The 144,179-nt window shown below is 41.4% G+C and overlaps 3 long non-coding RNA genes and 10 gene segments (V, D, J or C); 9 read left to right on the forward strand and 4 right to left on the reverse strand.

The window, feature by feature from the left end:
- Positions 1 to 10,970: 10,970 nt before the first annotated feature.
- LOC115439599 (uncharacterized) lies at positions 10,971 to 14,233 on the forward strand. Its single transcript, XR_003938266.1, has 3 exons — positions 10,971 to 11,029; positions 13,203 to 13,288; positions 13,871 to 14,233. It is a non-coding gene; the product is annotated as an uncharacterized LOC115439599 (long non-coding RNA).
- A 19,370-nt stretch (positions 14,234 to 33,603) lies between these two features.
- On the forward strand, positions 33,604 to 34,085 carry LOC115439577 (Ig kappa chain V region 3381-like). The segment is given in 2 exon segments: positions 33,604 to 33,655; positions 33,763 to 34,085. Coding segments are annotated over 2 exon segments (375 nt in total).
- A 1,395-nt stretch (positions 34,086 to 35,480) lies between these two features.
- On the reverse strand, positions 35,481 to 91,044 carry LOC115439571 (Ig kappa chain V-III region MOPC 63-like). The segment is given in 4 exon segments: positions 35,481 to 36,004; positions 37,495 to 37,532; positions 90,567 to 90,885; positions 90,993 to 91,044. Coding segments are annotated over 4 exon segments (735 nt in total).
- On the forward strand, positions 42,277 to 42,770 carry LOC115439583 (Ig kappa chain V region 3381-like). The segment is given in 2 exon segments: positions 42,277 to 42,328; positions 42,436 to 42,770. Coding segments are annotated over 2 exon segments (384 nt in total).
- On the forward strand, positions 55,620 to 56,101 carry LOC115439575 (Ig kappa chain V region 3381-like). The segment is given in 2 exon segments: positions 55,620 to 55,671; positions 55,779 to 56,101. Coding segments are annotated over 2 exon segments (375 nt in total).
- LOC115439584 (Ig kappa chain V region 3381-like) lies at positions 57,845 to 58,508 on the forward strand. The segment is given in 2 exon segments: positions 57,845 to 58,001; positions 58,198 to 58,508. Coding segments are annotated over 2 exon segments (363 nt in total).
- On the forward strand, positions 70,474 to 71,067 carry LOC115439586 (Ig kappa chain V region 3381-like). The segment is given in 2 exon segments: positions 70,474 to 70,525; positions 70,633 to 71,067. Coding segments are annotated over 2 exon segments (381 nt in total).
- On the reverse strand, positions 72,253 to 85,640 carry LOC115439570 (Ig kappa chain V-III region MOPC 321-like). The segment is given in 4 exon segments: positions 72,253 to 72,753; positions 74,052 to 74,089; positions 85,163 to 85,481; positions 85,589 to 85,640. Coding segments are annotated over 4 exon segments (735 nt in total).
- Positions 74,614 to 75,129, forward strand: LOC115439594 (Ig kappa chain V region 3381-like). The segment is given in 2 exon segments: positions 74,614 to 74,665; positions 74,770 to 75,129. Coding segments are annotated over 2 exon segments (375 nt in total).
- Positions 76,548 to 93,425, forward strand: LOC115439598 (Ig kappa chain V-III region MOPC 63-like). The segment is given in 5 exon segments: positions 76,548 to 76,599; positions 76,707 to 77,014; positions 78,137 to 78,149; positions 91,563 to 91,589; positions 92,885 to 93,425. Coding segments are annotated over 5 exon segments (726 nt in total).
- Positions 78,812 to 79,472, forward strand: LOC115439591 (immunoglobulin kappa variable 1-39-like). The segment is given in 2 exon segments: positions 78,812 to 78,968; positions 79,165 to 79,472. Coding segments are annotated over 2 exon segments (360 nt in total).
- A 16,782-nt stretch (positions 93,426 to 110,207) lies between the features above and the next one.
- Positions 110,208 to 114,241, reverse strand: LOC115439600 (uncharacterized). The gene is made up of 3 exons (XR_003938267.1): positions 114,183 to 114,241; positions 111,401 to 111,486; positions 110,208 to 110,819 (listed from the first exon to the last, which is right to left on the reverse strand). It is a non-coding gene; the product is annotated as an uncharacterized LOC115439600 (long non-coding RNA).
- Positions 114,242 to 114,268: 27 nt separating this feature from the next.
- LOC115439304 (uncharacterized) lies at positions 114,269 to 115,512 on the reverse strand. Its single transcript, XR_003938245.1, has 3 exons — positions 115,468 to 115,512; positions 115,011 to 115,316; positions 114,269 to 114,503 (listed from the first exon to the last, which is right to left on the reverse strand). It is a non-coding gene; the product is annotated as an uncharacterized LOC115439304 (long non-coding RNA).
- Positions 115,513 to 144,179: the final 28,667 nt, after the last annotated feature.

Here is a 144,179-nt window from a genome sequence, read left to right on the forward strand (position 1 = left end):
AGCTGAGTTGTTCAGGTAAGAGCATGAACACTGAACCCTAACCCTTCCACTGTCACTGTGGGCTCCAGACTCTGTGGACTCTCAGATCCAGGTCGGTCCAAGACTTCAACTCACATTTAATGTCAGCTCACACAAACTGAGCAAAACAATCAATACAATCTGTATTAATATAGCATTTATCATACAGCCAAAATGGAGCACAAAGGGATTTACACACACACACACACACACACACACACACACACACACACACACACACACACACACACACACACACACACACACACTCCCACAGCCCCCGGACAGACCATCACACATATATATAAATAGAATATAAATCTCTAACAGTAAACAGATCTAACAGAAGCATTAGTTAAAGCCAAATTCAAAGGTGGATATTCAGCCTGGTTTACACATGTCTACATTCTCTGTGGCCATCAGGTTCTCCTCAGGTTCTCCACAGGTTCTCCACTGGTTCTCTTCAGGTTCTCCTCAGGTTCCCCTCAGGTTCCCTTCAGGTTCCCCTCATGCTCTCCTTGGGTTCTCCTCAGGTTCTCTTCAGGTTCCCCTCATGTTCTCCTTGGGTTCTCCTTGGGTTCTTCTCAGGTTCCCCTCAGGTTCTCCTCAGGTTCCCCTCATGTTCTCTCTGGGTTCTCCTCAGGTTCCCCTCAGTTTCTCCCCAGGTTCTCCCCAGGTTCTCCTCAGGTACTCTCAGGTTTTCTTCATGTTCTCCTCAGATTTTCTTCAGGTTCCCCTTAGGTTCTCTTCAGGTTCTCCTCAGGTTCCCCTCAGGTTCTCCTCAATTTCTCTTCAGGTACCCTTCAGGTTCTCTTCAGGTTCTCCTCAGGTTTTCTTCAGGTTCCCCTCAGGTTCTCTTCAGGTTCCTCTCAGGTTCTCCTCAGGTTCCATTCAGGTTCTCCTCAGGTTCCCCTCACATTCCTCTCAGGTTCTCCTCAGGTTTCCATTCAGGTTCTCCTCAGGTTCCCCTCAGGTTTTCTTCAGGTTCTCCTCAGGTTCTCTTCAGGTCCTCCTCAGGTTCTCCTCAGGTTTTCTTCAGGTTCTCCTCAGGTTCCCTTCAGGTCCTCCTCAGGTTCTCCTCAGGTTCTCTTCAGGTTCTTCTCAGGTTCTCCTCAGGTTTTCTTCAGGTCCCCCTCAGGTTCTCCTCAGGTTCTCTTCAGGTTCTTCTCAGGTTCTCCTCAGGTTTTCCTCAGGTTCTCCACAGGTTCTCCTCAGGTTGTTCCATAGGTCAGGGTCATAATGCTGTAAATCTGCCTCAGCCTTAGTCCAAGCCCCAGACCCTGGTCTACTCCAGTCCACTACAGTCCAGTCAAATCCACTATATAGTCCAAGCCTCAGACCCTGATCTACTCCAGTCCACTACAGCCCAGTCAAATCCACAATATAGTCCAAGCCTCAGACCCTGGTCTACTCCAGTCCACTCCAGTCCAGTCAAATCCACTATATATGTATATATGCAGCAGCAGCAGCAGCAGCAGAGCCTTTTTTATTCATTTTTTTAACTTACTGCTGTCAAAATTTGGGAGAAGTGGTGTTTTGATTATTTATGGCCGTGGATTGAGAAATTTAAAGGTGATATTTGGTGGATTGAAACTAGGCCTGTCATCCTTGGTGACAGACTAGCCAACAGCTTTAGCTGTAGCCCCTACTTGGCTTTAACAGCTTCCACCACCAGGCCTAAGCAGCTTCCACCACCCGGCCAAAGTAGTTTCCACCACTTGGACTCAGAAGCTACCACCACCACGCCATAGCACTCTTCACTACCAGGCCAAAGATGCTTCCACTATCACCACCATGCCCTAGTAGCTTCTTCCACCTTGCCTCAGGAGCTACCATCATCAGGCCAAAGCAGCCTCCTCCATCAGGATAAAGCAGCCTCCACCATCAGACCTCAGCAGTCTCCCCCACGCGGATCCTGGAGCTACCACCGCCAGGCCACAACTGCCTCCACTACCGGTGTGGATCAACCAACACCAAAGTTCCAGCAGGTGCTAGTTACATATCTGGCCAGGCAAGTGATTTCATAATCTCTAGGGGGTTCTAAACAGCTAAGTTGAGGAATATGGCTGTGAAAAAGGAAATTGAGGATATTAAGAAATCTCTGGACATGCTGCATGGCAATGTTGAAAAAATCACTGAGCAGCAAGCAAAGATCTTGGAGATGATGAGTGATATTAAGCCCTAAAACTGCATAATGCTAAGAAAGACAAAAAAATCTGTGATCTTGAATGTAGGGTGGCTGAGCTGGAACAGTATTCTCGGATTAATGATGTTGTGATCACAGGTCTAAAGATACAGCCCCAAACATATGCTAAGGCTGTGGGAAAAGTGACTGAGGAAAACATGTCTGAAGATGATCGGGCAACAGTGGAAGAGCAGGTTGTATCATTTCTGAAAACTAAGAAGATTGCTGTTGACCGCAATTTTATTGAAACATGTCACCCTCTCCCACAATAAAACACCACCCATCCACCAGCCATCCTTCTCAAATTCACAAACAGGAAACAAAAGATCGGGCTCCTAAAGCAATGAAAAATATTAAGAGGAACTAATGTATATTTAAATGAACATCTGACAAAAAAAAATGCAGACATTGCTAAGAAAGCTCGACTCCTTCGTAAACAGGGGAAAATCCAGTCAACATGGACCTCCAACTGCAAGATATTCATTAAACTGAATGGTTCACCAGAGGAAGCAAAGGTGAAAATTATTAGAGAGCTGAATGAGCTAGATGTGTATCAATGACTCTGAATTTTAATCTGGGTGATTTTTTTTTTTTTTTTTTTTTAATTATTGACTGTGTTTTAATTTATTGTGATAATCATGTGACAAAAACCACATCATGTCATCCACTTACCTACCTCCTGTTGGGGTGACTGTCCCCCATGATTTTGATTCTTTCACCTTTAACCCATTTGAGTTAAATACTGACAAGGGCGGTATCTATGATGAATTTTTAAATCCAGATTTAAATCTTCTTAACTCAAAAAATGTGAAATTATCTTGTGAATATTTTTCTGATGATCAGTTTAACGATTTATCTCTTACTCTCCCACATGATGAGTTTTCAATGTCTTATGCTTTTTCAACTATGCACTTAAACGTTCGCAGAATGCCAAAAAATTATGATCACCTTAAGTTATATTTATCAACCTTGACGCATTCCTTCTCAATCATGGCATTTTCAGAAACCTGGTTAAATGATGATATTACTGATCTTTATCCCATATCTCAGTATAATGCTATCCATTCTTGTAGAAAGAACAGAGTGGGAGGAGGTGTGTCTTTGTATGTGTCCAATCATTTTAATTTTACCCCTAGAAAGGAGCTGAGTGTCCACTTTGAAAGCACCCTTGTGGAATCTGTGTTTATTGAAATTCCATCTTGCTGTCCTTTCAGTGGGAAGACAGTTATAATTGGCTGTGTCTACCGACCACCTGATACTGACCTCAGCATATTTAATGAGGCTCTTTTCTTAACTTTGGAAAATGTAAGCAATGAACATAAACTGTGTGTACTTCTGGGTGATTTCAACATTGACCTTTTCAAGAGTGAATTGCCATCTACGGCTGATTTCTTGAACACACTATATTCAACTTATTTTTTCCCTCTAATTCTTAAGCCCTCTCATATCACCAGAACATCACCTTCACTTATTGACAACATTTTATTTAATTCTCTGGATTTTGAGATCACCTCAGGTTTATTAATTTCAGATATTTCAGACCATCTCCCGATATTTCAGATAATACATACCAATGAAAATTATAAAAACAGTCATTTTGATGACACACAAACTAAATATCGCAAATTTAACAAACAGAATATGGAGTTTTTTAAGTCTTTAATCAGTGTCGTGTCCTGGGATAAGGTTCTAAGGTTGCAAGATGTTAATGAAGCTTATCAGTTATTTCTAGATACTCTGAATTCAATTCTAGAGTCTAGCTTTCCCTTGGTTTCTCCAAAACCCAAGAAGAACTCTTCCAAAGGAAAACCTTGGATGACGGATGAGTTAAAAAAAATGCTCTTGTAAGAAAAATAAACTATATAGGAAAGCTATTAGTAACCCCACTTCAAAAAATGTTGAAACTTACAAGAAATATAAAAACAAATTTACTCAATCTCTAAGAAAGACCAAAAAACACATATTATGCCAACAAGTTTACTCAGGCTTCTAATGACATTAAGTCAGCCTGGAATCTCATCAACCAGTTGCTTAATCGGAAAAAAAACTCAAGCTGCTGTATCTGCTGATATGTTAGGAACTGATGGTCCCCTTTGTGACCCGAGAGACATAGCTGAGGGTTTCAATGAGTTTTTGTCAATGTCAGCTCTTCCTTGGCGTCCTCCATAAAGGTCTCAGATGTTAATCCTTGTAGTTTTATCAAGGGTTCATTTTCACCACTTTTTGTGTTTGATCCTCCCAGTGTTGAAGAAGTTTATGAAATTGTTAAGAATTTAAAAACCTCTGCTCAAGGTCATGATGGTATTAGAAGTAATCTTATCAAAGAATGTATAGACTACATCATTTGTCCCCTAACCCATATTTTTTCTCTGTCTCTTCAGTATGGTATTGTCCCTCAAGAATTCAAAATTGCTAAAGTCTTACCAATATTTAAATCCGGTAGCACAAAGGAGTTTGGCAATTATCGGCCAATATCCATACTTCCCTGTTTTTCTAAGATTTTGGAAAAATTGGTCTATGTAAGAATCTCTAATCACTTAACTGTAAACAATATCTTGTATAAACATCAATACGGCTTCTGCAAGAAATATTCCACTGAGCATGTGTTGCTGCAATTTGTTAATAATATTTCTTCAGCTATGGATAGAAAAAAAATTGCCCTTGGTGTTTTTCTCAATCTAAGCAAAGCATTTGATACAGTCAACCATAGCATACTTATTTCAAAGCTCAACAGATATGGAATCCAGAATGTTGCCCTTAAATGGCTGATACATTACCTGAATAATAGAGAACAGTTTGTTGTCTTTAATCATGTATCATCTACCAAATCGAGAATCCCTTTTGGGGTTCCACAAGGATCAAGTTTGGGACCTTTATTATTCTTAATTTATATTAATGACTTGCCTATGTCTTGCAATAATCTTTTTCCCTTATTATTTGCTGATGACACTTGTCTTACAGCCGCTCATGATGACTTTAAGTCTCTTATTGCATCGGTAAATAATGAATTACAAACTGTTTCGAATTGGTTCCAGATTAATAAATTAACACTCAATGTAAAAAATGTAACTTCATGATCTTCTGCAACAAAAATAAATCCTACATAAAAGAAGAAGCTAAAATATTAATTAACGGAACTGAAATCCGTCAAGTACCTCACACCACATTTTGGGGTGTTGTTCTGGATGAAGGTCTTAATTGGAATAGCCATATCAATCATGTATGCAAAAGATCAATGAAGATGCTTGGTATACTGAGAAACGTCTGTCCCCTGATTCATCACTCTGCTCACTTGACTTTGTATTATAGTTTTCTGTTTCCGTATATGAATTACTGCAATATTGTCTGGTCAGGAACTTATCCAACTTATCTCAGCAAACTCTTGATAATCCAGAAGAGATTCCTGAGAACAATCTCACTGTCTAGGAGATACGAACCATCTGCACCAGTTTTTAGGAAATATTCAATACTACCCATTCATGAACTCAGTGTTTATCACTCATGTTTATTTGTGCACAAGTTTATCAATAATAAGCAAGATCTTCCGGACACTTTTCATAATTTTTTTAGTTTTTCATCCGATTTACATTTATACCCAACTAGACATAGCGACAATCTTCATTTACCCTTCTGTCGAACATCTGGTCATCAATTTAATATTTTATTTAGAAGTCCTAAATTGTGGAACATTCTAGACATGTCTTTAAAGTCTATATTGTCATTTACATCTTTCAAAAACTCACTGAAAAAACTTCTCCTGTCCTGACTTTTTCAGTGTTTTCTATATTGTTAATTGTTGTTTAATTATTGTTTTCTTATGTTTGTACATTCTATTTTTTTATTTTATAATAGATGATGGGAGTGGAACTCTGTACAAGCCCTTTGGGCTTTGTTCCCACCCTGCACTGTTTTTATTGTGCGAAATAAATAAATAAATAAATAAATAAATAAATAAAGTCCAAGCCCCAGACCCTGGTCTACTCCAGTCCACTACAGTCCAGTCAAATCCACTATATAGTCCAAGCCCCAGACCCTGGTCTCCTTCAGTCCACTAGAGTCCCTTAGAGTCCACTTCAGACTCTAGTCTTATTCCAGTCTTCTTCCATCTGTGTCCACAGACTCTGTCAGACTGCTCCATGGGTCCAGTGTGTGTTCAGGCAGACTGGAGGTCTGGTCTAACCAGTCCAGGTCCTGGTCCTCAGTGTGTGAAGGACACTTGGACCTTCCTGGTGCCCAGGTGGTCTGTAGGGAGCTGGGCTGTGGGGCTCCTGGGCTCCTCCAGGGGGCGCTCTCTGGAGCAGCGGAGGTTCCTGTGGTGCAGACGTTCACCTGTGAAGGCCATGAGTCTGCTCTGCTGGACTGTGGAAGCTCAGGGTCACAGACCTGCTCATCTGGAACAGCTGTGGACCTTACCTGCACAGGTGGGCGGAGCTTTGACTGACACCAGCCGACATCAGTTCACTCACTTTGAGCTCATTTATCTGTCACTTGTATTTGATCAGATCCTGATGATGTCAGACTGGTGGGAGGAGCCAGTCGCTGTCACGGTGAAGTACAGATCAAACATCATGGAGAATGGAGAGGTGTGGGATATTTTTTCTATGACCCTTTGACCCTGAAGGCAGCAGATGTCATATGTGGTCAACTGGACTGTGGATCTGCTGTTTCTTGGAGAAGATCTGGCCCATATGGTTCATTTGTTCCTATGTGGTCCATCAGCTCCACCTGTCTTCTCTCTACATCTTCACTGACGGACTGTGTGAGAACAGATCCGTTCTCTCCCTTAACCCTGTTCCTCACCTGTTCAGGTAAGTCTACTGATGATGGTCCTGGTTCTGTCCCAGTTCTTCCATGAGTCCATTCAGGTGTGTTTGATCTGAGCTGGGTCAAACCAGACCCAGTCAGACCAGGTCCACACATTGGACAGTTGGACTGAACCATCAAACACATGCAGCTGAATTCAGTTCCAGTCCATGAACGTGGTCACATGACTCTGCTTTCCAACTTTCCATCATCCATCATATTTCCAAATGTTCTGTGGTCAGTGGGGTCCATAAATTCAGATTTTCTGCTGAGAACTGAAAACCTTCTGCAGATGAATGTGAGAACATGTGTGCACAGACATGGTTCTTCACAGGGAACGTGGAAGAACATTAGAACATGCAGCCATTATTATTAGTAGGAGTATTTAGAATTAGGACAGATTTGATCCTTCTAATCATCTGTTTGTGGAACCAACCATTATTTATCTGTCATAATTCTGTCAGTCAGTCTGTCCCAGGGCAGCTGTGGATACAGATGGAGTTTACCCCCACCAGAGTGGGAATGTGAGAGCCAATGAAGAATGGATCCTCTGTACGCACTTTGAGTATGTGTTCATAGAACAGAGCTGTAGAAATCTAATCCATTATTCTGATTAGAATTGGAGTATTTATCACTGTGACAGTAGACTGTATAGAACTGGACTGGGTTCTTCCAAATGAACACATGTGTTGTTAACTCTTTCAAACCTGTCGTGTCATCGCTGACACACCCTGTGCATCTGCAGTTTGGATGGATGGAACTCTGGCACCGTTTCAGACGTTGTGCTTTTCAGCTTTTATTGGGTCATTACGCTCATTTCACTCAGACCTGAACTAGAAGCTGGAGACCATGGGCGCAGATAGCACTGGGGACAGGGGGGCATGTCCCCCCAGATTTATAGTGACCCAATCCGTCCCCCCAAACTGCTCAGTTTACCATTCTCCGACTCCAGAAGGTGGAGGCCTGGAGCAGATCCATGCTGAGTTGAAAAAGCGAGGAGTTCAATTCTGCACATACTCCTCAGTTCATAACAGTGCACAGCTGATCCATGAACATCCTGGTGTTTGTGCTGTCTACATGCCTACCACTAATGGTGCCTTCAGGTGTACTCGTAAACCAGAGTTTTGAAGTCGGAAAAGCATTGAAATCTACAAGCATAAACATTGGGGTTTTGGATTTATTTCAGTGATTGTCTTTTTTTTAATTCCATGTTCCATGAGTGAAAAAAGGCTCAATGGCAGTGATGTGTGATATTCACCCAGACAAAGTGAACAGAGCAGCAGTATGTTCAGGGAAATGATCAGAGGACACATGTTTTTAGGACCCGTTGAGTCTGTTTCAAGGCGTTACGTTTGTTTGGCTTTTATCAAGTGTGTTTATTATTTGAAAAAAAAAAAGTACAACTGTGCATACTTACAGAGGGAATTCCTGCTATTTCATTCAAAGTGTGAATTTCATTTCCCATTTCATTCCATGTAGGCTAGACTTCTGTAATTTTTCCCCTCAGCCACAGCGCTCACAGGGCATTGTTCCAAAAGATGGTTGACAGAGGCATTTTCATTCCTCCTTTTTTCTGAACCATGCTGTGCACTGTCACGTCCCATCTGGGTCCACATTGAGTGCAGTCTGAGTCCGTTTGTTCAAGCTTGTGAAAATGACCCTAATGACCCTAACATTTTACATTTTGCAAATCAGCGTATCAGTGACAGTCAATATTTGAAGATGTTCATAAGTCAGGCTGAAGGTTTTTGATATGAATCAGCTGTTTAAGTCAGTGTATACTTCTGTTCTCAGACACATTCTTATGTTTAGAATCGATTACATGAAGGCACAATTGTGAATCACTTCAGTTTTATTTTATTACTAATTTTTGTACATAGGTTCTTTGCTTTTTTGTCAGAATTCAGTTCAAGATTCTGGGCTGAGAATGAGATTCTTCATCCTGTTGAAATCAGCAAAGGCATGAAGTTTAGTGATTGACAGCAGACACATACCAGACAAATAACAGTTTGATCAGCTATGAATAGTGTTGATCAGGCAGTGGGGAGAAAAGTCAAGATTCTAACTATACATATATATGTGTATGTGTGTGTGTGTGTGTGTGTGTGTGTGTGTGTGTGTGTGTATGTATGTATATACACACACACACGCACACACACATATTTACAGCTTGGTCCCCCCAGTTCTTAAATCCTATGTGCGCCCCTGCTGCAGAAGAAGCCTTTTAGCAGAATTAGAACATGCAGTCAATTGGAAATGACTAGATTGTGAACGTTCTAAGTGTTCTGGAAATATGAACAAAAGGACAAAGTCACACATATTTTCTGTCCTTTTTCTAGTCCTAGATCATAAAAAAGTGCAGGCGGTCCATTTTGGGCTGAGGGTTGAAAGGGTTCAGTTGTCCACCCTCACACTGCCGTCTGTCCAGGGGCTTTTGTGTCTTTAAACGTGTGTGTGTGTTGTTGTGGGTCCACAGACTCTGTCAGACTGGTCCATGGTTCCAGTCTGTGTTCAGGCAGACTGGAGGTCCACTCCAACCGGTCCTGGTCCTCGGTGTGTGAAGAGGGTTTGGACCTGAACGACACCCAGGTGGTCTGTAGGGAGCTGGGCTGTGGGGCTCCTGGGCTCCTCCAGGGGGGGCTCTATGGAGAGGGGGAGGCTCCAGTCTGGACCAGTGAGCTCCGGTGTGAAGGAAATGAGTCTGTGGTCCTGGACTGTAGGAGGTCCAGCTCTGCTGGGAAGACCTGCTCACCTGGAACAGCTGCAGGACTCACCTGTACAGGTACCAAGGGGGCGTGGCTTTCATATGACAGACTTTTACAGGTACCAGGGAGGCGTGGCTTTCATCTGACAGTGTGTTTGTGTGACTCATGTCTTTGTGTCTCTGCTCTGATCCAGGTGGGGTCAGGTTGGTGGGACAGCCGAGCCGCTGTGCTGGTACTTTGGAGATCCAACACCAGGGACACTGGAGACCAGTAGGAGACCAGTATCAAGACTGGGACCTGAAGTCTGGATCTGCTGTGTGTCAGTATCTGGACTGTGGATCAGCTGTTTCAGTCGACAGCACAAATGATTCTACAGACAGACCTGTGTGGTGGGTCTCAGTTCCTTGTCTAAAGCTGACATCTGGACCCAGGGACTGTGTTAGACTGTATGATTACTATGAACACTCTGCTGTGGACGTGGTGTGTTCAGGTACAAACGGACACAAACTGTGTCTGAACTGAATTCTCAGTGACCAGATGGTTCTGACTCTGACGTTTAAAGTTCCATCGAATGAATCTGTTCATTTCATCAGTTGATTATTTTGTCTCAGTTCATTGTTTTTTCGCTCAAATGTGTCAAATATTGACCTTTGACCTTTGGAGCATCCAGATCCCAAATGAACGTCTTCATTTGGACCAGATGAGGCTGAAAACACAAACAGATTTCCCATTAGTCTCATTTAGGACAAAAGGACCAAATGTTGACATGTGAGACTGTAAAAGCACCACATGTGTGTCCTTTTTTACCCATAATGCCTTTGAAGGTCAGCTGTGCTCTAAATGACCCATTCCTCATGTTTTCATTGGTCAGTGTTCATCCCATCCCAAACTCCTGTGGATCAGATCCATCTGTGTCTCTGAGGAGGATGGATTCTCTGACTGCTTGTTTGTGCTCATGTGTGCTGCTTGGTCCAATCATGTCTCTGTGTGTGGACAGATCTGCTGCCTCAGCCCAACATCTCCCTGTCTGACGGGGTCTTTGAGGTCTACCAGCAGGGGTTCCGGGTCCTGGTGTTCTCCGACTTCACCGTCACCTGCTCCGTCCGTCCGCAGTACCCAGGAGGCTCCTTCCGGCTGATCTCCGACACCGAGAAGCCCCTGAACCTCACCCTGCCGGCCGTCAATCACTCCGCCCACTTCCTGTTGTCCTCCATGGGCTACGCCCACCGAGGGAACTACACATGTGTTTATCACGTGGACGTTTATAACCGCAGCTTCACGTCGTCTCAGAGCCCCGCCCTCTATCTGACTGTGGGAGGTAACGTCAGGACAAACACACAAAAAACACCCACAATGCATTTGGGTCAAATCTGATTTGTTTGTGTTGGTTCAGATTCACATTAAATGTGACTTCTATCAGTTTGGAGTCTGAACTGAATGTGACCCTGAAGTGACCCACATGGACTAAAGAGGTCCTGAAGTGACCCACATACACTGAAGAGGTCCTGAAGTGACCCACATGCACTAAAGAGGTCCTGAAGTGGCCCACATGGACTAAAGAGGTCCTGACGGAATACCAGACCACGCAGACACACACTGTGTTTACAGAAGGAAATATGGTTTTTCTCCGCTCTGACCAACAACTGAGACGTTTGTCGCATTTCACTGACAGAAAGGTCGGATAAATGCGACCTGGACGTTCAGACTGAAGTCACGTTGGAAAATATCAGATCTAAGTCAGATTTAGGACCACATATGACAGTGGTCTGCATCAGATTTAGGACCACATATGACAGTGGTCTGGGTCAGATTTAGGACCACATATGACAGTGGTCTGGGTCAGATTTAGGACCACATATGACAGTGGCCTGGGTCAGATTTAAGACCACATATGATAGTGGTCTTGCTCAGATTTAGGACCACATATGACAGTGGTCTGGGTCAGATTTAGGACCACATATGACAGTGGTCTGGCTCAGATGTAGGACCACATATGAAAGTGGTCTGGCTCAGATGTAGGACCACATATGACAGTGGTCTGGCTCAGATGTAGGACCACATATGACAGTGGTCTGGCTCAGATGTAGGACCACATATGACAGTGGTCTGGCTCAGATGTAGGACCACATATGACAGTGGTGTGGCTCAGATCAGTGCTGTTCAGACTGTGTGTACCAGATCAGATCCAGGTCACATATGGACACATTTCCCTTCAGTCTCAGTCAGACTCAGAATCCCACTGAGCTCAGCACAAACATCCTCATGATGTAAATCTGTCCCATTGGTGCAGGTTTACTTCAGACTGAATACACTGGTCTACAATTAGGACCCCGCCCCCAAAGGGGAGACGAGGGCTGTTGTTTTTGGTTCCGTTTGTTTGTTTACAGTTTCGCAGTAAAACTATTGGCTGAATTCAGACCTAATGTGGTTTAGAGATTAGCACTGATCCAGAACAGATGTGAGGACATTTGGGGAAAAGTAGGTCAAAGTTCAAATTTTTGATGATTTTTTTAATATCTTTTTTTTCCATTTCCTTGTAGTGGGCGGAGTTTAAAATGTCAATAAAAACATCAGTTTTGTTTCAGTTTACTTCAAACTCTGCACAAATCCAGAGGTAGTTGTTCTCCATCACTCTGACATAAAGCTCAGACAGACCTATGGATTTTTTCACATTTTGGCTGAATTCTTTTCATTTTTTTGCCTCCATTTTCCTGCCATTTGTGGTACTCTGCTGTTGTAAAGGATCGGGAAATCAGGCGAATTAAAAAAAAAAAAAAATCCATCAAAAACATGTCATTTCTAATAAACTTATTCTGAAAAAACAAATGAACTTTGCCGTTGAGGAAGTGATTAAAGGTGCTGTGGGTTAAAATCTTGACCCTCGAGTCTGTGACCATGAAATAATATCAAGGAAATAATCTGAAAACAGAGCAAAGTCCTGAAAACATACTGTGCATTTATTTATTCAACTGCATGAACATTATCACCACACCAGGGTGGAGAATAAGAGCCAATAGGTGCGAGGGGGCGGGGTTTGTGGTGCATGGGTTAGAAATGATCCTCCTCAGATTAAATGTGTTCAATGTTCTAGATTTGAATCAGATGAACTGTTCAACTAATGACCACAGTGTTGGTTTATTTATCCAACAGATGTGGAAATGTTCCACTGGTAGAACCTGTCCAGTCCATTTAGAAACAGATGTGTAAATGTTCCACTGGTAGAACCTGTCCAGTCCATTCATAAACAGATGTGTAGATGTTCCATTGGTAGAACCTGTCCAGTCCATTTAGAAACAGATGTGTAAATGTTCCACTGGTAGAACCTGTCCAGTCCATGTGTTGTCATGTGCAGACAGTGTTTGCAGTCGATGTGACACTAATATTCATCTGGACTTAAATCCATTCTCTGCTTAATTTTCCAGTTTTCCATTTGGAGCCCAGACCTGATGCTTGTTGTTGTTGTTGTTGTTGTTGTTGTTGTTGTGTTTCAGACTTGGTGACAAATCTGATCATCAGGGTGGTTGTGGTCCCCTTCCTCCTGATCACAGGGACCATCTGCCTCTTCTTCTACTGTCGGGTCAGTTCACAGCTTTATTCAACACTAACACACTTCAACACTGACATGGGACGCTTCTGCCAAACTGGTTTTACCTCCAACATCTGACACATGTTTGTGCAGGTTTACCAGACTCATGGTGTGGACCAGACCACCACAGAAGAACCACTGAGAACGGAAGAACGGCTGATAGCATAAGAACGGACCTGAACCCATAACGGAATAACTTATCTTATTGTCCTGGTAAAAAAATTCTTTGCAAATGTAATAACTGAGGTAATAACGAAAACTATATGAATAAAACTGTATTTAAGTTTGATTTATTAGAGAGAACTGGGATCACATCACAGAGGGGGGGGGGGCAGAGAGAGAGAGAGAAGGAGAGAGAAAGCGATTTTTTTTTTACCAGGCCAATAACGTACGGCCAATAGTTTACCGTTCTCTGTGGTTCTTCCGTTCTCGGTGGTTCTTCTGTTCTCAGTCAGATAACTTTCAGATCCGTCCCATGTCAGCAGGATTTCACTGATCAGCTGATTGGATTCATTGATCGAATGGACTGAACATGAGTGACAGCAGCACATGATGATCACATGTTTGTTCCAGGCCAGTGGGGGGCGGAGTCGACTGAAGGCACGCAACACACCATGAGAGACACCGACACAGTCTACGAACACAGTCTACAAACAAAGTCTATGAACACAGTCTACGAACACAGTCTACGAACAAAGTCTATGAACACAGTCTACGAACACAGTCTACGAACAAAGTCTATGAACACAGTCTACGAACACAGTCTACGTCCATGTCCTCGTCCATCCTGCAGAATAGTTGTGTGTGTTGTTTGTGTCCCAGTCCCAGTTCTGGTCCTGGAGTCCTGGTCCGGTCTGAATGTTCAGTGTGTTTGTGTTTCAGCGGTTCCTGGTTCTTCTTAGACTTGGACTCAGACCTGTTCAGTCCTGGGTTAGGGTTGGGGTTCTTCAGGTTCCCTTTTGTCTCTGTTCATATCTGAGGTATTTTTTTGGACTTCTTGTATGATTTGGTTTTGTCGCTGCCTCACTGTCGTTTTGTTTTAATGTGAAGAAGATTGAATGTGAGCTGCAGACAGATATGTGAGTTTTGGATGGACACATTTACAACATGTGTCAGTGATTCAATTCCCTTTAATACTTTTTAGGGATGGAACCAGATGAACATTTCAGATCACAGTTATTGGGACTAAAATTATCACAGTTCTCATTATTATCGCAGTATTGTTGAAATTGTGCTCAAAATGTTCAAAAAGTACGAATACACACACTGAACGAATTTAACCAAGTTGGATTTTGAAAAAACAAAACATATTAAATAAATAAATAAATAAAATAAAATAATAGTCCCAATGTCCCTTCTGTGTCAGAAACATTCCAATATTAACCCTTAGTGGTTTGAGTCTATTTTGTCTGTTTTTCAGTCCTTTTGATTTGGCCTTTATATACTATAGAAACAAATGTTTACTATACCCATGTTTGGGATCTGTTTTTCAGCACAACTTCATCTATATCATCTGTCTATTATTTTTTCACTTTAACCTACTACAAAAACATAAAAGGACAAAAAACACAAAAAGATAAAATCCAATTTTAAAAATATATAATTTATTGCATAAATAACACACAGATGTTTAACGAACCTTTTCAAAGACTTTAAAAGTGAATATTGGTTCAAATATTAGGTATAGAAAATTAAAATTGTAATAAATTAAAACTCTACTCAAATATTTGACATAAAAGCAGATCTTTCCATCGGGTTTTTTCCCCTAAAAGTGCGGTAATCAAGCACGGTTATCATGAGAATTAGAATTTAAACGCTAATACTAACCGTCTGTGATTTTACTGCAGTTTATGGTTCTACCAGTAACAGTTGTGTTTATTCTGTATGATGCTTTTATTTTGACAGTTGTGTTTTTATTCTGTATTATGCTTTTATTTTGAAAGCTGTTTTTATTCTGCATGATACTTTTATTTTGATAGTTGTTTTTATTCATTATGATGCTTTTATTTTGACAGTTGTGTTTTATTCATTATGATGCTTTCATTTTAAAAATTGTTTTTTATTCTGCATGATGCTTTTATTTTGACACTTGTTTTTATTCTGTATGATGCTTTTATTTTGAAAGTTGTTTTTTTTATTCTGCATGATGCTTTTATTTCGACAGTTGTTTTTATTCATTATGATGCTTTTATTTTTGACAGTTGTATTTTTATTGTCCATGAAGCCTTTATTTTGAAAGATTTATATTCTGCATGATGCTTTTATTTTGAAAGTTGTGTTTTTATTCATTATGATGCTTTTATTTTGACATTTGTGATTTTATTCTGTATGATGCTTTTATTTTGGCATTTGTGTTTTTATTCATTAGGATGCTTTTATTTTGACAGTTGTGATTTTATTCTGTATGATGCTTTTATTTTGGCAGTTGTGTTTTTATTCATTATGATGCTTTTATTTTGACAGCTGTGATTTTATTCTGTATGATGCTTTTATTTTGCAGTTGTGTTTTTATTCTGTGTGATGCTTTTATTTTGACAGTTGTGTTTTTATTCGGTGTGATGCTTTATTTTGACAGTTGTGTTTTTTAAGTAATTTCAGACAAACATACACAGGAAACAGGTTGTACTTTTCTTTCCTCCTTTTCTTTTACCTTTTTTCATTTTCTTTCTTTTTCTTTTCATTCCTTTCTTTTTTGTTCTTTTCTTCCATTTCCTTTTCTTTCCTCTCCTTCTCTTTTCTTACCTTTTCTTTTTCCTGTTCTTTTCTTTCCTATTCATTCTTTTCCTTTTCTTACCCTTTTTTCCTTTTCTTTCCTTTCCTTTTTTCTGTTCTTTTCTTCCATTTCCTTTTCTTTCCTGTCATTTCCTTTTCTGTTCTTTTCTTTCTTTTTCTTTCCATTCCGTTTCTTTTTTCTGTTCTTTCCTTTTCTTACCCTTTCTTTACTTTCATTTCTTTCCTTTTCTTTCCGTTTGTTTTCTTTCCTCTCCTCTCCTTTCCTCCCTTTTCTTTCCTTTTTTCCTTTTCTTACCCTTTCTTTTCTTTCCCTTTTCTTTCCTTTTCTTTCCCTTTTCTTTCATTTTCTTTCCTCTCCTCTTCTTTCCTCTTCTTTTCTGTGAAATGAGTCCCAGTAGTTTGTCATCTGTTTTTTTCCTCTTCCTCTCTTTCCCACACATGGAAATCCAAACAGCGTCACTCCCACAGTAAAACTGTCAAATGTTCCCATCCAACCTGTTTGGAATGAGAACCCAGTGGAACCCAAACCCACTTCCACCTAAATGGACTCATTGCTTGTTTGTCAGTCACTTCCAAACAGGACTCATCCGTATAAAGGCTGTTGTGCTTTCAAGTGTCACACCTTCAGTCTGTTTCTTTTCCACTTCTTCAATCAGCTGATGGGACTTGTGGATTTTCTGCACTCTAGAAACATTCCTTTCATTTGATGGAAACACATGTTCCCCACTTTCCTCTGTCTATTCACTTCTCTTAACCTTTCACTCCTTCATCTCCAGAACATACAGTGTGTTTGGATCCACCAAATGGACTCAACCTGCAACTCATCTGAAGAAAAACCACTGTTTTCCTCTAGTTTGGAGGAAACTTTTCCCAAGATTTTCTCACTATGATCTCAAACATTTTGCATTTTTCAGTCCAAACGACCAAAGTATTTTTATAGATTTAATAGAAAACAGTTATTGATATTATTTCATCTTTTTTTTTTAATCCACTTTATTGATGAACCATAATAGTTCAAACAGGACAGGTAACACTAGGAGCATCTAATGAAAGTGGATTCATAAACAGTTTGGATTCAAACTCAAAGTTTATCGTCAGGAAAAGCTTAATTATAACTATTTGTTATGATCTGTGTTCATTTGGAAGAGATGATCCAAACTATTAATAAACTATCTATCTATCTATCTATCTATCTATCTATCTATCTATCTATCTATCTATCTATCTATCTATCTATCTATCTATCTATCTATCTATCTATCTATCTATCTATCTATCTATCTATCTATCACAGGTGGAGCTCATCTTCTCCTAAAATGACTCCCATTAAATGCTCAAATCTGTTCAGTTGTTTTCATTTCATTGACTCCAAATGTGTTGGAACACGTTCATCTCTCAGACCAGTTGGTTCAGAATCAGTTTGATCCCAGATCAGTGGACTGGATGTTGTTCACTTCTCCTCCATTCCTGTGTCTGTTTTCTCATTCCATCTCTGCTCAGTGCATTTGTCCGTAGACGCTCAGCGTCCATGCACTTCAATGGGACTGAGTGGAACTGCTTTAAAAACCACTACAAACTGGACCAGCACTGGACACATGACACCTATCGTCCCGCCCCCGGACGCTCGGAGCCGTGGGCGGAGCTCGGCCGGGCCGGACGCTAAGCTTCCGCGTGCCGATCGGAGGACGGGTCCGAAGGCTGAATGCGGTTTGATTGACAGCTGTTCTCAGATCTGCTCCTTCACTGACACAGTTCATTTTAATACCGTCACACATTCTGCTGTGAAATCAGAGAAACCAAATGAACTGTTCATTTACTGACCTGAAAGAAAACACAACCACTGGAATAACTGGGTACACTGAACTGAAGTTACACATTTTCTTGTTTCAGTTCCAGAATTGAATCATTTCTTGTTCAGTTTCATATGGTTTTGTCAATAGTTAAATCAATCAAACTATTGTTTGCGTTTAAATAACTTGACTTTTTTTTTATGTACGCTGACAACGAGCTTCCCCTGTCTCAAAGACGAACAGACGACACTGAATCTGACCAACATCCAAACCAAACCTGTTCACTCTGTGTGTTTCTCATCTACACTATATTGCCAAAGGTATTGTCTCCCCCATCCCAATCCTCAGACTCAGCTGTTCCAGTCCCTTCCATGTCCACAGGTGTATTAAATCCAGCCCTAGGCATGCAGACTGCTTTTACAAACATTTGGGACAGAATGGGTCTCTCTCAGGAGCTCAGTGAATTCCAGCGTGGAACTGTGATAGGATGCCACCTGTGCAACAAATCCAGTGGTGACATTTCCTGGCTCCTAAATATTCCACAGTCAGCTGTCAGCTGGATTAGAAGAAAGTGGAAGTGTTTGGGAACGACGGCAACTCAGCCATGAAGTGGTAGGCCACGGAAACTGACGGAGCGGGGTCAACGGATGCTGAGGCGCAGAGTGCGAAGAGGTCACCAACTTTCTGCAGAGTCAATGGTACAGACCTCCAAACTTCATGTGTCCTTCAGATTAGCTCCAGAACAGTGCGCACAGAGCTTCATGGAATGGGTTTCCGTGGCCGAGCAGCTGCATCCAAGCCATACATCAGCAAGTGCAATGCAAAGCGCCAGATGCAGTGGTGTAAAGCATGCCGCCACTGGACTGTAGAGCAGTGGAGGAGCCTTCTCTGGACTGACCAATCACACTTCTCCATTTGGCGATCTAATGGACGGGTCTGGGTTTGGTGGTCGCCAGGAGAACGATACTTGTGGGAGCGCATTGTGCCGAGTGTAAAGTTTGGTGGAGGGGGGATTATGGTGTGGGGTTGTTTTTCAGGAGCTGGGCTGGGCCCCTTAGTTCCAGTGAAAGGAACTGGGAATGCTTCAGCAGACCAAGATGTTTTGGACAATTCCATGCTCCCAACTTTGTGGGAACAGTTTGGAGCCGGCCCCTTCCTCTTCCAACATGACTGTGCACCAGTGCACAAAGCAAGGTCCATTTGGACATGGAGGACAGAGTCTGGTGTGGATGAACTGGACTGGCCTGCACACAGTCCTGACCTCAACCCCATAGAACACCTTTGGATGAATTAGAGCGCAGACTGAGAGCCAGGCCTTCTGTCCAACATCAGTGTGTGACCTCACAAATGTGCTTCTGGAATGGTCCAAAATTCCCATGAACACACTCCTAAACCTTGTGGACAGCCTTCCCAGAAGAGCTGAAGCTGTTAGAGCTGCAAAGGGTGGACCCACGTCAGACTGAACCCATAGACTAGGAATGGGATGGACCTGACATTCATATGAGAGTCAAGGCAGGTGAGTGAATACTTTTGGAAATATAGTGTATTTTCTCTCCCATTGATTCCAGTGGAGGTTTGGATCCAGTCCCTTCTAGACCTGCAGGACCACACACACACACACACACACACACACACACACACACACACACACACACACACACACACACACACACACCAGAATAACCCTTTAGATTGTGTTCAGTTTTGTGGCTGAACTGGATCGTCAGCAGATTCTGTTTGATTGATTCATGTTGAGTGTTTTTATTCCTCCTTAGGTATGAAAAAAACAATACAATTGAGTTGTGGTTTTTTGTTTTTCGTGGATTTACAAAAATGTCCACTCAGCTTCACCATGCATTATATTCTTGAAACAAAGAAACAAGTATTTCAAACCCAATATCAGAAAATGATGTGAAAACAATGAAATAAAAATATGTTTAATGCTGCTAATCGGATGTTTTCCTCACATTTTAACATGTTCTAATACTAGTTATTACTCACTTCATGGAGATAATATGCAATAATAATAAAAAAAAAAACAACAAAACTGTTAATTACAATCTAACAATTAACAATTGATTGACACTCCAACCTGTTAGTGCAGATCAGGTTTATCCAGAACAGTAAAGTTACAGTAATGGTCTGTGTAGCAGCCCTTGGCATCAACGAAACGGCGTAGAGTTCGACTGGTGCAAATCTTTATTTCATCATGATGCGCTGTGAAACTAAAACACAAACATTTTTACATAAGTTATTTTACAAAATTTACTTAGTTACATTTTCCTTAAAAGCACATACATTACAAACAAGACATATTACTCATAATTGTAATTTAATACACACATTTCAAAAAACAAAAAACAATCAAAAGAAAAAACATGCCACTACAATTAACACATACCTTGCTCCACCTACCAAGGGTGCAAACTCCTCACTCATCCCATGGATAACAGGTATGCGAACCAAACTGTGCTTTAACAACAAAAAACAACCCATTCCACATGAGTGTCAAGCTTGATATTTGTTCAAAAATAATATATCAAACAAATCAAACTCAAATGTTCTCTGTGCTCACCTCACTTCTTTATTCAGCACAGTCCTGCTCTGCTCTGTGTGGCAACCCAAATGCATATGGTAAAACAGGTGTGTGGCAATCAGCCTCATTATATCCCAAAAGGGGGTGTGGCAACAATAAAACAAAATGAAAAGAAAATCCAACAGAAACCAAAAATAAACAAAAAAAAAAAGGGAAGAGGAAAAAATCTAAAACAATAAGCCTATCAACCGGCCACTGACAGTCTGAATGTCAGTGTATGAGGTGATATGGAACTAAAACAACCAAATATAAAAATATAATATACATATAAAATAAAGTATAGAAGAGAACAGCTGTAGAAAAACTGTCCACTGGAGGAACCATTCTGCAGGAAAGGGTTCAAATGACTCCACTGGTCCCAAACACACCATGGTGCAGTCAGATGCAGCTGTTAGCTTTAGCCACCTTAGCTCGTGTATCTGTGCATTCAGATGCAGCTGTTAGCTTTAGCCACCTTAGTTCATGCATCTGTGCAGTCAGATGCAGCTGTTAGCTTTAGCCACCTTAGCTCGTGTTTCTGTGCATTCAGATGCAGCTGTTAGCTTTAGCCACCTTAGCTCGTGTATGTGTGCTGAGCTGCTCCTGAACACACACAGACCCTGTTTGGACTCAATGGGACTAAAGTGGAACTCTTGTGTTTTTCCCACTCATTCTTCCCATGAAAACCACCTGTAGTAGACGGTGTGTGTCTAAATGTATGTTGATTCGGATTGCTCTTCAACTGAGTCTTCCTCGGTCAGAAGGAACAGACAAACTCCAATGATACAGTTCTGAGGTTTAATGAGGCTGAAGAAATGGGAGCAGGTACATGGGAAGCGATGCTGGTACAGGTATTGGTTGAATGATTGAGTTGGTGGATATATGTGTGTAAGTGTGTGAATGTTTGTGTGTGTGTGTGTGGTTATCTGCAACAGACAAGGAACAAAGGAAATGTATCAGTAACAAAGCGCTTACACATTACACTGGAATGCAGTATAAACATCAGTAACAGAGCGCTTTACACATTACACTGAAATGCAGTATAACAGACCTGCAGTAACATAAAGAATCCCACAGAGGGCACTCTAACATCACGTATGCTCAATGCCATATAAACAGACCGGCAGTAGCATGGCGAATCCCACAGAGGGCACTCTAACACCAATTACGGTCATAGGCTTAAATAGCGTGATTAACTAAACGGTAAAAAGATGCCACACGAGCTAAATAAACAGTGAATAAAGACAAATACTGGTCAATAATAGGTTACTGACAGAGTATAGTCATCCACTAGATACTTTGGAGCGCACGAGGAGCGCTGCGGCAGGCCTTAGCGGTAGCATTAGCAACTGAAACCACAGGTACAACTTCACTATCTAACCCCCAGAAATAACACGCCTTTCATGCAAAATACTCTACTTACATCTTAAGGACGCACACGGTGGTTATACATTCAGGATTAAGAAGAATTATGACAGGATGTCAATTTCTGCTCTGTGGATGCTGCTGTCCTGCCGGACCAAAATGAAAGTAGCATACGCAACCACGAGTGAGCAGAACTGCAAGTCAAACAGATGAATCCTGGGTAACGTAGTCCTCCATCAGGGACTGGACTTTTAACAGCCGCCCCTGTATTTGCAGGACAAATACACTCATTACAAAGTCCACTAGTTTGGAGGCGTGTCACTTGTGTCTTCAGGCACTTCAGGAAGCTCCACCAGTTTGGTTACAGGGCGAATGTAGGTACTGTCCTTAACCTTCACCTCCGCGGCTCGGACAATGCCATCTGTTCCGGGGAAAACCTTGGTGATGGTCCCAACAGGCCACAGTCCTCTGGGAAGGTTGGGGTCCATGATCATCACGATTTGTCCCACAGCAGCGTTGTCAGTGGATTTCCTCCATTTCTGTCTCAGTTGCAGCCCTGGGAGGTAGTTCTGGACAAAGCGTTTCCAGAAATGGTCACTTATCATCTGACTGTGCTTCCACCTCCTGTTGGAAAGGGCATCATGAGGGCTGTACACTGCCTGTGGTAATGCAGCGTCGTGCCGCCCCATTAACAGAAGGTTTGGCGTGATGGGGTCCGGGTCGGCCACATCAGAGGAGGCATACCCGAGAGGTTTAGAGTTGAGGATGCCTTCAACCTCTATGAGAGCTGTTAAGAGCACCTCCTCTGCCACAGCCTGGTCTTTCAGGACAACTTGTAAGGCTGACTTGACTGACCTGATTTCCCTCTCCCAGGCCCCCCCGAAGTGAGGAGCATGAGGTGGGTTGAAGTGAAAGTTGATGGTCTGCTTAGCCAGCTGTTGCTGCAGCTCTGGAGCCATATTCTCAAAGGCGTTCTGCAGTTCTTTATGGCCACCTCTGAAATTGGTGCCCTGGTCAGACCACAGCTCATATGGTTTCCCCCGGCGGGCAATGAACCTGCGTAATGACATTAGGAATGAGTCAGTGTCAAGGCTAGGAAGAAGATCTAAGTGAACACATCTAGTGGTGAGGCATTTGTAGATGATCCCCCAGCGTTTCTCTCTCCTGCGTCCACACTTAATCAAGTACGGTCCGAAACAGTCTACGCCTGTAGACCAGAATGGCGGTTTGTACAGTCTCAGCCGAGATGAGGGAAGGTCAGCCATCTTTGGTGTAGACGGTGAGGAACGCCATCTCCTGCAGTCCACACAATGATACTGATGGTTTTTAATGGCCTGGCGTCCTCTAAGGATCCAGTAGATGCGGCGTATCTCAGCATAAAGTCTCTCTCTACCAGGGTGGAGGAGCTGGGTATCATAATGCTTTATGATGAGCTGAGTCAGAGGGTGATCAGGTGCCAGTACAACTGGGTGAATACTGACAGGATCTACCTCTGTAGCATGACGAAGGCGGCCGCCGACTCTAATCAGTCCGCTGAGGTTGTCATACTCAGGGGAAAGGGCACTGAGACGACTGCTTGGGCATACAGAGTGGCCTGTTTGAAGGGCTTGAACCTCCTCTGGGAAGCTGTCATTCTGTGCAGTGCGAAGCAGCTGGGTCTCTGCTTCCAGACGCTCAGCTGCAGTGAAAGAGGTGGCAGCCACCCCATGCAGGGAGTGGTGAGTAGCCACAATTAAGTCATCCATTGACGTGTATTGTGCAGCATCTGGCAGGTTCTGGGATACAGATGTGAGGCCACAGAAGGCTGTCTTTCTGAGCTCCTCACTACCGTTGTCTGGGAACTCTGTGGGGGGCTTTGGCCAGGTATCAGAGGGCTGTGAGAGGAAACGTGGGCCTTGTGCCCAGCGGCTGGAGACAGTGAGCTCTGACAGTGGTTTCCCTCTTGTGATGTCATCTGCTGCATTATCCTCAGAGTTCACATACCCCCACTGTTCTGGTGAGGTTAGCTCTTGTATCTCGCAGATCCGAGTCCCCACAAAAACTTTGTACCTGCATGAGCTCGACTGGATCCACTGCAACACTGTAGTAGAATCTGTCCACAGGTAGACCGAGTGCAAGGGTAGTGAGAGTTCAGTTTGGAGCACCTTGGCCAGTTGGGCACCTGTGAGCGCAGCACACAGCTCTAGCCGGGGCATTGATACTTGTTTGCGAGGTGCTACTCTGGAGCGAGCCATGATGAAGGAAGTGGAGATGTGTGCCTGCTGCTCTGTGGCTGTGAGGTAGGCGACAGCACCATAAGCCCTCTCAGACGCGTCACAGAAGATGTGAGCCTCATATATCACACTGTTGGCCTTATGAGGAGTGTAGCAGCGGGGAATGGTGATGTGTTGGAGATGGGACAATTCTTTCTCCCATTCGAGCCAGGACTGAAGCAGGTTTCCTTCTATGGGCTCATCCCATCTTCTCTCTGTGCTCCACAGAGCCTGCACAATGAGCTTTGCCCTTGTGGTGTACGGGCAGATATAACCCAATGGGTCATACTGACTGGCCAGTACCTTGTAGATATTGCGCAGTGTGACAGTGGTGTAGGTGACTGGGCGGTGCTTGTATCCCAAGACGTCGGTTGGGCAGTGCCAGCTGAGACCCAATGTTGACTCCTGTGGATCAAGCCTTTTAAAGTTCAGCCACAGTTCACAACTATCTGACCGGGCTGTGTGGGGTAGGTGATCAACCACCTCTGGGATGTTACTCGCCCACTGTCGTATCTCAAAGCCACCTTGGAGGAGCAACTCTCTCATCCTGTCAATGAGCAACTTTGCCTCCTGTGGGTCCGAAAGGGACTGTAGGCAGTTGTCCACGTAGAAGGCTGTGTGGACAGAATCACAGACATCTTTATGGGTGTCTTTGTGCTCCTTCACGTGGCTCTGAAGGGCAAAGGTAGCACAGCAGGGGCTACACGTTGTCCCAAATGGCAGGACTCTCCACTCATATACATCTGGGGGCCGCTCTGTTTCACCGTCTCTCCACAGGAACCGCAGCAGGGGGCAGTCTTCAGGGAGCAGGCGAACCTGGTGAAACATGGCTTTAATGTCTCCACTAACAGCCACAGGATACTGGCGGAAGCGGAGAAGCACACCTAACAGTGTAGGCCCCAGGGGAGGTCCTGGCAGGAGGTAATGGTTGAGAACAGTCCCTTGGAACTCAAAGGAGCAATTAAAGACCACCCGAGCCTTGTTGTTGTGATGTACAATGTGGTGCGGTACATACCAAGATTCAGTAGAGCTATGAATCTCTTCTGGAGATAGCTTCACCACATAACCAGTGTCTACCAACCGCTTAATCTCCTTGTTGTATGTGAGTGCCAGGTCTGGATTCTTGACTAGCTTACGCTCAGTGGACCTCAGAAGACCTTTGACTACTTCAGGAGAGATGTGCAGCTGAGGGAAGTCCCTCTTCCTGAGTAGCGGAGTGGCATATCTCTTTACACCCGCCACAGGCACTCTGATGGTTTTGGCCTCTAACATGGCTATGGCCTCTCTGTCCTCCTTTGAGCGGGTAACCTCCTTCTCAGGTCTATGGAGGGGAGCGTCTAGTTGCCACAGACGCTGCACATCCTGGTGTAGGGCCTCAGCGGGAGAAAGGCATGCTACGTTCAGGCAGTGCAACTCCCCTTGCTTTGTGGGCATACTGCTGCTTGGGCCTTGGATGGCCCACCCGAGCTTAGTGCAAACTGCCAAAGGTCCATGAGCTGGGCCGCGTAGAACTGGACGGACAGGAGTTATAAGGTGAGCATTGTCAGAGCCGATCAACACTAGAGGCTGTATCTGGTTGAATCCTTCAAGCTGCACTCGCTGTAGGTGGTGGTACTTCTCCTTTAACAGCTCCACTGGGCAAGACTGCTCGGCTAGGCTGAGCTGTTGGGCAGTAAAGGCACGTGTTATTGCATAGCGAACCTTTGGTTTGGCTTTGGGGGATACCTGAAATGAGACATAACCTCCCTTTATCTGGATCACATCTTGACGGATAGTGCGCAGAGATAGCATTTCCTCCTCCTGTGATAAGCCTAGAGACTTAACTGCAGCTGGGAGTATAATGGTTTTCTCTGAACCGTCGTCGAGGAGTGCATATGTGTCCAGAGATTTCTCTCGGTGGTGTAACTGGATGGGCACGACCTTGAGCATTACTCGGCTTGATTGACTGAGAGGACCCAGGAATACTTTGCTGGTGCTCACTGTTAAGATGTTAGGATCCCGCTTCCTCGCCTCAGCCAGATCATGGAGCACTAATAAGTGCTGTTCTCCACAGGTGCTGCATGGCTTCTTGAGGGTGCACTGCTCGGGAGTGTGTTTACGGCCACAGCGCCAGCATTTGGATTTCTCCTTTATCCAAGTGGCTACAGCATTGAGTTCTAGCTTCTTAAAGTCTACACAGCCACTGAGGTAGTGCTCTGTCCCTTCACAGTAAGGGCAATATGGCTTAACCTTCTGTTTCTTCTTAAAGGTGGAAGAAGGACTAGTAGCTTGTGCTTTAAGGTCTGTCTTTGGCTTTGGCTGCGCAGGATCTGTGCCATAATAAATGGATGTGGACTTACTTTGAGTCTTGCACCCTGCAGAGGATCTGGGGTTGCCCCTCTCTGGGCGTGGTCTGTCTGATGGCTGTGGCTGTGTAGCTTGTCTTGATAGCTGCAAAACTTGGGACTTACGTTCGAGCCATTCAGACAGGTCATACATGTTGTATGTGCGGCTGCTGCCAGTGCGTATGACACCACGTGTGATGCAGTACTCAATAAAACTATCTCTGTAGCTAGGAGGGAGCTTACTGAGTAACCTGTCAACATGTGAACCGCACTGGAGCTCACTAGCTGCGACATCGTCCATCATACTAAGGAGGCCTACTAGGCTTGACACTGCTAGGGAAAAATCCTCAAAGGCTTGAGGGTCACCTGCTTTAATAGGAGAGCAGTTAAGTATAGTACTCAGCTCACTCTGGACTAACTGCCTGGGCTGCCCATATCTCTGCTCCAGAGCTCTCATTGCACTAGAGTAGGGAGTGCGATCATGAATGTAGCGCCTGGCCACCTGTAAAGCACAGGGATGCTCTAAATGATCCAGCAAGATGTGGTATTTATACTCCTCTGTGAGGTGAACATGTGGCCCAAGTAAGCTGTCCAATCCTTTCTTCAGTAAGGCAAAGTCACTCTCTCTTCCTGATTTGAATGTCACCAGTCTAGGCTTTGGGATGCCATATGAGGAGGCTACGATCATCTCCATCAGGTTTGGCTGGGTAACCTCTGCTGCAGAATGCATGGTGGCTGGTGAATGATATGCAGCAGGTGTTGACGGGTAAGCAGAGGCTGACTGATAGGCATCAGAGTAGTGACTTGTTGAAACAGGAGGCGGAGCCACATAAGGCTGGCTATAGGTCTGCGGCGCTAACACTCCCTGTGGCTTATACAGGGGTGTAGCTGAGGCTGCATAGATGGGCTGTGCAGAATCAGAGAGTACCTGGTTAGAGCTGCTTAGAGGCGGCTGGAGTTGGTACGTCTGACTGTAGAGGGGATTGGCCTGACGTGGTTCAAGCCCCCCAAGCTGCACTGATTGGGCCACTTGAAAATCAGGTTGTAGAGACTGTTGCATCACATGATTCACTCTAGTAGGCTGAGCGGGTAGCGGTGCCGGCTGGATATCTGAATAAACTGGAGGGGTTCTCAGCTGTGGTGCAAGCTGTAGAGCAGGCTGACCTACAGGCTGGAAGGCAGTATTCCCCCTGGGTTGAACTGCTGGCTGTGATACTGGCGGTGGCTGAAACACAGGCTGAAGTTCAGCAGGCTGCTGTGCTGGTCGAGCTATAAGGCTTGCCTTTTGTGGTGGTAAAGATGCAGCAGGTTCAACTGGCCTTAACAGGTTCACAGGTGTGCTAGTGTCCAGCCTTGCTGCTGGTGCCATGATGTTCAGCTGATCAGTGGTACGGACGCTGCGCATGCCCAAACTGCTAATGTGTGATGGTTGAAGGAGAGTGGGAACGGAAGCAGCTCTGTATTGTTGTGGAGCATGACTGCTTTGAGGGAGAGGGCTGCAGGACTTGCATCCTTGCTCCAATTTCTCCATACGCTTGGTTAATGCACCACTGGTCTCCTTCATAGTGATTTGCATTTCATCCATCATTTTCAATACTCTGCCCCAAGCTGCCTCCATTATGCCCCATCTTTCAGATTCCTCAGAACTGCTGCTTGATGCTTCCTCCTCTGGATCAGGTAAGTCGTGCTCATAGTCCACCAGATGTCCCGGAAGCTTCCTGCTCCTGCGTGAACGGGGACTGTGCTTTGGACTGTTCCTTTGAGAAGGTTCATCTTGTTGAGTTGTCATCTTGTTGACTCAGCCAATGAGCATCCGGCTCGAAGGACCACTTGTAGTAGACGGTGTGTGTCTAAATGTATGTTGATTCGGATTGCTCTTCAACTGAGTCTTCCTCGGTCAGAAGGAACAGACAAACTCCAATGATACAGTTCTGAGGTTTAATGAGGCTGAAGAAATGGGAGCAGGTACATGGGAAGCGATGCTGGTACAGGTATTGGTTGAATGATTGAGTTGGTGGATATATGTGTGTAAGTGTGTGAATGTTTGTGTGTGTGTGTGTGGTTATCTGCAACAGACAAGGAACAAAGGAAATGTATCAGTAACAAAGCGCTTACACATTACACTGGAATGCAGTATAAACATCAGTAACAGAGCGCTTTACACATTACACTGAAATGCAGTATAACAGACCTGCAGTAACATAAAGAATCCCATAGAGGGCACTCTAACATCACGTATGCTCAATGCCATATAAACAGACCGGCAGTAGCATGGCGAATCCCACAGAGGGCACTCTAACACCAATTACGGTCATAGGCTTAAATAGCGTGATTAACTAAACGGTAAAAAGATGCCACACGAGCTAAATAAACAGTGAATAAAGACAAATACTGGTCAATAATAGGTTACTGACAGAGTATAGTCATCCACTAGATACTTTGGAGCGCACGAGGAGCGCTGCGGCAGGCCTTAGCGGTAGCATTAGCAACTGAAACCACAGGTACAACTTCACTATCTAACCCCCAGAAATAACACGCCTTTCATGCAAAATACTCTACTTACATCTTAAGGACGCACACGGTGGTTATACATTCAGGATTAAGAAGAATTATGACAGGATGTCAATTTCTGCTCTGTGGATGCTGCTGTCCTGCCGGACCAAAATGAAAGTAGCATACGCAACCACGAGTGAGCAGAACTGCAAGTCAAACAGATGCATCCTGGGTAACGTAGTCCTCCATCAGGGACTGGACTTTTAACACCACCCGTATGTGGAGGTTCAAACATGGACGACCTCTGCTTTGGAAATGTTACCTCGCACTTTTCGCCGTTAGCTTCTAGCTTCTCCACAGGTGGCTAATGCTGTTGTTGGTGGTGAGTCTTTGCTCCTGCTCAGTGCAGTCTTCATCTCAGTTTTCGTGGTTCCGTCGTCTCGGTGCTGCCGTCTGCTGGTTGTTCTGTAACTACAAAGTAGCAAATGACCAACCTTCAGCTGCAAATCAATCTTCATTTTGTAATCACTAGTAGGTCTAAAATGCTGTAAGACAACAGAAAAACAGCAATAAAATCGAAGTGAGTAATCAAACAAAATTAAGGTAAAGATTAGATAACTCCAAATATTACATGGATCAGAATGCACATGACCAGTTGGAACGAAAAATCAAGGGTGAATAAAATGAGCATAAACCACACGTAGGCTTAGAAAGTCAAAACAGCAATAAAATCTGGGTAATGTAAACAACAATCAGCGAGTAAATAATTACTTCTAAATACTAGAGAACTTTAACAATCAATAACAAACAATAAGTAACACTAAACTAAATCAAAGAGATACGAGTAAGAATTTCTAAATATTAAAAATTGGAAATACACAAACAACCAATAATCAATACTAAAGAATTTCAGAATAATCAATACTAAAGAATTTCAGAATAATCAATACTAAAGAATTTCAGAAATACCTGAACCACGATAATCAATACTAAAGAAATCTATCTGCATAAATCAACACAGATCAATAACTGAAGATCCAAGAATGCCAAAGTGACAACAAATCTATACATTGATTATAAATGCATAGACAACAACAGATCAGCTGATAGGATCAACTAAATCAAAGATCAATGCTTGGAGAAGTAGGGCAGTATAAAGACAACTGATCAATCAGTGAACTTAAACAAATAAAACCAATACTAATCAAATCTATAATCAATTATAAGTGCATAGACAGCAACAGATCAATTAATAGGATTAACTGAATCAATGGGAGACGACTGATTACTTCTAAATGCAAAACATGGACAAGGTAATCTGATAGAGATTAATCAGAAATAGCTAATAGGAATAATGGAATTAAATCAGGCAATGTAAAGTGATTATTATACTTCTAATTATTTATGGGCCAAAACCTAAAGAATAAAACTAAGGGAAATAGAGTTGGACTTCAGTCAGTGTGTCATTCCAAAAAGTTTCACTAGATGAAGCCAAAGCCTGCCTTATGCAAATTAGGCTGTCTGATGGCCCTGTCTCTGTTCTAATTTAACCAGATATGTTTATAGAAGATTGTGTAAAGAATGGAATAGAGTCAATAAACTTGAATAAGGTTTCTCCTTTTTCTTTTAAATTCGCACTGCCAGTTCTATTAGCCCTCTGTACTTATCTGGTCTCAAAATGGAACTTTCCAACCAGAATGAACTCAATACTTCAAGAATACTTTCAAATGGAGGCACAGTAATATGTTACGTCTGTTGGTCTCTACTCTTTGCATTACCCTTAGTTGCCTCAAGAATACTTTAAGAATACTTTCAAACAGAGTCTCTCAGCTATCATCCCAAACCTTAGTTCTTTTTAAATAAAAAACAAACACAAACAGCTCTGTCGGCTGTCAGCCCGTACCTTAGTTCCTTTAAAAAATAAATAAATAAATAAACACAAACAGCTCTGTCGGCTGTCAGCCCGTACCTTAGTTCCTTTAAAAAATAAATAAATAAACAAACACAAACAGCTCTGTCGGCTGTTGGCCCGTACCTTAGTTCCTTTAAAAAATAAATAAATAAATAAACACAAACAGCTCTGTCGGCTGTCAGCCCGTACCTTAGTTCTTTTAAAAAAATAAAAACAAACAACATATGAACAATGTAACAACAAATACTTCCACTCCACACTCTGTATGCAAATATGCACATAAGTTTTGGCAAGCCTCAAAATTTAGAAAAGTCAATATGCAGAATTCAATTTAAACTGGATCCTGCTTCCTCACCTACACTCTTACACATATACTCACTTAGAGACACCGTGGGGGCTTGTCAAACGCAGAATTCTTCAGGTTTCTTCAGGTTCTTCCTCAGGAGATGTTTTTTCTGGGTTGTTCGTTTCTTCCTCTCATGTTTTTCCCTCTCTGACCTGTTACTGGGCACAAAAATGCACCGTCAGCCAGATGTCAGATAGAGAGCGACATGAGAAAAAAAACTGAAAAAGCTGTTCTTTTCTTCTTCCCCCCTTCAATGAAATACCTGCATTCTCCACCAAACTGTTGTCGTTTTGTTTCGCAAAAACAAGGTGAAACCAGTGGATCGTCTCAAAGAAGAGGGATTTACTTTGGCTCATAAAAGGTAAACAGGCATACTGACAGCGTCTCGATGTCCCAATACCAGTTGCATCTAGTGAACGGTCTTTTTCAAGGATTTTTCTGAGTTGTTACATGTATGTGTTTACGTAAATGGTAGATAAGTCCATGTCTCAGCTGGCGCCACTGTCTCTGTGGAAGGCCTTGACACCCTAAGATGGTTTCTAACAGCTTGTATGAACTTTATACAGAGTAAAAGTGTGTCCAAAGTTCACATATAGTATAATATGGTTAAATAATGACATAATAAAAGTAAAAGTAAATAAAAGTATAGATCCATAAATATTCAACATTTAGCAGCATATATCTGTACATATGGTGTCAGACACAATTATTTAAAGGTTGAAAATCCATACTTGACTAAATAAAAAAGAATAATTAGCTTTTTGTTGTGTCTTACGGTGTTGACAAAAACAAAGTAATGACAGGAAAAACACCTGTTTGATGGAAAAAATAAAAAATGGGGAGGTTGCATCACTGTAAAACTTGGTGGCCAAGAAATGGTTCTATGACTTTAAGACTTAAGATTTTTTTTAAAAATTAGAACTTTTTTTTCTACAAAAAAAAAAATAAATCCTGTTTTGTCCAAAATCTCAAGAATCAGTGAACTACATGTAAATTTGATCCTAAATATCTTTGAAAATGCTGCTTCTTTTTAGTAATAAAGATTTACTAACACTAAACTAAATGTTTTCATTTTTTGTGACAGGTGTCAGCTTAGTTTTTAGAGTAAGATAATTAGCTTTATGCAGATTATGTTTAATTATTTCTTACACAAAAAATATATACTTTCAATTAATCTGTAATGAAACTCATAAATTAAAGACTTTAGATGGAGTTTATCATTTACTGACTGAATTTGGTGCCTCTAACGCTTCAACTCTATCATGATAATTAATGCATCTTAACTGAAGATACAGAAACTCTACAAAAAAGTTATAAAACTTCATCGCACTGAACAGTTCATTTCTTTGTTCTTCTGATAGATGTGGATATTATTAATTTTATATAATATATACTGTAAATACAGACTGTGGGTTGGATCAAATAAAATTCCTCTTTTCTACATGTGTTCATTGTTCAGCCTGAAGGTTTTCTGTTTTTGTGGTGATAATTTTCAAAGCAGTTTGTACCAGATAGATTGGATTTTAATGTTACAACAGGATTATCAAATCACACTGACACTATAATTATACTTGTGTATTTTAAAACACCAAAGTTCATCCAGTTTTGAGGTTCATGAAGCAGAATTCCCATATGTCTATTTACTAATAATATTAAAGACCTTACATTACTATGTACTACTGAGTTTCATTTTCTCCTCGAATTTCATTAACCATGACAACGGTCAGGCATCACTGCTGAACCGTGACAACAGACAGGTTTCAGGACCAAAGATAGAAAGATGAAAATAGTCACTAAAACTCAACGTTACATCATTAAAATAAAATACTGATGTTTGATGAATATAAATTTTAATCACTGCAAAACAGTTTAATAATCAAACAGTTGTAGAAGTTTGTAAATCAGACCCATTAATGCAACATGTAGATGAAATCAGTATTAACATCAGAGGATTTTCACTCCTCATACTCAGTTTGTGGAACAGGTTGTGTTACTGATAGAGAACATTTGTTCACTGAATGAAAATACTCTGAGAAACATTAAATTTCACATGTTGATTGAATCTGATAAAGAATGAACATCAGTCTGTGAGCAGACACTGAACCTTGAAATACCTGAAATATTAACAAACTACAAACATTTCAAACATATTTGCCCACCATGTGGAATTACAACAAAATAATTGCCTCATCGGAATATTTAGTTTTTTAAATATTAATTTTTGAATGAATCTTTCTGAACCTGTACAGCGTTGAATTGATTATGATGTAAAATCAACTCCCACATATTCCCAATCAATACTCAAATAAAGTGATTGATCCATTGAGGTGATTGATGATTAGAGTTAATCCAGGTCCCTGTTGGAGTGAGTCCTGATTTCCATACAGTGACTTTGCATCAGCAGCACCATGCTCCAGTGCTCTGGGAGAGTTTATAGTCCTGACACTGGAACTGTGGATGACTGACAGCTGTCCTTCATCACAACACAACACACACAAATCCTCCTCATCAAAAGCATGACTTTGGTCTCCGTCCTCATCTGGACTCTCCTCTGCTGCTGCTTCACAGGTAAAGTCCAGACAATCCAACTCCTCTCCTCTATGAACATCCGTCCCTCTGAGATGAAGAAGACAAAACCATGACGCTGCTTTATGTTTGTGTCTCTGTATCCTCAGAGTCCAGAGGCCAGGTCACAGTGACTCAGCCTGGAGCAGTGAGCTCTGATCTGGGAGCCTCCACCACCATCACATGTACCACCAGTCAGGATGTTTATGGCTCAGACCGTTTAGCCTGGTACCAACAGAGAGATGGAGAAACTCCTAAACTTCTCATTTACTATGCCACCACTCGACAATCAGGGATTTCCAGTCGTTTTTCAGGCAGTGGATCAAACTCTCATTTCACTCTGACCATCAGTGATGTTCAGGCTGAAGATGCAGCAGTTTATTACTGTCAGAGTTTTCATGTTATCAACAGTCAGAATGTGTTCACACAGTAAAAAACTGTCGTACAAAAACCTCCTTCAGCTGCAGAGGAACTGATCTGATCCACAGCTGCACTGAAACTAAAACACTAGATGTAACAACACTATCCAATCCATAACTGGGATAAATCACACTATTTAACACTTTATTATTATTGTTTTTACACAGTTTTCAATCATGAGCTGAGCATCAAAACAACCTGTTAATAATTTTTTAACCCCTCCATGATTATTGAATTCCATTTCTTTGATGGTTTTCACTTGTTTTCATTTGTCTTTATGTTCAAGTTCTTTCACAAAACTAATAAATATCGTCAGTGTTCGAATGATGAAAATTCCGTCACATTATGCAGGTCATATTCTGTTACGATGTGAGTTTGTGAGCTTTGGTTTTTCATAGTTTGTTTAAGAACTGTACATAATTCTGTGTGCTGGGTCACACATTTTTTATTTGGATGTGTGATTGTAGGTTCAATCATATGGGAGTGGTAGCAATTCAAGACTGGGCCAGTATAATTCAGATGGACTAATTAGGCTGGTTTTTCAAAATGTTTCTGTAATCTGTGTGTTGCACACCTAAAATAGTGTGACCCCTTTTTGTGTGTTTTTTTAAATCTACACTTTTATTTTATGACTTTCTTTTTATTAATGTTTCCATTTTGCTGCAAAGTGTAATGCTTAACCTTGTCCAGTGATGGTGCTGTGAACTGTCATGGCACTGGCAGTGTGGATAACAGGGGTTTACAATAGGAGTTATGAGGTAGGAACTATTCTTCTACTCCAGTTTCCTCTGGGGTACTATAGTGATGCACTGCCCCTCGTCCTCAGATGCATTCTGGGAAGAAGAACAGTGAGTGAAGTTTCCTCATTGCTCTGTTTGTTCTGTGTCATTTGGATCTGGTCCACATCAGGACCAAACAGTCATTGTTATTGTGGCTCTCAGCGCTCTGGGACCGGTAACATGAGCACTGGGCCGTTAGCAGAAGTCAACCACATCTAAGCAGATCAGGATCCACATTCATGTCTTTTTATGTGTGGATCTCTTTCCAAACCTCTGGCCACAATTTTTTTCTTTTTTGTTCAAAGTTTCACAATATACTTAGTCGGTAATAGTAAAAATGTGATGAGTGGTAATACCATACATGCATTTCATTCAAGCACACGGGTAATTGTTAATGACACACTTAATGTTTTCTATTGAAATATTTAATTTATTGATGAAAAGAATTAAAATGTTTATGTATAAACCTTCAATGACCAAAATAGAACACTTTATAACAAGGTGTCATTATTTAATGGGATCAAATCCTATTTACATTGTCCAGCAGTATAAAAAAATGATCTGTCAACTGTATTTAATTTGACCCTTTATTGGACAAAATCAGCAAAAAGTGAATAAAACACAACATAACAATGAACGCAAAAACCCCAGGTTTGATGTACAGACGTTTATTTGTGGTCAAACACTGAACCAATATTGCAGCAGTGAGAGAAGCCTGAAAATGTTTGCTGTTCAAAGTGTTGAAATGACACAAAGCCAGAGAGTTGGAGAGACAGAGTGAGCTGATGAGCAGAGTCAGAGCAGTAGGTGATCCCCAGTGAGTGGGCTCAGTACTGGGAACACTGGTGTGTCCTCAGTGTGTGTGAGAGTGCAGACTGGGAGCCCTGGGTGGCCTCACAGGTCACAGAGTTCACCTTCCTCCACTGGTCTGCAGGGAGCCTCAGGGTGCTGCTCCAGCTGTAGTGGCCGTCCTTCTGCAGCACCGCGGGGCTCCTGCTCTCCTCCCAGCTGATGCTGCTGCCGCCGTTCACCTTCCAGGACAGACTCCAGTCTGAGGGGAAGCCCTTGTTGGCCAGGCACATGAGCGTGGCCTTCCCCTGCTGCAGCTCCTCTGTGGAGGGGGGCAGCACCGTCAGGGTGGGACGGGTATCACCTAGGAGACACCAATCAGCTTAGAGGACAGGGACCACACAGCTGTCAATCACACATCCCATACTTGGACACAGTGACTATGTGAGAGGGGATTTTCTCCTTGAAGGACTTGGTGTCAGATGGTTTTTCTGCTCCACCAGTCACTCACTCACACATGGTTTCACTTCCTGGAAACAAACTCAACTTGGAAATCAGCACAAACAGTCCTCATATGAGCTGAAATACAGCAAAGTGCACTGAAAGAACATGTTCAACCAAGTCTGTGCTGTGTTCTTTCAACTGTTTGACAAAGTCACCAATGAAATCAGAATAATCTGTATTGTCATTAACATTCATTCAAACCTATTTATATTGAAACCAACATAAAGACAACAGTGATTCAGTTCTTTTATCACTGACACAACCTGATGATAAACTGTTAAATATAAAATCAAATAACCTCTGAAAATTAATAGTAGTTTAGCCTTGGACAAAATCTGAGCTGAGTTGAAAAAATCACATATTTGTCTCATTTGTTCACGAGAAATGACGATAAAAACAGATCAAACTCAAGGCGATAGGAAACATCTGTATTAGAAACAAAGACAGACTGTATATGATGGAAAATGTCTAATATTCATGGTTCTGTTCAACGTTGTGAACATATTTACTGTCAAACACAAACAGACACATGACAGAGTTAAGAACAAACAGCGACATAAATAACTGACGACAATCACACCTTCATGTTGATTTCAATTATCACTGTGCAAATCACTATAAATGATTCCAACATAAACTACAAACTGTAACTGACACAATGAGAAGATATTGAGACATTTTTCAATTGTACATCTGTTTGTAGATTTAGTTGAGTTTTTTTTTAATGTCACTGATATGATAAACTAATATGTTTATGGTGGAACATGACAATGAACTGATGTAAACTTGGACTAAAGTCTGAACTCTTCTCATTTACATTAGTTTAAACATCAGTGAGACATAGATAATGAAAGAAATGTTTAGGAAAGCTGCACTGAGGACGACGACCAGGAATAAATACAACCTGAAAAGTTTTACACATTTAAAAAACACATTTGATCCATTGGAAAAAAACACAAACAAACAATAACTAAATACAAAGCCTTAATTTGTGATACTGAGAATTTGTGCATAATCTTCCTTCAACATCCAGTCTGGTTCCTCCACCAGAAGTCCACCACAGTGATACAAACTGAGTCCAACAACAACCTCTGAGTGTAGAGACACGGCTGTAACTGATCACACTAAAACTACAAGTCCTCAAGTCTCAGCTTTAATCTAAACTATCAATTATGTTCCTGTCTTTACACCACAACTACATTCCACTCATTTCACATATTTCTGTTACCAAACACCTACTGTTCACTAACATTTAAAGTAGATATACAGTCATTAAAAAGGTAAAAATTCTATCTGAGAAAATAAATATTGCTGATAAATGATTGAAATTTTTTTGAATTTTGCACTTACTTCCAACATCCAGTCTGGTTCCTCCACCGAACGTGTACCACAGTGATACAAAGTGGTTGAGGTCGTCGTACAAAAACCTCTGAATGTAAAGACACGGCTCTGTGACTCTGAAAACAACAAACTCAACAAAGTCAGTGTGAATCTGTAAAACACAGCAGCATCAGGACAAAATGAATCACAACACAAAACACATCAGTACAAATATAAATGTAATTCCAGATTTATTCCATTTGTAAATGCATGTGAAATTAACTGAATTGAACTGTGCAGATGACAAAAGAAATAAAACAGACATTTACACAAGAAACATTTAGAGACAAAAAATACTAATCTTATCCCTGACACATTCCTAATCAATCCAGTGTAAATGTATTGGTCTCTCACACAAATGAGGTAATCTATGTCACAGACCTTCCTATCGATCACATAAGGGCCAGAGAAACGGGCTGATGGAGCAGAGGCAAGACAGGGAAGCAAAAGTAGGACTTTGTCACCAGGCTTAAAATGACGTACCACTGCTTTTTTATCAAAGCGCTCCTACATACTGGCTTGAGAAGAAGAAAGTGCTGCCTTAGATAAAATAGCAGCCTGCTCTAACTGTTCCCGACACTTTGACACAAACTCTGACACACTAGTTTTGGTGGATGACAGAGACAGAAGACGTTCTTTAAGCACTTTAAGTGGACCACGTATTTTATGCCTGAACACTAGTTCAGAAAGACTAAATCTTATGGACTCTTGAGTAGCATTTCTAATAGCAAAAATCACAAATGGTACTCCCTCATCCCCGTCTCAAAGCAATACTTGCTCAACATGGACTTTAATGTCTGATGCCAGGGCTGTAAGGCACCCTGTGACTCTGGATGAGAAGCACTAGACACAGCATGAGATATACTAAGGGACTGTAACGTTTTCTTGAAGGCTTTGGACAGGAAGTAGGTAACCTGATCGGTTTGTACAACTTTAGGGAGTCCGAATGTCATAACAAACTTGGTTAAGGCTTTAATAACTGCTGGAGCTGTGATTTTTCTTCACGGGATTGCGTCAGGAAACCTAGAGAAAACACAAAGCAGTAACCAAAAACTGATTTCCTGATTTAGTCTTAGGTTGGGGACCCACACAATCAACAATAACATGTTCAAATGGCTTACCAACGGCAGGAACAGGGCGGACTGGTGCTGGCAGAACTACTTGGTTGGGTTTCCCCACAGCCTGGCAGGTTGTACAGGTGTTGCAGAAGCAGACTACATCGCCTTTCAAACAAGGCTGGGTCAACAACCTCAGAGGATGGATACACTTTCCCACCTGCAATGTCATTCTCATAATGAAATCTATCCCATCAATAGGAAATTGGTCACGACAGCTACTTGAAACACACCACTAAACAACTTTGATTCGACATGGACATTATGCAGAGGAGCCGGTATATAACTCAAACCCATGCCTTTCACAATGGTACTTAAGTGACAATCAGTTTTAAAACTGAGGCAACACACTGGACAAAATAAATGACTGAGAGCCTCTTGTATCTCGCAGGACCTTAAGTAGGTGCTTGGCTTCTCCTGGGATTGAAACGAAAGCCTCAAAAATGAAAGGCTTAAAACAATCATTAGGGGCAATAGGCTGACAGGAATCAGTAGTACCAGTGAACACCCTGGGAACAGTCTTAATGAGTCCCACATCTTTCACTTTAGATAAGCCAACTGGTTGCTTGTGTTTTAGTTCATCGCACTCCGAAATCAAGTGACCAGTTTTGTGGCAGTAGAAGCATTGTTTTGGCCTCTCAGACTTGTAACTGTCTGAAAAATCAAACTGAGTGGGTTTTCCATTACCTTTCAACAAAGGCGTAGACTCACGCTTAAAGACATTTTTATGCGTAAGAGCGAATTTGTCGGTGGAAACAGGGACTTGCTGGAGTGTAGAAACTTTTTGTTCGTTTAGATAAACAATAATACTCTCGGGAAGAGGAAAATCTTCAAAAAAGGACAGCTCATGAAGTGCAGCACAAGTGTTAACTTTATTAGCAGAACACCACTGGTCAAACAAAAGACTTTTCTCACAAGCAAAATCAACCAAACTCTGGTTGAATGGCTTTTTGAGCCCACTAAAACGCTGCCTATAAGCCTCAGGCACAAGCTCATAAGCGTGTAATATACCTCCTTTCAACTTCTCATAATTCAGACGATCAGACACAGACAGCGAGGCGCAGGCTTCTAAAGCTTTACCACTGAGTTTACATTGTAGTAAAATTGCCCAAACGTCTGCTGGCCAATGTAACACGGACGCAATGCGCTCAAAAGCACCAAAATAAGACTCTATTTTGATCTCACGAAAAACCGGGACAAACTGTATATTCTTAGACACATCAAATACATCAAAGGAACCAACCAAGACTGGTTGCTCTGTGCCTAAACCTCAGGCCACTTGCAACTCTAATTTATGCATTTGAAGAACTGATTTGACCTCCAACTTTTTCAACTCTACCTCCCTGGCGGTGGCAGCATCCAATTCAATCCATTTTAGTTTAAGCTCATGTCAGAGCTGAAACTCCCGATCCCTCTCTTCTTTTTTGGGTTTTAAGCTGGGTTATGCGCATGTCCATACGGGGATCCTCAGGAGATGATTCTGCCCTTACATCTGCAGATGTCCGAGGCTTGTCCTCCGATTCACCCATGGAACTGGTGCATACACTTGCGGCAGGCTGCTGTGCACCCACAGCCACCTCTGGATGACGACCCACCGGGGACACCACTGCAGCTCCCGCTGTCGTCGACTCACAACCGAAATCACCTGACACAGGCACATCTATAACACCCTCGTTAACTAAGACAGCTGATATTGCTTCCCGCAATCAACCAACAAGCAGCACTGTTGAGACAGTACTGCCATAGTGTCTGGCGATCTCCACCAAATCAGACTTCCTACAGGCATCAAATACAGCCAACATAGGATTAGCTACAAACTCCACTAAATCAAATGCAGCCATTACTCACCAGGCAAAGAGTCAATGCTGATCCGGATCACAGCTGATCACCCCCTCGAAATCAGCTGGGTTGCACCTGGACACAAATGAGCCGGCCTGCGCACCTAAAGAAACCTCATGCGCGCACGCGCACACTTGCTCCACACCTTCCCAAAGTGGAACAGGAAACCAGTCAGCGTGTACAAAATGCTTACAAAGCACAACTCATGAACAATCCCAGAGTCCTACCTACAGAAAAACTCACCCTAACGTATCTTCTCGGATTTTCCAGGTTCGAGGCCACTTCAAAGACAGAGCTCAGCAGCTGAAGCCCTGCACGTCTATCCCCTTTGGAGAATACACACCCCGAAAACAACAAATTAAAACAAAAAACAGGTATCCGATGGTGCGCTCGCGGAACGACCAAACTGGACACCCCTCTAATCTAGTCTGGGAAAGCCACGTGAAGCAAATATGCAATGTAGGTCACACAAAACACCCATAACCAACCACAACCATACTCACACATACGCCAATCATATGGTCTCTCTGACAGTGATGAGCCCCCAATCTGTTACATGCCAGGAGGTCTAGGGTGCTGACACAAAAACAAGAAAGATGTTTCTGGTGAAGACCAAAAAAGAATAAAAATAGGACCAATGGCCCTGTAGCTTACCGGCTAAATTCAAAGCTTTGGGAAATGTATCCAGATGCCATTTATTATCACCCAGTTATGTGTATTTACAGAAATAGGCCAAGCTGAAAGCATGGACGGTTGGGATTTATTCTTTGATAGACCTGGCTTTGTTGAAACAAGTGTTTCACACATATTCTGGAAACAATGTGCATACAGTAATGGCTTGAATGACCTACCATAGGTCAACTTCGGTCATGAATTGTAGTGAAATGTGTTGAGAATATATATGTCAAAGTATGTAACCATCAAATAACAATGGAAGGACTTTAAGGATCTATATGCAGCAAAGGGTGCCTGAATGCCTTTGGAATGAAAATATGGTATTTCAAGACGGGTCAACTATCATGGTATTTGGGGGGGCTGTGTGGTCCAGAGGGTTAGTTGGTGGACAGACATACCATAGGCTATTATTGCATCGATCCACTTCCTATCTCTTATAATGGGGAAATTTTTCAAAGTCGCACCAAATCCAGAATCAGATCTGGATCCAAATAATTTCACTAACTTTTGTTGACATCACCATAAAGAAGCTGTATGCCTAGTTTGAAGTCAATTTGAATTGTAGTTTCGGAGAAAAAGACGATTGAAAGTTTTGTAATGGACGACAGACGACAACGACGCCACCAGACGCCACATGACGACAGTAGCTCATGGCCTATCAGCTGGTAAGCTAAAAATGTGGAGAGCTGGCTTCTTGTAACAAAAACCATTTGGAATTTATTATACAATAAGACAGAAAAACCAAAAATTGTATACAGCCAAATTACTTAAAAGTGAACACAAGATTAAGCAAGCAAAAACACTGCAGCAATGGACCTACTGGTCATCTTCATGGTGGTGGCTCCTGGATTTAGGCTGGACAATTAGTGGCAGGTGTTGTCCATCAGCCAAACAGGAGGAGGAGACGAGGAAAAAAAGACAAGAAACGGCCCCAGCCATAACACATGTACAGTAATCAGAGTACCTGTTGGAGTGAGTCCTGATTTCCATACAGTGACTTTGCATCAGCAGCACCATGCTCCAGTGCTCTGGGAGAGTTTATAGTCCTGACACTGGAACTGTGGATGACTGACAGCTGTCCTTCATCACAACACAACACACACAAATCCTCCTCATCAAAAGCATGACTTTGGTCTCCGTCCTCATCTGGACTCTCCTCTGCTGCTGCTTCACAGGTAAAGTCCAGACAATCCAACTCCTCTCCTCTATGAACATCCGTCCCTCTGAGATGAAGAAGACAAAACCATGACGCTGCTTTATGTTTGTGTCTCTGTATCCTCAGAGTCCAGAGGCCAGGTCACAGTGACTCAGCCTGGAGCAGTGAGCTCTGCTCTGGGAGCCTCCACCACCATCACATGTACCACCAGTCAGGATGTTGATGTTTGGAGCAACTACCATCTTGTAGCCTGGTTCCAACAGAAAGATGGAGAAACTCCTAAACTTCTCATTTACTATGCCACCACTCGACAGTCAGGGATTTCCAGTTGTTTTTCAGGCAGTGGATCAAACTCTCATTTCACTCTGACCATCAGTGATGTTCAGGCTGAAGATGCAGCAGTTTATTACTGTCAGAGTCGTCACTATATCAACAGTCAATATTTGTTCACACAGTGAAAAACCGTCGTACAAAAACCTCCTTCAGACTGAACAGAAACTGAACTGATCTGATTCAGTTCAATGAACACAGTGTATGAACAAGCACTAATACACACAATAGTTCACATGATAAATACTGTTAAAACATCTGCACAGTTTTGACACTTTACATTTTCTGTCCCCTAACACAGAATTAGATGAATGTGTTCATAAATGAGTCCACTTGGACACTTATAAAACGTCTGTCTATACAGAATATGTGTAACTGGATGTCATAAAACTAGACAGGATCTAGGCCATCAGAAGATCTAGGGCTATTCAGGAGGCACTAATCACACAAGTAGTTGGTTTTGGTGATTTGAAAGATGTAGTAAAAAAAAACAAAAAAACAAAACATTGTGTACAGGTACACAGCTCAGATGAGTTCACTGAAAAAACAAAGAAATAAAATAAATACAAAAGAAATAAAGTACAAATCAAAACATTCCCTTCAATACTTATGTTTCTTTAAACACACTCTTTTAGTCCTATTTGTTCACTATTTATTTCTAGTTTAGGTCTCATATTAAATCTTATTTTCCTCGACTCTAGTGTTCATTTAAAGAAAATAAAGTAATTAGTTTTTACTTCCTACTTGTAGAAAGCTAAAGGAATATATAACTTTAGTTAAATCAAAGTTTTCTGATAAAACTCAGTTCAGAAACAACTCAAAATTCACATACACTCCACATCACCATGAGTATGAAACAATATTTCTAATTTAAACATGAAATGCAAACAGTTCACACTTTATATATATATGCTTTTCAAACAAAACTCAAATATTCAGTTTGTTAGGTCACAGTTTTGATCACAGTCTTTCAAAACAGTTCTGTTCATTATCCAAGAAACTGAAAACAGAAATGTACTTATCCCTAAAGAGTAGAACAGAGAAAAGTGTCCCGTCCTCATCCAGTCAGCTGATCCTCTGTGTAGATCTCATCACTGTTTGCGCGCAGCGCCATTTTGTCTTCTTCGTAGCATGTGTTGGAGGCATCCAACAAAACACTGAGTTCGATGAAATAAGTTCGTGTAGCAGGTACCGAACTGGGAAAGAGTAGTCTTCAACAAAAACCTTCTGGTAAAACTCAACGAAAACTGAAACAACTTGAATATAAATCAGTCTTTTAATCAGGCTAGATCTCTCTGGCTAGACAAGCGGATAGAGACAGAAGGTCAGCTGCGTGCTGATTAGTTGACTGATCCACATGACTAAATGCTTCCATACTGTTTATATGTGTATGTGGTCCAGTTGAGTCAGACAGTGGAACGAAAGAAAACTGTCCCCACGGACTCTTTGGATTGAAACTAATGCTCCGACTACATTTAGCTAGTTTATTTGCGTGGTTTCTTAATTTTCTCAACTCAACCTGGATAAACAGGTTTTTTTCCCCCAGTAGGTTTCTCATGTAGAAGTTGTGGTTGTGACCTGATGTGATCCATGGTAGTCCACACGGACATGAATATTCAAATGGACATCCATGGTCTAACATCCATGCTCCGTGGTATTATTAGACATCTACTGTAGAGAAGTTTCATGTGACGTATGCATACATTAAGTCTTGCTGCGTGCTCATCTTGGAGGCAGAAGTCACGCTGAGTTCGTAGCGTGTTAAAGGAAAACGTGAAAAAAAAAAAAAAAAAAAAAGAAAACGTGGTGGAATAAAACCTGTACATGTGGATGGACCTGCTAAACTCCTGTGTGCTGTTTGTTCCTCAGCTTTCACCAGTTATAAGTTCTGCACACAGACCGCTGGGTTCCATTGGTGTCAGCGGTGGTTCTGTTCTGCCGATCACTGTTTATAGTTATTACCACGGTTGGTGTAGCTTCTCAGAATAGTTAGCCTGCGTGCCTGTTGCACTTAGCGACGTGGAAAAAACAGAATTGTCATCATGTGGTACGGTGATGCAGACCCCTTTAAACCTACAGGAGGACTTCCCCTGGACTATCACCTACAGAGACAGAGTGACTGTGGATCTACCTGCTCCCTTTGAGTTTCCACAGCTGGGTGAGGCAGATGGAAGTGGGCGGAGCTACGGCGGGCGACACCGCTGAGTTCAGCTGGAGCTGGTGAGAATACTGCCCACCCATCTGTGACAGTCTGCTTTAACTATGGGACAGCCTTCCTGATGTGGTCAAGTCAAATTATGCGGCTGTGAAAGAGAAGATGGGAGGGGCTTTTGGACACAGACAGTTAATGGACCGTTTTAGAGCTAACATATCGGCTCGTTCACCAGTTCCAGGGCAGAGCCTGGAGGTGTACACGGCTGATGTGAACAGCTGGAGCTGGTACTCATGTTTTTACCTCCGAGTTGTGTGCGCATCTTAATGACGTCACTGTTGTTAGTAAACACTGAAACTCATCTATTGGACCTGCATGCACCCCCGATCACACAGCGAACATACAGGTGACACAGAGTGGAAGAAAACGGCAGTTGTCTGTTTCTATCACTGGGCTCATGTTCACACTGGAAACAAACTACTGTGTGGAGCAACTGCAGCCACGCTCACACCACCTCTGCAAAGTGGTCTCAGCTCAGACCACCTCTTCAAAGTGGTCTCAGCTCAGACCACCTCTTCAAAGTGGTCTCAGCTCAGACCACCTCTTCAAAGCGGTCTCAGCTCAGTTGTTAAGTACCAGAACGGAGTGCGATTACTGCTTTCACATATGAACAGTGGAACCGAGCCAAAGACCTGTTCTGGAACAACGGCTCCAGTCGATCCAGTTGTGGAAACACCCTCAGATTTTTCTTTACAACTTTTCTTGTGGTTTTAAATAATCTCCGATTTTGTCGGTCAAACTTCTTATTCAGAGGAAATCTATCTTGAAGCGTACAGTCACATGGATTGGTCAGCCAGTCAGCATGCGGCTGACCTTCTGTCTCTATCCACTTGTTCCGGCTAGCACTCTTTTAAGAAACACATAACGTGTCCGTAGTTGAAACAAACTGATCTACTCACTCAAATACAATTTCACTGTAAATGTAACACTTATAATCTGTCGAGTTATATCAAGTAACTCAAGAATCTCCGTCTTAAACGACATTTTTATCTTTTTTCACGGCTAAATGTGTGTTTCCTTTCCCTCTGTCTCGTTCTTCTTCTACTTTTACAGTGTGGTCTGCTGGAGCAGCAGCATCACGGCAGCAGAGAGGAAAAGACTGAACAAACTGGTGAAGAAAGCCGGTTCGGTCCTAGGCTGCAGTCTCGATCCAGTCGAGGTGGTGGGGGACAGAAGAATGATAACAAAGCTGTCATCAATCATGGACAATGTCTCCCACCCCCTACTTGAGACTGTAAGAGCCCTGGAAAGCACCATCAGTGACCGGCTTCTTCACCCACGCTGTACGAAGGAGAGATACCGCAGGTCCTTCCTTCCCTCTGCTGTCAGACTGCACAACCAGTCCTGCTCCCAGAAGATCACCACATATGTGGTGTAATAACAACCCTCCCTCCATTCCATCTAATGTTGTATATATATATATATATATATATATATATATATATATTCAATCCATATTTATATATATATATTTTTCTATATTTATAACCATTGCACTACATACCAAAGCATATTTGCACTCTCCTTTTTTAAACACTTTTTTCTTTTATTCAAATTTATATGACTGTTTTACGTGAATGTGTATGTCTATGTGTATGTTTCTATGCTGCTGTTAACACTGTGAATTTCCCCATTGTGGGATCAATAAAGGAATATCTTATCTTATCTTATCTTACTGATGAATTTCTAGTTGCTTCTGCTTCCTCTTTCATACCCTCTACAGCCTGTAGAGGGAGCTTTAACTAAAATTATACTCATTTCTAATCTAAACAGCTATGCAGGTCTTTTTCTTTTACTTAAATGAGTATTCTTTGGCATATTTCTGTTTCTTTTAAGTGTATTACTTAATGTGTTTAATTAAGTGTGAAAATAAAATATCAATCTATAAACTAAATGTGTTGAAGTTTATTAAAATCCACATTATTTTAAGAATTTCAGAACTGTTTTTAAGCATTACTCTGTAAACCTTGGTTACATAAAGGTTAAACATGTTCTTTTTACTTCATCCCAGGCTCAGTGAACAGGATGTTGTATTTGTTCAGACTATGAAGACCTTTGAGGTCACTTTGCAGTGCAGCTAAACAGTTTCTTCACCCGGTTCAATGACCACAGCACACCAAACCATGTGGACTTGTTGACCTCCTAGTCTCCCCCTCCACACCGTTGGTGTTGATGAACAGTGTGTGAATCCACCATAATCCCAATCCCCCAGAAGAACTACTGTGAAGGACCTGAAGGACTACAGACCAGTGGCCCTAACATCAGTATTGTGTAGATGAATGCAGTGTCTATGACCACCTGTCAAACATACTGTCACACAAACCAAATCCATGTCAGTTTGCCTTTGCCTGTGGACAAGGAGGATATTCCACTGGTGACATGAAGGCTGCTGTCCATGGTGCTGAAAGCTGGAGCGCCTTTTGGGTGGTTTGTCCCCAAGACTATGACACACTGGAGACATTGGCCATGTATCTGCTCACCATGTTTGGATCCACATACACCTGAGAAGCTTCATTCTGAAAAATGCATGAAAGGAACCGACTGTGGAACCAGTCTGTGCAGGACTGACTGCACATGAGCCAAACAGCTGTTAAAGGTGATGATAAAAAAATAGTGTTAGAGGGGAAATGTAACTTCTTCCACTAATCAAACGTGAGTATGTGAGTGTGGTTTTCTTTGTTTTGCTTTTCTTTGCATTCATTTATTGAACTACCGGCTGTTTTAATTTGATGATAGATTCACATCTGTCTCTTGTATTTTCCATTCGTATCAGTTCGCTGATGTACAAGGTTAGCACTTCCCATGCTCTTCTCTGTTATATTAATGGTTGTGACTGAGATGCCACAACTGGGCTGTTGAATGGGGAAACAAGCCCAAGAAGGGAAAGAAGGACAATAGATAAAGAACAATAGAAAAAGACAAGTTTTTTTCAGAGGGCATTTGTCTTATTTGACTAAAAAATATAGAAACATAGTTCTTTGTCTTGACTGAGCTATTCCTGAGTTCAATAATATTCTGTGGGCTGGATAGAAAGCTCTGGGGGCCAGATGTGGCCCACAGGCTGTTAGTTGAGAATCACTGATGTACAGAAATCAGAGTACCTGTTGGAGTGAGTCCTGATTTCCATACAGTGACTTTGCATCAGCAGCACCATGCTCCAGTGCTCTGGGAGAGTTTATAGTCCTGACACTGGAACTGTGGATGACTGACAGCTGTCCTTCATCACAACACACACAAATCCTCCTCATCAAAAGCATGACTTTGGTCTCCGTCCTCATCTGGACTCTCCTCTGCTGCTGCTTCACAGGTAAAGTCCAGACAATCCAACTCCTCTCCTCTATGAACATCCGTCCCTCTGAGATGAAGAAGACAAAACCATGACGCTGCTTTATGTTTGTGTCTCTGTATCCTCAGAGTCCAGAGGCCAGGTCACAGTGACTCAGCCTGGAGCAGTGAGCTCTGATCTGGGAGCCTCCGCCACCATCACATGTACCACCAGTCAGAATGTTTATGGCTCTAACTGTTTAGCCTGGTACCAACAGAGAGATGGAGAAACTCCTAAACTTCTCATTTATCTTATCACCAATCGACAATCAGGGATTTCCAGTCGTTTTTCAGGCAGTGGATCAAACTCTCATTTCACTCTGACCATCAGTGATGTTCAGGCTGAAGATGCAGCAGTTTATTACTGTCAGAGTGAACACAATATCAACAACCTCTGGGTGTTCACACAGTGAAAAACCGTCGTACAAAAACCTCCTTCAGCTGCAGAGGAACTGATCTGATTCAGTTCAGTGAACACAGTGTATGAACAAGCACTAATACACACAATAGTTCACATGATTAAATACTGTTGAAACATCTGCACAGTTTTGACACTTTGACATTTACTGTCCACTAACACAGAATTATACGACTGTTCATAAATGAATCCACTTGGACACTTGAAGGTTACAGTCTTGGACAAAAGTCTTGTCACATGTACCCATCATAACAGCTAATAACTTGACTGCTAATTGACTAATTGGAGTCATTAATAACTTATAATGGTGCTAAACATCTGCACTTTATTTATATTCAACCAAAAGGAAATTTCAGAGATTTCGTAAATGGTTACTGCTTGATAATGATGAACAAATCATTTTCCAGGACAAAAGTTGTTCCACAAATTTTAATCAGTCAAAATGTTACTTCATCAGGAGACCTGGACTTCAAGCTCTCGATGATCAACACTTTGACCTCTGGGCCGATCTTGGGCATGTTGTCAGAAGAGTTGTTGCACTTGAACTGTGGATGTTTAATAAGCTGTAAATATTTAAAACAATTTTTGAAATTTCAGTTTTCTGACATGTAAGTATCTCTAATTCTTTGGAATTATTTTGAGTCATTGCTGATTTTTATTACTTAATCAGCAGTCGCGTTATTAGATATTTTCCGTATTGTGTATTCATGTGATAAGGCTTTTGTCCAGGACTGTAATCATGTTGTTCTTTTTACTTCAGCCCAGGCTCAGTGAACAGGATGTTGTATTTGTTCAGACTATGAAGCCCTTTGAGGTCCCTTTGCAGTGCAGCTAAACAGTTTCTTCAGCTGGTTCAATGACCACAGCACACCAACCATGTGGACCTGTTGACCTCCTAGTCCCCGCTCCACAGCCTCAGTGTTGATGAACAGAGTGTGAATCCACCATAATCCCAATCCCCCAGAAGAACTACTGTGAAGGACCTGAAGGACTACAGACCACTGGCCCTAACATCAGTATTGTGTAGATGAATGCAGTGTCTATGACCACCTGTCAAACATACTGTCACACAAACCAAATCCATGTCAGTTTGCCTTTGCCTGTGGACGAGGAGGATATTCCACTGGTGACATGAAGGCTGCTGTCCATGGTGCTGAAAGCCGGAGCACCTTTTGGGTGGTTTGTCCCCAAGACTATGACACATTGAAGACATTGGCCATGTATCTGCTCACCATGTTTGGATCCACATACACCTGTGAATGTTCATTCTCAACAAGAAAAGCACTCGGAGAGCACAGACCTCCGCCAAGGCAGATCAGTGGGCCCCCCCCCCCCCCCCCCCCCGATCACCACCAAAATTTCATAATTTCTTCCTTGTGCCAGTATCAACATTTCCTGAAAATTTCATGAAAATCCGTCCATAACTTTTTGAGTTATCTTTCTAACAAACAAACAAACACGCACACACGCACACAAAGCAAAGCGATCACAATACCTCCTGGCGGAGGCAATAATGCATGAAAGGAACCAACTGTTGAACCAGTCTTTAGAGGACTGACTGTGCATGAGCCTGACAGCTGAAAAGGCTGATGATAAAAAAATAGTGTCAGAAGGGAAATGTAACTTCTTCCATTAACCAAACGTCAGTATGTCACTGTGGTTTGTTTGGATTTGCTTTATTTGTATTAATTTATTGAACCACAGGCTGTTTTAATTTGATGATAGAGTAACATTTGTAATAACTGAGGCCTGTCTTTTGTATTTGTAATTCATATCAATTCACTGATGTACAAGGTTAGCACTTCCCATGCTCTTCTCTGTTATATTAATGGTTGTGACTGAGATGCCACAACTGGGCTGTTGAATGGGGAAAAAAGCCAAGAAGGAAAAAAAACCCACAATACATAAAATGACCACGTGAAACAATGAAAGAAATGCTAAATGAGAGCAACAACTTTATCATCATGTTTGACTGAAGGCACGCAATGGCACAAGTTACTTTTCAGAGGGCGTTTGTTTTATTTAACAAAAAAAATATAGAAACATATTTTTTCCTCCTCACTGAGCTACTCCAGAGTTCAGTCATATTCTGTGGGCTGGATAGAAAGCTCTGGAGGCCAGATGTGGCCCACAGGCTGTTAGTTGAGAATCACTGATGTACAGTAATCAGAGTACCTGTTGGAGTGAGTCCTGATTTCCATACAGTGACTTTGCATCAGCAGCACCATGCTCCAGTGCTCTGGGAGAGTTTATAGTCCTGACACTGGAACTGTGGATGACTGACAGCTGTCCTTCATCACAACACAACACACACAAATCCTCCTCATCAAAAGCATGACTTTGGTCTCCGTCCTCATCTGGACTCTCCTCTGCTGCTGCTTCACAGGTAAAGTCCAGACAATCCAACTCCTCTCCTCTATGAACATCCGTCCCTCTGAGATGAAGAAGACAAAACCATGACGCTGCTTTATGTTTGTGTCTCTGTATCCTCAGAGTCCAGAGGCCAGGTCACAGTGACTCAGCCTGGAGCAGTGAGCTCTGATCTGGGAGCCTCCGCCACCATCACATGTACCACCAGTCAGAATGTTTATGGCTCAGACCGTTTAGCCTGGTACCAACAGAAAGATGGAGAAACTCCTAAACTTCTCATTTACTATGCCACCAGTCGACAATCAGGGATTTCCAGTCGTTTTTCAGGCAGTGGATCAAACTCTCATTTCACTCTGACCATCAGTGATGTTCAGGCTGAAGATGCAGCAGTTTATTACTGTCAGAGTTTTCACTATATCAACAGTCAGAATGTGTTCCCACAGTGAAAAACCGTCGTACAAAAACCTCCTTCAGCTGCAGAGGAACTGATCTGATCCACAGCTGCACTGAAACTAAACACTAGATGGTAACAACACTATCCAATCCATAACTGGGATAAATCACACAATTTAACACTTTAATATCATTGTTTGGACAGTTTTAAATCACAAACTACGCATCAAAAACTTCTTTATTAGTGGTTCAAACCTTCCATTATTACTGAACACAATTTATTTGATTATTTTAACTTCTTTTGATGTGTTTTTATGGTAGAGTTTTTCAATAGAAAAAGTAAAAATTTCCAATTTTATTAAAGATGAAAATTGTTATATCACGTTATACTGACGATCTTCTACACTTTATTCCAGATTTATAAAACATATAAAGTTTTTGTTGTTTGTTTTTTGTAAATATTATATAAATTCTGGCAACAAATACTCAACCTCAATTGAGAAAAACAAGAGTTTTCTGTGTTTGCAGCAACCTTTGCGTGATTATTGAACATAATTTCTTGATTTTTTCCAGTTTTTTAAACTTGTCTTTATGATTGAGTTCTTTGACACAAAAATGTAATATGTCCAGTGTTATTATTAAAGAATAAAATCATGTAATATCAGTTTATGCTGATGATAGTCTACTCTTATTCCAGATTCCTAAAATATGTTTAAAGGACTTCTACTTTGTTTTTGGAAAATCTTATGTATATTCTGAGAAAAGATGTTGAAACATGATTGTTTAAGAATAAATATTCATGATACACTTGATGTTTTGTATTGAAATGTTTAATGTATTGATGAATAAAACTTACATTTTTACCTCTGCCAAGAAGGTTATGTTTTTGCCAGGGTTTGTTTGATGGTTTGTTTGTTTGTTTGCTGGTTGGTTAGTTAGCAAGATAACCCAAAAAGTGATGTACAGATTTTCATGAAATTTTCAGGAAATTTTGATACTGGCACAAGGAAGAAGTGATTACATTTTGGTGGGGTGGGGGGGTGGACACAACAGATCTGCCTTGGCGGAGGTCTGTGCTCTCTGAGTGCTTTTCTAGTTATGTATACATCTTCTGTGACCAAAATAACACACTTTTCAACAAAGAATCATTATGTAAATGGAACAAATACTATTAAATTATCCAGCACTGAAAGAAGACCAATCCATGAATTCTGTCTAATTTAATCCTTTATTGGACAAAATCAGCACAAAGTGAATAAAACACCACATAACAATAAACACAAAAACCCCAGGTTTGATGTCCAGACGTTTATTTGTGTTCAAACACTGAACCAATATTGCTGCAGTGAGAGAAGCCTGAAAATGTTTGCTGTTCAAAGTGTTGAAATGACACAAAGCCAGAGAGTTGGAGAGACAGAGTGAGCTGATGAGCAGAGTCAGAGCAGTAGGTGATCCCCAGTGAGTGGGCTCAGTACTGGGAACACTGGTGTGTCCTCAGTGTGTGTGAGAGTGCAGACTGGGAGCCCTGGGTGGCCTCACAGGTCACAGAGTTCACCTTCCTCCACTGGTCTGCAGGGAGCCTCAGGGTGCTGCTCCAGCTGTAGTGGCACACAGCTGTCAATCACACATCCCATACTTGGACACAGTGACTATGTGAGAGGGGATTTTCTCCTTGAAGAACTTGGTGTCAGATGGTTTTTCTGCTCCACCAGTCACTCACTCACACATGGTTTCACTTCCTGGAAACAAACTCAACTTGGAAATCAGCACAAACAGTCCTCATATGAGCTGAAATACAGCAAAGTGCACTGAAAGAACATGTTCAACCAAGTCTGTGCTGTGTTCTTTCAACTGTTTGAGAAAGTCACCAATGAAATCAGAATAATCTGTGTTGTCATTAACATTCATTCAAACCTATTTATATTGAAACCAACATAAAGACAACAGTGATTCAGTTCTTTTATCACTGACACAACCTGATGATAAACTGTTAAATATAAAACCAAATAACCTCTGAAAATTAATACAGGTTTAGTCTTGGACAAAATCTGAGCTGAGTTGGAAAAATCACATATTTGTCTCATTTGTTCATGAGAAATATGACGATAAAAACAGATCAAACTCAAGATGATAGGAAACATCTGTATTAGAAACAAAGACAGACTGTATATGATGGAAAATGTCTAATATTCATGGTTCTGTTCAACATTGTGAACATTTTTACTTTTCCAACAAAAACAGACACATGACAGAGTTAAGAACAAACAGTGACATAAATAACTGACGACAATCACACCTTCATGTTGATTTCAATTATCACTGTGCAAATCACTATAAATGATTCCAACATAAACTACAAACTGTAACTGACACAATGAGAAGATACTGAGACATTTTTCAACTGTGCATCTGTTTGTAGATTTAGTTGAGTTTTTTTAATGTCACTGATATGATAAACTAATATGTTTATGGTGGAACATGACAATGAACTGATGTAAAACTTGGACTAAAGTCTGAACTCTTCTCATTTACATTAGTTTAAACATCAGTGAGACATAGATAATGAAAGAAATGTTTAGGAAAGCTGCACTGAGGACGACGAGAAGAAATACAATACAACCTGAAAAGTTTTACACATTTAAAAAAAACACATTTGATCCATTGGAAAAAAAAAAAAAACAACAATAACTAAATACAAAGCCTTAATTTGTGATACTTAGAATTTGTGCATAATCTTCCTTCAACATCCAGTCTGGTTCCTCCACCAAAAGTCCACACCAGTGATACAAACTGAGTCCAACAACAACCTCTGAGTGGAGAGACACGGCTGTGACTGATCAAACTAAAACGACAAGTCCTCAAGTCTCAGCTTTAATCTAAACTATCAATTATGTTCCTGTCTTTACACCAACAACTACAGTAATGAGTCATTTCACATATTTCTAACTGTTACCAAACACCTACTGTTAACTAACATTTAAAGTTGATCTACAGTCACTGTAAAAAAAAAAAAAAAAAAAAAAAAAAAAAAAAGTAAAAATTCAACCTAAGACAATAAATATTGCTGATAAATGATTGATTTTTTTTAAAATTTTGCACTTACTTCCAACCTCCAGTCTGGTTCCTCCACCAAACGTCCACCACAGTGATACAAAGTGGTTGAGTCGTCGTACAAAAACCTCTGAGTGTAAAGACACGGCTCTGTGACTCTGAAAACAACAAACTCAACAAAGTCAGTGTGAATCTGTAAAACACAGCAGCATCAGGACAAAATGAATCACAACACAAACACAACAATCAATACAAATATAGATTTAGTTCCACATTTATTCCATTTGTAAATGTATGTGAAACTAGAAAAGCACTCAGATATTGAGACCTCCACCAAGGAAGATCAGCCCCCCCGATCGCCACCAAAATGTAATCATTTCTTCCTTGGGCCAGTATCAACATTTCATTCATTCATTTTCTGAACTTTATCCTCACTAGGGTCACGGGGGTCACTTGGAGCCTTTTCCAGCTGCATAGGGGCGAAGGCGGGGTACACCCTGGACAAATCGCCAGTTCATCACAGGGCTGACATACAGAGACAAACAATCACTCTCACATTCACACCTATGGGCAATTCAGATTAACCTATCAATGCATGTCTTTGGATGGTGGGAGGAAGCCGGAGTACCCGGAGAGAACCCACACAGACACGGGGAGAACATGCAAACTCCACACAGAAAGGTCCCACCCCCCGTCGACTGGTGTTGGAATTGAACCCAGGACCTTCTTGCTGTGAGGCATGAGTGCTAACCACTGCACCACCGTGTGACCCATATCAACATTTCCTGAAAATTTAATCAAAATCCGTCCATAATTTTTTGAATTATCTTGCTAACAGACAGTCAGACAAACAAACAAACCCTGATGAAAACAAAACCTCTGTCGTCCTTGGCAGAAGTTATTAACTGTGAATTGAACTGTGCAGATGAAAAAAGAACTAAAAGAGACATTTAAGCAAGAAATATTCAGAGATAAAAACCCTATTCTTATCCCTGACACATTCCTAATCAATCCAGTGTAAATGTATTGATCCATGTATAGTAATCAGAGTACCTGTTGGAGTGAGTCCTGATTTCCATACAGTGACTTTGCATCAGCAGCACCATGCTCCAGTGCTCTGGGAGAGTTTATAGTCCTGACACTGGAACTGTGGATGACTGACAGCTGTCCTTCATCACAACACAACACACAGAAGTCCTCCTCATCAAAAGCATGACTTTGGTCTCCGTCCTCATCTGGACTCTCCTCTGCTGCTGCTTCACAGGTAAAGTCCAGACAATCCAACTCCTCTCCTCTATGAACATCCGTCCCTCTGAGATGAAGAAGACAAAACCATGACGCTGCTTTATGTTTGTGTCTCTGTATCCTCAGAGTCCAGAGGCCAGGTCACAGTGACTCAGCCTGGAGCAGTGAGCTCTGATCTGGGAGCCTCCACCACCATCACATGTACCACCAGTCAGAATGTTTATGGCTCAGACCATTTAGCCTGGTACCAACAGAGAGATGGAGAAACTCCTAAACTTCTCATTTACTATGCCTCCACTCTACAATCAGGGATTTCCAGTCGTTTTTCAGGCAGTGGATCAAACTCTCATTTCACTCTGACCATCAGTGATGTTCAGGCTGAAGATGCAGCAGTTTATTACTGTCAGAGTTTTCACTATATCAACAGTCAGAATGTGTTCACACAGTGAAAAACCATCGTACAAAAACCTCCTTCACACTAAACAGAAACTGAACTGACGGCTGCAGCTGGAAGATACTGCACAGACTCACACAGTTCAATGAACACAGACAACTTTTATTATTTACAACAAAACACAATAAAAAAGTATTTTTATGAGACACTACATCATTACACAGATATGTGTGTGTTCTTCCAAAGTATGAGATTAAATAAATGTGTTTATAATTTACCAACCTTTTGTTCTATCTCTTTTTAAGCTGACATTCTACTCTTTTCTTAAATATCAGGTCCATTTGTTGGTACAAAAATGTGTTAATATTGTAATTAACAAAACTGACTGTTTTAAATGTACAGTAAAAACATCCAAAGCTAACTGAAAAAAGGCAAAAACATCCACAGGAATATTTACTAAATCACCCTTTGAACAAAATGACAAAATTCATCACCAAAGACTTTTTAACCATCCCATAATGACTCGACCTCTCATTTCAATAGAAAAGATTCAAGATTCAAGACCTTTGATTTTCCCTGGGAGGAAATTGTTTCTGTCGCAGTACTAATTAAAACAACAACAATAATCATGTGAGACAGAGGAAGACACTCACATAAAAATAGTTGGTGAAATAAAAACAGGTACTTTAATCCAATGTAAACTAATGCTAATGCTACCTGTGCTGTACACAGTTATTATACAGATGACTGAGGGGATGAAGGAGAATGTGTATCTGTTTGTTTTGGCTGAAGTTTGTCTGAGTCAGGAACTGAAATTCAGAGTGCAGAGGGTGAGCGCTGTCAGACATCATGGATTTGTCCTTCTTTGACACCTGGTTATTGGACAGTTTGAATGACAGATTTTTGCTGAGGACCAATGATTTTACTCCTGACTGGTTTTATCCTGGTTAATGAGCTGTTGTTTTTATAATTTCTGACTGATAGATGCAAACCAGCAAATGAGAGAAAATGTAAGAATAGACTCAATAACAGATCTATAAACCATAGTCATCAGAGGTCTGTCCACCTGGAACTGAACTGGTTTCCTCAGGTCAAACAGACGCTGTTGACTTCTGTTCACCAACATGTCAGTGTTATTGTTGAATGACAGTTTGTCATCAGTTATGGTCCTCAAGTACTTCATATATTTCATCAGCCTCATTGATTTTGGTATTTACAGGTTCAGGGGGGTGTGGTCTTAAATCAATGCTCATGTTCTTGGTTTTAGTGACATTTAAGTGTAAAAAGGCTTCAGTGCAACAGTTTAAAAAAATAACTTAAAACAGGATCATGGGAAATTTAAGTTTCAGTGAAAAGAAATTACAGTCATTATTACTTCATATATTTTGTCATATATTCATTTTCATAGATCTGGCTGTTAAATGACAGGATGTGTTTTACAACTTAAATTATGATGTTTATGTGAAGGAGGAGAAAAAGTACTTGAAGTCAAATTTGACCTTTTGTTTCAGTACAAACCTCTGACACAGACGTTCAAACCAACTGTAGAGTTCCATTTACAGAAGGAGTCCCAGTGAAGCTCTGTAATTCAATGGTAATGATCCAAAATGAAGGATGTTGTTGTCCCAGTTTAATGGATGAACATTTAGAAACACTGAAAGACAAATGGTGAAAAACCACAGACTGATCCTTGTGTGTGTGTGTGTGTGTGTGTGTGTAATAAGTGAAGCAGTGATTGGTGTGAGCTCTGTCATGAACCTGATGATGTGTTGCAGATCAGCTCCAGCTGACTGACTCTGTGTGTTTGCATATGTGTCCGTCCTCTGTGCTCCAGCCGTTAAGAGGCCAGTGTTGATCAGTGTGTGTCCAGGCCTTTCACAGCCACTGACACACCAACAACACAATGATGATGTCCCTCATGTTCCTGCTGGCCACCCTGGGGCTCCTTGTTCAGGGTGAGACTCTCTTGTGCTTCAGGATGCCACCAGCTTCACCACAATGATGTTCTGCTGGGATGGACAAACACTGGAAACGTCCACCTTCTTCCATCTGTCCTCTGTCTTCAACAAATGACACTCTTCTGTTTCATGTTCAGCATCTTTACACAAATGGATGTGTGTCTGAAACTGGTTTGGTCTTTGTGTTTTTCAGGTTCATCAGGAGATATTATCCTGACTCAGACTCCCAAAGCTCAGTCTGTTGTTCCAGGAAACACTGTTTCCATCAGATGTAAATCCAGTACAGGCATTAGTACATATCTGCACTGGTACCTTCAAAAAGAAGCAGAACCTCCAAAGCTTCTTATTTTTGACTCTACAAATCGTCAGTCTGGTATTTCCAGTCGTTTCAGTGGAAGTGGATCTGGAACTGATTTCACTCTGACCATCACTGATGTTCAGGCTGAAGATGCAGGAGTTTATTACTGTCACCAGGGGGGTTACAGCTTCCCATTCACACAGTGAAAAACCGTCGTACAAAAACCTCCTTCAGACTGAACACAAACTGAACTGACTGATAGAGTTCAATGAACACAGTCTGTACAATGATAGATCAGACTATTTATATGGTTTTGTGCTCACATTCAACTCACACTAACACCAAGATTTCAAACACATTTTTCTTCATATTGTCATGAAATCAGTTTGTTTGCAGACGACATCCTGTTATACATTATAATTCCATATTCTCCTGTGGTTTGAATAAAGTTATCAGTAATAGAACAGTTTTAGGAATCTTGTTATAAACCAGTAGGTCTTTCACCAAACTCATATTTACATTTTAACTCCATTAATGGCAAGAAAATGAAAAAGTTCACTTCAGATATTCAAGAAGAAATATATTTATACAATCCCATCCTTCACTCTCACTATGAAAAACTACATGTAAATTTGGTCCTAAAAATCTATGAAAATGCTGCTTCTTTTTAGTAACAAAGATTTACTAACACTAAACTAATTTTTTTCATTATTACTGACAGGTGTCAGCTTAGTTTTTGGACCAAAATAATTAGCTTTATGCTGATGATGTTTAATTATTTCTTACACAAAAACAATATACTTCCAATTAATCTGTAATGAAACTCATAAGTCATAGACATTAGATGGAGTTTATCATTTACTGACTGAATTTGGTGCCTCTAACACTGCAACTGTATCATGATAATTAATGCATCTTAACTGAAAATAAAGAAACTCTTCAAAATTTTGTTATAAAACTGCATCACATTGAACAGTTAAACTTTTTGTTCTTCTGATAGATGTAGATATTATTAATATTATATAATATACATTGTAAATAATGACTGTGGGTTGGATCACATAGAATTCCTCTTTTCTACATGTGTTCATTGTTCAGCCTGAAGGTTTTCTGGTTTTGTGGTGATAATTTTCAAAGCAGTTTGTACCAGATTGATTGGATTTTAATGTTACAGCAGGATTATCAAATCACACTGACACTATAATTATACTTTTGTATCTTAAAACACCAAACTTCATCCAGTTTTGAGGTTCATGAAGCAGAATTCACATATGTCTATTTACTAATAATATTAAAGACCTTAAATTACTATGTACTACTCAGTGTCTCGTTTTCCCCTCGGAGCTCAGTAACCATGGCAACGGTCAAGCATCACTGCTCAACCCTGACAACAGACAGGTTTCAGGACCAAAGATACAAAGATGGAAATAGTCACTCAAACTCAACGTTACATCATTAACATAAAATATTCATGTTTGATGAATATTAATATTAATTGCTGCAAAACAGTTTAATAATCAAACAGTTGTAGAAGTTTGTAAATCAGACCCATTAATGTAACATGTAGATGAAATCAGTATTAACATCAGAGGATTTTCACTCCTCATACTCAGTTTGTGGAACAGGTTGTGTTACTGATAGAGAACATTTGTTCACTGAATGAAAATACCCTGAGAAACATTAAATTTCACAAGACACAAAAGTATTTGCCAACAAATGAAAATAAGTAACATGTACAGACTAAATGTTGAGGTTAAGTGTTGATTGTATCTGATAAAGAATGAACATCAGTCTGTGAGCAGACACTGAACCTTCAAATACCTGAAATATTAACAAACTACAAACATCTGAAACATATTTACCCACCATGTGGAACTACAATATACAGATAAAATCGTCCATTTAACATTTAGTTTTGTTAAACATTAATTAATAATGACATTAATAATGGATTAGATATATATCGTGCTTTTCTATGAACACATACTCAAAGTGCGTACAGTGGATCCCTTAATTGTCAAATGAATATTTCTGAACCTGTACAGCGTTGAACTGATTATGATGTCAACTCAACTCCCACATATTGCCAATCAATACTCAAATAAAGTGATTGATCCATTGAGGTTATTGATGATTAGAGTTAATCCAGGTCCCTGTTGGAGTGAGTCCTGATTTCCATACAGTGACTTTGCATCAGCAGCACCATGCTCCAGTGCTCTGGGCAAGGTTATAATAGTTTTGGATTTTTAATTATAGTTTAGTTTTAATTAGTTTTGACTTTTTTTTCTCTTATTCAGTTAGTTTTAATTAGTTTTTAGAGCAGGTTTGTTAGTTTTTATTAGTTATCATTTTTTTCTGAATGCTTAGTTTTAGTTTAGTTTAGTTTTAGTATTAGTTTTAGTTATTTCATATATTTTATCTTCCTCATCATCCTATTCAAAGAAATTAGTGAGGCGTGGATATGGGCTACCCTGGACACTTTATTTGGGGGTCGGGTTAGGGCAGCTCATGGACTGAGCAGAGACACAATGTACCGTACAATGTATAAATTCCCTATAGCAGGTTGAGGGGGGGTGCAATCCATACACAACGTCACTTACGTGAAACAATGCGAAGATGTGCAAAGCATGAGAGGAGATGCACAAAGCAGCCAGCAGTTAAACCAGATAGAAACATATATAACCAGCTAACCAGCAGTTAAAGCAGATAGAAACATATAGAAACCAGCTAACCAGCAGTTAAAGCAGATAGAAACATATAGAAACCAGCTAACCAGCAATTGAAGCAGATAGGAACCTATTATAAACCAGCTAACCAGCAGTTAAAGCAGATAGGAACATATATATCCAGCTAACCAGCAGTTAAAGGAGATAGAAACATATAAACCAGCTAACCAGCAGTTAAAGCAGATAGAAACATATAGAAACCAGCTAACCAGCAATTGAAGCAGATAGGAACCTATTATAAACCAGCTAACCAGCAGTTAAAGCAGATAGGAACATATATAAACCAGCTAACCAGCAGTTAAAGCAGATAGAAACATATAAACCAGCTAACCAGCAGTTAAAGCAGATAGAAACATATATAAACCAGCTAACCAGCAATTGAAGCAGATAGGAACCTATTATAAACCAGCTAACCAGCAGTTAAAGCAGATAGAAACATATATAAACCAGCTAACCAGCAATTGAAGCAGATAGGAACCTATTATAAACCAGCTAACCAGCAGTTAAAGCAGATAGGAACATATATAAACCAGCTAACCAGCAGTTAAAGCAGATAGAAACATATAAACCAGCTAACCAGCAGTTAAAGCAGATAGAAATATATATAAACCAGCTAACCAGCAGTTAAAGCAGATAGGAACCTATTATAAACCAGCTAACCAGCAGTTAAAGCAGACAGAAACATATATAAACCAGCTAACCAGCAGTTAAAGCAGATAGAAACATATAAACCAGCTAACCAGCAGTTAAAGCAGACAGAAACATATATAAACCAGCTAACCAGCAGTTAAAGCAGATAGAAACATATATAACCAGCTAACTAGCAGTTAAAGCAGATAGGAACATATAAACCAGCTAACCAGCAGTTAAAGCAGATAGAAACATATAAACCAGCTAACCAGCAGTTAAAGCAGATAGAAACATATATAAACCAGCTAACCAGCAGTTAAAGCAGATAGAAACATATATAACCAGCTAACTAGCAGTTAAAGCAGATAGGAACATATAAACCAGCTAACCAGCAGTTAAAGCAGATAGAAACATATAAACCAGCTAACCAGCAGTTAAAGCAGATAGAAACATATATAAACCAGCTAACCAGCAGTTAAAGCAGATAGGAACCTATTATAAACCAGCCAACCAGCAGTTAAAGCAGATAGGAACATATATATCCAGCTAACCAGCAGTTAAAGGAGATAGAAACATATATAAACCAGCTAACCAGCAGTTAAAGGAGATAGAAACATATATAAACCAGCTAACCAGCAGTTAAAGCAGACAGAAACATATTATAAACCAGCTAACCAGCAGTTAAAGCAGACAGAAACATATATAAACCACTTATAAACATATCTAACCCAGTTCCTCATCAGTAAACCACACCTTAGCAGATATCTCATATCTTAATCATCTCCAGTTCCATTATTAGCCAACTTTGCTTCAGTTCAGTTCAGCTAGCTGTAGCTAGTAACATCAAACGTTTTTGAACATTCTAACAGGTTCCATACCTCTGTAATTGGATTAGTTTTCATCCTCCTCTTTTCTCCTCTTCTAAACTGTGCAGTTCAGGGCTTGGAAGGCCTTTTCATGGTGATAAACTCTCCATTTTTAACCTGGATGCTAGTCCTGTCTGACTCTGTCCTTTAGCTCTGCTCTGTCTCTGTCACTCACGCGCACACACACGGTACGCCAAAAAAAAAAAAAAAAAAAAACCGACCCATGTATGACTACAGTAAACCCCAGACAGGACTGTGCTGCTGTGTCCCAGCTTTAATCTGTATGTTCCAGGTAGAGTGGGGACCAGAAGACCACTGGAAACCACCAGTGACCAGACATGACAGACTGTGTAGTGTTGTAGAGCGAAATAAATTAATTTCCTATCAATCCGACATTGACAAAGACGAAAACGAAGGGAATTGTATCCATAATTTTTATACGTTTTAGTTAGTTTTGTAAGCTCACGATACAGTTTCAGTTAGTTATGTTTTTTTTTCTTTTAATTAGAGTTTTTATTAATTTCAGTTAACGAAAATGTTTTTTCAATTTTAGTTTTCGTCATTTCGTTCGTTTTCGTTAACGATAATAACCTTGGCTCTGGGAGAGTTTATAGTTTTTAAAGTTCGTTTTTTGTAAATATTCTATAAATTCTGACAAACATATTCAACCTCAATTGAGAAAAAAGAGTTTCCTGTGTTTGCAGCAAACTTTGCATGATTATTAAACATAATTTCTTGATTTTTTTCCCACTTTTCTTAACTTGTCTTTATGATTGAGTTCTTTGTCACAAAAATGTATTATGTCCAGTGTTATTATTAAAGAATAAAATCATGTTATATCAGTTTATGCTGATGTTAGTCTACTCTTATTCCAGATTCCTAAAATATGTTTAAAGGACTTCTACTTTATTTTTGGGGAAATCTTATGCATATTCTGAGAAAAAAAAAAATTGAAACATGACTGATTAAGAATAATTACTAATTGATATACTTGATGATTTGAATTGAAATGTTTAATGTACTGATGAAAAAAAATTAAATTTTTTATGTATAAATCTTCTGTAACCACAATGACACACTTGACAACAAAGAATCATTATGTGAATGGAACAAATACTATTAAATTATCCAGCACTGACAGAAGAACTATCCATGAACTCTCTCTAATTTGATCCTTTATTGGACAAAATCAGTAAAAAGTGAATAAAATGTGACATAACAATAACCACAAAAACAGCAGGTTTGATGTACAGACGTTTATTTGTGGTCAAACACTGAACCAATATTGCAGCAGTGAGAGAAGCCTGAAAATGTTTGCTGTTCAAAGTGTTGAAATGACACAAAGCCAGAGAGTTGGAGAGACAGAGTGAGCTGATGAGCAGAGTCAGAGCAGTAGGTGATCCCCAGTGAGTGGGCTCAGTACTGGGAACACTGGTGTGTCCTCAGTGTGTGTGAGAGTGCAGACTGGGAGCCCTGGGTGGCCTCACAGGTCACAGAGTTCACCTTCCTCCACTGGTCTGCAGGGAGCCTCAGGGTGCTGCTCCAGCTGTAGTGGCCGTCCTTCTGCAGCACCGCGGGGCTCCTGCTCTCCTCCCAGCTGCTGCTGCTGCCGCCGCCGTTCACCTTCCAGGACAGACTCCAGTCTGAGGGGAAGCCCTTGTTGGCCAGGCACATGAGCGTGGCCTTCCCCTGCTGCAGCTCCTCTGTGGAGGGGGGCAGCACCGTCAGGGTGGGACGGACATCACCTAGGAGACACCAATCAGCTTAGAGGACAGGGACCACACAGCTGTCAATCACACATCCTATACTTGGACACAGTGACTATGTGAGAGGGGATTTTCTCCTTTCAGGACTTGGTGTCAGATGGTTTTTCTGCTCCACCAGTCACTCACTCACACATGGTTTCACTTCCTGGAAACAAACTCAACTTGGAAATCAGCACAAACAGTCCTCATATGAGCTGAAATACAGCAAAGTGCACTGAAAGAACATGTTCAACCAAGTCTGTGCTGTGTTCTTTCAACTGTTTGACAAAGTCACCAATGAAATCAGAATAATCTGTTGTCATTAACATTCATTCAAACCTATTTATATTGAAACCAACATAAAGACAACAGTGATTCAGTTCTTTTATCACTGACACAACCTGATGATAAACTGTTAAATATAAAATCAAATAACCTCTGAAAATTAATAGTAGTTTAGCCTTGGACAAAATCTGAGCTGAGTTGAAAAAATCACATATTTGTCTCATTTGTTCACGAGAAATGACGATAAAAACAGATCAAACTCAAGGCGATAGGAAACATCTGTATTAGAAACAAAGACAGACTGTATATGATGGAAAATGTCTAATATTCATGGTTCTGTTCAACGTTGTGAACATATTTACTGTCAAACACAAACAGACACATGACAGAGTTAAGAACAAACAGCGACATAAATAACTGACGACAATCACACCTTCATGTTGATTTCAATTATCACTGTGCAAATCACTATAAATGATTCCAACATAAACTACAAACTGTAACTGACACAATGAGAAGATATTGAGACATTTTTCAATTGTACATCTGTTTGTAGATTTAGTTGAGTTTTTTTTAATGTCACTGATATGATAAACTAATATGTTTATGGTGGAACATGACAATGAACTGATGTAAAACTTGGACTAAAGTCTGAACTCTTCTCATTTACATTAGTTTAAACATCAGTGAGACATAGATAATGAAAGAAATGTTTAGGAAAGCTGCACTGAGGACGACGACCAGGAATAAAATACAACCTGAAAAGTTTTACACATTTAAAAAACACATTTGATCCATTGGAAAAAAACACAAACAAACAATAACTAAATACAAAGCCTTAATTTGTGATACTGAGAATTTGTGCATAATCTTCCTTCAACATCCAGTCTGGTTCCTCCACCAGAAGTCCACCACAGTGATACAAACTGAGTCCAACAACAACCTCTGAGTGTAGAGACACGGCTGTAACTGATCAAACTAAAACTACAAGTCCTCAAGTCTCAGCTTTAATCTAAACTATCAATTATGTTCCTGTCTTTACACCAACAACTACATTCCACTCATTTCACATATTTCTGTTACCAAACACCTACTGTTCACTAACATTTAAAGTAGATATACAGTCATTAAAAAGGTAAAAATTCTATCTGAGAAAATAAATATTGCTGATAAATGATTGAAATTTTTTTGAATTTTGCACTTACTTCCAACATCCAGTCTGGTTCCTCCACCGAACGTGTACCACAGTGATACAAAGTGGTTGAGTCGTCGTACAAAAACCTCTGAATGTAAAGACACGGCTCTGTGACTCTGAAAACAACAAACTCAACAAAGTCAGTGTGAATCTGTAAAACACAGCAGCATCAGGACAAAATGAATCACAACACAAACACATCAGTACAAATATAAATGTAATTCCAGATTTATTCCATTTGTAAATGCATGTGAAATTAACTGAATTGAACTGTGCAGATGAGAAAAGAAATAAAACAGACATTTACACAAGAAACATTTAGAGACAAAAAATACTAATCTTATCCCTGACACATTCCTAATCAATCCAGTGTAAATGTATTGGTCTCTCACACAAATGAGGTAATCTATGTCACAGACCTTCCTATCGATCACATAAGGGCCAGAGAAACGGGCTGATGGAGCAGAGGCAAGACAGGGAAGCAAAAGTAGGACTTTGTCACCAGGCTTAAAATGACGTACCACTGCTTTTTTATCAAAGCGCTCCTACATACTGGCTTGAGAAGAAGAAAGTGCTGCCTTAGATAAAATAGCAGCCTGCTCTAACTGTTCCCGACACTTTGACACAAACTCTGACACACTAGTTTTGGTGGATGACAGAGACAGAAGACGTTCTTTAAGCACTTTAAGTGGACCACGTATTTTATGCCTGAACACTAGTTCAGAAAGACTAAATCTTATGGACTCTTGAGTAGCATTTCTAATAGCAAAAATCACAAATGGTACTCCCTCATCCCCGTCTCTCCCAGTGTCAAAGCAATACTTGCTCAACATGGACTTTAATGTCTGATGCCAGGGCTGTAAGGCACCCTGTGACTCTGGATGAGAAGCACTAGACACAGCATGAGATATACTAAGGGACTGTAACGTTTTCTTGAAGGCTTTGGACAGGAAGTAGGTAACCTGATCGGTTTGTACAACTTTAGGGAGTCCGAATGTCATAACAAACTTGGTTAAGGCTTTAATAACTGCTGGAGCTGTGATTTTTCTGAACGGGATTGCGTCAGGAAACCTAGAGAAAACACATAGCAGTAACCAAAAACTGATTTCCTGATTTAGTCTTAGGTTGGGGACCCACACAATCAACAATAACATGTTCAAATGGCTTACCAACGGCAGGAACAGGGCGGACTGGTGCTGGCAGAACTACTTGGTTGGGTTTCCCCACAGCCTGGCAGGTTGTACAGGTGTTGCAGAAGCAGACTACATCACCTTTCAAACAAGGCTGGGTCAACAACCTCAGAGGATGGATACACTTTCCCACCTGCAATGTCATTCTCATAATGAAATCTATCCCATCAATAGGAAATTGGTCACGACAGCTACTTGAAACACACCACTAAACAACTTTGATTCGACATGGACATTATGCAGAGGAGCCGGTATATAACTCAAACCCATGCCTTTCACAATGGTACTGAAGTGACAATCAGTTTTAAAACTGAGGCAACACACTGGACAAAATAAATGACTGAGAGCCTCCTGTATCTCGCAGGACCTTAAGTAGGTGCTTGGCTTCTCCTGGGATTGAAACGAAAGCCTCAAAAATGAAAGGCTTAAAACAATCATTAGGGGCAATAGGCTGACAGGAATCAGTAGTACCAGTGAACACCCTGGGAACAGTCTTAATGAGTCCCACATCTTTCACTTTAGATAAGCCAACTGGTTGCTTGTGTTTTAGTTCATCGCACTCCGAAATCAAGTGACCAGTTTTGTGGCAGTAGAAGCATTGTTTTGGCCTCTCAGACTTGTAACTGTCTGAAAAATCAAACTGAGTGGGTTTTCCATTACCTTTCAACAAAGGCGTAGACTCACGCTTAAAGACATTTTTATGCGTAAGAGCGAATTTGTCGGTGGAAACAGGGACTTGCTGGAGTGTAGAAACTTTTTGTTCGTTTAGATAAACAATAATACTCTCGGGAAGAGGAAAATCTTCAAAAAAGGACAGCTCATGAAGTGCAGCACAAGTGTTAACTTTATTAGCAGAACACCACTGGTCAAACAAAAGACTTTTCTCACAAGCAAAATCAACCAAACTCTGGTTGAATGGCTTTTTGAGCCCACTAAAACGCTGCCTATAAGCCTCAGGCACAAGCTCATAAGCGTGTAATATACCTCCTTTCAACTTCTCATAATTCAGACGATCAGACACAGACAGCGAGGCGCAGGCTTCTAAAGCTTTACCACTGAGTTTACATTGTAGTAAAATTGCCCAAACGTCTGCTGGCCAATGTAACACGGACGCAATGCGCTCAAAAGCACCAAAATAAGACTCTATTTTGATCTCACGAAAAACCGAGACAAACTGTATATTCTTAGACACATCAAATACGTCAAAGGAACCAACCAAGACTGGTTGCTCTGTGCCTAAACCTCAGGCCACTTGCAACTCTAATTTATGCATTTGAAGAATTGATTTGACCTCCAACTTTTTCAACTCTACCTCCCTGGCGGTGGCAGCATCCAATTCAATCCATTTTAGTTCAAGCTCATGTCAGAGCTGAAACTCCCGATCCCTCTCTTCTTTTTTGGGTTTTAAGCTGGGTTATGCGCATGTCCATACGGGGATCCTCAGGAGATGATTCTGCCCTTACATCTGCAGATGTCCGAGGCTTGTCCTCCGATTCACCCATGGAACTGGTGCATACACTTGCGGCAGGCTGCTGTGCACCCACAGCCACCTCTGGATGACGACCCACCGGGGACACCACTGCAGCTCCCGCTGTCGTCGACTCACAACCGAAATCACCTGACACAGGCACATCTATAACACCCTCGTTAACTAAGACAGCTGATATTGCTTCCCGCAATCAACCAACAAGCAGCACTGTTGAGACAGTACTGCCATAGTGTCTGGCGATCTCCACCAAATCAGACTTCCTACAGGCATCAAATACAGTCAACATAGGATTAGCTACAAACTCCACTAAATCAAATGCAGCCATTACTCACCAGGCAAAGAGTCAACGCTGATCCGGATCACAGCTGATCACCCCCTCGAAATCAGCTGGGTTGCACCTGGACACAAATGAGCCGGCCCGCGCACCTAAAGAAACCTCATGCGTGCACGCGCACACTTGCTCCACTCCTTCCCAAAGTGGAACAGGAAACCAGTCAGCGTGTACAAAATGCTTACAAAGCACAACTCATGAACAATCCCAGAGTCCTACCTACAGAAAAACTCACCCTAACGTATCTTCTCAGATTTTCCAGGTTCAAGGCCACTTCAAAGACAGAGCTCAGCAGCTGAAGCCCTGCACGTCTATCCCCTTTGGAGAATACACACCCCGAAAACAACAAATTAAAACAAAAAACAGGTATCCGATGGAGCGCTCGCGGAATGACCAAACTGGACACCCCTCTAATCTAGTCTGGGAAAGCCACGTAAAGCAAATATGCAATGTAGGTCACACAAAACACCCATAACCAACCACAACCATACTCACACACACGCCAATCATATGGTCTCTCTGACAGTGATGAGCCCCCAATCTGTTACATGCCAGGAGGTCTAGGGTGCTGACACAAAAACAAAGAAAGATGTTTCTGGTGAAGACCAAAAAAGAATAAAAATAGGACCAATGGCCCTGTAGCTTACCGGCTAAATTCAAAGCTTTGGGAAATGTATCCAGATGCCATTTATTATCACCCAGTTATGTGTATTTACAGAAATAGGCCAAGCTGAAAGCATGGACGGTTGGGATTTATTCTTTGATAGACCTGGCTTTGTTGAAACAAGTGTTTCACACATATTCTGGAAACAATGTGCATACAGTAATGGCTTGAATGACCTACCATAGGTCAACTTCGGTCATGAATTGTAGTGAAATGTGTTGAGAATATATATGTCAAAGTATGTAACCATCAAATAACAATGGAAGGACTTTAAGGATCTATATGCAGCAAAGGGTGCCTGAATGCCTTTGGAATGAAAATATGGTATTTCAAGACGGGTCAACTATCATGGTATTTGGGGGGGCTGTGTGGTCCAGAGGGTTAGTTGGTGGACAGACATACCATAGGCTATTATTGCATCGATCCACTTCCTATCTCTTATAATGGGGAAATTTTTCAAAGTCGCACCAAATCCAGAATCAGATCTGGATCCAAATAATTTCACTAACTTTTGTTGGCATCATCATAAAGAAGCTGTATGCCTAGTTTGAAGTCAATTGGAATTGTAGTTTCGGAGAAAAAGACGATTGAAAGTTTTGTAACGGACGACAGACGACAACGACGCCAATAAAAAAAAATGTAATTTATTATACAATAAGACAGAAAAACCAAAAACTGTATACAGCCAAATTACTTAAAAGCGAACACAAGATTAAGCAAGCAAAAACACTGCAGCAATGGACCTACTGGTCATCTTCATGGTGGTGGCTCCTGGATTTAGGCTGGAGAATTAGTGGAAGGTGTTGTCCATCAGCCAAACAGGAGGAGGAGACGAGGAAAAAAAGACAAGAAACGGCCCCAGCCATAACACATGTACAGTAATCAGAGTACCTGTTGGAGTGAGTCCTGATTTCCATACAGTGACTTTGCATCAGCAGCACCATGCTCCAGTGCTCTGGGAGAGTTTATAGTCCTGACACTGGAACTGTGGATGACTGACAGCTGTCCTTCATCACAACACAACACACACAAATCCTCCTCATCAAAAGCATGACTTTGGTCTCCGTCCTCATCTGGACTCTCCTCTGCTGCTGCTTCACAGGTAAAGTCCAGACAATCCAACTCCTCTCCTCTATGAACATCCGTCCCTCTGAGATGAAGAAGACAAAACCATGACGCTGCTTTATGTTTGTGTCTCTGTATCCTCAGAGTCCAGAGGCCAGGTCACAGTGACTCAGCCTGGAGCAGTGAGCTCTGATCTGGGAGCCTCCGCCACCATCACATGTACCACCAGTCAGGATGTTTATGCTGGGTTCTACCACTATTTATCCTGGTACCAACAGAGAGATGGAGAAACTCCTAAACTTCTCATTTACTATGCCACCACTCGACAATCAGGGATTTCCAGTCGTTTTTCAGGCAGTGGATCAAACTCTCATTTCACTCTGACCATCAGTGATGTTCAGGCTGAAGATGCAGCAGTTTATTACTGTCAGAGTGAACACTATATCAACAACCTCTGGGTGTTCACACAGTGAAAAACCGTCGTACAAAAACCTCCTTCAGCTGCAGAGGAACTGATCTGATCCACAGCTGCACTGAAACTAAAACACTAGATGGTAACAACACTATCCAATCCATAACTGGGATAAATCACACTATTTAACAGTTCATTGTCATTGTTTGGACAGAGTTTGAGCTCTCCATCAAAAATCCTACATTAATGATTCAATCCTTCCATGATTATTGAACTTTATCTCTTCAGCTGTTTTTACTTCTTTTCATTTGTCTTCATGGTCACGTTCTTCAATACATAAAGTAAATAATTTCAGCCTTATTAAGATGAAAATTATATTCTATCACCTTATGCTGATGATGTTCTACCCTTCATTCCCGATTTCTAAATATATGTTTAAGGCATTTGTAATGTATTTTATATAAATTTTGACAAAAACTATTGAACCATGATTGTTTAAGAATAAGTTATAATTATAGACTTTAGGTTTTCTGTTAAACTGCTTAAAATACTGATGAATAGAATAAAAATATTTATGTGTCAGTCTTTAGTGGTCACAATAGACAACTTTACAAGTATTCCTTATGTAATTGGAACAAATCTTATTCATTTGTCCAGTATTAACAGACTGGATAACTGGATCCTAACACCTCCAGAATCCAGAATAAAGCCAACTACATGTGTTTGATTTCAAATCTAGGTGTTAGTGCATTATGACAGCATTACTGCTGATGAAAAAAATGAGACTTTATAAAGGCCTCAATTCTAAAATGTAGAGAACAACACAGTTTCCCACTTTTCCAGCAGACTTTGGAGGACATTTGAACGTGATTTCTTTGATTGTTTTTATTTATTTTTACTTGTCTTTATGATTGAGTTATTCAGCTCAACATGTAAATATTTCCAGTGTTATTACAAGTGAAAATTGTTGAATCACTTTATGCTGAGGATATTCTACTCTTATTCCAGATTTGTAAAATATGCTTAAAAAACTTGAGCTTTTTTTGAACCAGGTACAGTACATTCTGAAAAAATACTGAAATATGATTTAGAAAAATTTTTCGATGGTGTCTATTGAAATATTTAATTTATTGATGAACATAATGATTTTTTCTTTAATTAATCTGCAATTATAAAAATACAACATTTCAGAAAGAGTCAGTATGTAATTGGAAAAAAATCATATTACTTCATCCAGCATTAACAAAACAAGACCAATCCATCAATTCTGATTAATTTTTTGACCCTTTTTGGACAAAATCAGCAAAAAAGGGACTAAAACATGTCATAATGAGAAACACAAAAACCCCAGGTTTGATGTACAGACGTTTATTTGTGGTCAAACACTGAACCAATATTGCAGCAGTGAGAGAAGCCTGAAAATGTTTGCTGTTCAAAGTGTTGAAATGACACAAAGCCAGAGAGTTGGAGAGACAGAGTGAGCTGATGAGCAGAGTCAGAGCAGTAGGTGATCCCCAGTGAGTGGGCTCAGTACTGGGAACACTGGTGTGTCCTCAGTGTGTGTGAGAGTGCAGACTGGGAGCCCTGGGTGGCCTCACAGGTCACAGAGTTCACCTTCCTCCACTGGTCTGCAGGGAGCCTCAGGGTGCTGCTCCAGCTGTAGTGGCCGTCCTTCTGCAGCACCGCGGGGCTCCTGCTCTCCTCCCAGCTGATGCTGCTGCCGCCGTTCACCTTCCAGGACAGACTCCAGTCTGAGGGGAAGCCCTTGTTGGCCAGGCACATGAACGTGGCCTTCCCCTGCTGCAGCTCCTCTCTGGAGGGGGGCAGCACCGTCAGGGTGGGACGGACATCACCTAGGAGACACCAATCAGCTTAGAGGACAGGGACCACACAGCTGTCAATCACACATCCTATACTTGGACACAGTGACTATGTGAGAGGGGATTTTCTCCTTGAAGGACTTGGTGTCAGATGGTTTTTCTGCTCCACCAGTCACTCACTCACACATGGTTTCACTTCCTGGAAACAAACTCAACTTGGAAATCAGCACAAACAGTCCTCATATGAGCTGAAATACAGCAAAGTGCACTGAAAGAACATGTTCAACCAAGTCTGTGCTGTGTTCTTTCAACTGTTTGACAAAGTCACCAATGAAATCAGAATAATCTGTATTGTCATTAACATTCATTCAAACCTATTTATATTGAAACCAACATAAAGACAACAGTGATTCAGTTCTTTTATCACTGACACAACCTGATGATAAACTGTTAAATATAAAACCAAATAACCTCTGAAAATTAATGCAGGTTTAGTCTTGGACAAAATCTGAGCTGAGTTGGAAAAATCACATATTTGTCTCATTTGTTCATGAGAAACATGACGATAAAAACAGATCAAACTCAATCCGATAGGAAACATCTGTATTAAAAACAAAGACAGACTGTATATGATGGAAAATGTCTAATATTCATGGTTCTGTTCAACGTTGTGAACATATTTACTGTCAAACACAAACAGACACATGACAGAGTTAAGAACAAACAGTGACATAAATAACTGACGACAATCACACCTTCATGTTGATTTCAATTATCACTGTGCAAATCACTGTAAATGATTCCAACATAAACTACAAACTGTAACTGACACAATGAGAAGATATTGAGACATTTTTCAATTGTACATCTGTTTGTAGATTTAGTTGAGTTTTTTTAATGTCACTGATATGATAAACTAATATGTTTATGGTGGAACATGACAATGAACTGATGTAAAACTTGGACTAAAGTCTGAACTCTTCTCATTTACATCAGTTTAAACATCAGTGAGACATAGATATGGAAAGAAATGTTTAGTAAAGCAGCACTGAGGACGACAACACCAAATAAAATACAACCTGAAAAGTTTTACACATGAAAAAAACCTTTTATCCGTTTATCCTTTAATCTAAAATTTCAGTTATGTTCCTGTCTTTACACCAACAACTACAGCAACGAGTCATTTCACATATTTCTAACTGTTACCAAACACCTACTGTTCACTAACATTTAAAGTTGATGTACAGTCATTATAAAAAAAGGAAAATATTCAATCTAAGACAATAAATATTGCTGATAAATGATTGAAATTTGTTGAATTTTGCACTTACTTCCAACCTCCAGTCTGGTTCCTCCACCGAACGTCCACCACAGTGATACAAAGTGGTTGAGTCGTCGTACAAAAACCTCTGAGTGTAAAGACACGGCTCTGTGACTCTGAAAACAACAAACTCAACAAAGTCAGTGTGAATCTGTAAAACACAGCAGCATCAGGACAAAATGAATCACAACACAAACACAACAATTAGTACAAATATAGATTTAGTTCCACATTTATTCCATTTATAAATGTATGTGAAATTAACTGTGAATTGAACTGTGCAGATGAAAAAAGAACTAAAACAGACATTTACACAAGAAACATTCAGAGACAAAAAACACTATTCTTATCCCTGACACATTCCTAATCAATCCAGTGTAAATGTATTGATCCATGTGGAGTAATCAGAGTACCTGTTGGAGTGAGTCCTGATTTCCATACAGTGACTTTGCATCAGCAGCACCATGCTCCAGTGCTCTGGGAGAGTTTATAGTCCTGACACTGGAACTGTGGATGACTGACAGCTGTCCTTCATCACAACACAACACACACAAATCCTCCTCATCAAAAGCATGACTTTGGTCTCCGTCCTCATCTGGACTCTCCTCTGCTGCTGCTTCACAGGTAAAGTCCAGACAATCCAACTCCTCTCCTCTATGAACATCCGTCCCTCTGAGATGAAGACAAAACCATGACGCTGCTTTATGTTTGTGTCTCTGTATCCTCAGAGTCCAGAGGCCAGGTCACAGTGACTCAGCCTGGAGCAGTGAGCTCTGATCTGGGAGCCTCCACCACCATCACATGTACCACCAGTCAGGATGTTTATGGCTCTAACGAGTTAAACTGGTACCAACAGAGAGATGGAGAAACTCCTAAACTTCTCATTTACTATGCTACCAATCGACAATCAGGGATTTCCAGTCGTTTTTCAGGCAGTGGATCAAACTCTCATTTCACTCTGACCATCAGTGATGTTCAGGCTGAAGATGCAGCAGTTTATTACTGTCAGAGTGGTCACTCTATCAACAGTCAAGCTGTGCTCACACAGTGAAAAACCATCGTACAAAAACCTCCTTCAGCTGCAGAGGAACTGATCTGATTCAGTTCAATGAAGACACACAGTGTCACAAGCACTCCATTTAAAACCAAACCTCAGTTGGTTTGATTCAATTAAAAAAATCATACAAATTATATTTTCATTCACATCATCTGGAAATTGTTTTACATGCAGATGGATCTTTATTTTTCTTGTGTCAGAACATATCCTCATCACTCATCTTTTTTTTCCACTTCACCTCTTTTTTTTTCTTTTTGTTTCATGACATGTAGCAGGGTCTATATCTGTGGCCTCCAACAGCACTGGTGATATCAGCTGAATTCACAAAACTACTATCCCTTACAAAGTGAAAGTTATAAAACAGAAACAGAGTTAAAATAGGAGGAGAAATCAGCATGTGTGATAGACAGACATAGACACAGACAGACTTTATGTGTCATTCAGATTTTCATCCAAATGAGATTTCAATGCAACGGCTCTGGACACAGCAGGAATAAATCAAACCTGTTCATGAGTGGAGCGATCCTGTGGAGGTGAGTGTGGGTGTGTGAGGGAGGGAGGAGGGGGAGATAATATTTGGAGGTCAGCAGACTTATGGCCTGTGGATACAAACTGTTGCTGAACCTGGCTGTTCTGCTCTGAGGGCTGTGGAATTTCCTTCCTGAGGCCAGTAGTGAGAACAGCCCATGATGGGGGTGGGAGGGGTCTGTGATGATGCTTGGAGCCCTGGTCAGACAGTGTTTCTCTGCACTGTCCTGGATGAGAGGAAACATAATCCTGATGATTTTTCCACTGTCCTCACCAGCCTCTGCAGGGACTTCTGTTAGAGGCACTGCAAGAAGCTGCCCAGACTGAGACGCAGCTGGTCAGGATGCTCTCTGTAGTGCCCCTGTAGAAGGAGGTGAGTATGGGAGGGGGAGGTGTGTCCTTCTCATCCACTGCAGAAAGTGCATGTACTGCTGAGCCCTCTGTACCAGGGCTCCGGTGTACTGGGACCAGGTCAGAGAGTCCGTTATGTTCACCCCCAGGAACCTGGTGCTGCTGACTATCTCCACTACTGAGTTGTTACTGATGAGTGGTGTGTGTCTGGGCTGGTTCTGCCTGAAGGTGACCATGATCTCCTTTGTGTTTGTTTTATTTGAATGAAAAAGTATAGAAACATAGTTTTTCTCCTCACTGAGTTATTCCTGAGTTCAATAATATTCTGTGGGCTGGATAGAAAGCTCTGGGGGCCGGATGTGGCCCACAGGCTGTTAGTTGAGAATCACTGATGTACAGTAATCAGAGTACCTGTTGGAGTGAGTCCTGATTTCCATACAGTGACTTTGCATCAGCAGCACCATGCTCCAGTGCTCTGGGAGAGTTTATAGTCCTGACACTGGAACTGTGGATGACTGACAGCTGTCCTTCATCACAACACAACACACAGAAATCCTCCTCATCAAAAGCATGACTTTGGTCTCCGTCCTCATCTGGACTCTCCTCTGCTGCTGCTTCACAGGTAAAGTCCAGACAATCCAACTCCTCTCCTCTATGAACATCCGTCCCTCTGAGATGAAGAAGACAAAACCATGACGCTGCTTTATGTTTGTGTCTCTGTATCCTCAGAGTCCAGAGGCCAGGTCACAGTGACTCAGCCTGGAGCAGTGAGCTCTGATCTGGGAGCCTCCACCACCATCACATGTACCACCAGTCAGGATGTTTATGGCTCTAACTATTTAGCCTGGTACCAACAGAGAGATGGAGAAACTCTTAAACTTCTCATTTACTATGCCTCCACTCTACAATCAGGGATTTCCAGTCGTTTTTCAGGCAGTGGATCAAACTCTCATTTCACTCTGACCATCAGTGATGTTCAGGCTGAAGATGCAGCAGTTTATTACTGTCAGAGTGCACATTATATCAACAGCCTCTGGGTGTTCACACAGTGAAAAACCATCGTACAAAAACCTCCTTCACACTAAACAGAAACTGAACTGACGGCTGCAGCTGGAAGATACTGCACAGACTCACACAGTTCAATGAACACAGACAAGTTTAATTATTTACAACAAAACACAATAAAAAAAGTATTTTTATGAGACACTACATCATTACACAGATATGTGTGTGTTCTTCCAAAGTATAAGATTAAATAAATGTGTTTATAATTTACCAACCTTTTGTTCTATCTCTTTTTAAGCTGACATTCTACTCTTTTCTTAAATATCAGGTCCATTTGTTGGTACAAAAATGTGTTAATATTGTAATTAACAAAACTGACTGTTTTAAATGTACAGTAAAAACATCCAAAGCTAATTGAAAAAAGGCAAAAACATCCACAGGAATATTTACGAAATCACCCTTTGAATAAAATGACAAAATTCATGACCAAAGACTTTTTAACCATCCCATAATGACTCGACCTCTCATTTCAATAGAAAAGATTCAAGATTCAAGACCTTTGATTTTCCCTGGGAGGAAATTGTTTCTGTCGCAGTACTAATTAAAACAACAACAATAATCATGTGAGACAGAGGAAGACACTCACATAAAAATAGTTGGTGAAATAAAAACAGGTACTTTAATCCAATGTAAACTAATGCTAATGCTACCTGTGCTGTACACAGTTATTATACAGATGACTGAGGGGATGAAGGAGAATGTGTATCTGTTTGTTTTGGCTGAAGTTTGTCTGAGTCAGGAACTGAAATTCAGAGTGCAGAGGGTGAGCGCTGTCAGACATCATGGATTTGTCCTTCTTTGACACCTGGTTATTGGACAGTTTGAATGACAGATTTTTGCTGAGGACCAATGATTTTACTCCTGATGTGTTTTATCCTGGTTAATGAGTTGTTGTTTTTATAATTTCTGACTGATAGATGCAAACCAGCAAATGAGAGAAAATGTAAGAATAGACTCAATAACAGATCTATAAACCATAGTCATCAGAGGTCTGTCCACCTGGAACTGAACTGGTTTCCTCAGGTCAAACAGACGCTGTTGACTTCTGTTCACCAACATGTCAGTGTTATTGTTGAATGACAGTTTGTCATCAGTTATGGTCCTCAAGTACTTCATATATTTCATCAGCCTCATTGATTTTGGTATTTACAGGTTCAGGGGGGTGTGGTCTTAAATCAATGCTCATGTTCTTGGTTTTAGTGACATTTAAGTGTAAAAAGGCTTCAGTGCAACAGTTTAAAAAAATAACTTAAAACAGGATCATGGGAAATTTAAGTTCAGTTAAAAGAAATTACAGTCATTATTACTTCATATATTTTGTCATATATTCATTTTTCATAGATCTGGCTGTTAAATGACAGGATGAGTTTTACAACTTAAATTATGATGTTTATGTGAAGGAGGAGAAAAAGTACTTGAAGTCAAATGTGACCTTTTTCAGTAAAACCTCTGACACAGACGTTCAAACCAACTGTAGAGTTCCATTTACAGAAGGAGTCCCAGTGAAGCTCTGTAATTCAATGGTAATGATCCAAAATGAAGGATGCTGTTGTCCCAGTTTAATGGATGAACATTTAGAAACACTGAAAGACAAATGGCGAAAAACCACAGACTGATCCTTGTGTGTGTGTGTGTGTGTGTGTGTGTGTGTGTGTGTGTGTGTGTGTGTGTGTGTGTGTGTGTGTGTGTAATAAGTGAAGCAGTGATTGGTGTGAGCTCTGTCATGAACCTGATGATGTGTTGCAGATCAGCTCCAGCTGACTGACTCTGTGTGTTTGCATATGTGTCCGTCCTCTGTGCTCCAGCCGTTAAGAGGCCAGTGTTGATCAGTGTGTGTCCAGGCCTTTCACAGCCACTGACACACCAACAACACAATGATGATGTCCCTCATGTTCCTGCTGGCCACCCTGGGGCTCCTTGTTCAGGGTGAGACTCTCTTGTGCTTCAGGATGCCACCAGCTTCACCACAATGATGTTCTGCTGGGATGGACAAACACTGGAAACGTCCACCTTCTTCCATCTGTCCTCTGTCTTCAACAAATGACACTCTTCTGTTTCATGTTCAGCATCTTTACACAAATGGATGTGTGTCTGAAACTGGTTTGGTCTTTGTGTTTTTCAGGTTCATCAGGAGATATTATCCTGACTCAGACTCCCAAAGCTCAGTCTGTTGTTCCAGGAAACACTGTTTCCATCAAATGTAACATCAACCCAAGTACTACTTGGTGTTTCAACTGGTACCGTCAGAAACCCGGAGAAGCTCCTACACTGCTAATTTACTGTGGTACATCCCGTCAGTCTGGTATTTCCAGTCGTTTCAGTGGAAGTGGATCTGGAACTGATTTCACTCTGACCATCACTGATGTTCAGGCTGAAGATGCAGGAGTTTATTACTGTCAACAGTGTAACAGCCTCCCATTCACACAGTGAAAAACCGTCGTACAAAAACCTCCTTCAGACTGAACACAAACTGAACTGACTGATACAGTTCAATGAACACAGTCTGTACAACGACAGATCAGACTATTTATATGGTTTTGTGCTCACATTCAACTCACACTAACACCAAGATTTCAAACACATTTTTCTTCATATTGTTGTGAAATCAGTTTGTTTGCAGACGACATCCTCTTATACATTATAATTCCATATTCTCCTGTGGTTTGAATAAAGTTACCAGTAATAGAACAGTTTAAGGAATCTGTTATAAACCAGTAGGTCTTTCACCAAACTCATATTTACATTTAACTCAATTAATAGCAAGAAAATGAAAACGTTTACTTCAGACATTCAAGAAGAAATATATTTATACAAACCCATCCTTCGCTCTTACTATGAAAAACTACATGTAAATTTGATTTTAAAGAAATCTTAAAAAATGCTGCTTCTTTTTAGTAAAAAAGATTTTCTAACACCAAACTAAATGTTTTCATTATTTCTGAAGGGTGTCAACTTAGTTCTTGGAATGTAAAAAATAACTTTATGCTGATGATACTTGATTATTTCTTACACAGAAACAATATACCTTCAATTAATCTGTAATGAAAATCATAAGTTAAAGACATTAGATGGAGTTTATCATTTACTGACTGAATTTGGTGCCTCTAACACTGCAACTCTATCATGATAATTAATGCATCTTAACTGAAGAAACAAAAACTCTACAAAAAAGTTATAAAACTGCATCACATTGAACAGTTCACCTCTTTGTTCTTCTGATAGATGTAGATATTATTAATATTATATAATATATACTGTAAATACAGACTGTGGGTTGGATCAAATAGAATTCCACTTTTCTACATGTGTTCATTGTTCAGCCTGAAGGTTTTCTGTCTTTGTGGTGATAATTTTCAAAGCAGTTTGTACCAGATTTTTTTTATATATTTAATTTATTTTTTAACAGATTTTGCGTTTTTTAACAAACAGTAAAACAAAAAAGTGAAAACATACGAAACAAGAGACGTCAACAAGCAAAGACAGGGCAGTATCAAAAATTAAAGTACAACAATAAATATGTGGGTGAATGAGTCACAATGTTTTCCCATCATAATAAGAGGGTTGAGTTAATTTGTGTATTGTCCTGTTTCAGTCCAAGTCAGATGATTCAGATATATTCTCATGTTGCATCAGATCATATCCCATCTACCTACTGACATAATTACATCCATTATTTTCATAAACATTTGTGCACATTTTCTGGAATGCATATTTACACATGTTGATAATAAAACACACAGATGTTGACATATATGTGTATTTCTCATGAGAAAAACAAGGTGCTGTCCTATTGGGGCATCACATCTTCTGGGATAGATGTCCATTTTAGCCAGTAATTGGTAAATTTGTCCAAATTATGGTTTAAGGAGAAAATTAGTTTTTCCATATTGTATATTTCTTTAATAATTCCAATCCATTCCTTCTTTGTTGGGGGTCCTTCGCTCAGCCATTTTCTTTTTATGGCTTTTTTACAAACTGCCATCATTATATTAATCAAGTATTTGTCTCCAGAGTTGACTGTGGGTGGTAGATTTAACAAGATAAACTGTGCAAAAATCATGTTTAATCTCAAACTCCATTATCGTGTTAATCTTTTTTGTTGTTTCAATCCAGTAAGGTCTAATTTTTGGACAATCCCAGAAAATGTGAAAATGGTCTGCAAGGGCATTCCCGCATTTTCTCTAACAATTCCCATAACTCGGCAGGCCCTTTTGCATTTGTTTTAATTTGGGGGTAATGAAAAATCTGACAATCTTTTTCCAGGTGAATTCCTTCCAATTACCTGAATTTGATGTGCCTGATTGGATTTTATAAATGTTCCACCAGTCCTCTTCTGAGATGGTTATTTTGGCCTCTTTCACCCATTTATATTTAATATAAAGTGTAGAAACTCCGTTGTTTGATTGTAAACATGAGTAGATATTTGCGATTAGTTTGCTGGTGACTTTGGATTTATATGCAGCAATCATGATGTCAGTGAAGTCCATGTTTCTGAGTTCCACTTTTTTTTATAATGCTGTTAAAATAGGTTCTAATCTGAAGGTATCTAAAAAAATCTAAATCTAGATGTTTCCATGTAGCAGTATAAAGTGGATCGCACCAGTAGATCAGGTATCTCAGTTGTGCTGATTTGTAGTAATCTTCTATATCTGAGAGGGATAGTCCCCCTTTATCCTTGGGTAATTGTAGTTTGTACCAGATTGATTGGATTTTAATGTTACAGCAGGATTATCGAATCACACTGCTACTATGATTATACTTTTGCATCTTAAAACACCAAAGTTTATCCAGTGTTGAGGTTCATGAAGCAGAATTCCCATATGTCGATTTACTAATAATATAAAAGACCTTAAATTACTATGTACTACTAAGTGTTTCATTTTCCCTTTGGAGCTCAGTAACCATGGCAACGGTCAGGCATCACTGCTGAACTGTGACAACAGACAGGTTTCAGGACCAAATATACAAAGATGAAAATAGTCACTCAAACTCAACGTTACATCATTAACATAAAATACTGATGTTTGATTAATATAAATATTAATTGCTGCAAAACAGTTTAATAATCAAACGGTTGTAGAAGTTTGTAAATCAGACCCATTAATGCAACATGTAGATGAAATCAGTATTAACATCAGAGGATTTTCACTCCTCATACTCAGTTTGTGGAACAGGTTGTGTTACTGATAGAGAACATTTGTTCACTGAATGAAATACTCTGAGAAACATTAAATTTCACACGACACTAAAATATTTGTCAACGAATAAATATGAGTAACATGTACAGATTAAATGTTGAGGTTAAATGTTGACTGTATCTGATAGAGAATGAACATCAGTCTGTGAGCAGACACTGAACCTTCAAATACCTGAAATATTAACAAACTACAAACATCTGAAACATATTTACCCACCATGTGGAATTACAACAAAAGAATTTCCTCAATTGAATATTTAGTTTTTTAACCATTAATTAATTAATTAATTAATTAATTAAATAATTAATACTACTACTATGAATAATAATAATAATAATAATAATAATAATAATAATAATAATAATAATAATAATGGATTAGATTGATATCGTGCTTTTCTATGAACACATACTCAAAGTGCGTACAGTGGATCCCTTAATTGTCAAATGAATCTTTCTGAACCTGTACAGCGTTAAATTGATTATGATGTAAAATCGACTCCCACATATTCCCAGTCAATACTCAAATAAAGTGATTGATCCATTGAGGTGATTGATGATTTGAGTTAATCCAGGTCCCTGTTGGAGTGAGTCCTGATTTCCATACAGTGACTTTGCATCAGCAGCACCATGCTCCAGTGCTCTGGGAGAGTTTATAGTCCTGACACTGGAACTGTGGATGACTGACAGCTGTCCTTCATCACAACACAACACACACAAATCCTCCTCATCAAAAGCATGACTTTGGTCTTCGTCCTCATCTGGACTCTCCTCTGCTGCTGCTTCACAGGTAAAGTCCAGACAATCCAACTCCTCTCCTCTATGAACATCCGTCCCTCTGAGATGAAGAAGACAAAACCATGACGCTGCTTTATGTTTGTGTCTCTGTATCCTCAGAGTCCAGAGGCCAGGTCACAGTGACTCAGCCTGGAGCAGTGAGCTCTGATCTGGGAGCCTCCGCCACCATCACATGTACCACCAGTCAGAACGTTTATGGCTCTAACCTTGGTTTAGCCTGGTACCAACAGAGAGATGGAGAAACTCCTAAACTTCTCATTTATCTTGCAACCAGTCGAGCATCAGGGATTTCCAGTCGTTTTTCAGGCAGTGGATCAAACTCTCATTTCACTCTGACCATCAGTGATGTTCAGGCTGAAGATGCAGCAGTTTATTACTGTCAGAGTGAACACAATATCAACAACCTCTGGGTGTTCACACAGTGAAAAACCATCGTACAAAAACCTCCTTCAGCTGCAGAGGAACTGATCTGATCCACAGCTGCACTGAAACTAAAACACTAGATGTAACAACACTATCCAATCCATAACTGGGATAACAATTTAACAATTTATTATCATTGCTTAGACAGTTTTAAATCATGAGCTGAGCATCAAAAAAACTTATTAATAGTTATTCAATCCTTCCATGATTATTGAATTTCATTTCTTTGATGGTTTTCACTTGTTTTCATTTGTCTTTATGTTCAAGTTCTTTCACAAAACTAATAAATATTTTCAGTGTTTTAACGATGAAAATTCCGTCGCATTATGCAGGTCATATTCTGTTACGATGTGTGTTGGTGAGTTCACACCAGTGTTCCCAGTACTGAGCCCACTCACTGGGGATCACCTACTGCTCTGACTCTGCTCATCAGCTCACTCTGTCTCTCCAACTCTCTGGCTTTGTGTCATTTCAACACTTTGAACAGCAAACATTTTCAGGCTTCTCTCACTGCTGCAATATTGGTTCAGTGTTTGACCACAAATAAACGTCTGTACATCAAACCTGAGGTTTTTGTGGTTATTGTTATGTCATGTTTTATTCACTTTTTGCTGATTTTTTAAAATAAAGAGTCAAATTAGAGAAAGTTCATGGATCGTTCTTCTGTCAGTGCTGGACAATTTCATAGTATTTGTTCCATTTACATAATGATTCTTTGTTGTAAAGTGTGTCATTGTGGTTACAGAAGATTTATACAAAAAAGAAAAGAATTTTATTTTATTCATTCATTCATTTATTTTCTGAACCTGCTTCATCCTCACTAGGGTCACGGGGGTCGCTTGGAGCCTATCCCAGCTACATAGTGGCGAAGGCGGGGTACAGCCTGGACAAGTTGCCAGTTCATCAATACATTAAACATTTCAATTCAAAACATCAAGTATATCAATTAGTAATTATTCTTAATCAGTCATGTTTCAATATTTTTTTTCTCAGAATATGCATAAGATTTCCAAAAAAATAAAGTAGAGGTCCTTTAAACATATTTTAGGAATCTGGAATAAGAGTAGACTAACATCAGCATAAACTGATATAACATGATGTTATTCTTTAATAACACCGGACATATTACTTTTTTGTGACAAAGAACTCAATCATAAAGACAAGTTAAGAAAAGTGGAAAAAAATCAAGAAATTATGATTAATAATCATGAAAAGTTTACTGGAAACACAGGAAACTCTTTTTTCTCAATTGAGGTTGAATATGTTTGTCAGAATTTATATAATATTTACAAAAAACAAACTATAAAACTTTAAAAACTGTTTATAAATCTGGAATAAAGAGCAGAAGATCGTCAGTATAACGTGATACAACAATTTTCATCTTTAATAAAATTGGAAGTTTTTATCTTTTCTGTTGAAAAACTCTACCATAAAAAAAAATCAAAAGAAGTTTAAATAATCAAATTGTGCTCAATAATAATGGAATGATTGAATCACTAATAAAGAAGTTTTTGATACTTAGTTTGTGATTTAAAAATGTCCAAACAATGATAATAAAGTGTTAAATAATGTGATTTATCCCAGTTATGGATTGGATAGTGTTGTTATCATCTAGTGTTTTAGTTTCAGTGCAGCTGTGGATCAGATCAGTTCCTCTGCAGCTGAAGGAGGTTTTTGTACGACAGTTTTTCACTGTGGGAACACATTCTGACTGTTGATAACATGAAAACTCTGACAGTAATAAACTGCTGCATCTTCAGCCTGAACATCACTGATGGTCAGAGTGAAATGAGAGTTTGATCCACTGCCTGAAAAACGACTGGAAATCCCTGATTGTCGACTGGTGGCACGATCAATGAGAAGTTTAGGAGTTTCTCCATCTCTCTGTTGGTACCAGGCTGAACCATGGTCACTGCCCCAAGCATAAACATCCTGACTGGTGGTACATGTGATGGTGGTGGAGGCTCCCAGATCAGAGCTCACTGCTCCAGGCTGAGTCACTGTGACCTGGCCTCTGGACTCTGAGGATACAGAGACACAAACATAAAGCAGCGTCATGGTTTTGTCTTCTTCATCTCAGAGGGACGGATGTTCATAGAGGAGAGGAGTTGGATTGTCTGGACTTTACCTGTGAAGCAGCAGCAGAGGAGAGTCCAGATGAGGACGGAGACCAAAGTCATGCTTTTGATGAGGAGGATTTGTGTGTGTTGTGTTGTGATGAAGGACAGCTGTCAGTCATCCACAGTTCCAGTGTCAGGACTATAAACTCTCCCAGAGCACTGGAGCATGGTGCTGCTGATGCAAAGTCACTGTATGGAAATCAGGACTCACTCCAACAGGTACTCTGATTACTCTACATCAGTGATTCTCAACTAACAGCCTGTGGGTCACATCTGGCCCCCAGAGCTTCCTATCCAGCCCACAGAATATTATTGAACTCAGGAATAGCTCAGTCAAGACAAAGAACTATGTTTCTATATTTTTTAGTCAAATAAAACAAATGCCCTCTGAAAAAAACTTGTGCTGTCAGGTGCCTTCAATCAAACATGATGATAAAGTTGTTGCTCTCATTTCGCATTTATTTTATATTTCCACTTGGTCATTTTATCTATTGTCATTTTTTCCCTTCTTGGGCTTGTTTCCCCATTCAACAGCCCAGTTGTGGCATCTCAGTCACAACCATGAATATAACAGAGAAGAGCATGGGAAGTGCTAACCTTGTACATCAGCGAACTGATACGAATGGAAAATACAAGAGACAGATGTGAATCTATAATCAAATTAAAACAGCCTGTAGTTCAATAAATGAATACAAAGAAAAGCAAAACAAAGAAAACCATACTGACATACTCACGTTTGATTAGTGGAAGAAGTTACATTTCCCCTCTAACACTATTTTTTTTATCATCACCTTTAACAGCTGTTTGGCTCATGTGCAGTCAGTCCTGCACAGACTGGTTCCACAGTCGGTTCCTTTCATGCATTTTTGAGAATGAAGCTTCACAGGTGTATGTGGATCCAAACATGGTGAGCAGATACATGGCCAATGTCTCCAGTGTGTCATAGTCTTGGGGGACAAACCACCCAAAAGGCGCTCCAGCTTTCAGCACCATGGACAGCAGCCTTCATGTCACCAGTGGAATATCCTCCTCGTCCACAGGCAAAGACAAACTGACATGGATTTGGTTTGTGTGACAGTATGTTTGACAGGTGGTCATAGACACTGCATTCATCTACACAATACTGATGTTAGGGCCACTGGTCTGTAGTCCTTCAGGTCCTTCACAGTAGTTCTTCTGGGGGATTGGGATTATGGTGGATTCACACACTGTTCATCAACACCAACGGTGTGGAGGGGGAGACTAGGAGGTCAACAAGTCCACATGGTTGGTGTGCTGTGGTCATTGAACCGGGTGAAGAAACTGTTTAGCTGCACTGCAAAGTGACCTCAAAGGTCTTCATAGTCTGAACAAATACAACATCCTGTTCACTGAGCCTGGGCTGAAGTAAAAAGAACATGTTTAACCTTTATGTAACCAAGGTTTACAGAGTAATGCTTAAAAACAGTTCTGAAATTCTTAAAATAATGTGGATTTTAATAAACTTCAACACATGTAGTTTATAGATTGATATTTTATTTTCACACTTAATTAAACACATTAAGTAATACACTTACAAGAAACAGAAATATGCAAAAGAATACCCATTTAAGTAACAGAAAAAGATCTGCATAGCTGTTTAGATTAGAAATGAGTACAATTTAAGTTAGAGCTCCCTCTACAGGCTGTAGAGGGTATGAAAGAGGAAGCGGAAGTAACTAGAAATTCATCAGCAGAAGAACGAGACCGAGGGAAAGGAAACATGCATTTAGCCGTGAAAAAAGATAAAAATGTCGTTTAAGACGGAGATTCTTGAGTTACTTGATATAACTCGACAGATTATAAGTGTTACATTTACTGTGAAATTGTATTTGAGTGAGTAGATCAGTTTGTTTCAACTACGGACACTTTATGTGTTTCTTAAAAGAGTGTTAACAAACAGATAGAGACAGAAGGTCAGCCGCGCGCTGATTGGCTGACCAAGCCATGTGACTGTATGCTTAAAGATAGATTTCCTCTGAATAAGAACTTTGACCGACAAAATCGGAGATTATTTAAAACCACAAGAAAAGTTGTAAAGAAAAATCTGAGGGTGTTTCCACAACTGGATCGACTGGAGCCGTTGTTCCAGAACAGGTCTTTGGCTCGGTTCCACTGTTCATATGTGAAAGCAGTAATCGCACTCTGTTCTGGTACTAAACAACTGAGCTGAGACCGCTTTGAAGGGGTGGTCTGAGCTGAGACCGCTTTGAAGAGGTGGTGTGAGCGTGGCTGCAGTTGCTCCACACAGTAGTTTGTTTCCAGTGTGAACATGAGCCCAGTGATAGAAACAGACAACTGCCGTTTTCTTCCACTCTGTGTCACCTGTATGTTCGCTGTGTGATCGGGGGTGCATGCAGGTCCAATAGATGAGTTTCAGTGTTTACTAACAACAGTGACGTCATTAAGATGCGCGCGCAACTCAGAGGTAAAAACATGAGTACCAGCTCCAGCTGTTCACATCAGCCGTGTACACCTCCAGGCTCTGCCCTGGAACTGGTGAACGAGCCGATATGTTAGCTCTAAAACGGTCCATTAACTGTCTGTGTCCAAAAGCCCCTCCCATCTTCTCTTTCACGGCCGCATAATTTGACTTGACCACATCGGGAAGGCTGTCCCATAGTTAAAGCAGACTGTCACAGACGGGTGGGCAGTATTCTCACCAGCTCCAGCTGAACTCAGTGGTGTCGCCCGCCGTAGCTCCGCCCACTTCCATCTGCCTCACCCAGCTGAGGAAACTCAAAGGGAGAAGGTAGATCCACAGTCACTCTGTCTCTGTAGGTGATAGTCCAGGGGAAGTCCTCCTGTAGGTTTAAAGGGGTCTGCATCACCGTACCACATGATGACAATTCTTTTTTTCTACGCCGCTAAGCGCAACAGGCACGCAGGCTAACTATACTGAGAAGCTACACCAACCGTGGTAATAACTATAAACAGTGATCGGCAGAACAGAACCACCGCTGACACCAATGGAACCCAGCGGTCTGTGTGCAGAACTTATAACTGGTGAAAGCTGAGGAACAAACAGCACACAGGAGTTTAGCAGGTCCATCCACAGGTACAGGTTTTATTCCACCACGTTTTCGTTACTTTTTTTTTTCCCACATTTTCCTTTAACACGCTACGAACTCAGCGTGACTTCTGCCTCCAAGATGCGCACGCAGCAAGACTTAATGTATGCATACGTCACATGAAACTTCTCTGTAGTAGATGTCTAATAATACCACGGAGCATGGATGTTAGACCATGGATGTCCATTTGAATATTCATGTCCGTGTGGGCTACCATGGATCACATCAGGTCACAACCACAACTTCTACATGAGAAACCTACTGGGGAAAAAAAACCTGTTTATCCCGGTTGAGATGAGAAAATTAAGAAACCACGCAAATAAACTAGCTAAATGTAGTCGGAGCATTAGTTTCAATCCAAAGAGTCCGTGGGGACAGTTTTCTTTCGTTTCACTGTCTGACTCAACTGGACCACGTACACATATAAACAGTATGGAAGCATTTAGTCATGTGGATCAGTCAACTAATCAGCATGCGGCTGACCTTCTGTCTCTATCCGCTTGTCTAGCCGGAGAGATCTAGCCTGATTAAAAGACTGATTTATATTCAAGTTGTTTCAGTTTTCGTTGAGTTTTACCAGAAGGTTTTTGTTGAAGACTACTCTTTCCCAGTTCGGTACCTGCTACACAAACTTATTTCATCAAACTCAATGTTTTGTTGGATGCCTCCAACACATGCTACGAAGAAGACAAAATGGCGCCACCTGAAGAGTGATGAGATCTACACAGAGGATCAGCTGACTGGATGACGAAGGGACACTTTTCTCTGTTCTACTCTTTAGGGATAAGTGAATTTCTTTTTTCAGTTTCTTGGATAATGAACAGAACTGTTTTGAAAGACTGTGATCTAGACTGTGACCTAACAAACTGAATATTTGAGTTTTGTTTGAAAAGCATATATATATAAAGTGTGAACTGTTTGCATTTCATGTTTAAATTAGAAATATTGTTTCATACTCATGGTGATGTGGAGTGTATGTGAATTTTGAGTTGTTTCTTAACTGAGTTTTATCAGAAAACTTAGATTTAACTAAAATTATATATTCTATTAGCTGCTCAGAATAGGACATTAAAAGTAGTTATTTTATTTTCTTTAAATGAACACCAAAGTAGAGGAAAATAAGATTTAATATGAGACCTAAACTAGAAATAAATAGTGAACAAATAGGACTAAAAGAGTGTGTTTAAAGAAACATAAGTATTGAAGGGAATGTTTTGATTTGTACTTTATTTCTTTGGTATTTATTTTATTTCTTTGTTTTTTCAATGAACTCATCTGAGCTGTGTACCTGTATAACACAATGTTTTTTTTTTTTTTTTTACTACATCTTTAAAATCACCAAAACCAACTACTTGTGTGATTACTGCCTCCTGAATAGCCCTAGATCAGGAGTGGCCAACCCTGGTCCTGGAGAGCCACTATCCTGCATGTTTTAGATGTATCCCTCTTCCAACACACCTGATTCAAATGATAAGCCAATCATCAAACTCTGCAGAAGCCTGATAATGACCATCAGGTGTGCTGGAAGAGGGAAAAATCTAAAACATGCTGGATTGTTGCTCTCCAGGACCAGGGTTGGCCACCCCTGCCCTAGATCTTCTGATGGCCTAGATCCTGTCTAGTTTTATGACATCCAGTTACACATATTCTGTATAGACAGACGTTATATAAGTGTCCAAGTGGACTCATTTATGAACACATTCGTCTAATTCTGTGTTAGGGGACAGAAAATGTAAAGTGTCAAAACTGTGCAGATGTTTCAACAGTATTTATCATGTGAACTATTGTGTGTATTAGTGCTTGTTCATACCCTGTGTTCATTGAACTGAATCAGATCAGTTCAGTTTCTGTTCAGTCTGAAGGAGGTTTTTGTACGACGGTTTTTCACTGTGTGAACAAATATTGACTGTTGATATAGTGACGACTCTGACAGTAATAAACTGCTGCATCTTCAGCCTGAACATCACTGATGGTCAGAGTGAAATGAGAGTTTGATCCACTGCCTGAAAAACGACTAGAAATCCCTGATGCTCGACTGGTGGAAAAGTAAATGAGAAGTTTAGGAGTTTCTCCATCTCTCTGTCGGTACCAGGCTAGAAGATGGTAGTTGCTCCAAATCTCAACATTCTGACTGGTGGTACATGTGATGGTGGTGGAGGCTCCCAGATCAGAGCTCACTGCTCCAGGCTGAGTCACTGTGACCTGGCCTCTGGACTCTGAGGATACAGAGACACAAACATAAAGCAGCGTCATGGTTTTGTCTTCTTCATCTCAGAGGGACGGATGTTCATAGAGGAGAGGAGTTGGATTGTCTGGACTTTACCTGTGAAGCAGCAGCAGAGGAGAGTCCAGATGAGGACGGAGACCAAAGTCATGCTTTTGATGAGGAGGATTTGTGTGTGTTGTGTTGTGATGAAGGACAGCTGTCAGTCATCCACAGTTCCAGTGTCAGGACTATAAACTCTCCCAGAGCACTGGAGCATGGTGCTGCTGATGCAAAGTCACTGTATGGAAATCAGGACTCACTCCAACAGGTACTCTGATTACTCCACATGGATCAATACATTTACACTGGATTGATTAGGAATGTGTCAAGAATAAGAATAGTGTTTTTTTTCTCTGGATGTTTCTTGTGTAAATGTCTGTTTTAGTTCTTTTTTCATCTGCGCAGTTCAATTCAAACTTAATTTCACATACATTTACAAACAGAATAAATGTGGAACTAAATCTATATTTGTATTGATTGTTGTGTTTGTGTTGTGATTCATTTTGTCCTGATGCTGCTGTGTTTTACAGATTCACACTGACTTTGTTGAGTTTGTTGTTTTCAGAGTCACAGAGCCGTGTCTTTACACTCAGAGGTTTTTGTACGACGACTCAACCACTTTGTGAGGTGGAGGAACCAGACTGGATGTTGGAAGTAAGCGCAAAATTCAACAAATTTCAATCATTTATCAGCAATATTTATTGTTTTAGACTGAATTTTTACATTTTTTTTTATTACTGTACATCAAATTTAAATGTTAGTGAACAGTAGTTGTTTGGTAACAGTTAGAAATATGTGAAGTGACTCATTACTGTAGTTGTTGGTGTAAAGACAGGAACATAATTGACAGTTTAGATTAAAGGATAAATGGATAAAAGGTGTTTTTTCATATGTAAAACTTTTCAGGTTGTATTTTATTCCACGTCGTCCTCAGTGCAGCTTTCCTAAACATTTCTTTCCATATCTATGTCTCACTGATGTTTAAACTGATGTAAATGAGAAGAGTTCAGACTTTAGTCCAAGTTTTATATCAGTTCATTGTCATGTTCCACCATAAACATATTAGTTTATCATATCAGTGACATTAAAAAAACTCAACTAAATCTGCAAACAGCTGCACAACTGAAAAATGTCTCAATATCTTCTCATTGTGTCAGTTACAGTTTGTAGTTTATGTTGAAATCATTTATAGTGATTTGCACAGTGATAATTGAAATCGACATGAAGGTGTGATTGTCGTCAGTTATTTATGTCACTGTTTGTTCTTAACTCTGTCATGTGTCTGTTTGTGTTTGACAGTAAATATGTTCACAACGTTGAACAGAACCATGAATATTAGACATTTTCCATCATATACAGTCTGTCTTTGTTTCTAATACAGATGTTTCCTATCGCCTTGAGTTTGATCTTTTTAACGTCATGTTTTTCATGAAAAAAAAAAAGAAACAAATATGTGATTTTTAAAACTCAGCTCAGATTTTGTCCAAGACTAAACCTGTATTAGTTTTCAGAGTTTATTTGGTTTTATATTTAACAGTTTATCATCAGGTTGTGTCAGTGATAAAAGAACTGAATCACTGTTGTCTTTATGTTGGTTTCAATATAAATAGGTTTGAATGAATGTTAATGACAACACATTATTCTGATTTCACTGGTGACTTTGTCAAACAGTTGAAAGAACACAGCACAGACTTGGTTGAACATGTTCTTTCAGTGCACTTTGCTGTATTTCAGCTCATATGAGGACTGTTTGTGCTGATTTCCAAGTTGAGTTTGTTTCCAGGAAGTGAAACCATGTGTGAGTGAGTGACTGGTGGAGCAGAAAAACCATCTGACACCAAGTCCTTCAAGGAGAAAATCCCCTCTCACATAGTCACTGTGTCCAAGTATGGGATGTGTGATTGACAGCTGTGTGGTCCCTGTCCTCTAAGCTGATTGGTGTCTCCTAGGTGATGTTCGTCCCACCCTGACGGTGCTGCCCCCCTCCACAGAGGAGCTGCAGCAGGGGAAGGCCACGCTCATGTGCCTGGCCAACAAGGGCTTCCCCTCAGACTGGAGTCTGTCCTGGAAGGTGAACGGCGGCAGCAGCATCAGCTGGGAGGAGAGCAGGAGCCCCGCGGTGCTGCAGAAGGACGGCCACTACAGCTGGAGCAGCACCCTGAGGCTCCCTGCAGACCAGTGGAGGAAGGTGAACTCTGTGACCTGTGAGGCCACCCAGGGCTCCCAGTCTGCACTCTCACACACACTGAGGACACACCAGTGTTCCCAGTACTGAGCCCACTCACTGGGGATCACCTACTGCTGTGACTCTGCTCATCAGCTCACTCTGTCTCTCCAACTCTCTGGCTTTGTGTCATTTCAACACTTTGAACAGCAAACATTTTCAGGCTTCTCTCACTGCTGCAATATTGGTTCAGTGTTTGACCACAAATAAACGTCTGTACATCAAACCTGGGGTTTTTGTGTTCATTGTTATGTTGTGTTTTATTCACTTTGTGCTGATTTTGTCCAATAAAGGGTCAAATTAAATACAGTTGACAGATCATTTTTTTATACTGCTGGACAATGTAAATAGGATTTGATCCCATTAAATAATGACACCTTGTTATAAAGTGTTCTATTGTGGTCATTGAAGGTTTATACATAAACATTTTAATTCTTTTCATCAATAAATTAAATATTTCAATAGAAAACATTAAGTGTGTCATTAACAATTACCCATGTGCTTGAATGAAATGCATGTATGGTATTACCACTCATCACATTTTTACTATTACCGACTAAGTATATTGTGAAACTTTGAACAAAAAAGAAAAAAAATTGTGGCCAGAGGTTTGGAAAGAGATCCACACATAAAAAGACATGAATGTGGATCCTGATCTGCTTAGATGTGGTTTGACTTCTGCTAACGGCCCAGTGCTCATGTTACCGGTCCCAGAGCGCTGAGAGCCACAATAACAATGACTGTTTGGTCCTGATGTGGACCAGATCCAAATGACACAGAACAAACAGAGCAATGAGGAAACTTCACTCACTGTTCTTCTTCCCAGAATGCATCTGAGGACGAGGGGCAGTGCATCACTATAGTACCCCAGAGGAAACTGGAGTAGAAGAATAGTTCCTACCTCATAACTCCTATTGTAAACCCCTGTTATCCACACTGCCAGTGCCATGACAGTTCACAGCACCATCACTGGACAAGGTTAAGCATTACACTTTGCAGCAAAATGGAAACATTAATAAAAAGAAAGTCATAAAATAAAAGTGTAGATTTAAAAAAACACACAAAAAGGCGTCACACGATTTTAGGTGTGCAACACACAGATTACAGAAACATTTTGAAAAACCAGCCTAATTAGTCCATCTGAATTATACTGGCCAACTCTTGAATTCCTACCACTCCCATATGATTGAACCTACAATCACACATCCAAATAAAAACTGTGTGCCCTAGCACACAGAATTAGTCTATGAAGTTTAATACCAGTATTATGTACAGTTCTTAAACAAACTACGAAAAACCAAAGCTCACAAACACACATCATAACAGAATATGACCTGCATAATGTGACGTAATTTTCATCGTTCAAACACTGACGATATTTATTAGCTGGTGTTTTTGTGGTTATTGTTATGTCACGTTTTATTCACTTTTTACTGATTTTGTCCAATAAAGGATCAAATTAGAGAGAGTTCATGGATAGTTCTTCTGTCAGTGCTGGATAATTTAATAGTATTTGTTCCATTTACATAATGATTCTTTGTTGTAAAGTGTGTCATTGTGGTTACAGAAGATTTATACATAAAAAATTCAATTTTTTTTCATCAATACATTAAACATTTCAATTCAAAACATCAAGTATATCAATTAGTAATTATTCTTAATCAGTCATGTTTCAGTATTTTTTTTTCTCAGAATATGCATAAGATTTCCCAAAAAATAAATTAGAGGTCCTTTGAACATATTTTAGGAATCTGGAATAAGAGTAGACTAACATCAGCATAAACTGATATAACATGATGTTATTCTTTAATAATAACACTGGACATATTACTTTTTTGTGACAAAGAACTCAATCATAAAGACAAGTTAAGAAAAGTGGAAAAAAATCAAGAAATTATGATTAATAATCATGAAAAGTTTACTGGAAACACAGGAAACTCTTTTTTCTCAATTGAGGTTGAATATGTTTGTCAGAATTTATAGAATATTTACAAAAAACAAACTTTAAAAACTTTAAAAACTATTTATAAATCTGGAATAAAGAGCAGAAGATCGTCAGTATAACGTGATACAACAATTTTCATCTTTAATAAAACTTTAAGTTTTTATCTTTTCTGTTGAAAAACTCTACTATAAAAACACATGAAAAGAAGTTTAAATAATCAAATTGTGTTCAATAATAATGGAATTGAATCACTAATAAAGAAGTTTTTGATACTTAGTTTGTAATTTAAAACTGTCCAAACAATGATATTAAAGTGTTAAATAGTGTGATTTATTCCCAGTTATGGATTGGATAGTGTTGTTACCATCTAGTGTTTTAGTTTCAGTGCAGCTGTGGATCAGATCAGTTCCTCTGCAGCTGAAGGAGGTTTTTGTACGACAGTTTTTCACTGTGTGAACACATTCTGACTGTTGATAACATGAAAACTCTGACAGTAATAAACTGCTGCATCTTCAGCCTGAACATCACTGATGGTCAGAGTGAAATGAGAGTTTGATCCACTGCCTGAAAAACGACTGGAAATCCCTGATTGTCATCTGGTGGCACGATTAATGAGAAGTTTAGGAGTTTCTCCATCTCTCTGTTGGTACCAGGCTGAACCATGGTCACTGCCCCAAGCATAAACATCCTGACTGGTGGTACATGTGATGGTGGCGGAGGCTCCCAGATCAGAGCTCACTGCTCCAGGCTGAGTCACTGTGACCTGGCCTCTGGACTCTGAGGATTCAGAGACACAAACATAAAGCAGCGTCATGGTTTTGTCTTCTTCATCTCAGAGGGACGGATGTTCATAGAGGAGAGGAGTTGGATTGTCTGGACTTTACCTGTGAAGCAGCAGCAGAGGAGAGTCCAGATGAGGACGGAGACCAAAGTCATGCTTTTGATGAGGAGGATTTGTGTGTGTTGTGTTGTGATGAAGGACAGCTGTCAGTCATCCACAGTTCCAGTGTCAGGACTATAAACTCTCCCAGAGCACTGGAGCATGGTGCTGCTGATGCAAAGTCACTGTATGGAAATCAGGACTCACTCCAACAGGTACTCTGATTACTGTACATCGGTGATTCTCAACTAACAGCCTGTGGGCCACATCCAGTCCCCAGAGCTTTCTATCCAGCCCACAGAATATGACTGAACTCTGGAATAGCTCAGTGAGGAGAAAAACTGTCATGACCCACTTTTTGGTTCTGTTTGTTTTGGTTGTCCTCTGTTTCCTCCCTTCCCCCTCTCTGATTGTCCAGGTAATGGCACACACCAGGAGCTGATCTGCAATCAAGCTCTCCTCCTGCTTAAAATCCCTGCAGCTCCTGTGCCAGAATGTCTTCGCTTCCATGCTGGTAAGATGGTTTCTCTCATTTTGATTCTTTGTATGGTGGTTACCTGGTGCTTGGGTTTTTGTTAATTGATTCTGTGTCTGAGTTCAGATTGCTGCATATTTCTACATTAGGTTTTCTTCCTGTGTTCTTTCCTCGGTGTGTGTTTTAAGCCTTTATACTCTGCTGTGTTTCAGGTCTCGTCCCCTTGGTTTCATTCGTGTTTATCTCCTGGTTCGGCGACACCCTTGGTTCTCCGTATTGAGTTTGTTTCCCTTCTGTAATTTACTTTGTGTTCAAATAAATTTTAATTTTGCATTCACACCTTCCCGTGTCTGTCTGTTGTCATTCACCACATGCAGTTGGGTTCCTCTAGTCCCTGGTTTGTAACAAAAACTATGTTTCTATATTTTTTTTATTAAATAAAACAAACTCCCTCTGAAAGGTAGCTTTTGCCATCACATGCCTTCAATCAAACATGATAATGTTGTTGCTCTCATTTAGCATTTCTTTCATTGTTTCACATGGTCATTTTATTTATATACAGGGTGGGGAAGCAAAATTTCAAAAATTTTGAGGCAGGGATTGAAAGACAGTGTATGACCAATTAGTTTATTGAAAGTCATGAGAATTTATTTGCCACAAGAAAATTTCCATAATAGAAAATGTTTTTATTCTATGTGTCCTCCTTCTTTCTCAATAACTGCCTTCACACGCTTCCTGAAACTTGCGCAAGTGTTCCTCAAATATTGGGGTGACAACTTCTCCCATTCTTCTTTAATAGTATCTTCCAGACTTTCTGGTAATAGTTTTGCTCATAGTCATTCTCTTCTTTCCATTATAAACAGTCTTTATGGACACTCCAACTATTTTTGAAATCTCCTTTGGTGTGACGAGTGCATTCAGCAAATCACACACTCTTTGATGTTTGCTTTCCTGATTACTCATATGGGCAAAAGTTTCTGAAAAGGTATGGGTAATAGTGTTATATTGATGTCATAATCATACCTATGTTTGGGTTCAAAACAATTGACGTAGTGCCTGCTGAGAAAAAAACAACTAAATGCTCATTGTAAATCTTGCTTCCCCACCCTGTATATATATATAATTTTTTTCTCCCTTGGCTTTTTTCCCATTCAATAGCCCAGTTGCAGCATCTCAATCACAACTGTTAATATAACAGAGAAGAGCATGGTAAGTGCAAACCTTGTACATCAGCGAACTGATACGAATGGAAAATACAAGAGACAGGCCTCAGTATTAGAAATGTTACTCTATCATCAAATTGAAACAGCCTGTGGTTCAATAACTTAATACAAATAAAGCAAAACCAGACAAATCACATTGACATACTAATGTTTGGTTAATGGAAGAAGTTACATTTTCCCTCTGAAACAATTTTTTTTATCATCAGGCTTGACGTCTGTTTGGTTCATGTGCAGTCAGTCCTCCAAAGACTGGTTCGACAGTTGGTTCCTTTCTTGCATTTTTGAGACCAAAGCTTCACAGGTGTATGTGGATCCAGACATGGTGAGCAGATATGTGGCCAATGTCTTCAGTGTGTCATAGTCTTGGGGACAAACCACCCAAAAGGCGCTCCTGTTTTCAGCACCATGGACAGCAGCCTTCATATCACCAATGGAATATCCTCGTCCACAGGCAAAGGCAAACTGACATGGATTTGGTTTGTGTGACAGTATGTTTGACAGGTGGTCATAGACCTCTGCATTCATCTACACAATACAGATGTTAGGGCCAGTGGTCTGTAGTCCTTCAGATCCTTCACAGTAGTTCTTCTGGGGGATTGGGATTATGGTGGATTCACACACTGTTCATCAACACTGAGGGTGTGGAGGGGGGACTAGGAGGTCAACAGGTCCACATGGTTGGTGTGCTGTGGTCATTGAACCAGATGAAGAAACTGTTTAGCTGCACTGCAAAGTGGACTCAAGGGGCTTCATAGTCTGAACAAATACAACATCCTGTTCACTGAGCCTGGGCTGAAGTTAAAGGAACAACATGATTACAGTCCTGGACAAAAGCCTTGTCCCATAAATACACAATACTGAAAATATCAAATAACTCGACTGCTGATTATGTAATAAAAATCAGATATGACTCAAAATAATTCCGAAGAACTAGACATACACTATATTGCCAAAAGTATTGGCTCACCCATCCAAATAATCAGAATCAGGTGTTCCAGTCCCTTCCATGTCCACAGGTGTATTAAATCCAGCCCCTAGGCATGCAGACTGCTTTTACAAACATTTGTGACAGAATGGGTCACTCTCAGGAGCTCAGTGAATTCCAGCGTGGAACTGTGATAGGATGCCACCTTTGCAACAAATCCAGTGGTGAACTTTCCTGGCTCCTAAATATTCCACAGTCAGCTGTCAGCTGTATTATAAGAAAGTGGAAGTGTTTGGGAACGACAGCAACTCAGCCACGCAGTGGTAGGCCACGGAAACTGACGGAGCGGGGTCAGCGGATGCTGAAGCGCAGAGTGCGAAGAGGTGGACAACTTTCTGCAGAGTCAATGGTACAGACCTCCAAACTTCATGTGTCCTTCAGATTAGCTCCAGAATAGTGTGCAGAGAGCTTCATGGAATGGGTTTCCGTGGCCGAGCAGCTGCATCCAAGCCGTACATCACCAAGTGCAATGCACAGCGGTGGATGCAGTGGTGTAAAGCACACCACCACTGGACTGTAGAGCAGTGGAGGCGTCTTCTCTGGAGTGACCAATCACACTTCTCCATCTGGCAATCTGACGGACGGGTCTGGGTTTGGCGGTCGCCAGGAGAACGATACTTGTGGGAGCGCATTGTGCCGAGTGTAAAGTTTGGTGGAGGGGGGATTATGGTGTGGGGTTGTTTTTCAGGAGCTGGGCTTGGCCCCTTAGTTCCAGTGAGAGGAACTGGGAATGCTTCAGCAGAACAAGATGTTTTGGACAATTCCATGTTCCCAACTTTGTGGGAACAGTTTGGAGCCGGCCCCTTCCTCTTCCAACATGACTGTGCACCAGTGCACAAAGCAAGGTCCATTTGGACATGGAGGACAGAGTCTGGTGTGGATGAACTGGACTGGCCTGCACACAGTCCTGACCTCAACCCCATAGAACACCTTTGGATGAATTAGAGCGCAGACTGAGAGCCAGGCCTTCTGTCCAACATCAGTGTGGGACCTCACAAATGCGCTTCTGGAAGAATGGTCCAAAATTCCCATGAACACACTCCTAAACCTTGTGGACAGCCTTCCCAGAAGAGCTGAAGCTGTTAGAGCTGCAAAGGGTGGAGCCACGTCAGACTGAACCCATAGACTAGGAATGAGATGGACCTGACATTCATATGGGAGTCAAAGCAGGTGAGGGAATACTTTTGGCAATATAGTGGTACTTACATGTCAGAAAACTGAAATTTCAAAAAATGTTTTAAATATTTACAGCTTATTAAAGATCCACAGTTCAAGTGCAACACCTCTTCTGACAACATGCCCAAAATCAGCCAAGAGGTCAAAGTATTGATCATCAAGAGCTTGAAGTGCAGGTGTCCAGATGAAGTAGCATTTTCATTGATTAATATTTGTGACAGAACTTTTGTCCTTCTCGAAAATGATTTGTTCATCATTATCAAACAATAAACATTTATGAAATCTTTGAAATTTCATTTTGGTTGAATATAAATAAAGGGCAGGTTCTTAGCACCATTATAAGTTAGTAATGACTCCAATTAATCAATTAGCAGTCAAGTGATTAGCTGTTACACATATGATGGGTGCATGTGACAAGACTTGTGTCCAAGACTGTAACCTTCAAGTGACCAAGTGGATTTATTTATGAACAGTCGTATAATTCTGTGTTAGAGGACAGTAAATGTCAAAGTATCAAGACTATGCAGATGTTTCAACAGTATTTTATCATGTGAACTATTGTGTGTATTAGTGCTTGTTCATACACTGTGTTCACTGAACTGAATCAGATCAGTTCCTCTGCAGCTGAAGGAGGTTTTTGTACGACGGTTTTTCACTGTGTGAACACATCCCGACTGTTGATAGTGTGACCACTCTGACAGTAATAAACTGCTGCATCTTCAGCCTGAACATCACTGATGGTCAGAGTGAAATGAGAGTTTGATCCACTGCCTGAAAAACGACTGGAAATCCCTGATTGTCGACTGGTCGCAAGATAAATGAGAAGTTTAGGAGTTTCTCCATCTCTCTGTTGGTACCAGTGTAACTCGTTAGAGCCATCAACATTCCTACTGGTGGTACATGTGATGGTGGCGGAGGCTCCCAGATCAGAGCTCACTGCTCCAGGCTGAGTCACTGTGACCTGGCCTCTGGACTCTGAGGATACAGAGACACAAACATAAAGCAGCGTCATGGTTTTGTCTTCTTCATCTCAGAGGGACGGATGTTCATAGAGGAGAGGAGTTGGATTGTCTGGACTTTACCTGTGAAGCAGCAGCAGAGGAGAGTCCAGATGAGGACGGAGACCAAAGTCATGCTTTTGATGAGGAGGATTTGTGTGTGTTGTGTTGTGATGAAGGACAGCTGTCAGTCATCCACAGTTCCAGTGTCAGGACTATAAACTCTCCCAGAGCACTGGAGCATGGTGCTGCTGATGCAAAGTCACTGTATGGAAATCAGGACTCACTCCAACAGGGACCTGGATTAACTGTAATCATTAATAACCTCAATGGATCAATCACTTTATTTGAGTATTGATTGGGAATATGTGGGAGTTGATTTTACATCATAATCAGTTCAACGCTGTACAGGTTCAGAAAGATTCATTTAAAAATTAATATTTAAAAAACTAAATATTCCGATGAGGCAATTCTTTTGTTGCAATTCCACATGGTGGGTAAATATGTTTGAAATGTTTGTAGTTTGTTAATATTTCAGGTATTTGAAGGTTCAGTGTCTGCTCACAGACTGATGTTCATTCTTTATCAGATTCAATCAACATGTGAAGTTTAATGTTTCTCAGAGTATTTTCATTCAGTGAACAAATGTTCTCTATCAGTAACACAACCTGTTCCACAAACTGAGTATGAGGAGTGAAAATCCTCTGATGTTAATACTGATTTCATCTACATGTTGCATTAATGGGTCTGATTTACAAACTTCTACAACTGTTTGATTATTAAACTGTTTTGCAGCAATTAATATTTATATTCATCAAACATCAGTATTTTATGTTAATGATGTAACGTTGAGTTTGAGTGACTATTTTCATCTTTCTGTCTTTGGTCCTGAAACCTGTCTGTTGTCACGGTTCAGCAGTGATGCCTGACCGTTGTCATGGTTAATGAAATTCGAGGAGAAAATGAAACTCAGTAGTACATAGTAATGTAAGGTCTTTAATATTATTAGTAAACAGACATATGGGAATTCTGCTTCATGAACCTCAAAACTGGACAAACTTTGGTGTTTTAAGATACAAAAGTATAATAATAGCAGCAGTGTGATTTGATAATCCTGTTGTAACATTAAAATCCAATCTATCTGGTACAAACTGCTTTGAAAATTATCACCACAAAAACAGAAAACCTTCAGGCTGAACAATGAACACATGTAGAAAAGAGGAATTTTATTTGATCCAACCCACAGTCTGTATTTACAGTATATATTATATAAAATTAATAATATCCACATCTATCAGAAGAACAAAGAAATGAACTGTTCAGTGCGATGAAGTTTTATAACTTTTTTGTAGAGTTTCTGTATCTTCAGTTAAGATGCATTAATTATCATGATAGAGTTGAAGTGTTAGAGGCACCAAATTCAGTCAGTAAATGATAAACTCCATCTAAAGTCTTTAATTTATGAGTTTCATTACAGATTAATTGAAAGTATATTGTTTTTTTGTAAGAAATAATTAAACATCATCAGCATAAAGCTAATTATTTTACTCTAAAAACTAAGCTGACACCTGTCACAAAAAATGAAAACATTTAGTTTAGTGTTAGTAAATCTTTATTACTAAAAAGAAGCAGCATTTTCAAAGATATTTAGGATCAAATGTACATGTAGTTCACTGACTCTTGAGATTTTGGACAAAACAGGATTTTTTTTTTTTTTGTAGAAAAAAAGTTGTAATTTTTTAAAAAAATCTTAAGTCTTAAAGTCATAGAACCATTTCTTGGCCACCAAGTTTTATAGTGATGCAACCTCCCCATTTTGTAATTTTTTCATAAAACAGGTGTTTTTCCTGTCATTACTTTGTTTTTGTCAACACCGTCAGACACAACAAAAAGCTAATTATTCTTTTTTATTTAGTCAAGTATGGATTTTCAACTTTTAAATAATTGTGTCTGACACCATATGTACAGATATATGCTGCTAAATGTTGAATATTTATGGATCTATACTTTTATTTACTTTTACTTTTATTATGTCATTATTTAACCATATTATACTATATGTGAACTTTGGACACACTTTTATTCCGTATAAAGTTCATACAAGCTGTTAGAAACCATCTTAGGGTGTCAAGGCCTTCCACAGAGACAGTGGCGCCAGCTGAGACATGGACTTATCTACCATTTACGTAAACACATACATGTAACAACTCAGAAAAATCCTTGAAAAAGACCGTTCACTAGATGCAACTGGTATTGGGACATCGAGACGCTGTCAGTATGCCTGTTTACCTTTTATGAGCCAAAGTAAATCCCTCTTCTTTGAGACGATCCACTGGTTTCACCTTGTTTTTGCGAAACAAAACGACAACAGTTTGATGGAGAATGCAGGTATTTCATTGAAGGGGGGAAGAAGAAAAGAACAGCTTTTTCAGTTTTTTATCTCATGTCGCTCTCTATCTGACATCTGGCTGACGGTGCATTTTTGTGCCCAGTAACAGGTCAGAGAGGGAAAAACATGAGAGGAAGAAACGAACAACCCAGAAAAAACATCTCCTGAGGAAGAACCTGAAGAAACCTGAAGAATTCTGCGTTTGACAAGCCCCCACGGTGTCTCTAAGTGAGTATATGTGTAAGAGTGTAGGTGAGGAAGCAGGATCCAGTTTAAATTGAATTCTGCATATTGACTTTTCTAAATTTTGAGGCTTGCCAAAACTTATGTGCATATTTGCATACAGAGTGTGGAGTGGAAGTATTTGTTGTTACATTGTTCATATGTTGTTTGTTTTTATTTTTTTAAAAGAACTAAGGTACGGGCTGACAGCCGACAGAGCTGTTTGTGTTTATTTATTTATTTATTTTTTAAAGGAACTAAGGTACGGGCTGACAGCCGACAGAGCTGTTTGTGTTTATTTATTTATTTATTTTTTAAAGGAACTAAGGTACGGGCCAACAGCCGACAGAGCTGTTTGTGTTTGTTTATTTATTTATTTATTTTTTAAAGGAACTAAGGTACGGGCCAACAGCCGACAGAGCTGTTTGTGTTTGTTTTTTATTTAAAAAGAACTAAGGTTTGGGATGATAGCTGAGAGACTCTGTTTGAAAGTATTCTTAAAGTATTCTTGAGGCAACTAAGGGTAATGCAAAGAGTAGAGACCAACAGACGTAACATATTACTGTGCCTCCATTTGAAAGTATTCTTGAAGTATTGAGTTCATTCTGGTTGGAAAGTTCCATTTTGAGACTAGATAAGTACAGAGGGCTAATAGAACTGGCAGTGCGGATTTAAAAGAAAAGGAGAAACCTTATTCAAGTTTATTGACTCTATTCCATTCTTTACACAATCTTCTATAAACATATCTGGTTAAATTAGAACAGAGACAGGGCCATCAGACAGCCTAATTTGCATAAGGCAGGCTTTGGCTTCATCTAGTGAAACTTTTTGGAATGACACACTGACTGAAGTCCCACTCTATTTCCCTTAGTTTTATTCTTTAGGTTTTGGCCCATAAATAATTAGAAGTATAATAATCACTTTACATTGCCGGATTTAATTCCATTATTCCTATTAGTTATTTCTGATTAATCTCTATCAGATTACCTTGTCCATGTTTTGCATTTAGAAGTAATCAGTCGTCTCCCATTGATTCAGTTAATCCTATTAATTGATCTGTTGCTGTCTATGCACTTATAATTGATTATAGATTTGATTAGTTTTGGTTTTATTTGTTTGAGTTCACTGATTGATCAGTTGTCTTTATACCACCTTATTTCTCCAAGCATTAATCTTGATTTAGTTAATCCTACTAATTGATCTGTTGTTGTCTATGCATTTATAATCAATGTATAGATTTGTTGTCACTTTGGCATTCTTGGATCTTCAGTTATTGATCTGTGTTGATTTATGCAGATAGATTTCTTTAGTATTGATTATCGTGGTTCAGGTATTTCTGAAATTCTTTAGTATTGATTATTGGTTGTTTGTGTATTTCCAATTTTTAATATTTAGAAATTCTTACTCGTTTCTCTTTGATTTAGTTTAGTGTTACTTATTGTTTGTTGCTGATTGTTAAAATTCTCTAGTATTTAGAAATAATTACTTACTCGCTGATTGTTGTTTACGTTACCCAGATTTTATTGCTGTTTTGACTTTCTGAGCCTACGTGTGGTTTATGCTCATTTTATTCACCTTGATTTTTCGTTCCAACTGGTCATGTGCATTCTGATCCATGTAATATTTGGAGTTATCTAATCTTTACCTTAATTTTGTTTGATTACTCACTTCGATTTTATTGCTGTTTTTCTGTTGTCTTGCAGCATTTTAGACCTACTAGTGCAGGGGTCGGCAACCTTAAATACTCAAAGAGCCATTTCGACCTGGTTTCCACGGAAAAGACAACACTGGGAGCCACAAACACTTTCTGACATCTGAAATGAAGATGTTAGCCTATATATACCGTAAATTCCGGACTATAAGCCGCTACTTTTTTCTCACACTTTAAACACTGCGGCTTATACTCCGACGCGGCTTATACAACGATTTTACCGGTACCAAGGTGGTGCTGCGACGCACCTCGGCGGTGCCCTTCAGTGCCAACGCTAGGTGCCGTTGCACCGCCGTACCATGGCTCGGTGCCCGGTGACAGAAGTGCATTTGTGAGGTCCCACACTGATGTTGGACAGAAGGCCTGGCTCTCAGTCTGCGCTCTAATTCATCCAAAGGTGTTCTATGGGGTTGAGGTCAGGACTGTGTGCAGGCCAGTCCAGTTCATCCACACCAGACTCTGTCCTCCATGTCCAAATGGACCTTGCTTTGTGCACTGGTGCACAGTCATGTTGGAAGAGGAAGGGGCCGGCTCCAAACTGTTCCCACAAAGTTGGGAGCATGGAATTGTCCAAAACATCTTGTTCTGCTGAAGCATTCCCAGTTCCTTTCACTGGAACTAAGGGGCCCAGCCCAGCTCCTGAAAAACAACCCCACACCATAACCCCCCCTCCACCAAACTTTACACTCGGCACAATGCGCTCCCACAAGTATCGTTCTCCTGGCGACCGCCAAACCCAGACCCGTCCATCAGATTGCCAGATGGAGAAGCGCGATTGGTCCCTCCAGAGAAGGCTCTTCCACTGCTCTAGAGTCCAGTGGCGGCGTGCTTTACACCACTGCATCCACCGCTTTGCATTGCACTTGCTGATGTATGGCTTGGATGCAGCTGCTCGGCCACGGAAACCCATTCCATGAAGCTCTGTGCGCACTGTTCTGGAGCTAATCTGAAGGCCACATGAAGTTTGGAGGTCTGTACCACTGACTCTGCAGAAAGTCGTCCACCTCTTCGCACTCTGCGCCTCAGCATCCGCTGACCCCGCTCCGTCAGTTTCCGTGGCCTACCACTTCATGGCTGAGTTGCCGTCGTTCCCAAACACTTCCACTTTCTTATAATCCAGCTGACAGCTGACTGTGGAATATTTAGGAGCCAGGAAATTTCACCACTGGATTTGTTGCACAGGTGGCATCCTATCACAGTTCCATGCTGGAATTCACTGAGCTCCTGAGAGTGACCCATTCTGTCACAAATGTTTGTAAAAGCAGTCTGCATGCCTAGGGCTGGATTTAATACACCTGTGGACATGGAAGGGACTGGAACAGCTGAGTCTGATTATTGGGATGGGGGAGACAATACTTTTGGCAATATAGTGTAGATGAGATACACACAGAGTGAACAGGTTTGGTTTGGATGTTGGTCAGATTCAGTGCCGTCTGTTCGTCTTTGAGACAGGGGAAGCTCGTTGTCAGCGTACATAAAAAAAAAAGTCAAGTTATTTAAACACAAACAATAGTTTGATTGATTTAACTATTGACAAAACCATATGAAACTGAACAAGAAATGATTCAATTCTGGAACTGAAACAAGAAAATGTGTAACTTCAGTTCAGTGTACCCAGTTATTCCAGTGGTTGTGTTTTCTTTCAGGTCAGTAAATGAACAGTTCATTTGGTTTCTCTGATTTCACAGCAGAATGTGTGACGATATTAAACTGAACTGTGTCAGTGAAGGAGCAGATCTGAGAACAGCTGTCAATCAAACCGCATTCAGCCTTCGGACCCGTCCTCCGATCGGCACGCGGAAGCTCAGCGTCCGGCCCGGCCGAGCTCCGCCCACGGCTCCGAGCGTCCGGGGGCGGGACGATAGGTGTCATGTGTCCAGTGCTGGTCCAGTTTGTAGTGGTTTTTAAAGCAGTTCCACTCAGTCCCATTGAAGTGCATGGACGCTGAGCGTCTACGGACAAATGCACTGAGCAGAGATGGAATGAGAAAACAGACACAGGAATGGAGGAGAAGTGAACAACATCCAGTCCACTGATCTGGGATCAAACTGATTCTGAACCAACTGGTCTGAGAGATGAACGTGTTCCAACACATTTGGAGTCAATGAAATGAAAACAACTGAACAGATTTGAGCATTTAATGGGAGTCATTTTAGGAGAAGATGAGCTCCACCTGTGATAGATAGATAGATAGATAGATAGATAGATAGATAGATAGATAGATAGATAGATAGATAGATAGATAGATAGATAGATAGATAGATAGATAGATAGATAGATAGATAGATAGATAGATTATTAATAGTTTGGATCATCTCTTCCAAATGAACACAGATCATAACAAATAGTTTATAATTAAGCTTTTCTTTTTTTTTTTCAGGTAAATTTCATCTTCATTTTCACAAATTCTTGAAAAATATTCCTGACGATAAACTTTGAGTTTGAATCCAAACTGTTTATGAATCCACTTTCATTAGATGCTCCTAGTGTTACCTGTCCTGTTTGAACTATTATGGTTCATCAATAAAGTGGATTAAAAAAAAAAAAAGATGAAATAATATCAATAACTGTTTTCTATTAAATCTATAAAAATACTTGGTTTGGACTGAAAAATGCCAAATGTTTGAGATCATAGTGAGAAAATCTTGGGAAAAGTTTCCTCCAAACTAGAGGAAAACAGTGGTTTTTCTTCAGATGAGTTGCAGGTTGAGTCCATTTGGTGGATCCAAACACACTGTATGTTCTGGAGATGAAGGAGTGAAAGGTTAAGAGAACTGAATGGACAGAGGAAAGTGGGGAACATGTGTTCCATCAAATGAAAGGAATGTTTCTAGAGTGCAGAAAATCCACAAGTCCCATCAGCTGATTGAAGAAGTGGAACAGAAACAGACTGAAGGTCTGACACTTGAAAGCACAACAGCCTTTATTAGGATGAGTCCTGTTTGGAACTGACTGACAAACAAGCAATGAGTCCATTTAGGTGGAAGTGGGTTTGGGTTCCACTGGGTTCTCATTCCAAACAGGTTGGATGGGAACATTTGACAGCTTTACTGTGGGAGTGACGCTGTTTGGATTTCCATGTGTGGGAAAGAGAGGAAGAGGAAAAAAACAGATGACAAACTACTGGGACTCATTTCACAGAAAAGAAGAGGAAAGAAGAGGAGAGGAAGAAATGAAGAAAAGGGAAAAAAGAAAAGGAAAGAAAAGGAAAGAAAGAAAGGGTAAGAAAAGGAAAAAAGGAAAGAAAAGGGAGGAAAGGAGAGGAGAGGAAAGAAAAGAAACGGAAAGAAAAGGAAAGAAAATGAAAGTAAAGAAAGGGTAAGAAAAGGAAAGAACAGAAAAAAGAAACGGAATGGAAAGAAAAAGAAAGAAAAGAACAGAAAAGGAAATGACAGGAAAGAAAAGGAAATGGAAGAAAAGAACAGAAAAAAGGAAAGGAAAGAAAAGGAAAAAAAGGGTAAGAAAAGGAAAAGAATGAATAGGAAAGAAAAGAACAGGAAAAAGAAAAGGTAAGAAAAGAGAAGGAGAGGAAAGAAAAGGAAATGGAAGAAAAGAACAAAAAAGAAAGGAATGAAAAGAAAAAGAAAGAAAATGAAAAAAGGTAAAAGAAAAGGAGGAAAGAAAAGTACAACCTGTTTCCTGTGTATGTTTGTCTGAAATTACTTAAAAAACACAACTGTCAAAATAAAAGCATCACACCGAATAAAAACACAACTGTCAAAATAAAAGCATCACACAGAATAAAAACACAACTGCAAAATAAAAGCATCATACAGAATAAAATCACAGCTGTCAAAATAAAAGCATCATAATGAATAAAAACACAACTGCCAAAATAAAAGCATCATACAGAATAAAATCACAACTGTCAAAATAAAAGCATCCTAATGAATAAAAACACAAATGCCAAAATAAAAGCATCATACAGAATAAAATCACAAATGTCAAAATAAAAGCATCATAATGAATAAAAACACAACTTTCAAAATAAAAGCATCATGCAGAATATAAATCTTTCAAAATAAAGGCTTCATGGACAATAAAAATACAACTGTCAAAAATAAAAGCATCATAATGAATAAAAACAACTGTCGAAATAAAAGCATCATGCAGAATAAAAAAAACAACTTTCAAAATAAAAGCATCATACAGAATAAAAACAAGTGTCAAAATAAAAGCATCATGCAGAATAGAAAACATTTTTTAAAATGAAAGCATCATAATGAATAAAACACAACTGTCAAAATAAAAGCATCATAATGAATAAAAACAACTTTCAAAATAAAAGCATCATGCAGAATAAAAACAGCTTTCAAAATAAAAGCATAATACAGAATAAAAACACAACTGTCAAAATAAAAGCATCAAACAGAATAAACACAACTGTTACTGGTAGAACCATAAACTGCAGTAAAATCACAGACGGTTAGTATTAACGTTTAAATTCTAATTCTCATGATAACCGTGCTTGATTACCGCACTTTTAGGGGAAAAAACCCGATGGAAAGATCTGCTTTTATGTCAAATATTTGAGTAGAGTTTTAACTTATTACAATTTTAATTTTCTATACCTAATATTTGAACCAATATTCACTTTTAAAGTCTTTGAAAAGGTTTGTTAAACATCTGTGTGTTATTTATGCAATAAATTATATATTTTTAAAATTGGATTTTATCTTTTTGTGTGTTTTTTGTCCTTTTATGTTTTTATAGTAGGTTAAAGTGAAAAAATAATAGACAGATGATCTAGATGAAGTTGTGCTGAAAAACAGATCCCAAACATGGGTATAGTAAACATTTGTTTCTATAGTATATAAAGGCCAAATCAAAAGGACTGAAAAACAGACAAAATAGACTCAGACCACTAAGGGTTAATATTGGAATGTTTCTGACACAGAAGGGACATTGGGACTATTATTTTATTTTATTTATTTATTTATTTAATTTGTTTTGTTTTTTCAAAATCCAACTTGGTTAAATTCGTTCAGTGTGTGTATTCGTACTTTTTGAACATTTTGAGCACAATTTCAACAATACTGCGATAATAATGAGAACTGTGATAATTTTAGTCCCAATAACTGTGATCTGAAATGTTCATCTGGTTCCATCCCTAAAAAATATTAAAGGGAATTGAATCACTGACACATGTTGTAAATGTGTCCATCCAAAACTCACATATCTGTCTGCAGCTCACATTCAATCTTCTTCACATTAAAACAAAACGACAGTGGGGCAGCGACAAAACCAAATCATACAAGAAGTCCAAAAAAAATACCTCAGATATGAACAGAGACAAAAGGGAACCTGAAGAACCCCAACCCTAACCCAGGACTGAACAGGTCTGAGTCCAAGTCCAAGAAGAACCAGGAACCGCTGAAACACAAACACACTGAACATTCAGACCGGACCAGGACTCCAGGACCAGAACTGGGACTGGGACACAAACAACACACACAACTATTCTGCAGGATGGACGAGGACATGGACGTAGACTGTGTCTGTAGACTGTGTTCGTAGACTGTGGTCGTAGACTGTGTTTGTAGACTGTGTTCATAGACTTTGTTCATAGACTTTGTTCGTAGACTGTGTTCGTAGACTGTGTCGGTGTCACTCATGGTGTGTTGCGTGCCTTCAGTCGACTCCGCCCCCCACTGGCCTGGAACAAACATGTGATCATCATGTGCTGCTGTCACTCATGTTCAGTCCATTCGATCAATGAATCCAATCAGCTGATCAGTGAAATCCTGCTGACATGGGACGGATCTGAAAGTTATCTGACTGAGAACAGAAGAACCACAGAGAACGGAAGAACCACAGAGAACGGTAAACTATTGGCCGTACGTTATTGGTCTGGTAAAAAAAAAATCGCTTTCTCTCTCCTTCTCTCTCTCTCTCTGCCCCCCCCCCTCTGTGATGTGATCCCAGTTCTCTCTAATAAATCAAACTTAAATACAGTTTTATTCATATAGTTTTCGTTATTACCTCAGTTATTACATTTGCAAAGAATTTTTTTACCAGGACAATAAGATAAGTTATTCCGTTATGGGTTCAGGTCCGTTCTTATGCTATCAGCCGTTCTTCCGTTCTCAGTGGTTCTTCTGTGGTGGTCTGGTCCACACCATGAGTCTGGTAAACCTGCACAAACATGTGTCAGATGTTGGAGGTAAAACCAGTTTGGCAGAAGCGTCCCATGTCAGTGTTGAAGTGTGTTAGTGTTGAATAAAGCTGTGAACTGACCCGACAGTAGAAGAAGAGGCAGATGGTCCCTGTGATCAGGAGGAAGGGGACCACAACCACCCTGATGATCAGATTTGTCACCAAGTCTGAAACACAACAACAACAACAACAACAACAACAACAAGCATCAGGTCTGGGCTCCAAATGGAAAGCTGGAAAATTAAGCAGAGAATGGATTTAAGTCCAGATGAATATTAGTGTCACATCGACTGCAAACACTGTCTGCACATGACAACATATGGACTGGAAAGGTTCTACCAGTGGAACATTTCCACATCTGTTTCTAAATGGACTGGACAGGTTCTACCAGTGGAACATTTACACATCTGTTTCTAAATGGACTGGACAGGTTCTACCAGTGGAACATTTCCACATCTGTTGGATAAATAAACCAACACTGTGGTCATTAGTTGAACAGTTCATCTGATTCAAATCTAGAACATTGAACACATTTAATCTGAGGAGGATCATTTCTAACCCATGCACCACAAACCCCGCCCCCTCGCACCTATTGGCTCTTATTCTCCACCCTGGTGTGGTGATAATGTTCTTGCAGTTGAATAAATAAATGCACAGTATGTTTTCAGGACTTTGCTCTGTTTTCAGATTATTTCCTTGATATTATTTCATGGTCACAGACTCGAGGGTCAACATTTTAACCCACAGCACCTTTAATCACTTCCTCAACGGCAAAGTTCATTTGTTTTTTCAGAATAAGTTTATTAGAAATGACATGTTTTTGATGGATTTTTTTTTTTTTTTTTTTAATTCGCCTGATTTCCCGATCCTTTATAACAGCAGAGTACCACAAATGGCAGGAAAATGGAGGCAAAAAAATGAAAAGAATTCAGCCAAAATGTGAAAAAATCCATAGGTCTGTCTGAGCTTTATGTCAGAGTGATGGAGAACAACTACCTCTGTATTTGTGCAGAGTTTGAAGTAAACTGAAACAAAACTGATGTTTTTATTGACATTTTAAACTCCGCCCACTATAAGGAAATGGAAAAAAAAAGATATTAAAAAAATCATCAAAAATTTGAACTTTGACCTACTTTTCCCCAAATGTCCTCACATCTATTCTGGATCAGTGCTAATCTATAAACCACATTAGGTCTGAATTCAGCCAATAGTTTTACTGCGAAACTGTAAACAAACAAACGGAACCAAAACCAACAGCCCTCGCCTCCCCTTTGGGGGCGGGGTCCTAATTGTAGACCAGTGTATTCAGTCTGAAGTAAACCTGCACCAATGGGACAGATTTACATCATGAGGATGTTTGTGCTGAGCTCAGTGGGATTCTGAGTCTGACTGAGACTGAAGGGAAATGTGTCCATATGTGACCTGGATCTGATCTGGTACACACAGTCTGAACAGCACTGATCTGAGCCACACCACTGTCATATGTGGTCCTACATCTGAGCCACACCACTGTCATATGTGGTCCTACATCTGAGCCACACCACTGTCATATGTGGTCCTACATCTGAGCCAGACCACTTTCATATGTGGTCCTACATCTGAGCCAGACCACTGTCATATGTGGTCCTAAATCTGAGTCAGACCACTTTCATATGTGGTCCTACATCTGAGCCAGACCACTGTCATATGTGGTCCTAAATCTGAGTCAGACCGCTGTCATATGTGGTCCTAAATCTGAGCCAGACCGCTGTCATATGTGGTCCTAAATCTGAGCCAGACCGCTGTCATATGTGGTCCTACATCTGAGCCAGACCACTGTCGTATGTGGTCCTACATCTGACCCAGACCACTGTCGTATGTGGTCCTACATCTGAGCCAGACCACTGTCATATGTGGTCTTAAATCTGACCCAGACCACTGTCATATGTGGTCCTACATCTGAGCCAGACCACTGTCATATGTGGTCCTAAATCTGACCCAGACCACTGTCATATGTGGTCCTAAATCTGAGCAAGACCACTATCATATGTGGTCTTAAATCTGACCCAGGCCACTGTCATATGTGGTCCTAAATCTGACCCAGACCACTGTCATATGTGGTCCTAAATCTGACCCAGACCACTGTCATATGTGGTCCTAAATCTGAGCAAGACCACTATCATATGTGGTCCTAAATCTGACCCAGACCACTGTCATATGTGGTCCTAAATCTGAGCAAGACCACTATCATATGTGGTCTTAAATCTGACCCAGGCCACTGTCATATGTGGTCCTAAATCTGACCCAGACCACTGTCATATGTGGTCCTAAATCTGACCCAGACCACTTTCATATGTGGTCCTAAATCTGATCCAGACCACTTTCATATGTGGTCCTAAATCGGACTTAGATCTGATATTTTCCAACGTGACTTCAGTCTGAACGTCCAGGTCGCATTTATCCGACCTTTCTGTCAGTGAAATGCGACAAACGTCTCAGTTGTTGGTCAGAGCGGAGGAAAACCATATTTCCTTCTGTAAACACAGTGTGTGTCTGCGTGGTCTGGTATTCCGTCAGGACCTCTTTAGTCCATGTGGGTCACTTCAGGACCTCTATAGTGCATGTGGGTCACTTCAGAACCTCTTTAGTGCATGTGGGCCACTTCAGGACCTCTTTAGTGCATGTGGGTCACTTCAGGACCTCTTTAGTGCATGTGGGTCACTTCAGGACCTCTTTAGTCCATGTGGGTCACTTCAGGGTCACATTCAGTTCAGACTCCAAACTGATAGAAGTCACATTTAATGTGAATCTGAACCAACACAAACAAATCAGATTTGACCCAAATGCATTGTGGGTGTTTTTTGTGTGTTTGTCCTGACGTTACCTCCCACAGTCAGATAGAGGGCGGGGCTCTGAGACGACGTGAAGCTGCGGTTATAAACGTCCACGTGATAAACACATGTGTAGTTCCCTCGGTGGGCGTAGCCCATGGAGGACAACAGGAAGTGGGCGGAGTGATTGACGGCCGGCAGGGTGAGGTTCAGGGGCTTCTCGGTGTCGGAGATCAGCCGGAAGGAGCCTCCTGGGTACTGCGGTCGGACGGAGCAGGTGACGGTGAAGTCGGAGAACACCAGGACCCGGAACCCCTGCTGGTAGACCTCAAAGACCCCGTCAGACAGGGAGATGTTGGGCTGAGGCAGCAGATCTGTCCACACACACAGACATGATTGGACCAAGCAGCACACATGAGCACAAACAAGCAGTCAGAGAATCCATCCTCCTCAGAGACACAGATGGATCTGATCCACAGGAGTTTGGGATGGGATGAACACTGACCAATGAAAACATGAGGAATGGGTCATTTAGAGCACAGCTGACCTTCAAAGGCATTATGGGTAAAAAAGGAAACACATGTGGTGCTTTTACAGTCTCACATGTCAACATTTGGTCCTTTTGTCCTAAATGAGACTAATGGGAAATCTGTTTGTGTTTTCAGCCTCATCTGGTCCAAATGAAGACGTTCATTTGGGATCTGGACGTTCCAAAGGTCAAAGGTCAATATTTGACACATTTGAGCGAAAAAACAATGAACTGAGACAAAATAATCAACTGATGAAATGAACAGATTCATTAGATGGAACTTTAAACGTCAGAGTCAGAACCATCTGGTCACTGAGAATTCAGTTCAGACACAGTTTGTGTCCTTTTGTACCTGAACACACCACGGCCACAGCAGAGGAGTGATTAGAGGGACTAGATAGTCCAACACAGTCCCTCAGTCCAGATGTCAGCTTTACACATGGAACTGAGACCCTCCACACAGGTCTGTCTGAAGAATCATCTGTTCTGTTGACTGAAACAGCTGATCCACAGTCCAGATACTGACACACAGCAGATCCAGACTCCAGGTCCCAGCGTTTATAGTAGTCTTCTACTGGTCTCCAGTGTCCCTGGTGTTGGATCTCCACAGTACCAGCACAGCGGCTCGGCTGTCCCACCAACCTGACCCCACCTGGATCTGAGCAGAGACACAAAGACATGAGTCACACAAACACACTGTCAGATGAAAGCCACGCCCCCTTGGTACCTGTAAAAGTCTGTCATATGAAAGCCACGCCCCCTTGGCACCTGTAAAAGTCTGTCAGATGAAAGCCACGCCTCCTTGGTACCTGTACAGGTGAATCCAGCAGCTGTTCCAGGTGAGCAGGTCTTCCCAGCTGAGCTGGACCTCCTACAGTCCAGGACCACAGACTCATTTCCTTCACACTGGAGCTCACTGGTCCAGACTGGAGCCTCCCCCTCTCCATAGAGCCCCCCCTGGAGGAGCCCAGGAGCCCCACAGCCCAGCTCCCTACAGACCACCTGGGTGTCGTTCAGGTCCAAATCCTCTTCGCACACCGAGGACCAGGACCGGTTGGAGTGGACCTCCAGTCTGCCTGAACACAGACTGGAACCATGGACCAGTCTGACAGAGTCTGTGGACCCACAACAACACACACACATGTTTAAAGACACAAAAGCCCCTGGACAGACGGCAGTGTGAGGGTGGACAACTGAACCCTTTCAACCCTCAGCCCAAAATGGACCGCCTGCACTTTTTTATGATCTAGGACTAGAAAAAGGACAGAAAATATGTGTGACTTTGTCCTTTTGTCCATATTTCCAGAACACTTAGAACGTTCACAATCTAGTCATTTCCAATTGACTGCATGTTCTAATTCTGCTAAAAGGCTTCTTCTGCAGCAGGGGCGCACATAGGATTTAAGAACTGGGGGGACCAAGCTGTAAATATGTGTGTTTGTGTGTGTGTGTATATACACACACACACATAGACATATATATATATATATATATATATATATGTCTATGTGTGTGTGTGTGTGTGTGTGTGTGTGTTAAAAACTCCACTTCCTGGTTGGGAAGGGGCAGGACCTCGCCTCACCTATCAGGCCACACCCAACCATTTAAGAGGAAGGCTCAGGCCCCGCCCATCCTCTTTTCCCTTTGTTTGATGGGAGCATGTGGTCTGAAGAACAGACAAAGACTTAAATGCACAGACTGGATGGATGCATACATGAGTGAGTCATTTTGTGGTATTGTTAACTGAATATCTTTGGAATTGTTTAGTAATACAGTTACTGTTTCCCTTTGTTTAAGATTTAAAAATCATGTCATCCATGTCATTTCATCCACGTCATCCTATCCATGTCATCAGCTGAACTATTCCACCTGTAAATAATCAGCCTGAAGAGAAAATAAAGCATTAAAAAAGAATCCCTGACCAGTTATCATATCTGACCGTATGCCAATGCACAAGTTTGAATTATTCCAACACAAATCAGCCCTTCAACATCAACCTTCAGAGTTTATATATACATATATATATATATATATATATATATATATATATATATATATGTATATGTATATATATATATATATATATATATATATATATATATACATATATATATACATATACATATATATATATATATATATATATATATATATATATATATATATACACACATATATGTGTATATATATATGTGTATATATATATATATATATATATATATATATATATATATATATATATATATATATATATATATATGTATATATTAGGCCTGTAACAGTACACAACATTTTTGATTCGGTACATTTTCGGTTTTCAAAGCCACAGTTCGTTTTTTTTTCCGGTTCGGTACGGGAAGAAAGAAAACCCCTCAAAATGTCTTTAACGCATTTATGAATTTTTTTAACATTTTTGGAGAAAACAGAATATAGAAAAACAGGAATAATATAATTCTGCTGCTATAAATCAAATTCGAAAATAAAATATTACTAAATGTATTTTAAACATTAGTATTACACTTTTCCCTGAAAGGGAGTTTTGAACAAACAACAAAAATCTAAACCCAGTTCTGTCAGTTCACATTCTGCTTTAAAATAACAAAAAAACAAAAAAAAAACAAAAAAAAAAAATCCAAATGACGTGCAACATTAACAAGAGAGCAAACTGGTATTCTGTTGAAACAAACTGAAGAGAAACACTGACAAATAAATTAACCTAATTATTTATTTTAGAACAGATAAACTGTTTAGGACACTGTGTGTACTTGTGAGTGTGTGTGTGTGTGTGTGTGTAGGGTGCAATTTGTCGAAAACACAGGGGGGGGGATTTCACGTTATACATGGGGGTTCGGTCCATAACTAACGGAATAACTAACGCTGGTGTGAAACTAAAGTGAAACTTTACAACTTCCAACTCCAGGTTCTATTCCTCTGTTATACAGCCTGTGTGTGTGTGTGTGTGTGTGTGTGTGTGTGTGTGTGTGTGTGTGAGAGAGAGAGAGAGAGAGAGAGAGAGGGAGAGAGAGACAGAGCTAGTGTCAGTGTTTTAGAACTACCGTAGTTCCTCGGGGCCAAACAGCGTCCGTCTTATCTCCGTGTCTTTCCTGGTTGTTGTCTTTCACCTGAACCTGAACTGATCCAAACTGGACTGGACTGATGCTGGAGGGTCTGCAGTCTGTTCCCTTCAGGTTCACATCAGATTTGTTGTTTTTTTAACCTTAAATCAGCTGTTATTTCATATTTCCAGTCATTGTGCACTAGTTCCATATGTCCGTGTGGAACTTGCACGGATTTAAAGTTCTGCATCGAACGACGCCTTTTGTTCCTTTTTCTTTTTCTCAACATACTGTGATGTTTGGGTTCAGCTGTGGGAAAGTGGGATAAGTGGAATACAGATTTGTCATATTGAGGCTTAATTCAGATTTCTTGCAGATTCTGATTGCCTGTGTGGCCTATAACACTTAGAACGTTCACAATCTAGTCATTGGGACGTGACAGTGCACAGCATGGTTCAGAAAAAAGGAGGAATGAAAATGCCTCTGTCAACCATCTGTGGAACAATGCCCTGTGAGCGCTGTGGCTGAGGGCAAAAATGACAGAAGTCTAGCCTACATGGAATGAAATGGGAAATGAAATTCACACTTTTAATGAAATAGCAGGAATTCCCTCTGTAAGTATGCACAGGTGTACTTTTTTTTTCAAATAATAAACATAACTGATAAAAGCCAAACAAACGTAGCGCCTTGAAACAGACTCAGCGGGTCCTAAAAACATGTGTCCTCTGATCATTTCCCTGAACATACTGCTGCTCTGTTCACTTTGTCTGGGTGAATATCACACATCACTGCCATTGAGCCTTTTTTCACTCATGGATGATTTCAACCAGGTTTTCAATCTGTGGAACGCACTGAAGCTGCTCTGCCTCTGCAGATATGGACACCACCGCTGGAGTCCAGATGGTGCGTTGGATTTACATGTGAAGTCGGAACATGGAGCTTTGTAAACGTAACATCTGAACTTAGCCCTACCCAGTTTAAAAACTGGGACATCATGGAACATGGAATTTTAAAAAAAAAAGACAATTACTGAAATAAATCCAAAACCCCAATGTTTATGCTTGTAGATTTCAATGCTTTTCCGACTTCAAAACTCTGGTTTACGAGTACACCTGAAGGCACCATTAGTGGTAGGCATGTAGACAGCACAAACACCAGGATGTTCATGGATCAGCTGTGCACTGTTATGAACTGAGGATTATGTGCAGAATTGAACTCCTCGCTTTTTCAACTCAGCATGGATCTGCTCCAGGCCTCCACCTTCTGGAGTCGGTGAATGGTAAACTGAGCAGTTTGGGGGGACGGATCGGGTCACTATAAATCTGGGGGGACATGCCCCCCTGTCCCCAGTGCTATCTGCGCCCATGGTCTCCAGCTTCTAGTTCAGGTCTGAGTGAAATGAGCGTAATGACCCAATAAAAGCTGAAAAGCACAACGTCTGAAACGGTGCCAGAGTTCCATCCATCCAAACTGCAGATGCACAGGGTGTGTCAGCGATGACACGACAGGTTTGAAAGAGTTAACAACACATGTGTTCATTTGGAAGAACCCAGTCCAGTTCTATACAGTCTACTGTCACAGTGAGAAATACTCCAATTCTAATCAGAATAATGGATTAGATTTCTACAGCTCTGTTCTATGAACACATACTCAAAGTGCGTACAGAGGATCCATTCTTCATTGGCTCTCACATTCCCACTCTGGTGGTGGTAAACTCCATCTGTATCCACAGCTGCCCTGGGACAGACTGACTGACAGAATTATGACAGATAAATAATGGTTGGTTCCACAAACAGATGATTAGAAGGATCAAATCTGTCCTAATTCTAAATACTCCTACTAATAATAATGGCTGCATGTTCTAATGTTCTTCCACGTTCCCTGTGCAGAACCATGTCTGTGCACACGTGTTCTCACATTCAACTGCAGAAGGTTTTCAGTTCTCAGCAGAAAATCTGAATTTATGGACCCCACTGACCACAGAACATTTGGAAATATGACGGATGATGGAAAGTTGGAAAGCAGAGTCATGTGACCACGTTCATGGACTGGAACTGAATTCAGCTGCACATGTTTGATGGTTCAGTCCAACTGTCCAATGTGTGGACCTGGTCTGACTGGGTCTGGTTTGACCCAGCTCAGATCAAACACACCTGAATGGACTCATGGAAGAACTGGGACAGAACCAGGACCATCATCAGTAGACTTACCTGAACAGGTGAGGAACAGGGTTAAGGGAGAGAACGGATCTGTTCTCACACAGTCCGTCAGTGAAGATGTAGAGAGAAGACAGGTGGGGGGGATGGGCCACACAGAACCAGATGGAACAGATCTTCTCCCAGAAACAGCAGATCCACAGTCCAGTCGACGACATATGACATCTGCTGCCTTCAGGGTCCAGAAGTCAGAATAATAAATATATCCCACACCTCTCCATTCTCCATGATGTTTGATCTGTACTTCACCGTGACAGCGACTGGCTCCTCCCACCAGTCTGACATCATCAGGATCTGATCAAATACAAGTGACAGATAAATGAGCTCAAAGTGAGTGAACTGATGTCAGCTGGTGTCAGTCAAAGCTCCGCCCACCTGTGCAGGTAAGGTCCACAGCTGTTCCAGATGAGCAGGTCTGTGACCCTGAGCTTCCACAGTCCAGCAGAGCAGACTCATGGCCTTCACAGGTGAACGTCTGCACCACAGGAGCCTCCGCTGCTCCAGAGAGCGCCCCCTGGAGGAGCCCAGGAGCCCCACAGCCCAGCTCCCTACAGACCACCTGGGCACCACGAAGGTCCAAGTGTCCTTCACACACTGAGGACCAGGACCCGGACTGGTTAGACCGGACCTCCAGTCTGCCTGAACACATACTGGACCCATGGACCAGTCTGACAGAGTCTGTGGACACAGATGGAAGAAGACTGGAATCAGACTAGAGTCTGAAGTGGACTCTAAGGGACTGTAGTGGACTGGAGGAGACCAGGGTCTGGGGCTTGGACTATATAGTGGATTTGACTGGACCGTAGTGGACTGGAGTAGACCAGGGTCTGGGGCTTGGACTAAATAGTGGATTTGACTGGACCGTAGTGGACTGGAGTAGACCAGGGTCTGGGGCTTGGACTAAATAGTGGATTTGACTGGACCGTAGTGGACTGGAGGAGACCAGGGTCTGGGGTTTGGACTATATAGTGGATTTGACTGGACTGGAGTGGACTGGAGTAGACCAGTGTCTGGGGCTTGGACTATATAGTGGACTTGACTGGACTGTGGTGGACTGGAGTAGACCAGGGTCTGGGGCTTGGACTATATAGTGGATTTGACTGGACTGTAGTGGACTGGAGTAGACCAGGGTCTGGGGCTTGGACTAAATAGTGGATTTGACTGGACTGGAGTGGACTGGAGTAGACCAGGGTCTGGGGCTTGGACTATATAGTGGATTTGACTGGACTGTAGTGGACTGGAGGAGACCAGGGTCTGGGGCTTGGACTATATAGTGGATTTGACTGGACCGTAGTGGACTGGAGGAGACCAGGGTCTGGGGCTTGGACTATATAGTGGATCTGACTGGACTGTAGTGGACTCACATTCGTATGTGTTGGTGTTTGTTTCTTGTGTGTGTGACATGATGTTCATCAGCTGTTTGTTGGTGGACGTGGATATTATTGGTTGTTTCTTTTGACTTTTCTTCCTCATTTTGGATCCGTGTAAAAACAGGTTCTGATCATCTCCAGAATATAGCCAGAGTGGGTCCAGTTCTGTGTCCGGCCCATACGTAGATGTTGATGCCTGCTTTTCTCTCCAGTAGAACTGACTACAGTAATGCTCTGCTTTCTGCTCTTCCTACAGATAGAACTTCACACCTCCAGGTTCTGCAGAACAAAGCCGCTCGTGTGCTGATGAAGACCAGAAGGTGGGCTCACATTACACAGGTTTAAAACCACTGCACTGGCTCCCCCTGGGTTTCAGGGCTGGTTTGAAGGTCCTTTGAATGGTTTCTAAATGTCTTCATGCTCTGGCTCCTTCTTATCTCTCAGACTGGCTTTGACCTTCTGAACCCTGGTGGACCCTGAGGTCCTCTGGCACTGGACTGAGAACTGTTCCATAAGAAACACTGAAACTAAGGCTGACGCAGATTTACAGCATGACCCTGACCAATGGAACAACCTGAGGAGAACCTGAGGAGAACCTGAGAAGAATCTGAAGAGAACCTGGGGAGAACCTGAGTGGAACCTGAGGAGAACCAGAGGAGAACCTGAAGAGAACCAGAGGGGAACCTGAGGGGAATCTGAGGAGAACCTGAAGGAAACCTGAGGAGAACGTGAAGAAAACCTCAGGAGAACCTGAGGAGGACCTGAGGAGAACCTGAAAAGAACCTGTGGAGAACCTGAAAAGAACCTCAGGGGAACCTGAGGAGAACCTGGGGGGAACCTGAAAACAACCTGAGGAGAACCTTAATGGAACCTGAGGAGAACCTGAGAGGAAACTGAGGAGAACCTGTGGAGAACCTGAAAAGAACCTGAGGGGAACCTGAGGAGAACCTGAAGAGAACCTGGGGGGAATCTGAAAATAACCTGAGGAGAACCTGAATGGAACTTGAGGAGAACCTGAGAGGAACCTGAGGAGAATCTGAGGAGAACCTGAGGAAAACCTGAGGGGAACCTGAGGAGAACCTGAAGAGAACCTGAGGGGAACCTGAGGAGAACCTGAAGGGAACCTGAGGAGAACCTGCAGAGAACCTGAGGAGAACCTGAAGAGAACCTGAGGAGAACCTGAGGAGAACATTAAGAAAACCTCAGGAGAACCTGTGGAGAACCTGAAAAGAACCTGGGGAGTACCTGAAAACAACCTGAGGAGAACCTGAATGGAACCTGTGGAGGACCTGAGAGGAACCTGAGGGGAACCTGAAGAGAACCTGAGGAGAACTTGAAGAGAACCTGGGGGAAATCTGAGGAGAACCTGAGGAGAACCTAAAGGGAATCTGTGGAGAACCTGAGGAGAACCTGAAGAGAACCTGTGGAGAACCTGAAGAAAACCTGAGGAGAACCTGATGGTCACAGAGAATGTAGACATGTGTAAACCAGGCTCAACATCCACCTTTGAATTTGTCTTTAACTAATGCTTCTGTTCGATCTGTTTACCGTTGGAGATTTATATTCTATTTATATATATGTGTGATGGGTCTGTCCTGGGGGGGCTGTGGGAGTGTGTGTGTGTGTGTGTGTGTGTGTGTGTGTGTGTGTAAATCCCTTTGTGCTCCATTTTGGCTGTATGATAAATGCTATATTAATACAGATTGTATTGATTGTTTTGCTCAGTTTGTGTGAGTTGACATTAAATGTGAGTTGAAGTCTTGGACCGACCTGGATCTGAGAGTCCACAGAGTCTGGAGCCCACAGTGACAGTGGAAGGGTTAGGGTTCAGTGTTCATGCTCTTACCTGAACAACTCAGCTCCAGGGGTGAAACGAAAGATGAAACAAATCTAAAACAGTTCCTCAGTTCAGATTCATCACAGTCTGATCTGATGCTCCATCCATCTCTATCTGAACCAGTCTCTCTGTATCTCACTGAAACTGCAGATCCACAGTCCAGTTCTGCACAGACTCTGTTTCCTAACTCCCTGTACCAGTAATACCCATCCACTGGTTTCCAGTTTCCATCCTGTCGTTTCATCTCCAGGTCACCATGACAACCACTGGCTCCTCCCACCAACCTGAAGTGGACCGACCCTGTAGAAATAAGACAGACCAGTCAGAGTCCAGTCCAGAACCAGCCCAGCCCATGTGGACCACATGGACTGGATTCTTGAGCACATGTGGTTTCCATGTGTGAACAGTGTTTTCAGTCCCACTGACAGATTTTGTGTCCAAACGGACTCAGTTCATCCCTCATTCATTCAGTCAGTGAATTGAATGGCTCAGTCTGCTCCTGTTTGTCAGTGTTTCCTTCACTTGTGGATCTTTAAAGCCACACTTGTCCAAATGTCAGGAACAGGAGCTGAGCGTGCTCAGTGGAGCTTCTGTAAACCCATCCTTCCTGAATCCTCTGCATTGGCTCCAGTTTGTTCAGATGAAAACCACCTGAACCAGGATGTTCAGCTTCAGCCCAGTTCACATCCCTCCTTTGTGCATTTCTTACCTGTTGAAGTGCTGTTGTTTTCAGACAGGAGCCCTGCAGGAAAAACACAAAGGACAGCCATGAAAACAGGACAAGACTGGGATTAGAACTCCAACATGTCCACATGAGGAACCAAACAGGAAACTGAGGCTGATCAGGTTGGATCCAAATCTGTCTGAACTGTGTTTGTGCCTTGACTTTGACAAACGGCGTCTAAATACCAAAGCAGCACATGAGACACAGATGAAGGTTCAAATCCAAATCTATGACATGATTGAACAGCAGCAGATGAACCACCACAAGATGAAACTGACACATTTAGGTTGAGCAGGATCAGTCCAACTGGAGGAATCGTTCATGAATCAGCTGAAATAAACCCAGACTGGATGAAACTGATTATTGTTCAGTTTGTGTTTGATGGTTGAATTGTAAAAACACTGAAGCAGAACTGATCTGGACTGATTCTACTCATACTTGGATCATTTGAACCCACATGTTGAGTTGAACAGGTTCTGTCAGTGGTAGGGATGGAACCATTACCGCTAGAATGAGAAAGCTAAAGCGCTAAAATTTCCCACGGTTAGTATTAGCCTTTAAATTCTAATTCTGATGATAAGCGTGTTGGATTAGGGCACTTTGAAAATCCCGGTGCTGCTCTTGGTTTCCTGGTCCAGCAGCTCCACTGCAGGCGTGCGTGTGCAGTTTGTAATGTTTGGCCTCTGAAAACCTGCTGGAAGGCTCCTGCATGGACACAGCTCCACAGACTGAGGACAATGGACTCCCGCACGGACCCGGTTGGTTTGAGCGCGTGCACGGAGCGGGTCGGCGCTGCTGTAAAAGCCTCCCCGGCCCCCGCTGCTTCAGATCCTCATCCAGCAGACAGACCTGTCCAACTCCTGGTTTTCCCACTCCAAAAAACACTCAGGAATGGAGAGGAGACTTGAGAAGGAATTGGATCGGTAAACAGAATCCACAATAACATTAATATTGATCCAATCCTCTTCATTTCCAGCCCTGGTGCAGATATCTCCTATGGCCATAAGGTGCTATCTTTAATGCACATTTGTAAGTTTGATGCTGACATGTGAATATTTGAAGGTTTCTGACACAGAAAGGACATTGGGTGTCTATTTGGTTTTGTTTTTTGTTTTTTTTAATACAACTTGGTTCCATTATTTCAGTGTGTGTAGAAGTAGTTTGTGAACATTTGGAACACATTACAACAATAGTGCGATAATAATGATAACTGTGATAATTTTGGTCACAATAACCGTGATATGAAATGTTCATATGGTTCCATCCCTAGTCAGTGGATTGTGGAACAGCAGATGATGGACAGACTGTGGAACCAATCACAGAGCTGGAATCAGCAGCTGCTGTGACAAACAGGAAGTGGATCAGTAAAGGTGCTTCAGACTCTTCATGTACTGGTGTGTGTTGAGAGGAAACACAACGTGGATGTGTTTGATCCTGATCCACAAATCCAACACAGACCAGTTCCAGAGCGAACCTGAGGCTGATGAAAGCACCACACCCATGTGCACTGGTTTATCCCATGGGATCTACGACAGAAGGCAGTAACGGACCCAGTCAGCAGCTCTGACACTGGCACTGCTGGAACACACTAGTGAGGCCAATTCCAGCTCTGTTTACACAACCGCCTCTTTTGACTCGGCTCACTAAAAAGAGCCGGCTCTTTCGGCTCCCAAATGGCTCTACAGATTTTTTGGTGTTTCAATTAATTAATTACCAACAATAATGTAAAGTTATGTGCAATATAAATTACTAATGTAAAAAAAACATGCACTATATCAAATGTTTATGAAATAAATACACCTTTATTCATACACTCTACAGAGAAATAAAAATAAATACATTAGAAAGTGCATAAAGAAACGCTGAACTATTTACACATGACCTTTACTAACGTGAACTATTTGAAACTTTTAGCTTTTTACTACGAAACAAATTTAAAGACAAACAACACACAGAAGTTTACAGAATCACAACAAAATATACATTAAAATGTGTAAAACACAAAGGACAAAACTCTGCATCCAGATAACAGTTTTCTGCTTCAGTGAAGACTGGCACTGAGAAAAACCAAGTGTCTCAGCTTGGGTCCAGATTTTGCTGCGTTTCCTGTTGTCACTCATTTTCTCTCCTTTTTTGACCTTTCCAGTCTGTTTGTGTTGTGCTCCTGCTCTCACTCTGTTTCTCTCGTCTCCCTCCTGTTCGTGTGCTGCTGTGTGTGTAACTCCACCCCCTCCCCTCTGCTGCATCTGTAACTCCACCCCCTGTCCTCTGCTGTGTCTGTAACTCCGCCCCCTCCCCGCTGCTGCATCTGTAACTCCACCCCCTCTCCTCTGCTGCGTCTGTAACTCCGCCTCCTCCCCTCTGCTGCGTCTGTAACTCCGCCCCTCTCCCCTCTGCTGCGTCTGTAACTCCGCCCCTCTCCCCTCTGCTGCGTCTGTAACTCCGCCCCCTCCCCTCTGCTGCGTCTGTAACTCCGCCCCCTCCCCTCTGCTGTGTCTGTAACTCCGCCCCTCTCCCCTCTGCTGCATCTGTAACTCCACCCCTCTGCTGCGTCTGTCACTCCGCCCCTCTCCCCTCTGCTGCATCTGTAACTCCACCCCCTCCCCTTTGCTGCGTCTGTAACTCCACCCCTCTCCCGTCTGCTGCATCTGTAACTCCGCCCCCTCCCCGCTGCTGCATCTGTAACTCCGCCCCCTCCCCTCTGCTGCATCTGTAACTCCGCCCCCTCCCCGCTGCTGCGTCTGTAACTCCGCCCCTCTCCCCTCTGCTGCATCTGTAACTCCACCCCTCTGCTGCGTCTGTAACTCCGCCCCTCTCCCCTCTGCTGCATCTGTAACTCCACCCCTCTGCTGCGTCTGTAACTCCGCCCCCTCCCCTCTGCTGCGTCTGTAACTCCGCCCCCTCCCCGCTGCTGTGTCTGTAACTCCGCCCCTCTCCCCTCTGCTGCATCTGTAACTCCACCCCTCTGCTGCATCTGTAACTCCACCCCTCTGCTGCGTCTGTAACTCCGCCCCCTCCCCTCTGCTGCGTCTGTAACTCCGCCTCCTCCCCACTGCTGCGTCTGTAACTCCGCCCCCTCCCCTCTGCTGCGTCTGTAACTCCGCCCCTCTCCCCTCTGCTGCATCTGTAACTCCGCCCCCTCCCCGCTGCTGCGTCTGTAACTCCGCCCCTCTCCCCTCTGCTGCATCTGTAACTCCGCCCCCTCCCCTCTGCTGCATCTGTAACTCCGCCCCCTCCCCGCTGCTGCGTCTGTAACTCCGCCCCTCTCCCCTCTGCTGCATCTGTAACTCCACCCCTCTGCTGCGTCTGTAACTCCGCCCCTCTCCCCTCTGCTGCATCTGTAACTCCACCCCTCTGCTGCGTCTGTAACTCCGCCCCCTCCCCGCTGCTGTGTGTGTAACTCCGCCCCTCTCCCCTCTGCTGTGTCTGTAACTCCACCCCCTGTCCTCTGCTGTGTCTGTAACTCCGCCCCCTCCCCGCTGCTGCATCTGTAACTCCATCCCCTCTCCTCTGCTGCGTCTGTAACTCCGCCTCCTCCCCTCTGCTGCGTCTGTAACTCCGCCCCTCTCCCCTCTGCTGCGTCTGTAACTCCGCCCCTCTCCCCTCTGCTGCGTCTGTCACTCCGCCCCTCTCCCCTCTGCTGCATCTGTAACTCCACCCCCTCCCCTTTGCTGCGTCTGTAACTCCACCCCTCTCCCGTCTGCTGCGTCTGTAACTCCGCCCCTCTCCCCTCTGCTGCGTCTGTAACTCCGCCCCTCTCCCCTCTGCTGCGTCTGTAACTCCGCCCCCTCCCCTCTGCTGCGTCTGTAACTCCGCCCCCTCCCCTCTGCTGTGTCTGTAACTCCGCCCCTCTCCCCTCTGCTGCATCTGTAACTCCACCCCTCTGCTGCGTCTGTCACTCCGCCCCTCTCCCCTCTGCTGCATCTGTAACTCCACCCCCTCCCCTTTGCTGCGTCTGTAACTCCACCCCTCTCCCGTCTGCTGCATCTGTAACTCCGCCCCCTCCCCACTGCTGCATCTGTAACTCCGCCCCCTCCCCTCTGCTGCATCTGTAACTCCGCCCCCTCCCCGCTGCTGCGTCTGTAACTCCGCCCCTCTCCCCTCTGCTGCATCTGTAACTCCACCCCTCTGCTGCGTCTGTAACTCCGCCCCTCTCCCCTCTGCTGCATCTGTAACTCCACCCCTCTGCTGCGTCTGTAACTCCGCCCCCTCCCCTCTGCTGCGTCTGTAACTCCGCCCCCTCCCCGCTGCTGTGTCTGTAACTCCGCCCCTCTCCCCTCTGCTGCATCTGTAACTCCACCCCTCTGCTGCGTCTGTAACTCCGCCCCCTCCCCTCTGCTGCGTCTGTAACTCCGCCCCTCTCCCCTCTGCTGCATCTGTAACTCCGCCCCCTCCCCTCTGCTGCATCTGTAACTCCGCCCCCTCCCCGCTGCTGCGTCTGTAACTCCGCCCCTCTCCCCTCTGCTGCATCTGTAACTCCACCCCTCTGCTGCGTCTGTAACTCCGCCCCTCTCCCCTCTGCTGCATCTGTAACTCCACCCCTCTGCTGCGTCTGTAACTCCGCCCCCTCCCCGCTGCTGCGTCTGTAACTCCGCCCCTCTCCCCTCTGCTGCATCTGTAACTCCACCCCTCTGCTGCGTCTGTAACTCCGCCCCTCTCCCCTCTGCTGCATCTGTAACTCCGCCCCCTCCCCGCTGCTGCGTCTGTAACTCCACCCCTCTCCCCTCTGCTGCATCTGTAACTCCGCCCCCTCCCCGCTGCTGCGTCTGTAACTCCGCCCCTCTCCCCTCTGCTGCATCTGTAACTCCGCCCCTCTCCCCTCTGCTGCATCTGTAACTCCGCCCCCTCCCCGCTGCTGCGTCTGTAACTCCGCCCCTCTCCCCTCTGCTGCATCTGTAACTCCGCCCCCTCCCCCCGCTGCTGCGTCTGTAACTCCGCCCCCTCCCCTCTGCTGCATCTGTAACTCCGCCCCCTCCCCGCTGCTGCATCTGTAACTCCGCCCCTCTCCCCTCTGCTGCATCTGTAACTCCACCCCTCTGCTGCGTCTGTAACTCCGCCCCTCTCCCCTCTGCTGCATCTGTAACTCCGCCCCCTCCCCGCTGCTGCGTCTGTAACTCCGTCCCTCTCCCGTCTGCTGCATCTGTAACTCCACCCCTCTCCCGCATCTGTAACTCCGCCCCCTCCCCGCTGCTGCGTCTTTAACTTCGCCCCTCTGCCCTCTGCTGCATCTGTAACTCCGCCCCCCCCCTCTGCTGCGTCTGTAACTCCGCCCCTCTCTCCTCTGCTGCATCTGTAACTCCGCCCCCTCCCCTCTGCTGCGTCTGTAACTCCACCCCCTCCCCTCTGCTGCGTCTTTAACTCCGCCCCCTCCCCTCTGCTGCGTCTTTAACTCCGCCCCTCTCCCCTCTGCTGCGTCTGTAACTCCGCCCCTCTCCCCTCTGCTGCGTCTGTAACTCCGCCCCCTCCCCTCTGCTGCGTCTGTAACTCTGCCCTTCTCCCCTCTTTTGTGTGTGTAACTCCGCCCCTCTCCCCTCTGCTGTGTGAGCAATTCCGCCCCTCTCCCCACTGCTGCATCTGTAACTCCGCCCCTATTCCCTCTGCTGTGTCTGTAACTCCGCCCCTCTCCCCACTGCTGTGTGTGTAACTCCGCCCCCTCCCCTCTGTTGTGTCTGTAACTCCGCCCCTCTCCCCTCTGCGGCGTCTGTAACTCCGCCCCCTCCCCCTCTGCTGCGTCTTTAACTCCGCCCCTCTCCCCACTGCTGCGTCATTAACTCCACCCCTCTCCCCTCTGCTGCGTGTGTAACTCCACCCCTCTCCCCTCTGCTTTGACTGTAACTCCGCCCCTCTCCCCTCTGCTGTGTCTGTAACTCCGCCCTCTCCCCTCTGCTGTGTCTGTAACTCCGCCCCTCTCCCCTCTGCTGTGTGTGTAACTCCGCCCCTCTCCCCTCTGCTGTGTCTGTAACTCCGCCCCTCTCCCCTCTGCTGTGAGTGTAACTCTGCCCCTCTCCCCTCTGCTGTGTCTGTAACTCCGCCCCTCTCCCCTCTGCTGTGTCTGTAACTCCACCCCTCTCCCCTCTGCTCAGCGCAGAAAGAGACGATGCCACACATGCTGACCAATCAAATGTGGCTTGATGAGAAAAGAGAGAGAGAGAGAGAGAGAGAGAGAGAGAGAGAGAGAGAGAGAGAAGAAAACAAACAGAGTGGTTCCCATTTGTGAGTCGGCTCCCGTCGTACACGTCACAGTGTCGGCTCTCAGAGCCGTTTCGTTGGCGACCGACACATCACTAGAACAGACGGGTCATTCCATGGCAGTTCAAACAACGGTCCCCACATGACCCCCTCAGAACATTCTGAATAAATTCACACTTGTTCACCTACAGATAAACCAACACATCCAACATTTGAATGTCATATCTGTAATAGTTTAGCAGATACAGCCCTCTGAAAAATAATGTTTGGGTTTTTTTTATATTTTGCAAATGTTCTTTTGGTCCAACTCTGAGCAGCTCTATGTCCTTAGGTATTCCATCCACACTGAAACTGAAACGGACTGTCTGGTTGACCCAGTTTCACCAGGGTCAATGACAAATGGAGCTCAGATTTCCCAGAATCCCCAGTTTTCACAAAGCCTGTTTGTCTTGATAATGTCTTTCTGTGACATTCCTCCTTTCAGATCAATCCAACTACACATTTTTCCTCCATGATGAAGAAGTTTGTTCAGGATTAGGAACAGAATTTCCAAAATTATCCTGGACAGCATCATAAACATTCTGGGAAATCTGAGCTCCATTTCTGTCGTTGACCCTGGTGAAACTGGGTCAGCTGACCCTGGTGAAACTGGGTCCATCCACCAGCTCCATCCACTTTCCCAGAAGTCTCTACTCCAGGCTTCAACCTGAGCCAGTTGTGGTAAATGTGTCCTTCTTCTATCTGAGCCATCCTGCAGTTCCACAGCCTAGTTCAAATATCTGCAGTATTATCACAACTGGTGCAATAATCAATGCCATTCTACTGTTCAAATGACATTTACACCTACGTTTGGATACAACTGCAAGAAAATACAGTCATGCAGTCAAAAAAATATAAAAAATAGAACCAGTTCTATTCTAAAGCTCAAATTTTGTGCACAACATCTGTAAACATATATGAAGACATGGTCCAAATGTCCAAATGTTCCTGAACTGTCCACATGGTCATGTGCGTGCTCAAATAAAGAGTATTTTTGTGACAAATGTAAATGGAGCCATTTTCTTCATGTCCTCACATCAACACTTTTCATTAAATGTGGTCTTTTTCAGTAGATTGTTCCATCTGGACCAGAAGAATCCATGTAAAAACATGAGGTGTGTCCATTCATCCATTCTGTCCCAGTGACAGTCTGAAGACAGAGGACATTTGCAGAATGAGCCTTTGGGCCTGATTTCAAGGCCTCATGGACCAAACATGAAGGAGCACACAGTTATTCTGATGCACAGTCTGCTCTGTTCAGGGGGTTTCAGCCCAGACAGTCAGTTTCAGTTTCAGTGTGGATGGAATACCTGAGGACAGAGAGCTGCTCAGAGTTGGACCAAAAGCACAACTGCAAAATAAAAAAACAAAACAAAACAAAAACAAAAAAACCCATTAATTTTCAAAGGGGCTGTATCTGCTAAACCAGGGGTCACCAACACGGTGCCCGCAGGCACCAGGTCGCCCGCAGGGACCACGCGAGTCGCCCGCAGGCCTGTTCTAAAAATAGAACTAGTTCAGGGTTCTCCAACACGTTGCTCGCGATCTACTGGTGGTTCGCCAAGGGTCACTAATATAAGAACACAAAGTTGATTGGTCATTTGGTAGAACAGGTCACTGCATGAAAAACTAGATTATCGACCCTGTAAACGCCCGCCAACTTCAAAGATTCCCGGTAATTATCGTGAGTTTACAGAAAAGTTCAGCTGTGCCGGAAACTGCCGCAAACGGAGCCAACGGGGGAGGAGGAGCGGGGCGGGTGTGGGGGTGAGCGGGTGTGGGAGTTAACACCTCGCAGAGGTGTGAACGACCCTCATTTACATTTGAATGTCACTGGTGCCTGCCATGTCCGACCACAGAGACACACATTGGATGTTTTTTTTCTTTTTATAGCATCCCATTGGATGTTACCACAAAGGACAGCTCACATGTGATTGGTCATCTGTGCAGCATTATAATATGCCCCATCCATTAAAAATATTATTATTATTGTTATTATAATGTCTATTATTCAGATATTTATTTACATATTTATTTATTGTTGCAGGGTAATAATTCACATCCTGAAAACATCACCACCAATATCAATTAAGAAAGAACACGACTGCCACGATCATGTTAAAAAATAAAGACAAGCTTTAATAAAATGTAGAATGCAAAAAGCACACTTACATATTTAAGAAAACAGTGCCAACACTTTCAAATTAAACACACTTAGAATGTCCACAGTCAGTTCAGTCAGATGTGCTGTCCTCACAACATGTGTCTGTGCAGCTCCAGCCACAAACAACAACACAGTAGAGTCCAAACAAGGCTTTCTGTTCTGCGCTGGAGCTTCTCCTTTACTTGACGTTTTCATTAACGTTTTTGTAACTGCAACATATAAAATACATCCAACTTCAATTACTAACAGTTATAATTAATTACTCTACACACGTAATGCACTCACATCACTAGCTTGAATATCATAAACGTTAGCTTCATTACACGTTCACAGAACAGTTTCAATCAACCAACATCGAGAACCTAATGTTGTTTTCAGATATATACACTTACAAAGAAGAAAATTTTCCAAGGTACACAGTAGTAGAGCACACTTAGCGAACATGAGTTTTTCTGAACTTTAACTGCAGAGAAAAGAACGAACGTAAATATACGGCAAAGATCATCTCTAGCAAAAGAGCGCTCACTCTGTTTACCAGCTTAGCGCACAGCGAACACAAAGATCCTTCAGGAGAAGACATCTCACTCCTATCAATTCTTAAGCTAACTGCATTTTAACAGATTTTAACTGATTCATCTATTATCAACTTATTGTAACTTATGAAAGTAATTTATACAACTTATGAAATAAGTTTGATCTTTGACCTAAAAACATCACATCAGAACGGTGTTGGTGCCATCTTCTCTGAGGGTGGTCCAGTCCAGTCTTCTGTGGTGGTAGAACATGTGTTGGTTCTGCTGTAGTGTCTGTGGTGGTAGAACATATGTTGGTTCTGCTGTAGTGTCTGTGGTGGTAGAACATGTGTTGGTTCTGCTTTAGTGTCTGTGGTGGTAGAACATATGCTGGTTCTGCTGTAGTGTCTGTGGTGGTAGAACATGTGTTGGTTCTGCTGTAGTGTCTGTGGTGGTAGAACATATGCTGGTTCTGCTGTAGTGTGTGTTAGAGTGCAGCTCAAAGGTTAGAGAGCTCCAGACTCTGGAAGGATGGAGGCCTTACAGTCCACCCAGATGTCCCATCAGCAGTGCCATCTTCTTCATCAGACGTCATATCCATTGTGATCCCCCTCCATAAATCTCCTCCTTGTTGTCCAGTTCCTCCTCTTTTGCCTCCAGCTGCTGTACAGACAGAAGTACCATCAGTGCTGCACTGTGAGGCTAACAGTAGTAGAATGTGGTGTTTGTGTCAGATTCAGATTAAACACAGATTCTGATAAATCTTACCGTCTTTCTTCTCTGCTGTGGGCTGAAATGTTCATGTCTTCTGCCTGGACTGTTAGATCTGGTTGGCTGTATGTGTAGTTCCATTGGACTGTTTCTTTATGTCTTACAAGCCACTGGAATTAAAATATACAAGTTAGGAAGAGTAAAAAAATAGATGCATAGGATTATAACAATAGAGAAACAAAACACAACAAACTATTAAAGTTACTTAATCAACAGGACTCCACTTTCTACTCCATTCAAGCCTGGACTTGCAGCTGGAGCTGTCATTAAATGAGCAGTCACCGCTTCACTGTGGGTGAGCTCAGTCTGAAAACCAAATAGAAATAGTTCAGAAAAAGCAGACATTAAAGGCATACATTTACTTCTATAGAGCAGAATGGATCCAAACTCTTTAAAATCTTACCTTTGCTCTGGTTCATACCATCTGTTGTTTCCTTCACTGTTTTGCAGACGGCGCACACCTTCCTAAAAAATACAAGACTAAGTCACTTTGAGGAGCAAACACCTCCAGGTTCAAGCAGGTCAATGTGACAGATTCATGACTTTAATCAGTTCCACAAGTCAAACCACACTATCATACACTGTGCAATTAACTAAGAAAGTCACACTAAGATAAAATTCCCACCTAAATAGCACACATGTAATAATTAATTGAATATATACTTACCACAATTTTTGGATTGTGCTCCAGCCTTTTTCTGGTTCTGGTCCACAGTCTGGTGGCTCATCCAGCAGTGTCTGCCTGGTTCAAGTCAGTCAGTTGTTGTGTCACCTCCACTGTAAACTGCTGTGTCATGTACGACTCCATTTGCATTTGTATACCTCACAGCAGGACCATTTACATACGAAAACCTCACATAGCCCAAGGGGCTGGGGAGGGGTTATTGCCAAGGCTCTCTAACCAGAGGGGGGGGAATTCCCGGCAATTCCCGGCAGTTAGAGAGAATTTTCTGTGGTGACTTCAAATTCCCACCAGTAGGCGTTAATTTCAAGTTCCACAGCAATTTACAGGGATGTTAACTGACGAAAACCCCACTTTTCATGCAGTGGGTCTAAATTTCCACCCAATCAAAATTACAAGTGTCCCCCTCCCGAGGTGAAACGGTCAACTAGCTGTCAATCAAACTGTAGCGCTGGTTTGCTGCCTGTCATTGGAGAGGGGCGGGGCCCAGGATGAGCCAGATGCCAGGCAGGTAGTGGGTTTAGCCCCGCAACGATGTGGGCCACATATAGTCAGGGAGTTATTTTCACCAACGATGAGGCACGGACTTCTGTTTGACTAATGTGAAAGACGAGTGTGTGTGTCTGATCTGTGGCGCGTTCTGGAAGTCAGTAAAAGATGCAACGTGGAGCAGAATGTCACCAAAGTTCACAGCAACTGTTCTGGAGATTCTCCAGTGGGAATCAGCCTCCGTGAAGAGAAGGTAAAAGAGCTGAAAACTAAAGTCCAAAAACAACAGTCCATGTTCACTAAACTGACCAAGACCAGCGCTTCAGCAGAGGCATCAGTAAAGTGGGTCACATCCTGGACCAGCACAAACATATGTGCACTATCTGCGCATGCGCTCAGACAGCTGCAGTCGGACCTGAACAGGTGCATCTGCGTTTGACTCCAGTGTGATGACTGTAGAAGTGACGGGGATGGTGGATTTATGTGCACAAAGTTCTGGTTTTAATTAATATGTTTTGACAGCATGTGTGAATTTAGAAAAGGTCAAATCCTTCAGAAATACAGCAGCACATGCTGGTGAAGTTTTATTGTGTGAGCGACAACGTTCCTTTTCACAATTTCAAAGTATTAAAAATGCACATACAGGTGTGTAGTATTTGTTTTTAGTAATTCTATAAAAATATGCAGGATTGTTTCATTTCATAATTTTTGACAGTATTAAATTATTTAGGAATACAGCAGCAAATGCGTGTATATGTTTTTTTCTACTTTTGATTTTCTTAAAGTAAAATAGTTTCATATTAACACTTTTTAAGTATTGTAAATGTGAAAACAAAGATATATAAATAAATAAAATAAATGAAGAGCACAATGTTACAAACGTATGACACAAAATATGTGTATGTATGAAAAATAGCTATGTAAATAAATGTTGCTAAATTAGAGTAGCCCTCCGGCAACTTCATTAGGTAAAAGTAGCCCACAGAAGAGAAAAGGTTGGTGACCCCTGTGCTAAACTATTACAGACATGACATTCAAATGTTGGATGTGTTGGTTTATCTGTAGGTGAACAAGTGTGAATTTATTCAGAATGTTCTGAGGGGGTCACATGGGGCACTTTCTGAAATCTGGTTGATTTGGGATGGAATGACCCAGACAGGATTCATCAAAGCACCAATATTTGACTGGATTCACACTGATCTGAGTTTGAGCCTCAGGTACCGTCATGACAGTCACATGACCATCAGCACACGCTAGGACTGATATCAAACACACACACATGACACAACTGTGAGCAAGAGGACACAACCTCAAACACACACACACACACACACACACACACACATATAACACACACACATACACACACATATAACACACATACACAAATACAGACACACACACGCACACACACACACACACACACACACACCACACTATAACACACACACACACACACATACACACACATATAACACACATACACAAATACAGACACACACACACACGCACACACACACACACACACACACACACACACACATATAACACACACACACACACACATACACACACATATAACACACATACACAAATACAGACACACACACACACACACACACATACACACACATATACACACATACACAAATACAGACACACACACACACACACACATATCTACAGGGTGTATCAGATCAAAGTAGACTGTCAGAAAAAACAACATTAAACCAAACTGAAGACATTTTGTAAATCTGCTCATCTGTGTTTATTGTCCATGGAATTTTCCTTTGATTGACACCAGTGTCCTGGGTCAGGACATGTCAACCCCCTACCATCCAAAAATAAGGGCATGTCAACCCCCTACCAGCCATTCCCAGATTTGACATGAACAACAGGTTGGAGTCTATCTGGACAAACACAAAGGGTTAATGCTGTCAGTCAGGATTCTTTCAGCTGGTTTGGACCATTTGAATTGTTCAACATTTCAGTCCACATACGTCATTCATTGCATCATCCCAGCTGAAGTGGGGGTGGACTTGCCCGTCTTGCCATGGACGATAAACACAGATGAGCAGATTTACAAAATGTCTTCAGTTTGGTTTAATGTTTTTTCTGACAGTCTACTGTGATCTAATACACCCTGTAGATACACACACACACACACACAAACACACACACACACACACATCCTTCATCCTTTTCCACTCAGACTTTTTTTTACCCACACTCCTCTGTCCTCTGCTCACTCACTTTCCACACAATCACACACAAACATCCAATCCAATCCAACACGTACATACAACAGCCATGTTACATGCAGGATTATTTGAGCATCAAGCAGGTGCAAGCTAATATTACAGCATAAAATTCTAGGACAGATCTGACATTATTCTAGAATATTCCCATGAGGCGCCCACACAGAGGACTGCATGAATCTGCAGAGTCCTAAACTCACTCACAAAGGCCCACTACTGTTTTGGTCAAATGGACACAATTCATTTACACAACTCCTTGCAAACTAGATGAAAGATGAACTTTGAATATTTCAGACTCTGGTCCCTTTTTCTCCCAGTTCTACACCTTCTGTGCAGTACTTCCAACACAGGCTGGAACGCAGATATGCAAAGGCATGTCAGAGAAGACTAGAACCAGGACTCCAAATAATGCCATGGACCGTATTCATGGATCCAATCCTGTCCCCAGGGCCGAGGACTGCCACAGCACTCACACACATTTACTTCTGCTCCGTCTCAACTACACACTCGGTCCCTCGTGGACGGCACATCGACTCTGAACTGCCAGTTCTTAAATACCAGACCCGGGTCAGTTTAGTGAAAACACCCAGGGGTCCCAGGGCCTGTTGGTGAGTGCAGATTCCCCAGATCACATCCGATCACTTTACATCAAGTTGTTTTTCAAACACAGCCCAAATTCTCCTCCCAGTAAGCCGTGATGAGACTGTGCATGTATTTGGATAGAAAGAAAGCTCTGACCTTTAGTTTGGGCCCAAACACAGCATCACCACCACCCATCTGTGAACAGACCTAGGCCTCTTTCCAGCCCCACGCTGGGCGCTGATTGTTGTGGCTAAAATAACCAAGAAACCACGACTTCGGGACGCTCTCAGGGAATCTGTCCCATTCTGTATTCAACAGGGGTTTTATACAGGGGGGGTCTGACATCAGCGTTACCATAAAAGGAACCAACCATCGCATGTGTACGTGATCGACTCTTCTGCCAAATATGATGACATGTTATTAATGACTTTGTTTTCAACATGGCTTTGGTGGGAACATCCTCTCTTTCCTGCTCCCACATCCAGTGTCCACAGGTCATGGGGACCTGGGACAAACAGGATTTACCACAAGTTACTCAACTGCATGAAATAAGACACACATACGGAATAATTTCCCCGATACCATCAGCACACGCTATGACTGATATCAAACACACACATAACACGTCTGTAACCATGGAGACGAAGCTGTCAGACAGCAGTTAACCCTTTCAGCTCTGTGTGTGTGTCCACCCTCCCTCATACCTTGGATCCAGAAGGACATAGAGATGATCAGCAGTGTGTTGTCCATGTCCAGTCTCATGTTCGTCTCTTCTGAGTCCTCCCCTTCACTGTCTCTGTCTCTATCTTGAACAGGAAACCAGTCAGCTCCTCCTCATTCTTATCTCCTCATCTCCTCTGCTGTGGTTGGCCTTCTACGTCACATGCCTTCACACATTTGAGCAGAAATATTCCACTGTGAGTCCAAACCACTGTTTTCTGGATGCAATGATTCAACCATTTACAAAAAGGTTGAATGTTCATCAGGACTCTCAAACTCATGTTCTTTCAGGTTCCACATTCAGTCTGATTTGATCTCCAGTGGGCCAAACCAGTAAAATAACAGAATAATCTAAGAAAAAGAACAAACCAAAAAAAAGCAGATTCATGTGAACAACTGAGGATGTGTGGATTTGTTACTGGGATTATTTGGGCAGACGTGGTGTATGATATTCTGTTCATGCTTTCTTTTCTTAGATCCATCCTTTAATAGGTCTAATGTATGTTATTTTCTTTGGACTGTAGTTTGGTTTGGTTTGTTCTTTTCTCTTCTGCTCAGTTTGACTCAGTTGTGGTTGTAATAGTTGGACTTACTGTTTCCATTATTAGTATCCCCATGGTTGGTACTGTTTGGATTGGTGATACTTTCTTGTCAGGGTCTTCACCACCTTCTTCTCTCTTGCTCTCTCCCATTCACGCCCCCCCATGTCAGGTCAGCATCTAAATGTGGTTCAACTAAACTCATAATAGTCAGTCAAATATCAAGGGGAGCTTCATAAACTTTATGAAGTTTCCTTTGGCAAAGCAGATGTGTTCAGCAGCAGAAAGAGACAGAGTACCATTCTGCTGTTAGGATGAAGATTAATTAATTAATTAATTAATTTATTTATTTATTTATTCATTCTGTCAGTGCAGTAATATGTGTCAGTGTTGAGGCTGACTCTGTTGTTTTTTTGTTGCTGATCAATATCAGAGGCTTCAGTTTTCTTCCTCTTCACTTTTCTGATCCATATCACTGATACCACACTGGGTTCCTGTGGTCTGTGGTTGCTGATAGCTGATTGGCTGATGCTGTCGTCGAGCCTTGTGATGCATGTACGGACAGAAAAACAGGAAGTGTGTGATGATATGAATCAGCTCTACTTGGTGAATATATGTTTGTGTGTAGATTCAGTTCAGATACTGAGTTGATCCTGATCTTAAAGCTTCAGCTGAAGTAAAGAGTGCAAATGGACTGGATGAATCCGAAAACTGTCCCTGTGCTCGTCCTACAGACTGAAACGTTTTTACAGTTTAATATCAGAACAACTTTCATATCCTGACTGGGTTTAGACAGATCCACTTCCATATGACATCTGACATTCAGCTAATAAATGTATGAACCGAGATAAATAACCTAAACTAAGCTAAACTAAACTAAGTTCATATTATTCACTGTGCTCAAACCAGCCCTAGTGTTTTTCATGTGCACTATCTATCTGACAATTACAGTCAAAGAAGTTGGCTCAAATGGTTTAAAGGCTATTTTTAACATGAAATAAAATCGTTTTCCTCCATAAGTATTTCATGAATCTGGTATTTTTGGTATTAGTACTTCATATACTGTTAGCACAAATACTATGAACTCCTTTAACTGCAGGGCTGTCAAACATGCGTTCCACCAAAGGTTCCAATCCAACCCCTGGGATGAATTTACACAGTGTCTAAATTCCACAGTCCAGGCTGTGGAACTCATTTTAGTGTGGGTTCCACATCCAGACCAATCTGATCTACAGTCCAATAATAACAGCAGAAGAACCCACACAAAAGAACGACTGCAGATTTACTACTGGGTTTGATGGAAAAAATAATATTACATTATGTCCGTAAATAATACAAACTTCTTTTTTTTTTTAAAAATTTTAATGCTAAAATAACATTAAATTATGAAAATATTTATATTTACAAACTATCAAAAAGAAGTATACCTCAAGTACATGTGATTAAGTATACTTAAGTTTTTAAGTACACTTCCCAAAGTATACTTTTATATATCAAGTATACTGATACAAATATACTATTGGTGTACTTACAAGTAAACTTTTTGGAAGTAAATTGGCCCAGTTTTAGCTTCTAAAAGTACACTTTCAGGTATACTTCAAAGTAAACTTCTAGGTGTACTATTAGTTTACTGGGAATAAACTTCTAGTCCACTTTTTAGTTTAGAAAAGTACACTTTCAAGTATACTGAAAAAAATAACTTGTAAGATTTACTTAAAAAATTCTCGTAACAATTTGCACTAACACTTTTTAAGTACACTTTATTGCTGCAAAATCAAGTATAGGTTACTTCCCAGTATCCAGTAACATGTACTAAACACTACAATGAACAGTTGTGAAGTTATGAAGTAAATGTTACTTTGTGATATCAAAGTTTGAAGTTATATTTACTTAAAATAATTAAGTAAAATACATACATTTTTCCAGTCAGGAACAACAAAATATTAAGTACATATTATAAATCTGTAGTATTTAGTGTTATGAAGTAATTAAGTACTTTTCATTAGTGTTTAATAATTCCAGTTACTCAGTTGTATCAAGTTGATTTACTAACTAGAATTATGTAAATGTTATTTTCTCTATGCATGGAATAGTTTATGACAAATCACAAATTTACAATACAGTTCAATTCAAATGTTATTGAACAATTGCACAAATAGACACAAGAGCCCACTTTAATGTTTGTACCTTCAGGGACAACTTCATCCCATCCAGCTCCAGGAAAAGTTTGTGAAATGCTTCCACAGTGCAGCGCAGTGCTGGGGGGTATGCAAGGTGGAGGGCATAAATCAGTCTCATTAGCAGTGCACAAGCTTTAGCAGTTGTTCTGGAAAAATCATCCTCTACTAATTGGTCTTCAATAAAGAAGGGTCAGTTCAAGCGTTCAGTGTCAAAGAAATCCCTTTATTTGGAGCTCCATAGAAACAGATCCCCCTCAGACTAAAGACTGAGACGCTCTGAACCCAAAAATACAAATCACACTGTAGTCTTCTGTCTGCCATGAGAACATGATGTGTGGAAAGTGTTTTGGTTAGTGTCAGGAACTGAGAGATAAGACCCCTGTGAGAAATGTGGGTTTGGCCTTATACTGTGGACACAACACAAAAGAGGTCCAAACTGCTCTAGAATACACAGTGACATGAAAAGATCTGAAATAGAGTTAGAAGCCTATATGACATATAGGAAAATATATATGAACATATGGATATAAGGAATTTAGCCATTACACTGTTCTTGTGATGCTGAAAGTACAGACCCAGAACCCAAATGCAGAACTAGGAGGCGGATGTAAAAGTTTACAGAGTTTATTGTGTACAGGTAGTACAAATATAAAGATTGTGATAATGAACAGGATCTTGAGGACAGCAGCCAAGGAAGTCCTCGAGGGATTCGTCCTCCAGGCGAGGGACACGAACCCACGGTTAGACTCCGGGTTTTGAGTCGGTACCCCGACTAGGGAGAAGCAGAGGGAGGTCAGGGACGGAAACAAGTCATGCATGGGAGAGCAAACAGACAGGCAACAGGACATAAGGGTAGGACAAACTCACGTACCAAAAAACCAGGCGTAGATGTCAAAAACCACGAAGGCAGATGGAGGCAGACAAAACCAACAGGGAGCAGGCAAAAACAGGCAAAACAGGATGACAAAACGGGTCAAAGCACAGGTAAGCAAACGAACAGACAGGATCAAAACGCTGATAAGTAAACTGCGAGAGATTACAAACTGGCGTCTGATCAAGGGAAAGGACAGGACTTAAATACACAAAAGGGAGGGAAGACAACGAGACACAGGTGGCACACATCAGGGCGGAGTCAGGTAATCAGGGAAAAGGTGAACACGAACCAGGAAGGGAAGTAAAGACAACAGACAAGACACATGAGGAAAATTTAACAAAATAAAACAGGAAGTGACAGACAAACATAAAAGACAGATAAAACCAGAATAACGTCTGGTAGCAGGCTTCACAGTTCTAGAGTTTATATGTTTTATTATCTGTACACACACTCAAAGGTTTTGTCTTTTATTCTACAATGTAACACTGAAGCAGGAAAAACTAGAGGAAACACACAGTATATGTGTTCTACAGTGATTGAAGTCATTAGTATTTTTTCATTGTACTTTGAGGGACAGTCGTCTAATGACAAACAGCATCTGTTCTAGTTAAAGCAGGAGGAGTCACTGGGTGAAGTTTAAAGGCTTTAGTTGGTTGAAGGTTATTTTACATTAGATGTGAACTGATGTGTTCAGGTGTGTGTTTGTTGAAGACTGGCTCTGTAGACATGGAACTGAAACAAATGAGAAAGTGATTGGACAAAAGTGTAAAGTTCAGTCGAGTTAAGTCACCAATTAAAACCTGAACACATCTGACTGGATCATTAATACATTTTAATCTGTAGGATTTATTCTTTCTTCAGGTTGAATAAATGCAGTTTATCACAGATCAGCTGTTCTTCTGTGGTCTCAGCTCTGAAGTCCAATCCTTCACATCTGATAAAACTGAGTCTGAGTGGAAACAACCTCCAGGATTCATCAGTGAAGGAGCTGTGTGATTTCCTGCAGAGTCCACATTGTAAACTACAGGATCTGAGGTCAGTTCAGTGTTAGTTTGATAGAGTTCTGTTTTAGGAGCAGCTGAACCTCATTTATGAACAAACAGAACTGACATCCATAATGTTTTACAGTTCCAAGAACAGTTGTGTGAACCCTTTGAAATGTTGTAGTTTTCTGCATGAATTGGTCATAAAATCTGATCTAATCTCCATGTCAGTCACAAGTACAGACAAATACAATGTGTTTAAGCTAATAGCACACAAACACTACTAATATTTCATGTGTTTATTGAGCACAACTCTTCAACAGTCCCAGTGAATGTAATGATTGAAGCTCCTTTTGCACCAATAACCTTAAACCAGTGTTTCTGGAGCTGCTGATCTGACCTGCACAATGTCCAGGGACATTTGGATCATTCTTTGTGACACAACTGCATCAGCTCAGCTCTATTCTGAGCATGTCTGCTGTGAATGGCTCTGGTGAGTTCAGTCCACAGTGTCTCTATTGGATTCAGCTCTAGGCTCTGACTGGCTCTTTCCAAAAGGTGTTTTTTCTGTTTCTGAAGCCACTCTAGTCACTTTACTTCTATGTTTACATGTTGACAAACTCAGGATTCCATTTTGTCCTCCATGATTGGAGCTGCCGTGGCCTGGATTGGCTGGAGAGTCGACTGGTGACCGAAGAGTCGCAGGTTCGATTCCCTGGACTGGTGGAGAGTTTTTGACTGGCGTGCCCTTGAGCAAGGCACTAAACCCCCCATTTACTGTGTGGTTTTGGGTTCAACACATTCTGTTTGTCTATACTGGTGACTGAGATGCAGATCACATTTTATGAGCAGTTCATGCAGAAAACTTTGAGGGTTCACAGAGTTTTTCTAACCACTGTATAGTTGACACCATTTAATGTTGGATTTTTCTGTCAGTTACAAAAATTACAGTCAGTAAAAACTGTTTGGTTGAAATGAATGTTGAATATTTCACATTCATGTTGAAAACCTAAACATATTTGGCTGAAATGTTCATTAATTTCAATCTCCATCATTTCTTCTTTATTCAGGTTGAGGGGCTGCAGTTTGTCCAAAATCAGCTGTTCTTATCTGGCGGCAGCTCTGAAGTCCAATCCCACACATCTGATAAAACTCGACTTAGATCTGAACGACCTGAAGGATTCAGATGTGAAAGAACTGGAGGACCTTGTTCAGAGTCCACGCTGTAAACTGGAGAAACTGGTGTAAGTAATGTCAGTTTGTGCTGGTTTGGTGAACACCTCCATGATTAGAAGTCTGTTTGATTATTTTTAGTGATTCCTCTGTGGTTTGAATA

Source organism: Sphaeramia orbicularis, chromosome 19 (genome assembly GCF_902148855.1).
Source record: "Sphaeramia orbicularis chromosome 19, fSphaOr1.1, whole genome shotgun sequence".
NCBI classification, from domain to species: Eukaryota; Metazoa; Chordata; class Actinopteri; order Kurtiformes; family Apogonidae; genus Sphaeramia; species Sphaeramia orbicularis.